The 132,900-nt window shown below is 41.9% G+C and overlaps 4 protein-coding genes and 1 non-coding gene across 6 annotated transcripts; 3 read left to right on the top strand and 2 right to left on the bottom strand.

Annotated features, from left to right (window-relative positions):
* Positions 1-13,267: 13,267 nt before the first annotated feature.
* On the bottom strand, positions 13,268-64,617 carry SAMD4A (sterile alpha motif domain containing 4A). Of its 2 annotated transcripts, none has more exons than XM_053475341.1 (13): positions 64,511-64,617; positions 62,787-63,251; positions 35,014-35,532; positions 30,001-30,261; positions 28,745-28,854; positions 27,904-27,990; positions 26,801-27,086; positions 26,049-26,134; positions 24,248-24,366; positions 21,165-21,387; positions 17,326-17,452; positions 14,963-15,046; positions 13,268-13,782 (listed from the first exon to the last, which is right to left on the bottom strand). In XM_053475341.1, exons 2-13 carry the CDS (start codon positions 62,980-62,982, stop codon positions 13,754-13,756), a joined length of 2,127 nt encoding a protein of 708 aa, XP_053331316.1. In that variant the 5' UTR covers positions 62,983-63,251; positions 64,511-64,617; the 3' UTR covers positions 13,268-13,753. The 2 variants fall into 2 exon arrangements, with proteins under 2 accessions (XP_053331316.1, XP_053331317.1); XM_053475342.1 differs by having other exon boundaries at positions 21,165-21,366.
* An 11,233-nt stretch (positions 64,618-75,850) lies between these two features.
* CGRRF1 (cell growth regulator with ring finger domain 1) lies at positions 75,851-83,742 on the bottom strand. The gene is made up of 6 exons (XM_053474745.1): positions 83,398-83,742; positions 82,270-82,409; positions 80,870-81,047; positions 79,699-79,846; positions 77,045-77,152; positions 75,851-76,300 (listed from the first exon to the last, which is right to left on the bottom strand). Exons 1-6 carry the CDS (start codon positions 83,616-83,618, stop codon positions 75,977-75,979), a joined length of 1,119 nt encoding a protein of 372 aa, XP_053330720.1. The 5' UTR covers positions 83,619-83,742; the 3' UTR covers positions 75,851-75,976.
* A 413-nt stretch (positions 83,743-84,155) lies between these two features.
* GMFB (glia maturation factor beta) lies at positions 84,156-91,078 on the top strand. The gene is made up of 7 exons (XM_053474746.1): positions 84,156-84,312; positions 86,603-86,699; positions 88,295-88,344; positions 89,111-89,160; positions 89,998-90,080; positions 90,537-90,610; positions 90,805-91,078. Exons 1-7 carry the CDS (start codon positions 84,310-84,312, stop codon positions 90,874-90,876), a joined length of 429 nt encoding a protein of 142 aa, XP_053330721.1. The 5' UTR covers positions 84,156-84,309; the 3' UTR covers positions 90,877-91,078.
* Positions 91,079-94,844: 3,766 nt separating this feature from the next.
* Positions 94,845-104,652, top strand: CNIH1 (cornichon family AMPA receptor auxiliary protein 1). Its single transcript, XM_053474651.1, has 5 exons — positions 94,845-95,033; positions 99,702-99,770; positions 102,753-102,865; positions 103,700-103,843; positions 104,121-104,652. The coding sequence occupies exons 1-5, from the start codon at positions 94,953-94,955 to the stop codon at positions 104,146-104,148; spliced, it is 435 nt and encodes a 144-aa protein (XP_053330626.1). The 5' UTR covers positions 94,845-94,952; the 3' UTR covers positions 104,149-104,652.
* Positions 104,653-111,728: 7,076 nt separating this feature from the next.
* On the top strand, positions 111,729-111,800 carry TRNAE-UUC (transfer RNA glutamic acid (anticodon UUC)). Its single transcript has one exon. It is a non-coding gene; the product is annotated as a tRNA-Glu (tRNA).
* Positions 111,801-132,900: the final 21,100 nt, after the last annotated feature.

The raw sequence follows: 132,900 nt of genomic DNA, 5'->3' as shown, positions 1-132,900 counted from the left end.
CCTGGACTAAAGCATCCACCAACTCCTGGACAGTCTGTGGTGCGACGTGGCGTTGGTGGATGGAGCGAAACATGATGTCCCAGATGTGCTCAATCGGATTCAGGTCTGGGGAACGGGCGGGCCAGTCCATAGCATCAATGCCTTCCTCTTGCAGGAACTGCTGACACACTCCAGCCACATGAGGTCTAGCATTATCTTGCATTAGGAGGAAGCCAGGGCCAACCGCACCAGCATATGGTCTCACAAGGGGTCTGAGGATCTCATCTCGGTACCTAATGGCAGTCAGGCTACCTCTGGCAAGCACATGGAGGGCTGTGCGGCCCCCAAAGAAATGCCACCCCACACCATTACTGACCCACCGTCAAACCGGTCATGCTGGAGGATGTTGCAGGCAGCAGAACGTTCTCCACGGCATCTCCAGACTCTGTCACGTCTGTCACATGTGCTCAGTGTGAACCTGCTTTCATCAGTGAAGAGGACAGGGCGCCAGTGGTGAATATGCCAATCCTGGTGTTCTCTGGCAAATGCTAAACGTCCTGCACGGTGTTGGGCTGTAAGCACAACCCCCACCTGTGGACGTCGGGCCCTCATACCACCCTCATGGAGTCTGTTTCTAACCGTTTGAGTGGACACATGCACATTTGTGGCCTGCTGGAGGTCATTTTGCAGGGCCCAGGCAGTGCTCCTCCTGCTCCTCCTTGCACAAAGGCGGAGGTAGCGCCATTTGCTGTTCCATTTGCAAAACAGCATGTGAAATTGATTGTCCATCAGTGTTGCTTCCTGAGTGGACAGTGTGATTTCACAGATGTGTGATTGACTTTGAGTTACATAGTGTTATTTAAGTGTTCCCTTTATTATTTTGAGCAGTGTATTTTATTATATCTTTTTATGTGACAACACTGAAGAAATGGCACTCTGTAACAATGTAAAGTAGTGAGTGTGCAGCCTGTATAACAGTGTAAATTTGGTTTTCCCCTCAAAATAACTCAACACACAGCCATTAATGTCTAAACCTTGGCAAAAAAAAAGTGAGTACATCAAATGTCCAAATTGGGCCCAAAGTGTCAATATTTTGTGTGGCCACCATTATCTTCCGGCACTGCCTTAACTCTCTTGAGCATGGAGTTCACCAGAGCTTCACAGGTTGCCACTGGAGTCCTCTTCCACTCCTCCATGACGACATCACAGAGCTGGTGGATGTTAGAGACCTTGCACCCCCTCACCTTCCGTTTGAGGATGCCCCACAGATGCTCAATAGGGTTTAGGTCTGGAGACATGCTTGGCCAGTCCATCACCTTTACCCTCAGCTTCTTTAGCAAGGCAGTGGTCGTCTTGGAGGTGTGTTTGGGGTCGTTATCACGTTGGAATAATGCCCTGCGGCCCAGTCTCTGAAGGGAGGGGATCATGCTCTGCTTCAGTATGTCATAGTACATGTTGGCATTCATGGTTCCCTCAATGAACTGTAGCTCCCCAGTGCCGGCAGCACTCATGCAGGCCCAGACCATGACATTCCCACCACCATGCTTGACTGTAGGCAAGACACGCTTGTCTTTGTACTCCTCACCTGGTTGCCACCACACACGCTTGACACCATCTGAACCAAATAGGTTTATCTTGGTCTCATCAGACCACAGGACGTGGTTCCAGTAATCCATGTCCTTCGTCTGCTCGTCTTCAGCAAACCGTTTGCAGACTTTCTTGTGCATCATCTTTAGAAGAGGCTTCCTTCTGGGACGACAGCCATGCAGACCAATTTAATGCAGTGTGCAGCGTATGGTCTGAGCACTGACAGGCTCACCTCCCCACCCCTTCAACCTCTGCAGCAATGCTGGCAGCAATCATACGTCTATTTCCCAAAGACAACCTCTGGACATGACGCTAAGCACGTGCACTCAACTTCTTTGGTTGACCATGGCGAGGCCTGTTCTGAGTGGAACCTGTCCTGTGAAACCACTGTATGGTCTTGCCTACCGTGCTGCAGCTCGGTTTCAGGGTCTTGGCAATCTTCTTATATCCTAGGTCATCTTTATGTAGAGCAACAATTCTTTTTTTCAGATCCTCAGAGAGTTGTTTGCCATGAGGTGCCATGTTGAACTTCCAGTGACCAATATGAGAGAGTGTAAGAGCGATAACACCAAATTTAACACACCTGCTCTGCATTCACACCTGAGACCTTGTAACACTAACGAGTCACATGACACAAGGGAGGGGACATTTCCACTTAGGGGGTATACTCACTTTTGTTGCCAAGGTGTTAGACATTAGTGTTGGGTTATTTTGAGGGGACAGCAAATTTAGAGGCTGTACACGCACTACTTTACATTGTAGCAAAGTGTCAGTTCTTCAGTGTTGTCACATGAAAAGATATAATAAAATATTTACAAAAATGTGAGGGGTGTACTCACTTTTGTGAGATACCGTACGCATATATTATTTTCTATTTATTTTTGTATATAAGCATGTAATAGTACATATTATTTAATAAATGTTACATTAATATTGTTCATGTAAAAATGAAGCCAACTATAATAAAAGCAGAAGAAAAATTATAATAATAATAATAAACACATTTACCTAGTTCCTTTTCAACTTACTTGGTTCCTTGAGGCTTCCCTCTTTGAACCGATGCCTCTTGAACCATGCGCTGCCTGCAGGAGTACTTAGAGGTCCCTGTCTCTGTGGTGTCCTGTGGAACTGGAAGAGGAAATTAAAAATAACCCCTTTACATATTACTGCCCTTGGTTCCCCTATATGGTAGGGCCAACTGTGGCTGGGTTCAGTCTACTCATTCCAACAGCAATTCACTCTAACACCATACATATACACTATACCGCATACACATACACACACATGTGAGCACACACCCTCGACATCTCTCTCTTTGATCCCCTCTCCCAGGTGCCACTAACCAGGGCTGGCCCAAGACATAATGCCGCCTGGGGCGAAGTTTGAAATGCCGCCCCCCCCAGCTCATTATCTACCCCCCTCCCTCCCTATTATCTACCCTACCACCCCCCCTTTGTACTTCACTTACCTTTCAGCACTCCTGCGGCGAGTCTTCCTGCTCTGCCGTGGTGCGCACATTAGGTCTGTTACACGATCCTGCTGGGATTCTCCATTACTGGAGCATCTGGGTACGGGACAGGTGGGAGGACAGGCCCGGAAAGAGGGCTGAAGGAGAAATTAGTGGCAGCTCCAGAGACTCAAGGCTGGAGTTTACATCAGCCTCAGTATCCATATGTGGGGCTGCCCATCAAAACATTTGGGGGGGTATCAGCCCCCTTAGTCAACCATTTTTCATGGCAACAACCTGTCAGTTTGTGCTTTGCTGTCATATGACAAGCATACCTGGGAACTTCATGGCTCTGGCTACTTGGAGACCCCCCTCACAGGATGTGCGGACAGGAAGCCGCTCTGATGTCATTGGGTGGTCCGCAGACGTCGCAGGTGTTCCTGCTGACATTGAGGGGCACGCCTTTGTTGAACTGCGAAATGGGCATATAGCGGGGCGCAGCTCTGGCCACCCAGAGAGTTCCCAGGTATGACGACAATTGTTAATGCAAAAATTATTAATGGGGTCTTCACGATTAACGACTCTTTCAGGAAGCCTTGGGCCCTCAACAGTACTAGGAATGCAAAGCCTTTAAATAGACTTGGTAGAAATAAGGATTGCTCAAGAATTACTTCAAGGGGCAAATGTACTGGTTTTGGTGTTTCACCTTAGAAGAAGCATCCAGCATTAAACGCCGCCGGCAGCAGTCTGTGCCAGCAGCACCCTAACCAAGCAGCTCCACGGAAAACACCACACAGACGCACTCCCATCGACAGACACGGTGGACTTATATTTGATTTTAAAAAATACATGTGTTCCTTTAAAAGGTATTTTTTTTGTAAGCCGCACAGTATATATTTTCTCGTATGTCAGCCCCTGACCTGTCCTAGAGGTTTATTTCTAGATTTTTCCAGACAACCCTTATTGTTGCTAGGACAACTCTGTCTGTGCATAAAATCCAGGGAAATTTACTATTCTTGTGTATAGCCATATCCAGACTTGGCAGTAGAGGACGCTCCTGTACTCCTAATGCTAATGGAACAGTACAATGATTAAACAATGCAGCGAGCTGGGCTATGGAACCGCAGAACTTAATGGAAAATACCGCTGAACGAACCCATTGACTGTAAGACGCAACATATTGCCAGCATCCATTTACACCAGTTCTGCAATTGTCAATGACTGTCGACTGCCTATAATATTACCGCGTCATAGCACGGTGCAGAACAAGCCGTCTAGAGATATAGACATTTACATAAGATCAGTGATGACAATACAGAGGACTACATCTTTTAAGGCATCCCCGGTCCCTTTCCGCAGCCCGCAGGGTCATGCTGATGATGTGACCTGGCCAAGATTCGCAAGCGCCTGTCAAAGTGCACCAGAGGACCCCGTGACGTCACACACCTTGGAGCGGGGTACAGTAAGCAGGAATAAAGGTCTTCTCAAACCTAAGTGACAATAAAGATTAAGGTGACTCAGCCCCTTTATTTTTAGAAACGTGTACGGACTTTGAACATGTGTCTCTACGCTAAACTAGGACCATCAATTAGAACTAGGAACTAAATCCACAAACAACAAAATACTGTCTCAAAAAGAGACAACAAAAATAAATCAAAACTTCACTTTCATTAACATACCCTAAGAGTGTCGTAATATTAGAACTGTAACAGTGCTAATGCCTAAAAGGCAGTGTATTGGTTACATAGTCCTAGGCATCCTCGGCTTGCATATGTCACCGATCCCTATGTTAACCTCTACCACTTCTACAGGGAGGCCGTTCAACTTATCCATCACCCTCTCAGTAATGAAACTTACATTATACGCGTCTCTGGCGCTCTAGTTTTAGATCACGACATCCAGTCCTAACATCCACTTTGTTAAATTCCTTTTAAGTGTTTAAGTTCTATTGCATCTCCTCTGTCTTCGCTCCTACAAGCCGTACGTATTGAGATTGTCTTTTTATGCAGTGCAAACATTTTCTGTAGCCCCTCTCTGAACTCTCTCCCGAACGTCAGCATTCTTCTGGAGATGGGGTCTCTAGAACTGTACACAATACTAGGTGAGGTCTGACCAGAGACCCAGCACCCAGCTTGATTTATCTGATGCATTGCCTGCTTAACTTTAAGTATGCTTGCAGTTCCTTATTTCACCACCAGGGCAATGTTGGGTGACCTTTACATAACTGGATTCTTTATATGCTTCTATTATGGGTTTCCAGTCCATGAAGCACATGCCTGTTGAAAAAAGTTAGATAGAAAGAAAAAAAGGCATTTTTATCACCATGGCAACCAATCTAGCCCAATCTGTAGGAATGTTTCATTGGTTACTATGGTGATAAAAAACATTTCATAAGCAGAATGGCTTCTTATATATAATCTCCCTTGAGCATGGTATAAGCCAAATGCGTTATGGCTTTATTACTGGGCCATGTATCTAGATGTCCCCTGAGCGGTTTGATTGCCCCCCGCAGTATGAAGATCCATCTTCCGTCAGCCTTTCATGCTGCTAGGTTAATAATACATATATTTTTAATGTGCTATATGTTTGTACAATAATCCCTATGTTGTCAGCCCAAGGGTACCTTAACGTACCGATTAAGGAGTACACATACTTTATGGAGCTCAATATACAAAAGCAGTTCAGAAAACAAATCTTGTACTCGTTAAGATACTTTGGCCTATAACGCCCTAGAAATAAAGTCATTACTCTTGTGGAATTCCGCTTGTTTGTAAAACGGAAATTACACCAATTCCTCGCTAACACTCTCTAAAACCCTCCGCAGGAATGTATTTATTTTAAGAAAGACAATGCCTCGTAAGGAAGTTCAAATTCATTGAGGAGAGGCCTAAAGCCCTGGCGTTGGATCAAGTATGGAGTAATCAGAGAGAAAAGATTAGTAACCAGACAAATTCTTCGTAAGTGATTCATCGAGTTACATTTTTGTAGCTATTGGACAAAACTTACACCATGGAAAATGTTACTAAAACAATACAAGAATAACGTTTTTACATTTTTTAAGCTTGCAGCTAAAGAATCTCAGAAATACAGGAATCCTCCCTCTCTCCCAAATTCCAGGAAATCATATCGGATGATGTCTTCTGTGCCACAGATAAAATACTCCAGCTTTTAACCTTTAGCACGGTCAAGCATTTGGCCATTAAAGTCTCGGTAGCTAAATGACTACAAGCCACCTAGATGTAATAGTTTAGCCAGGAAAGAGGAATAGTGCCCATGCTTTTCAAATGCTACCCCCCTCCACTCCTAGTGTTGGCACTAGGGTATGAACATTTAATATTTGCAATTCAGGGACAACAAAGGGCAACGCCATGGTGGAAGGGGCATGTCAGTGAAGTGTGCATACAGCTTGTCTACGAGTATGTTATGTGCTGGTGTGCGCATTATGCTCCTGGACCAACCATACATATCATGAGGTGACAGCAGGAATGAGCCTCTTGGGGTCCATTATTATGGCAGGTTAATTATTCCTTGGTCAAAACGAGTTACCATAACATCGACTTTACGATACTTTAATGTGCAGGACTGCCACATCTTGTTAACTCCAATGGTGGCCATCACTGTTTCTCAATACTCCACACACACAGTTCTTGTGTCAGATCCTTGATGTAATAATCTGCCGCTGAAGGCATTGAGCCCTCCCTTTTGCAGCATAAATATTTATATCCAGTACTGTCATGGGCATAATTAACCCCAATACTATTTCTACAAAGTTATGTAAAATGTGCTTTTCAGAGGATAATATCACATTATCACCATGTAAATGGTCGTTCAGGTTTATGTTTTCCACATACAACATCATATCTATCTCCACCAATGGCATGATCAGGGCATTTCAGGCAAAACTGCCACACCATTTTCCATTAGAAAAGAAGATTGAGTTTCTCAGTCACCCCAAACAAGTTCTCACACATCTGTATTGTTATATATTATATATATATAGCAATTTGGATTATGGATTTTCTGAAATGTGATCAAAGTAAAGATGTTTTTACTGAAAGTCATACCTCCCAACAGTCCCGATTTTGCAGGCAGCAGGGATCATGTATATGTTAGGGACACCTTCAGATCTCTCCTGACCAGCCCAGGGAGCTGTAAAATGAATGGGCCGTTACACCTCCATCATCATGGCCCTTTTAAGATGAGTGCAGAGAGGTAGTTCTTTGGGTAAGGTGGGTGGCGATGCCTCTGGACCCACAGACTTCCAACTCTACCTCTTCCTGCCTTTTGCCGCCCCCCAACAGAGGTGTCTAGGTTTGGACACTTAAAATGTTGAGGGTATGGTCAAAAGGAGATTTTATTGGGCCAACACAGAAAAAGTAGAAATGTAGATTTAGTCTTTCAGAACCTCAGAAATGTAATCAGATTGGAACAGCTCTGAGGTTACATGACCTCTAGGATTACTGAGGCTGGTTGGAGAGCGTGTGACGTGAGAGGATGATGGAAAGAGGGAATATGTATGTATGTTATAAGCTTGTGTGTTAGCGTGTGTGTTAGCGTGTGTGTGTGTGTGTGTGTGTGTGTGTTGAGAATGAATAAGTGTAAATATGTGTTGCAACCATCCTCTGACACATTGTCATATTGCATTTGTGTATCAAAGAACATACAAAGAAAAAAGGACAAACACACAACAGTGTTACAAAAACTTGTATTAATCATCTCCCTTCACTTTCAATAGAATATGATATGAAATATAGCCATGACTTCTAGTTACACGGGAGGAAATGCGTAATAAATACAATGCAGCAATTTGAAATCACAAGGGTGAATTCACCTTAACGACATCTGAAACTGTACACTAACAAAAAGACCAGCATTTCCAAACATCGCTTTATTTTTTTTCAGTTTTTTTCTTCTTATATATTTGTTAGCTTAAATACATGTAACAAACGTGCTAATTTTCATAAAAGACAGGTTTTTTTTTTCTTAAAAAATATGCATTGCATGGCAACATTTACTAGCCAAAAATATTTCTCTGTGCACTCGCTTTATACAGAAAAAAAACAGACCTTGCATGCATTAACAGAGGTAAGCATGGATTTTGCATGCAAAGAAAAAAAACAAGTAACAAGGGCATTCAAAGCCTTTTCGTTTTTTCTTAAAGGAGGCTTAGAATAGGCATGAATACAAACTGTATTAACCCTTTGAGTGCCAGAGTGGCAAATGGCAAGGCTACGCACTGCTCACTCATTGGCTCTCAAAGGGTTAACGAGGAAGGAAGTATTTAAGCTACTAATATTTGCATCCCCCCTTATTCCTCCCAGAGGAATACCTACTCATGTTAACCCCTTTGTAGCCAGAGGGGTAACACAAACACACGTGCCTGGCTCTGGCAACAACTGGGTCAAGTAAAGAAATACAAAAAATACAATTGCGCTTTGCAAACTCTAATGAACTTTATAAAATTAACTTTAGTGTTGATAGAGCTGTGTGTGCAACCTTTTTTTTTTGCATGACACATACTTTGTCAGGCACATTCAAAAAAAAAACAAAAAAAACAAAAAAAAACCCAACAGATTTTTGTTCCTTGCAGTTTATGTACCATATCAGACATAGCAAACGTAACCCTCTGCATGCCAGGGAAGGGAAATCAGAAATATGTTGCATCTGGCACACAAAGGGTTATTTCAACACTATCTGGGGATGAGTTAACCCTGTCCTAAGACTGCAGCATTTGATTGACAAAAGGCAAACCTTCAAACGTAACGGATTGGTGGTGAACTCTGTTAAAGAAGGTTTGCTACACAGTATGAAAAGTGTTCGAGTGTTTCCATCCGGCCAGAAAGGCCTCTGATTACCTAGACAAGGGCACTTTTCAGGTGGAATATGTAAAAACAACCAACCATAGCACTGGAACGACTTCCTCATTTTGTAACAGCGCTACGGAATCTGCTGGCGCTATATCAATAAACGTAAAGCACTGTAACGTAACCAGGCTCACAAAGAAGGACAAATCGCTGCAGGAACAAATGGAATTCCTCTGCGGATTGTTCCACAGTTACATCTTTCTTCGCTTTATGAAACACAATAATTGTTTCCTTAACAAACGGCACCCTTATAATGCCAGGGCTGGTAAGCATCCCTCCATGTGTTGGACTGCAGGTGCATTAGACTTCCAGCAACCACAGGGATAGAGAACAGACCAGAGGTTACCCATGCATGCGCAGCCTGTGATAGCTACTCTGGAACAGGCAGCCTCGGCTGGTGGCCCAACCCAAGGAACACTCGAATACTGCCCAGCGGCTCTTGTCAGGTTCCTGAATTCCACATTGGGTTTTTGTGTAACGTAAAACAAAGAAAAACACTGACTGGCGGAGTGCTGCAGTCGTGATTTATCATCATACTATGACCGGGAAAACTTATAGGACCCTGCTCTTCCCTTTAGCCCGAGAATGAGTAACATACTGGACACTAGCTGCAAAAAACTCAAGATCTGTTACTGAACAATTCCAACAAACTGACTAATAACTGTTAATACTGTATAGAATAGTCATAATAGGTACAGGTGACATCTGGAAATGCAGCAGGTTGTGGACCCTATAGGCAAAGGGTGGCTCTTATCCCAGGCACACAGACGGCAATGTCTTAGAGGAAAAACAAGAAAAAGAAAACATAGAAAACCCAACAAACAAACACAGACAGCTGGTGTTCTCTTCACACCGAGGCCATTCAATGAAACGCCAGGTAACAGACACTTAAAGCAGCAACATCTCGATTTTTGGTACGTCTGAACACAGATCCACAATCGTATAAACCACAAGAGACCGAAAGCACCAGAGGTAAAGCAATTGTTTAAACAAATATCAAGAACAGCAAGCAAATGTGAGAAAATATGTATGAGACTGGGGAGGGACAATGAGTTTTACACACAGACACACATATACATATATATATACATATATATATATATATATATATATACACATATATACATATATATATATATATATATATAGTAGTTCTTTTATACAAGAAGGAAAAGAGGCAAAGAAAGGCACTGCCGCTTTAAATATAACTTCATAGCCTGCACACAACTATATTACATGTTTCCTTTATAAATAAAATCACCTTTTTTATATCTTAACCTGCAATCAATACAGGGTAGATGGGCACTGCAAAGTTAACTCATTTTGCAGTCAGCAAAAAGGGGTTAAAATTGGAAGGTGTTTTTTTTTTTTTTTTTTTTTTTTTATTATTTTAATACTGACCGGATAGAAACAGAAGTATATCTACAAAAATACCAATAATATTGTTTATATTTAAATTAAAAAAAAATTATAATTATATGGTAGTTAAGGAGAAGATATTTATGGTTACCAGCCATAGCAAATTATTATGCAACATACACAAAAATAATAGATTTATGATCAGATTATCTCTGCTACTATAAGCATTAATGAATAAATACAGACATTTTAACTATTATGAGATTAGGGAATATATTTTTCCAGAACCATTTGCTGCCCGTTTTACATACTATTTTGGTACATCTCCAAAACGGAGGTTTTTTTTCCCCCAAACACAGAATTCTTTTTGTTAACATATTCAACCCCAGCGTCTGCCTTTTGCACAATTTCCACTGCACTTAAAAGATGTGAAGCATCAAAGAAAATAAACGCACTTTACGGTTACTGACCATTTCTAACAAATGATCTTTTATTTAATCTCTGGTGTCACAAGGGCTGTCATTACTTGGCACTGATGTGGAAAAAAATGGCCATTTGGGTAATTCCTAGGTCACAAAGTTATTTATGAAATGGTTAAAGTGAATTCAACATGAACGGGGCATAATATAAATCTTGGCCCCTGGGGCTGGGCACCTCAGGATAAAAAGGCAAGGGAGCAGTATGGCATTGTGGCACTACGACATAACGTCGGTATTTTCAAATACAAAATAAGTACTTTTTTTTTTAAAATTTATAAAAAATATAGGAAACGGCTAGACTATCACCGCCCGCTGTGCAAAGCCTAGAATTATTAGGTTTACCGGGAAAAAATGATGTGTGTGTATATATATATATATATATATATATATATATATATATATATATATATATCCTGACCAATAGAATTTCCTTTAGATTCAGATAATTCAGTTGATTGCCATGGTAATAAGACCCAAATTGCTATTTAATAACAAGCCCCATGGTGTGGTTAAGCAGATGCTTAATGCTTAAAGAACAAAATATATATTTTTTTTTTAAGCAGATCAAGCAGTTTCGTCATACGAGGGAACATTCAATTATCCAAAGTTTACAAAACCGACACACTTTGGAATAAGCAGTACGGCTCTGAAGATTTTTTTTAAATCTAAAACGTCAGTTTATGTGATTATTTGCACACTTAGTACAACAACAGCAGCGATTTACATCTCAGTGCCTTAAATTCTCTTTGTTTTGCAAAAGCTGCATAACTACCAGCAAGACTGGAAAGCTCTTTTTAGAGCAGTTTAATTTGTTTCTAATGCATTCCCTCTCTCTACTTCGGAATAGAAATTCCTCCTGTCCAAATATATATACGCTATAAAAATAGTAGGATTTTTGAGATTCTGAACAACAAAGGGTTAACAATGCCAGACAAGGGTAATAAGTGCCTTCAGCCGTATGGCCACACAGAGGTTAACAGGAGTATCCTAGTTCTAGACGGCAGATGCTTTTTTTTTTACATTTTTTTTTAAAGAGACACCAGTGCTCTAAAATCCATTATTATGTGAAAGAAGCCGTGTAACCCTTTAACCCGACGTATCACTTGCTCAGGGATGTGGAAGTGAAAAGACCCCATTTCTTGTTAAGAGGCCGGTACAGTAGAGCTCTAAACTTCCGACAGACTTATTAGGCTTTTATTCCAACTATAGAAAGCTACCCACGGTAACCTAAACGGCGCAGCGTTACACCATCTTTAGACGGTGCCGTCAAGCCTGCTTCTGCTCAGCCGTCAGCGAAGCAGCCAACGTTCGCTTTACGGTCTCTGCTCCGTAACTTAACACCCAGCTGCCTCCTGATATTACGGGCTCGACAAATGACCCCAAGTCAGTCATGAGCGCCAGATGAGCGTGCCTGCATCCATTTAGCCGCTGTCCCGGGTGGGTTTAGCACCGGACCTGGATGGTGGTCTACCGAGCATGCCAAGGGGGCTGATGTCTGCTGGGGAGGGACCTAGCAATACTACACGGCGCGTCTCACGGAAACACTACGCAGCGCTACAGGAACAAGCAGAGGACGGGAAATTGAAAATAAACTTAAATATAACATCTGGTTTTATAAACAGGACGACCCCCATAAGCTTCAAGAACACTTCCTGGCAAAACGGCCAGAGACATTGATGTGAAGCGCGCTCTCTTTTCGGTTACAAACGCTTTCTGAAATCTACGCTCAGCAGATTCAATAAAAAGGCCTTTTTCACATAACAAGCGGTTTTTGATTGTCGGGTGTTTTCCATTTAACACCTTCAAACAGTTCTTACGAAAAAAAGAGAAAAAAGGAAGAAAGTAACATACAAAATCCACATCATTAAACATAAAAACTGGAAAATGTAATTTACATAAAACCACACAGACCGTTGGCTGGAAAGCCCACCATTGTCAGGGTATAAAGGTGGATGTGGATGGAACATGCAGTCATCTTCAGACCAATTTTGCTGCCAAATGTCCAGCAATACCCACTGTCGGCCACTATGTTAAAAAGAGCTACTTATTGGGCAGGTAAAAATAAAGGGGGAAATATACAAAAAAAACAACATTTAAAGTAAACAGGGGAAAAGTGTTCACTTGCTGCTTCCTTTCTCTGACGTCCCTTTAAACACCTTTCAGCACCTGTAAAAGTTCTTCCACATTAAATGGGTATCCGAGAGCCATGACGCTATTGCACATCTTACTTCCCTTTTGAAGGAAAGCAGATTATTTGACCTTTGAGAGCCGGAAGGTGAGAAGCGCATTGCTCTGCAATCCATTGCTCCAACCCTTTCAAGCACTCAACGGACCAAAGGTAATCGCTTTGACCTCAGCCGGTGACAAACGCAACCTCACTGCGGCTGTGTGACGGATCCCTCCTTCCCGTCCTCCATCCTAAGAATTCCTTAACTGCTACAAAACGCAAACCAGCTGCTTTTCAAGAAACAAATTGCTAGAACGAAGCAAACATCTACAATACTTCAGGTAAGCAAATACCTGAAAGAATCTGTGTACCCTTAATAAATCGCTTTTATGTAAACATAAGTGATATTTATTTGGGGGGGGGGGCAACCAATTTTCCTAATCTGAATGCCAAACAAACCCAAGACAACGTAAATAAGTATAATAAGCAATACAAGCAGCACCCCCTTTAAAGCCTTTGGTCACACATACTGAGCCCACTTAGAACGGGTCAGATGTGTCTCTGGCCTTCAAACCAAAAATGATTTTCAATAATCACATTGTGAAAGTTTCCTTGTTCATAACAGATTGCTTTTCATTCCGGAAACCAAAGCCATCTAAAATATATTTTTCAATAAAATAATGAACACCATGTGATCTGCCTGCAAGCGCAGCTTATGCCTTCACAATTTTGTTTTCTTTTAAAATAAAAAATAAAATAAAAAGGCAGATTCTTGTTTGGCGTATCCGGAAAAGAGGGTCTCCGATTCCTGACACCGGACCTGCAGTTCTCTGTGTCACGCCCTGCGCGGTCACAAAGTACCTTCCTGCTTCTAGATCGTAGAAGTTCTATCAACACCATCTGTGAAAGAAAGAAGATATAATGGAACATATTTCCAGAAGACACAAGAGAAACTCCATACGTAAATCATATCAAGACATTGTAGGATGCAGTGAGAGGTGCAGATGTTCCAAGACCAGTTACCATCGACTCGAGGCCAACAAATGGTTTGGCTTACAGGTAAGAGAAAAAAGGTGCAAGCTGGAGCCGAGCTGGCCAACAATTTCTCCAGCCACATTATATTTGTGGGTCCTAGCGCATGTTTGGAAGGGCGCTTCCGAAAACCTGTTCACTTGGACAGCAAGTTTAGCCTGGTTTATGCCGCCTCGTCTATCTCTATGGAGCTGAATTCTTCATAATGGAAACTAGGCATCCGTCTAGGAATTAAAAGGTACCGCAGGTGGTGGAGGGGTTTACAATCATTTAATCAAGATGCGCTTCGGTCCAAGAGTATTGTTTGGTTTAATGGTGACCTTTTCACGGCTTTCACCTCAGATCCTGTAGGCTAGTCTGCCAAACAGGCCATCGAGCCAAGCGGCTAGTGGAGTATTTTATGTAGACATGCCCTACGGATGGAAGCTTTGACAGATATTTGAAAAGAAGACACTCATCTTAATTAGCAATGTTATCTGTAAAAGGCCTGGCACATCCTCATGTGCAAACATTTTTTGTGCCAAAACACCCAAAATTAGAACTAGGTTAGGGTATTAAAAAAAAAACGTACTGACAAATTCATGCAGCGGTTAGGCTAATGGGAGCCAAAGCTGACCGACATAGTGCCCAACTCCCATATACATGTTATAAGGGTTACAATCCTAGTTTAGCACTTGGGTCAAAAACCAAGAGTAGTAAGAAAAAAAATACTACTAAGTAATTAGTTGGGCTCAGTGGAACACAGAGTATGGATCATATCACTTTCATTACTTCACCCTCGAGCCAGTGAGTAACAACCACACATACCACAGCCCACCGGGCTACTGGCTTTGGCAGACAAAGCGACATTCTAAAAACGTTCTGCCCAAAGCGTGGGATTCCGGCGACAGCAGTAAAAATAATTCAGGCTTCTGCGGCACACTGAGCACAGGTTTCATTTTATGGATGCACAACCCAAACCAGAAATAGACCTTTGTACGTGTCATGCATCAGTCAGACACGCCGACCACAGAAAGTCTCCAGGTATTTCCAGAACGTGTATTCTTACCGCCGAGAGCGTGCTCCGTCATACTCAGACACAGCGATTCCAGCCTGTTATTGATGTCTGGCTCTGTAACGGGGACCTGGAAATCTGAAAAGGAAACCCATTTTTAATGTTTAGTGGATTAATGACATTTTGGCAGACAAAATTTTGCACTTTTTTGTAAGTGCAATCAGATCATGTGACACACAGGAGGACTAATTATGTGACTTCTGAAGATAACTGGTTGTATCAGATCTTATTTAGGGGCTTCATAGCAAAGGGGGTTCCATACATAAACGCGCACTACTTTTCCGTTTTTTTTTTTTTTTTTTATTTATCGATTGTTTGAATTATTTATTTTAAGTTATTTTCTTAATTTCAATTCACCAATTTGGACTATTTTGTGTATGTATATCACATGAAATCCAAATAAAAATCCATTTTGACTTCAGGTTGTAATGCAACAACATGAAAACCGCCAAGGGGGTGAATACTTTTGCAAGGCACCGTCTAAACATTAAATGGGGTCAGTTTATAACTTGGGGGTTGTTTAAGTATTGTGTGTCTTGCTCCAGAATCTGGTTCTTTAGCGTAGATTATGGTGTTGTCTATATACAGGTGAACAGTATTTGTGTTTAGGGGTAAGCCAGGTACGGCCGCTTCCCCAAGGTCTTCAACCACAAATGATTCTATCGGAGACTCGAATGATTTTAGGTATAAGCAGAAGCCACTGCCAACGGTGCTTGAAATGGTCAGTTTCCCCAGGATTACAGGACACTTGGATTATTTTTATATATGTACCAACAGTGTATTTTAATATAAGCACTTACTGTTATCTGTTACTGTCCCTTAATAAATGTTATTTAATAAGAATCACAGGTACATCTATGTGGCTATTTCTGACTTCTAGGTCCATTTATGACTCCATAGAAGTCTGATTATTTGTGTTACGGGCAACCTGTTATATTTAGGGACAAACTCCTCTTCTGCCTCGCGTGTTTAAACAATTTGGTAACCTGCCGAGGCATCAAAAAAAATATCCTGGTCAGGTTGCAACAGACGCTGCATATTCTGGCACGTGTCCATGGTTTCTATATTCACATCTGACTACACGAGAATATATATAATACACGGGCGCCCAACTGCAGTCTTCAAAGGCCAGAAAATGAATACATTTAAGGGATATTCTTGCAACGAGCACAGATGGCTTAATTATTGGCTTATGCTGTGCATTTGGTTCATAACCGCTCAGGCAGTCCAAGTTTTCCTGAGGTCTGAACCTCAAAGAGTTTAAAAGTAAACCCCGCTTCGCCCATCAGCCTTACCTTTAAATCACCGGTGTGAGCTTTTATTACATTACACAAACATTATAGTTTTAGCGACACAGAAGTCTGCAGACGAAAGACTGAGCCGGAAAACCTCTGCAGCTCGTCAATTAACTCAATTATTAGATAATCTGAAATTTGCTGAATTTAAGGTCATCGAAGCCAACACAATTGGAAACTCAAAAAGATGTTAAACCAACTGGATTAAACTACAGAAAGCATGAGAATCTGCTTATACACAAAAAAGAGGTGGCAGAACCCAAAAAAAGGGCTTCAGCTCAATTCCGAAGGTGTGTTTACCCAGAACCGGACAAACTGTAATTAAAACGGAAAGGCAGCTTTTAGCTTGACTTTGTTCAACAATCGTGAGCTGAATTCACTCTGAAGAACAGACCTGAAGGAAAGTTCCTTAAAGCCTATTTTAACATTCCCTTAATATTCTGTGACAATGAGCTGAGGACATGAGGTTCACTGACGGAGACTTTCATACTTAGTGTCTACGTTCCACAGGAGGTGATCACTGAAGCACTTGGGTATTTACACTGCATTGAACAGGGTTTTTGTTTAGAGCAAGTAAAACAGATAAATAGTTAGAGGACATCTATTCAATTTAACTATACAATGTCATGAGAGCTTTACACGAGAAACCCACCACGAGCCCGTGTTGGCGAGTAATTAAATGTTTCATCTCATCTAAACTCAAACATCAGTGAATGAGCCAGTTTGTGCGAGCAAAATCATTTGCACAAATATAAATAAACATAAACATTTACCGGAAATTACGTGCCAGGCTCCTAGATACACTGGGAGAACTGGGTCATGGATGTCATAACCATGCTCTGCCCGTGTCTCTCTCAACATTTAAACAACTTGAGGGCGGAAGAAGAGAGATTTGAGCCACTAGAGGCAGGGAGCCCCCCAGGCAGACCACTAGGAGACCGGCCCTTTTGCAAATTGGTAAGTGGATGACAGGCCGGCTAGTTTTATAATACATAATCACAGACACACACATATATGTAATGATGCATGCGTTGCTATCTGTAAGCTTAGCGTGTGCATTACCTGGTTGCTGAAACATAAGCATGGTCTGCGGTGATGTATGGACAGGTAACGACCGGGTCCTCTGCACGGAGCTGTGACTTCGGCTTGGCATGCTGTTACTCCCCCCGGGGTTTGCAAACCACAGATTCTACATTAAAAAAATTGACACATAATTAATACATTTAATTATCCGACTTAAAATAACAATTAATCTGGTACAAATAACACAATTTATCAACTAGTGGACCCTTCCACCACAAACACACGGATGATAGGGCCCAACACATGACTTCGCGGCGGGGGAATGTTTTATTGTCGTGCCGCCAGTTTGGCTGAGCCGGCCCATAACATCTCCCGACTCTTACACACGACGCAACGCGTGTTCATTCAGGGCACGTGGGGTACGCATAGGACATTAATGTTTGTAGTTAACCTTCTTCATGGGATAAATATTACACATTTGCTAATAGATGGCCAGTGCAACGTCGAACGGTCGATTAATTCATAACAACAGACAACCAGCCCAGGAACGCTGCTGCCCAACACACGGTAAAGTACTCCGGTCAACCATATCCGACAAACACATACAACACACTGAAAAGCCATGGCTGTGGTGTATTAAACAATCTAGATTTGAAAGATCTGAATCAAACTGGTGGCTACAGCCAAGCCCTATTCCCCAGGAAAACACTGATGTTAAGTACGGCAGCTGCTTATATAGAAATGGTAATAACAAAAAAAATAAACATTCCTTTACTTGACCCACAAACAAACATGGCAATAAGAATCCCGGAGAATAATGTAAATTCTAACAAAAAACCTGTTTCCATATGATAACATCCTGATCATTAAAACAGGCGTAGCGGCGTTACTGATTCACAGCATGTTAACGCGAACCTGTTTTATGATGGCGACATACATTTCTTATAATGGTTCAGAAGTTTAACACATCCCTATATACTTAACCTTACCTAAAGTGAGACACAATGGAAGTTATATATAAAAGTGCAATTCTGGTGCTAAATGGTTATTATGGAGATTGCACCACATTTACCAACCGCTTCACCTGTACCAGAAACTTGCTCTTTATACTAAAAAAAGGTCTAGGGGCTGAAAGCAGCTGTAACTTCATATTCATGTCCATTAAATGCGATTGTTCTCCCTCTCGCTCAGTCTATGAGGGAGAGAATGACGTTATACTGTGGGTAACGGAGTGGCGAATGCTGTGAGTGGGAGCGCACCGGGCCTCCCCATTCTCTCACTAGTGACTCTCGCTAACCCTTTTAGTACCTCTCGACAGAGACTGGAAAACAGGAAATGCCTGCAGACGGCTCTCGCTGCTGGAATATTTTCTTTCTTTAAAAGGATCCAGACTTGAGGGAAAAAAAGGACACCGATATGCAGCACGCTGTATGGGACCAGCCGACCGCTCCAGAATCAACACCGATCAGCGGCCTCTAAAATTCATTATCACCCCTGAACCGCCCATAAGGAGAGCTTTCTCATGCCGCAGATTCCAAAGGGACAGCCACATGAAAAAGCACAGTGAAAATCCAACGCAAACGTCCATAGAAACAAGTGTTGCCAAAAGAACGAATAAACAGTAAAGCTAAAGTAAAACTCCCGTAATCCTTACACAACCTCCAACGGCATCTGGTCAGGGGTATTACATGCCAAGTGCAGCCCAAGTCATATTAACTGTGTGCGTGGCAGAGGGTTTGCGATCCGTACAGTTTACATTCGCTCCATTCTGCGGGACAGAGGGACATCTGTCTGAGAAACAGAAGCAGAAGGACTTGGGACGCAAAAAAAGCAGCGCAAGAAATCTACATGAGCTTAGAAGATACATGGAACTGCGTCTGGTGGGTTCCTGCAAGGCCTGCTTTACAAGTACAGGTGATTACCCCCCACGGTGGCGCTGAGAACAGAACCCAACAACTCTGGTGCTTCATAATCATCCCTCATCAACTTATTCTCTTTTTCACAGTAGCCTTTGGAATAACTTATGTTTACTAATAAGATCATGAGATGGAGATGTTTATGTCAAAATATACAATTCAAAAAACAAAAGACACTGTTTCCCTTTTCATACTAACATATATATATATATATATATATATATATATATATATGTTTGTGTTATGATAACAATCTGGTCTGAAACGTGGCCGTTCTTAAGTCCTTAATCATTTCCCGGCCTTCAAGATTTTAAAAGAAAAAGAAGTAAGCAGAGTAGGATCTTGGCAGGCAGTTAATGTGCATTATTGTTAGACTTTGTACAGACTGGTTGAGTTAGCTACATTCTTTTTAAACTCTAAATGCTACTGACGATTCTTTTCGGAGCTACTTTTTAAACACAGTGTACACATTATAATGTAGGGACACGGCCCTGTCCCCAAGAATGCCTTTGGTTGCAGTACGGTGTGCAGCGCCACTGCGTAGGTGTTAGATATGTTTTCTGCCAACTGTAACAAGCCACTCGGTGCCCTGGCACTCAGTGGGTTAAACTATCTTTACTGGGCAATTCCCAGATTTTCTGGAAGCTCGATGTTAGTGACCTGATGTTGGACTTTCCAAGGCGGTGAATCACATTCTGCTTAAGCAAGGTACACAGTTAAGTCTTTATGTGTGGAAGCAATTAATGGGTTAATCATTTTAAGGGTCTCTGCGTTGGCTGTATTTGGAGATTTCCATCTTTGTAAATTTTCTGAGATTCCTACTCGGGTGTCCACCGCTCATTCTTTCATTGGGAAGAATTCCGCAAACGAGTTCATTTCTAATACAGCCCAGATATGCGTATGCTGGAGCGAGAACGGCAGTCTGGAGGAAGCACTATGTCTAGCTCATCATCGAGACATTGCTTCCTTCGCCGTGACATCACTTCCGGTATGCAGAAGCGGTCAAGCCCAATTCCAAACACACAGCGAGGCCCTGCAGTTCACATACCAAGAATGACATCATGGAAGTTATGAGTTATCCAGACACCAGACATTTGGTTCAGCCCAGAGTAAGCACATACATGGTTCAGCTGACGGGGAAACGGCTTACACCCACTCGCTGCAAAGCAAAATATTGTTTTTCATTCAAAGAACGCCACTAAGCCATTTGACGCTCCCGTGGCAGAAAAAGTACACGGCCCACAAGAACATACTTACAGAAGCTCTAACTAATTCTAAATGCATTAGAAAGTTAACACACTGATATTTGTGATCCAGTTTGGCTTAACAACAATTTGAAATGAGCGTCTCTGTAGAAGACCGCTATGTTCACTGCCCCTAAAGCAGGCAGAACGGAAGGACCACTGGAAAAGTGGTGCGGGGTGCACCTTTTTAAATAAAATAGCTGCCACAACGGGCAAGGCAGGGGCCAGATACTGGGACAAGGCACGGGTCAGATACCGGGGCAAGGCAGGGGCCAGATACTGGGACAAGGCACGGGTCAGATACCGGGGCAAGGCAGGGGCCAGATACTGGGACAAGGCACGGGTCAGATACCGGGGCAAGGCACGGGCCAGATACCGGCATCAGCCTGAGCTCAACCCACTTGTCTGATATAGGCGATCCAGAAGGAAACAAGCAAGGACCTTAAGATTAATAGGAAGGAGGCATATTATCTTATGCCTTCCCAGTTCACCCTTCTCCCCTGTTGACAAGCCAGGCCAGGTTGATCCTGGGCTCAAGCTTTACCCAGCTCTGGAAGACCATAAACAATTGTCACCCTCTACACGCCGCTGCATACACGCTCTTCACATCACACAAAACGCGCCTCCCATACACAGATGGTGAAAGTGAGAAGGGCAAATAAATCAATGTACATTAAAGATCGAGAGAGTAAAAAAAAACAAAAAACATTGTACCAACCTGCCTCCCTTGCTTCAGTATTGAAGGGGTGCTGGCCGTTGTTCGCTGTGCTGCCCCCAGAAGGCTGCTGGGACCCAGTACACCGAGACGAGCACTTGGAAGATTTCGGGATGGAATCTGGAACTGCCGGGGATTTCTTCTGGCTATTCCTGCACCCACAGATCCAGCTGTCGGTAAGGAGTTGGACTGTCCGAAGCCTCGACTGCCAATCAACACATCAAAACTAGTCCAGTTAACCCTTTATAGTTCCGCAATGAACAAGTTTAACATAATGAAAATCAGAGCAAAGAAAGTAGCCAATATAAAAAAGCAACAGTGAAAGTAATAGAGCTAATGGCAAGAATATATCAGAAATATGTAACTGACAACCTCTCGCTACAATGTAACATGCTTCTCACAGCTCGATTATATTATTATTTTCACGAGCTCTGTTTTTCTATTAGGCCTCCCACATACTGATCAGTGCTCACCTGCAGTAAAATAAAATATATACTTGCATGTATGTATTAATTGCTTATCAGCACTTGAAGAAAAGTGCACCGAATAGACACACACCGAGCCAGCCATGGAGCCGACTGGACGAGACTGTATCACGTTTAGCGAGATGTGTTTGCTGAACATAACCCCCCCACTGAATTCTGCTGCGAGATGCGGAACGGGGAAAATGCGTATGGGGGCGATTCCACAGAACCCCCCCTTGTGCACTTGCATTCAACACAGGCATTATAGTGCATATAACGGCTGGGGTGGCCCTTTAAGATAAATATATGTATACTGAAAACTGTATTTTCTGTAGAAGGCAATAACATGATACGCTTGTTTGTAATTCAATCACGATTCCACTCAACTAGGGCTGCAACAACTAATCGATAAAATCGATAATAATCGATAATGAAATTCGTTGGCAACGAATTTCATTATCGATTAGTTGAATCGATTATTATCGATTATAAAATGAGGGTTTTTTCAGAGCAAACGCTCTGAAAAATCCCCCTCATTATATAATCCGTTTAGTCTGACTCACCGTCTCACAGCAGCAGCTCCTACTTACTCCCCCTCCCTGTAATCACTGTGACAACTGGCCCCGCCCCTTCCTTCTCCAGGCCAGAACCACATGGCTGTGACACTCATCTAACTGTAAGTATATGTGTATATATATATGTATATATATGTATATATATATATATATATATATATATATGGTGTGTGTGTATATATATATATATATATATATATATATGTATGGTGTGTGTGTATATATATATATATATATATATATATATATATATATATGTATATGTATGTAATATATATATATATATATATATATATATATATTTGGGCTACTGAAAGTTAGGGGAGGTGGGGGTTAATTTAGGGGCAGTTATGGTTAGTGGGGTGTTTAGGGTTAATTTAGGGGCAGTTATGGTTAATTGGGTGTTTAGGGTTAATTTAGGGGCAGTTATGTTAATAGGGTGTTTAGGGTTAATTTAGGAGCAGCTGTGGTTAATGGGGTGTTTGGGGTTAATTTGAGGCAGTTGTGGTTAATGGTGTGTTTAGGGTTAATTTAGGGGATGCTGTGGTTGATGGGGTCTTTAGGGTTAATTTAGGGGATGCTGTGGTTAAGGGGGTGTTAAGGGTTAATTTAGGGGCAGTTATGGTTAATGGGGAGTTTAGGGTTAATTTAGGGGAATCTAAATCCTGGGGGCAGTGAAGTGACATATCTGGGGGTATAAGGCATATACAGTATATAAGGCATATGTGGGGAGGGCAGTGTGGCATGTCTGGGGAGGACGGAGTGGTGTATCAGGGTGTATAAGGCATATCTGGGGGTAGAGTGGCATATCTGGGGGTAGAGAAGTGGCATGTCTGGGAGGCAGGGTGGCATGTCTGGGGAGGATGGAGTGGGGTATCAGGGGATATAAGGCGTATCAGGCACAGTGGCAGATGTGGGAGGCAGCGTGGAGTGGCAGATGTGGGAGGCAGCGTGGAGTGGCAGATGTGGGAGGCATTGTGGAGTGGCAGATGTGGGAGGCAGCATGGCGTGGCATATGTGGGGAGGGCAGGGTGGCATGTCTGGGGAGGATGGAGTGGTGTTTCAGGGGGTATAAGGCGTATCAGGCACAGTGGCATGTGGGGGGTAGAGTGGAGTGGCAGATGTGGGAGGCAGCGTGGAGTGGCATATGTGGGTGTACAGTGGAGTGGCAGATGTGGGAGGCAGCGTGGAGTGGCAGATGTAGGAGGTGGTGTGGTATATGTGGGAGGCAGCGTGGAGTGCTGTGGTAGGCAGCGTGGCATATGTGGGGGTGCAGCATGGCATGTCTGGGAGGCAGCGTAGCAAGCCTGGGCTCAAATGTGCATATATTGGGGGGCTGGTTGGGAAATAAAGACAAGAAATGTATTATCAAAGTTTTTTTATTCTGCTGTTTGTATTTAACATCATTTGTTTAGTAAATTATTTTAAATAAATGAAAAATTTACATTCATTTTTTTATCCGATTAATCGATTAATCGAAAAAATAATCGGCCAACTAATCGATTATTAAAATAATCGTTAGTTGCAGCCCTACACTCAACCATGCCATCTTTCAGTAAAAGAACCCGCTTGTACCATCGCTGCCTGCGGGAATTTTTACTGAAACGTCCATCACAAAGACTTTTGCTGCCGACTGCTTTGCGTTGACAGTGTTTAGTGGTGGTCCTCAGGGGTGCGGGCACACTCTGCACATTGTCCCTCCACAATCTAATTGTTTGATGACATCTCGTATTTTACGAGCTTTCTGTCAAAACCACTTACTGAATAATCACAAACAGTTTGGGGTTCCCTACATTGAAAAATAACTCTGATCACAGCACGTCATCCTGGCTGTCTCTTTAGATTCCCGCTGGCCACTCAGTTACATAGAAAGCGTTCTATCGGACCCCAATCTGTACATAATGCATACGAACACCAGGCTGCCTAACGATACAACACAACAATATAAAAAGCAGCAAACTGCAGATAAAATAAGATTCAGGGTTTCCTGAGCTGAAAACCAGATCCAGTCGCTAAGGTAACACAGGAATATCGCAACACAACCTACTTTCTTGGCTGGCGGTACCCAGCGACGTCCAAGAGGGATTTCCGAGGGAAAGACCTGTAGAGTTTCTGCACTTGCTGTTTCCATGACAACAATCTCTTCTTCTGCGTCTCTGTAAATGCCTAAGCAAATATAATGTATGTAACTATCGGTGCGAAAGCCCGGAGTACAGACCTCCGTACGGGTTATTAAAAGAAATATATTGAAACCATAAAAAATTGAGAGGCAATATGATTTTGAAACAACCCCCCCCTTTTTTTTTTTGCAACAGGCTACGCTTGGGCTACACATTTATTTTTACCTTTACAGAATAAAATTTTGACTGAATCAGCTGTATTTATATGGTAATTTATGGCAAAATGGGGCATTTTTAATACTGACACAGCAGAGACAAGCCTTGCGCATCTTTCAAGGTGCACTCAGGCCGTCAGCCATTTATCTGTTAATACCCTATAGGCAGTTATATGTTACTCTAGGGTACAATGTTCAGGGATGCGAAGGTTTTAATGCTTTCTGCACCGTTTAAGGGGAATTCTGGCCCGCGGAGTTGCGTTTCAGCGCACGGAACAGCAGAAGTTATGGACGCGGTCTTCGTGTTCACTTAGTGGGAATGGTTCTGCTTTCCCTTGCACCAGAACCGCAAGAAGAGATCTTTACATTACGTTTACACAGTCCTGTATAGCAATTAGACACAAGCCCACCAAATTTACAGCCCACAGAAGAACAAACTCTCCGACTGCTACACTACAAGGCCCATCATCCACGTTCAGTCTCTTTACGGGAAGATGACAGGTTCAAAAGAAACCGGAGAGCAGAATAACTCATGTAAAACCGTGTAGGCACTAGAAATTCCCAGTGAATGCCAAAGGACTCCACAAAATAATCGCTGATCACCGTGGTGATGTCATATTTAATAAGTTAAAGGGAACCCATTGTGAAAATTAATTCTCTGCTCTGCGTGTTTCATCATGTGGGATAGGCATGTTATCTTCACCAACACATATTAAAGAAACCTGCGTTCTTCTGGTTTGTACCTCTACGTTTAATGGTAAAGCCAGGGTCAGGGTGGCAACCGGCGATATGGCAGAGTTATATAGCAGGCCAAAACCACAAACGCCGCTGAAAAATAGTATCACATAACCATGCGGTGTAGCACGGCATTCAAGGATATCATTTTTAATTATTGAGAAACGGCTTATTGATCCAAGAGAAATCTGATATATTAACAGATATAGGAAAGGCTGAACTTGATGGACGCATGTAATTTTTTCAGCCTATATAACTATGTAAATATGCAACTATAAAAAGGCAACGAGGACACACAAAATCTATTAGCATTAGAACTACTGCTTGGAAAAAAAGATATAGCCATATTGGTCCAAGAGATGATGGAATATTTAGTCAAAATGTATACTATTGGGCCAACGCAGAGGAGCATCTTTCTGCATTGACTAAAAAGCCATTGTCACTGGCCTAACTGGCCTAACTTGCAAAGGCAAACATAATTATAAGGAACCAAAGGATGCTTGTGGCAACTAGTAGGTCATGTGCAAACTGGTCATGTCATAGGAAGTGCAACATTTTAATGATCTTGGATGCCTGAAGATAGGGAACAATCTTGTCGTGCGATCGGCACACCATATACCCGTCTTTTGTAAAAACCCAAAACCAAAACAAAAACAAAAAAAAAAACAGGTGCTGCTGGCCAAGGGCGGAAGGGGGTCTACACAGCCATGAATATACTTAGGGGGGCACACAGAGCATCTTCTAAAAACGACTGAAATAGAATGAAAATATTACTTACGTCGTGTATGAGGCATTTGTCAATCAGTTGTAAATAAGAACTGATATTTTCTTCATCAGGTCGGGAAACTAAGAGCTGAGTACAGACTGCAAGGAAACAAGAAGTCGTCATAAAAAGAGCTAATTAATTCTATGTAGAAACATTTTGTGACCTATCGTAAGTCTCCCACTAAGCTAATTGGATGACACATATAGAGGTTTATTCACTAAAGTAATCTTCCAGGTGAAATAAGGGGGCATGAAACCCTGAATTCACCAAGCATGACGAAGAGACTTCATTATCCAGGTGGGCCGATTTACAGGAAGGCTAGCCAAATGGTAGCCACCCAGCTGTTGCTGAAATATGAACCCAAGATCCTTTGCCAACATTTTAATAATTAGCCACAGATATGTTAGGAGAGCGGTTATATACGTATTTGTTCTCTATTTGTATATCTAGGAGAATGCATTAATTCCAAAACATCTTCTACCATTTTATTAATTGGAAATCAAATAAGCAATATTAGGTAGCACTTTTTCAGCATTAAGCTTATTATCTGCTCATGGATGATGGCAGTGTGCAGCGAGAGCACACCAACGCCAAATATGACATGGAAATGAGACAAGGAGACTAAGCTACCTGTATTTAGCCATGTGTATGCTTTATGGCTTGCTAAATGAATCAGAAGCAATTTGGTGGAATTTAAGAAAGCTGCGTATTCAGCAATACTTCTGCCCCAGGTGATATTAAACATACGTTCCGATCCTACTCACCTTTACCCATAACTCTCGTGAACTGCCCAGGCAGGTCACCTTCGGGTAACGGGACGGCACCGCTCTCCACCTCGCAGTTCCCCAGATGGTGCTGCTGTAACCCTCCAGAGGCAGAGTCCTTGCTCTCCGATCCTTGACTCTCTGTGCTCATTAATGAAGTCTGGGAATCGGGCGCCCGGTTCCGATCCTCGGGGCAGGAGCTTTGCAAGTAAGCTTTAATGGGCGTAAGTATCATTTGCTGCAGCTCCTGTAAAGGACCTCGTAGATTTCCTCCATCTAGGATGTCCTGGTGGGTGAGAGGGGCAGAAAGCAAAGATTAAAAGAAAAATAACAGAAGAAAACGAACCCCTTGTTTCTGCCCAGTTTGTTTGATACAAGCTCTCTAAAATACAGAAATAAACCGGCTTCCTATGACTGGCACATGAAAGGAGAAGGAGTACGCAACAATTAATGGAAGCTTGCAAGAAGAACTCATTTTTATGGGACATTTGGAGATCATATACTGCAATATGAGGTTAAAAGCCACTGCTGATGTTCTTGCTAAATGTTATGTTAAAAAGAATATATAAATTTGTGAATTTGTTTGCATTTGTGCATTGAAGACCAGCGACAAGATGGGAGATGGAAGGTAAAGGTTGTTTTCCCCCCTCTATACGCTTAAGGAAGCAATTCTATAAACCTTAATTTTTTTATATGTATGGTTTGCTTAACATTTTCTTAAAATGTTTCAGTTACACTCAATTTCTAAAATATTGAGGGATATATTTAGAAATTTCAAAAGTATTAACACAATTTTTTTTTATTACAGTAAGAGTCAAGTGTCATGTAAAGGAAAAAATATGACTCTGGAAGCACAGTATTATAGAGAAAGTCCCGGAACAAATATATACTTTTCCCCATTTTGTTAAACAGCCAGATTAATGAATTTTTATGTCATCATTAACATATTCACAATTTAATAGAAGGGAGGAAATAAAATAATCCTGAACAGAAAATATAATGGCTGCACAAAGAATGTAATTTTACCAATCGCCTAGCCTGCGGTTACCTTTTCACAAACTACTAAAGATTATGTCTATGAAAAAATATATCTGTAAACCTACCCTTTCTAGAGACTTCAAGAGATTGTGTCTCTCTTTTAGCTTTTGGATGCTGATGACTATTTTGTGCCTTGCGCCTTTGGTGACATTCTGGAAAACACAAAGCAGACGTAAACAAAAATATCATTTAAAAAAAATAAATTAAACCTAATAGCACAAAAACCTATAAAAAGCAGTGTGTACAGTGAACATTTAGACATTTTATATTAATACAAGCCAATAAAATATTCATGTTAGATTTAAGTAACATGATATATTAAGGGCTCTTCCTATAAAGGTACTATCTTTCCATCACTGTATGGAGCATATTCACTAAACTGTGAGATTTCAGAGGAACTGAACACTTCTGCTCCCTCACACCCCTGTAATCTCCCACATCAGATATGAACCGCACAGGACACACATTAGCCATTCACTGTAAGAGGTGCTGAAATAATCATCCGAAAATGGAGGGGTCCAGCATCTGTTAGTGAACACACACTTGATTCTGGAACAATTAGACTTAAAATAAACTGATATTTTTTTGGAGTGACCAATGTCATGGTGTGCTGCAATTCTTCAGTTCATACAAGTTCACCAAAACAAACATACTTATCATCCACTTATACAACGATCATGTTGCAGTTACTCATTTACCCTAACAGGCACACAAATGAAATTTATGACATGTGATATTTGGGAAAATTAAAGAGGTCAAGAAAACATTTTGTCACACAACACGTGGGGGGCCAACAAAGGCTTGAAACAACTGACTCGACATGTGATGTCAATAAGTATATCTGCAAACCCCGGAGATCTGCTGCCCGACCGAGCATCCCGGCTGCAGAACGTAACAAAAACGTACCTGTGCCTCTAGCTGACATTCGTTGAGCGACATCATTTCTTCATACGTCATCTGGGAGAAGAGAGCTGCGTACTTGTGCAGACGAAGACTCTTAAGCCAGGCAGGAACATCTAAAAATAAAAAGGTCAGTTGTAGTTGTTTCAGTTGTGAATAATAAAGCAAACAAGCATGTCTTATTTCTACAGGGAGTCTGGAAACCAGAAGCCCCGATCAGCTGTTTCAGACATTCTGCTCCATGTTGGTTTTCAGTAAACAATACAGTAAGCTGGTTAATGACCAACACGCTAACTTTAGAATATATTGGGAGGTATAATATTTCATGTAAGTGTTATAGGGAGTATTGGGGGGGGGGGGGGTTCTGGACTATTTCGTAGCAGACAGGCCTGCCTTAAGGATTATTGTCCATTTAAACTGTTCTGTGTAGCTGCTGCTTATTTGGGGAAAACGTATTCTTTCAATTCTATAATTCTGATATTACAAGTCTCAGCAAGCCTGCTACAGAAGCGGGATGGTCGTTCCATGTGACCTTATATTAAAGAACCTGGCACTTTTCCAGAAGCCTCTCTGCACTTGTACCGCTCTCATCACTTTATGTCATCCTTTTGATGGAAGCTCCAGTAGGAGGAATGAGCTATTATATAAAAGTTTTACGACATGAGAAAGTATCTTTAATACTAGCAATTAAAACTCTACAGATATGCAGCTTCAGACAGTAAATGAAAAGGGACAGCTTAATCATGGAAGCACACGGCACACACTGTTAGTGTTCTCTTCTTCCCCATCCAAAACACGTACGTTCACTTTGGTAATGAGAAAATGTGGCTTTTCCCTAAGAACCACAACGCTACAATAATTTTCTCTTGGACCAGAGATTGGAGCTGAAGTGGAATAGGAGCGCCTTTTTGAAGCTAAAGTATTTTTTGAAGGATACCAGACCGCTGATTACTTTTAAAAGTCGTAAAAAGGGAGAATCTGTCATGAAAACATCACTTTTTCTATGCCTACATTATTTGCTAATGGGAAGTCTCAATATTGCAGCCTACTACTCTAAATACAACAAGAACCTCATCTCTTTAATAACAGTGAAAATATGGGGCGGCTGGTCTGATCCTGCGCTGTTCTTGAGATTAGGAGCACAGAAGCCAAGACTATTTTTTTTTTAGAATCCATGGAAGTCTAACGTAAGCGGCAAATATAAACGTTACGGGCTGTTTTCTCCTGGACTATGATTGCTAGGTGGGCCACGTGTCACTCACCTTTCATACCGCTACCTTCGTCTTGGAATGTATTGCGTGCAGACTGATCATCTAAGTGTTCGCTCCCACCGCTCCCCGAAGAAGCCACGCTGCTTTGTGGAGACAGGGGGGCATGATCGGATGGAACACCCTGGGATCCTCTGGCTCGTAAATCCTCGTGAGACATCCATCCGTGTCCTAAAGGCTGGTTTGGCACATTCATGGGTGGGGTAAGGGACACAGATCGTTTCAAAGGGCTGTGATGCGTCTGGCCTGAGAGCACTGGAAATAACACATTTAAAGAAAAAATTAGATAGACGTGCAACATTATTCCGAAAAGCCCTGCAGCCGAGCAGAAACATGCCTGGTACAGAAAACAACTGAAGTGCATATTACAGTAAGGGCGACATTAACGTGGACTAAAAATGGGATTCTTGCTTCTATTTATTATGAACAGGTCAGTGGATCCAGACAGTAGACAGTTACATAAGCCATGTGTAGGATGACTGCTCATTGGAGAAATTAAACAGGGATATTTAAACATAACCAGCAATAGCTTCATAGTGCTTAAGACCACTTAAAAATTAACTGTGAGGGTCCATTGGTAAGAGGGTTAAACTCAACTAGGTAAGCTCTGCCATAAAGAGCAGAGGTGGAACCAAAATATCACACACCCGTTTAAAAAATACACTTCTTAATTGGACCTTCTCTTTAAATAGTTGCATTTTGGTTTAATTTGAGTTGTTATGATCTACCTCTCTGCGTTACACAGATTCCTCCTCCTCCTTCCTGGGCGAGGATCTATGGACCATACCATTCCATGAGAGCACATGGGGGACTTCACCCCTTTTCAGAAGGTTGAGAAGAATTAGACGTTGTAAATAATGTAAAATGCAAGCTGTGAATCAAGATTAAAGTGCAGATGCTCCTGTTTGCGTTTCCAGTAGTTCACCTGCACTGAAATTTTAATTTGATTGCTAAATTATTCAAAACGAAAATTCACATTTGGATTCAGCAATATTACCAAAGTGGGGCAGAAAATCACATCTTATTAAAACGAGGTTCATCTTTGAATTAAAAATATTTCAGATTTTGAATTAAAAATATTTCAGCTGTTGAAATTCAGTTTAATCTAAAAAGCAGACAAGACTTGTGGAATATCAATGGGATGGAAAAATATATGTAATATTTAGGCAGAGATAATACTCGGAGCACTAAAGCTGGAAGTGTTCCCTAACTTAATTTTCAATAACTTTGAAATTAAGCAAAGAGCTGTGTGATTGCTTATAGAAATACCTATATGGCTGCTTATTGGGAGATATGCAAGTAATATTGCCTTTTAAATGTCATACAGAATCCAGGGAATTAGCGGGATATAGTCAATCTCTGGCCAACGCGGTCCATAACGCATAGGCTCTTATATTAGGCTATCCACCGTCCATACCATCACTTGTCGATTGCTTAAAGACATACAATGAACTTACCTTAACGCATACATTTATTAGGCACATGAGACCGAGACACCAGTATAATCTAGTTCATGGCAACGAGCTTTCATAAACCAGTAGGGAAGAATATTGCAGTTCTTGCAATATCTAAGAATACAGATTATATTTTAACCTGTTAGGAATAAGCGACGGACTCCAGAGAATGTGAAGCACAAGCGAACTAAAGGGCCGCTGCGGCTGGGTTTCTCAGCCAGACACCTGCTGGAATACTTATTGCCGATATACTTAATCGTCTGACTATAGATTTATATAAATACATACGGGGTGCAGCTGCTCGCTCTGTGAAGTGTCTTACGGCGTATATTCACAAACACTTTGTATTACGAGAGAATATAAGGGGAAGTTCCAGCATTTACTTAATACACAGCCCAGGCAGACATAACCAGTTCATTACATGATATATACGGACCATATGTGTTTTCTATAGCTTTGGAAATATGTCAATCATTCTAATTCTGAATTATAGTCCTCCAATTAATGTCAGCAGTTGGCTTGCTGGCAAACCGGCGAAAAAAACGCTAAAGTGTATCTCTCTGCGATTCTAAAATTAAGTGTCCTTTATTTTCTCGTAGATTATTTTTTTTACTGACCATATACACACACACACACACACATTATATATACACACACATACACACACATATATATATATATACACACACACATCACTCAAGAATAAAGAGGTGCATTTGTAAATACCCCCTGTAACTGCCCCTTAGCCTCGATAAAACCAGCATAACCAGAATAATAGATGGTGAACAGCATTTGTAAAGAGAGGAGAAGTAAATGGAAGATATACATTTCTGCACACGCCTCCATCTCAGTGACCCTTCTAATTACGCCACTGGTTTTGCTACAGTATATATAAGTCAACTTTGTCCTATAAAGGGGCCGTTTACTTACCCAACAGCCTCACTACTGAAGAATTCCGATTAAAATATAATGTAAAAAAAATAAATAAAATGCTTGCCTAAGGCAGCGGCCCCGCACTTTGCTCTGACAGACGTTGCTACTGATTGGCAACTTGAAGCAGCCAATAGTTGGCAGGAAAGTGCTCTCACTGAAATCAATGGGAACCCTTTCCAGGCATGCACACCGGGCTCCGACTGGCCGCAACTATCTCAAGTGCAGGGAAATTAGCTGAGGAGGGGGCAAAAGCAAATGAAACACCCCAACAATTGTGATGGCTGCAGGGGTCACTGCCATGTAGAGTTTATTAGCCAGAGCTGCCATCCAAGGATATATACAAAACTCTTAAAATAACGTTAGTTAATAAATCTATCTTCACATAAAACTACAGACGTTAGACTCTAAACATACACTATACTTGTACTCAGAGCATTTCTCGTCTTTATGGCACGCTTAGACATAAAAAGGGACTAAAAATGCCAGCTTGATATGTAAAGCCAAATGGGCAGAGAACTTGGATCACGGAACAGTCCAACCCTGTTGTCTAGAGAGCTGTAATATATTCCAGGCTTTCTAATTAATTATACGCATGAAATATGTATCTACAAACTGGAGCCAAAGTGTAGTTTACTTTCAGTTACCGAGGAGGAAAAACCACCATGACGGCATCTCCATTGCTTTATGGAAAATGTTATTTATGATGCTTCCCAAACTTTTATTTAATTTGAAAGCGCTGTGTGTTGCCAGACCAAGAGGCCATTAACCACCTTGAAGTATTAGGATGACATTTAACTCAGTCGCAGGGGGTAAGAAACGTAAGAGTATCACTGAACAGGGGAAATATTACGAAGCGTACATCTGCATACATTAACACGCATACACATAAAAGCCAAAACGTGTCCCCTTGAAGTCCCAGACCAAAGCGATGCCGGCTACAATGGAGTCCACAGCCGAGGCAGTCTATCTCCAGCCAGTCGGGCTCAAATAACATCCTAAAAAAAAGGGGGCTACCAAGCCCTCAGGGGGTTGCAGTTCCACAACAGCTGGACGGATAACTTCTACCTACCCCTGGAACTTCAGCAAAACTTTGTGTTTTAGTGGAAGCAAAGGAGGGTCCAAGCAGCCGTAGAGCTGACGGGAAGAGCCGTGCAGTTAATATGTGGACGGTTGGACAAATTTGAGGCGGTAGTAAAAAAAAAAAAAAAGATACAAAAGTATCATCATGATTAGCAACCTTCAGCGAGGGGTCAAGAAGCTGAAACCACAACTCTTCCTTTTAGTGAATAGATGTGTTTAGAAATTAAAGTGTCTACACAATTTGTAAACACCCTGCTCAATTACATAAATAGGTCACAAATTCTCAGGACGGTCCAGGATCCCAGCCCTGTCTTTGGCGATTTTTAATGTGAGAAAATCCTACTGAAATGGCAGCAACAAGCAACAATAAAACTTCTGCATAAAGGCGGACACACGCTGCAGAATCTGCCGGCGCTTTATAAATAAATGTAATGTAATGTACCACCGCACAGCCCAAAACTGGGGACCTAAAGGCTGTCAGATGACAGATTTCTCATTACTAGATAAGGAATGGTTTAAAAAAAAAAAAAAGCACCAAAACGCAGCGGAAGCAGAAGTATATTGACGATCGGCCGGTCAGGGGTTAAAATAAACATAATCCAATTTACAGAAATTAAATTTATGCTTAATATGGGCAGGGTCCGGACTGACCATCTAGCAAAGTGCAAAGGCCCGTGGGCGCTGACTACATCCGCCCCGCTGCAAGCCTTAAAGCGAGAGGAGCGACGCGCCATCGCCAGTCCTGCCCCGATAACGTGTATTACAGACCGGTCAGGGTCTAAAGCGTTAAACACTACCTGCAAAAAACAATAAAACATCTGAGAGGTGAGAGTCGGCTGCATAGATTTCTCAAAGTCCGTTAAACAGGAGTAACTACTGAGGTTCATCATTGTGACATTGAATCATAAAACTTTACGCGTCTGTATAACACACCGACACCAAACCCGTGTCTTTATTTTTATGTTTGGGAAAAAAATAAAAAGGAATGAAAAGATTAAGTGGCTGCACTTTATCTCCAAAATACCCAAATGCACATACTTTAGAAAATCTCCCTCATTTAACATGTCGGGCACTCGTAGGCACAATGACCTCTCCTCTATCACATGTAATCATGTCTCCCAACATTCCCGCGGAGCTCTAACTACACCCCGCTTTTCGGGACAGAGGTGCAGCTCGGCAGGACAAGCAGCCCAGAGGCCTCAGTTTAATTCTGCGGGGTCTTGGATGCTGGATAAGGCTGTCCCTGCAATCTTAAAATAAACGAGTCCAGATGGCTCTTTTCTGGAAAACATATCCTAACGTCAGCAATTACCCAACAGTGGCATTTACACTAGTCACAAATATTAGCTTTTTTAAACATGGTGGCAAATCCCTCCGAAGCCTGTGGTAGTTTTGGCTACGACATAAGGTACCCCGGACCTCGGAGAGTACCTGGCAAAGCTTTGTTTCTTAAAAGTTTCCATCCACCCGTTATAAAGAAAAGAAACTTCTCAGAGCTCCTGTACGTCAGAGCCAAACGGGAAGGTTGGAGACGACTTACTTGTGCTTGTATTTGTTCCAACAGCATTGATCGTGGAGGGGACGGAGGAGGAAGAATAAAGCGTCAAATGTCCATTCTCACAGCCCACGTTCTTGTCCTGCCAGCTGGAGGAACTGACACAGATTCCCGAGTCTCGAGAACTCGGCCAGCCGTTAAGCTTGTCGTCGGAGTTCTGTCTTTGGTGGTAATAATGCATCTGTCCGTAGTCTAAGGAGTCTGAGCGACACCTGCTTTGGGGGCCAAAATTACCCGACGTGCGGTCCTCCAGGTGGTTCAGCCACATGGCCAACGCGCTCCTGTCATCCAGAGACGTGGCCGGGTGTATCAACGCGTACGACAGTAACTGGCGGCTCTCTTCTATATGCTGGTTGTGTTCGATCGAATGAGCCAGTATTTTTGGCAACAGCTTCATGTACTCCACTTTCGCATCCATGTTTCCAGGTTTCAGTAAAGGCAAGTGGGTTAATAGCTGAGAAATCACTTTGTCCTTGGATTCATGCTGCCACTGGTTAATGATTGCTGGAAGAAAAAATACGGAAAATACATAAATAGAAGCGGACGCTTTGCTGGCTCCCCCTGCCCCCATCGCGTTGCGCTATCCCACAGAAAATAACGGACCTAAAACACGCAACAGTATGGTGAAAAAAAAAGGCGACATTCGTTAACAATAAATGATTTAGAATATATCCCATAAGATTTAATCCACCACAATATTCTTTATAATAATTTAATAAGCCCAGAGGAATCTCTCAGAGTTTAAATGTCCTTAAACACCCGTGGCGGCAATTCCCAGAATTTCATCTCTACTTTTTAACACGATGGATTCAGAGACTATAACATATATCAATTATAATTCATATAATAAGATAATCCTAATAAGCGGGATGTAAACCATAAGGAAGAAAGCTTTTGGAACGTCTCCTGAACTAGTTTACAAACCAAAAATATATCATTGTTTTGTAAAGCTGCAGATTAAAGCAAATTTGGGCAAAAAAAACCAAAACTGCTTTACGTTTAATTTGCTATCCAGGCTCGCTTCAGCCCACATACAGAAAAGAAGCGACTCTTCACCACAGGGCCGCACGTGGGCAGTTCAGACGCCGAACATGGCAAATACACCCCAAAGAGAAGCCCGGGGAACACGTAGCAGATTTCCACAGCAGAAGTTACAAGAGATAAATATTGATGCAGCGAACATGCACAACATGTCAGGCGAACACCCACAACGCTTGCTCCAGCAAAAGCTCCGACGGACAGATGGTGATATAATCGCGAGATCCCGCCGCAACGTACCCACAGATCTGGAACGCTGAGAAACTAAAGTCTAAAGAAGAAAGGCGGATTAGAAGCACGTTACAACCCCGGCCCAGACCTGTTAGCGATCGCTTGGCGGTATTGGGCAGGATCCAATTCCGTCCGCTGTAAATAAGTCCTAGCTGGATGCTTTTAGAACATTTAACAGCCGTGCAAATAGTTTCGAGAGCCCAAAGATGACGCATTGCCAGCGATTCATATACAACGGAGAAAAACAGAGGAGCCAAGAGTAGTTTTTTTTAAGGAATCCTCGCCACTTGCCTCCTTCTGGATGTATCCGTGCTCAGATATTAATGTTACTATCAATTATACACACGCCTAGGCATACAAATAACAAAGATCGCTCATCAGTTCTATTCATCGCTTTAGTAACGCTATACTTTTGTGCCAATCCGTTTGCTTGGTTCCCAGCCATCATTACTGGATCCTTCATTTATTTGTCCAGCAAAACAAAGATGGCTGGCATAATATCCAGCAATATGTATACATTAGTGGCCTGGAGACCAATAGCTTTCTCCTAGGATTGTCATCTAGACAGTATTCCACTAAACCCAACTCCATAAAAACAAATAAAGTTTAGATAATAAACACACAGCCAAATACACCTTTAGCGAAGCAGGGCGCTTTTAGAGAAACTCGTATTCCGATGAAGAGGTTAAGAAGCTCAGACATCAGCGAGGCAATAATACACATCCTAATACGAGACACTTACCAACACTGCCCCCGAAAGACAGATGAAATCAACGAATGAAATGCTTAAAATTTATTCAAAACAAAAACCACCATATCTAAAACAAATGTTATTTTTGCTTGCAATTTCGGCAAAACAAATAAAGAATTGTTTTGAAAACATACAAGCCGCAGGGCGTAGCAGTTGGCATTATACAGAACCGGCCCCATAGATAGGATCGCACCTGTGCTGGGAAATCCATAGTTATAATAATATCGGGAACATTATTCCTGGGGCGTTCCAAGAACGACCTCAATACTTTCACCACATACATACGGAAAACACACCAGTTCAGTAGAAAAACATTCAGAATATACTGTATTTGCTTGATTATAAGACGACCCTGATTATAAGACGACCCCCCCCAAATCTGAATATTAATTTAGGAAAAAAAGAAAAAGCCTGAATATAAGACGACCTTACAGGAAAAAAGCTTTACCAGTAAATGTTAATTCACATAAACTATTTATATTAATAAAAGCTATGATTGACAAAAATGTTTTGGTTTTATTTCCTTCTATTTTCCAACCTGCCCCCCCAGTTATGCACATCTGCCCCAGAAATGCCTTATACCCCCATATGCCACTGTGCCCCATGATATGCCTTTTAACCCTCTAAATGCCACTGTGCCCCATGATATGCCTTTTAACCCTCTAAATGCCACTGTGCCCCATGATATGCCTTTTGACCCCCTATGTGCCACTCTGCCTCCAGAAATGTCTTATACCCCTATATGTCACTCTGGCATTAAGGGGGTTAAAAGGCATATTATGGGGCAGAGTGGCATATAGGGAGGTTTAAGGCATTTCAGGAGGCATAATATCCAGCAATATGTATACATTAGTGGCCTGGAGACCAATACCTTTCTCTTAGGATTGTCATCTAGACAGTATTCCACTAAACCCAACTCCATAAAAACAAATAAAGTTTACTTTAGATAAAAACAAATAAAGTTTAGATAATAAATAATTGGCGTATAGAGCCTTAAAAAGGCATTTCTGGAGGCAGAGTGGCATTAAGGGGGTTAAAAGGCATTTCATAGAGCACTCTGCCTCCAGAAATGGCTTATGCCCCCCATTTAACACTCCGCCCCCCCCCCCAACTTACCGGTGCTTCTGAGTCCCGTCAGAGAGAATTCGCCGCACCGGTGCGGGGAACTCTGATCTTTGACAGCCGGGGAAGGTCGGCGCGATGGACGCAGACAACCCCCCGCTGCTAGCCACACCTCTTTCCTGCTGCAGCGGAATCTACACGCTGCCCCGACTGCACACCGGGGACTCAGAAGCACCGGTAAGTGGGGCGGGGGGGCCGATGGGAGACAGGAGTATCCAGGTCCCTTGCAGCTGCGGGGGGGATCCGGATCTTAGTCGTCTCATAGTCAGACCTATTTGAGGTCTGATTATAAGACGACCCCGATTATAAGACAAGGGGTATTTTTCAGAGCACTTGCTCTGAAAAAAACCTTGTCTTATAATCGAGCAAATACGGTATACCATTATCACTATTATCGCGCAGATGCCTTGCTACCCGTTTTAAACAATCGGCACTGGAAGAGTTAAAACTGCCTGGGTTCCCAAACGGTGCCATGACTTGTAAAAAGAAAACTATGTTTATTTATAAAGGGAAATTGTTTCAAACCACCGCATGCAGTACAAATAACTCGGAATAAAAATAGCAGATGAAGAAAATACAAATATAGAATCTGCACAGGAGAGCTTTAACCCCTTAAGGACAATAGGGGTTTTTACTCGTAGTATATTGTGGGACAATGGCTATTTTAACATTTTTCGGTGTTGCTGTTTAGCTGTGATTTTCTTCTTTCTCATTTCATGCTCCCACACATATTATATATTGTTTTTTTCAGGACAAACAGGGCTTTCTTTAGATACCATTCATTTTATCATATCATCTAATTTACTATAAAAAAAATGATAAAATATGGGGATTTTTTGTTAAAAAATTACTTTTTCTCACTTTTTAAACAAAAAACTTTTACTCATCTGCAAAAACGAATGAAAAAACCTGCTAAATAGATTCTACTATTTGTCCTGAGTTTAGAAATACCCAATGTTTTTATGTTTTTTTGCTTTTTTCTGCACGTTATGGGGCAATAAGTACAGGTAGCGTTTTGCTATTTCAAAACCTTTTTTTCCAAATCTGGTAATTCTTCCCCCCATGTGCCATTTCGGGTATCTTTGAAGCCGGCCAATGCAATTTACCCCATCAAGTCATATATTTTTAAAAACTAGACACCCCAAGGTATTTCACATGCTGGTAATTTAACCCTTTCCATGCACTAATTTTACCACCAGCCTTTGTGAAACTTTATGGTAGTACATTTTTTTGTATTTTTTTCCACACACGTTGTACTTCAGGTATAAATTTATCGCTCCTGGTAAATGTCCGTGTCACACAACACCCCAATATGTGTTCAGTAACATCTCCTGAGCGCAGTGATATCCCACATGCATGGGTTTGTTGGGTTATTTGGGAGGTAAAAGGCCGCCTTTGTGAGGTGTGTATTTTTTGGCCATTTAGACATCTGATCCTACTGCCCCCATGTCCCATATTTGGGACACCTTTGAATCCGGCCAATTCAATTTATCCCATCCACTCATGCATTTTTTAATACGAGACACCCTATGGGCATTTGTAATGCCAATATTTTAACTCTTTCCATGCTGGAATTTTTGTAAAGATAAAGAATTTTAGGACTTGCTTATTAATTTTTTATTTTTTTTTTGGTGACAGTGGGGATTTTTATATGTTACCATATTATTTTTATTTTTTTAAACATTTTTTTTTTATTTTTTTTTATTTTTTTTTTTACTAATCACTCATTAGTGAGCTGGGCTCCATTGACCTTGCATGGTTGGATGCAGTACCTGCATTCAACCTGCAGGAGGAGCTCGAGAGTTCACAAGAGGGTCTGGATAGACCCTCTATGAACTCATTTCTATTGTTGATGCCATCCTGTGAATGACGGCAACGTCATTTACAGGATGGCACTTGTGGTTGCTCCTCGGAGCAATCACAAGGCGATCGGGGTAGGGGGCTAGTGTTACTGACATGCCTCGATATCGAGGCATGTCAGTAACACCATTTATGCTTAGGAAGCGATTCAGATCGCTTCCTAAGCTGTTTTAGCCGGGCGCCGCCGCGATCTTTCATGATCGGTGCGGCGGCGGCCATTTTTCTTCCGGGGAGGGCTGCCAAGGGCTGCCCTCCCCGGATCCACGGTCAGCCTCACTTGTGAGGCTTCCGTGGATGCTGCAAAGCCGCCGATCGCGGCGAAAACGCCGCGATCGCGGCGATGCAGCTATTTAACGGCAGCCCGTACATGTACGGGCATTGTCGTTAACCCGTTGCACGGCAACCCCGTACATGTACGGGGATTGTCGTTAAGGGGTTAAAAAAAAAAAACAAAACAAAAAAAAAAACGCATTTCTCTGGAAAACTCCAAAAAGAAACCCAAATCTCTTGTTTTATATGAAAACGTGTACCGTGTAGAGTTGGCACTGCCGCCCCGCAGGTTCTAAAACACCCAAATTCCTGGTGACGATAAACTCCCACACCATTGCCTAACTTTCAGTGAAACCAGCCATGCTTACTATCCTTACTAGCTGCTGCCTGCCCGACGCGTTTTGGACCCAGCTGAGATCTGTCGCTTAGCCTGATAGACCGGCTACCACGTGATCGATCAAACGTCAACGAGCCAAACAAAACAAGTAGTAAAGGGGTTTCTATAAACGCAGGGAACAGATGCAAAGAAAACCACAATAACCACAAGTTACCTATGATCTTTATAACATTTAAACTGTCTAAACAAATAAAGCTTGAACATTGAAAAAAAATCCTTTAAACAATCCTGCCCAATAGTCACCTGACTCATCGCAGAAATATACCCCTTTCACGTGCGCCCAACAGGTCTCTCAGAAATCACATGACTTCCATATTAATGGCTGATCCGGTAACCGCTCCACAAACTAATAACCGCGGCTAAATCAAATTCCGCTTTATTTGGCCTCGGCTGCTCCGCGGAGGTACACAGAGGCAGCTTTGAGGCCAGAATACTCCGTCTCGCCCGCCAACTCAAACTCTGCTACAGTTGCATTTTGTTTCCCGGTGTTTTCTTATTGGTGAGGGCAGCGGCGGGACGGAAAAACACCCAGAGACGAGAACAAAAACAGGGAAAATCAGAGAGCCGTGTGACATTAGAGGAAAGCCTCAACGAGTCGCCGGAGAACAGGGCCGGTTTTCATTAGAGGCCGTGTAATAACGGCCTTGTGCGTCCCCGCTTAAAGAGACGCGGAATCCCGGCTTCGGGACAGACTAAAGAGCCGCAGATCTAAAAGCCATTTGTGAGCCACGCAGTGAAGGAACAGGCTAAAGGAGTAGTATTTCCGTATGACAACATCATGGACAACCAGAGGCAGAGGGAGATGTAACGACACTGCGGCAAAGTGTCCCTCCCTGGAACGGCTAGAAATGCTGGCGCCGAGCGCATAGACTGCTTATACAGCCTGTCTCTTGTTTTGAGGAACTCCTAGGCAGGCGAGCCTGCAAGCTTGCGATTTCTGCTTTGATCTCACAACTGCACTTGTTCATTACTTCATCACTACATCATCATCATGATCATGATCGGGTGTGGAAAGACAAGGGATAGAATTAGAGGGAGCTCCAAAAGCTCTGTGTTCAGATTAACAATATGGGGCACAACTGTCCCTTTAATACTCTGTCTGGTGCGTGTTGTGCGAAGGGTCCTACACGGGACGAGCACATGGGCTTGATAACATATCATGTTTAATGGCTTCATAACAAGCTTCCTTCTAGGACAGCAAACATTGCGGGAGAAGCGTGCAGTGACTGCCCAATGCCACCGAAACCCCCGGCATGACTTCGCTAGAATCGCATCTAACTACAAGAAAAGCACATCCCTGTAACTGGATGAGGGGAACATCACCACAGCGCTGGATTTAGCGAGCACATGATGGGCATTCCAAAAATATCTCATCCGTGTGACACGGTCCAAAGCGAGAGAGAGCGGGATCCGCGCTATGCCAGAGACGTATCACTTTATATTGACATCACAGGATGTTATAGATTTTATAACCTTCGTCTGCCAAGGGGGGGCCGCGTAACCTTTAAACAGACAAATTTTAGTCAATGAAACCCAAAAAAATACATTAATCACCCAAGATCTAGGGCGTTAGGCTATTTATACCAACCCTCCTATAATGATGAGATATGATCGTACGTGGAAGTTCTTGTGGATTGGCTGCCAGGAGTCCATCCTCTCCTGGGGCAGGGGTCACATTTAACAGGCTGGGCTAGCCCCGGTTAAACTTTGGAGGGGCAGGGAGTAGGAAGGACCGGGGCAGGATTGGGTAGAACCAGACATCACCCCCATCCTCAGATATCAACAACACAAGCTCGGAGACTCGGGGAAGCAGCTCTTCACACCTGGAGACTCTGTAAATACGATGATTAAGGAAACAAAACAATGAAGAGCGTTGCCAGGAACCCAAGTTCTAACCTCCACATAACCTGGACTGGAATCTCACATCAGACCAATGCACGTGATTTTAACCATCATCAGATTTGATGTGATTTCGTAACTTTGGAAAGAAATCAACAAAATCATCACTGAAGAAAAAAAAGTCAACTAAAGTCAATTGTTTCTAAATTCTTCTCCCCAAACATTAAAGGCTTAAATGGAGATGCACAGCAGGGGATGAAGGGGCATCCACCATACTAACAGGAAAACGACAGATTTCTTTTTATGTTATTCTTAATTCACCGCACAAAAATGTATGAATCATCAGTTTCCACTAGTAACATCCTCAATGGAAATGACAGGAAGAAAAGAAAAAGTTTTTACAAAAAAATAAAAAATAAGGCTCTCTCGGCTTGTATTCTCTCGGGTCGTATCTCACGGCATAGGAATCTGCTGGCAACACCACAGGCGGCCCAAAGAATGCGGAGTTTCCATACTGCCTGACAGGATCCCAAACGATGCCGGTCACTCGCATTCCTGCGATTTTAGATCACAACTCTAATTATAAGCGAGATTGAGCGGAAACGGGAGAGGTCATTGTTCTGGGACAGGCGTCATCCGCCGATAGTGGGATATTCAGAAAGAAAGCAAAAGTAACGTTAACCAGCTGAGTGCCAGGACAGAAAAGCAACCCCTCTGGCCACCGTACAGGTTATTTGATTTCTCTTTATCACTGGAAATATACCAGACACAGTAAACAGAAGTCCTGAAATATACATGCGGAGTGGTTGTGAGCCATGATCTTAGTCTTCATACAATATCAAGACAGGCCGTACGCGAGGCGGCATCGAGCGGTTCGAGAAATTCCCGATTTCACTCCCACTCTTGGCACTAGTGAGTTTTAAATAGCCTGCCCCGAGTTACCCCTGAGATTAGCAGAGATTCAACGTCTTTAAATAGGGTTGGGTAAGCTGGCTGGTGGCATTGTACAACACTAGCAGGACCACGCTAGTATTCAGCGCATCAAGCAGAGCTGTACATGACCGTATCGTATGTACCAAAGTAACAGCGTTAAAAAGCCAGGCCAAATATATTTATACTATATGAGAAGGGTATAAAAAGATAGGGACAAAGGATCCTGTACAGGAGAAATTGCTGGCTATAGGCTTGACTTAATACCTGCACCACACAGAAACATAGCAACAGGATGACAATACTAAAAAGTAGTTTATTACAAATTACACACCTCTGTGCCCCCCCCACTTGTCGCATTTAGAAAACATTTGCATTGATGATCAAGCGCATAAACCGGCGTCTACGTACACACACCTTCCCAGCTGCAGTGCCGAGCATCCCTGTTGCTAAGCGATGCTCCTCCTCGGCATTTTCCGTGAATCGTGTTGTCATAGCAACCAAATGCCACCTCTCCGCAGATGTGAAGGTAACAAAATTAAATCAAATTTTACCAAAAAGTTAAAATAAAAAAGTAAAAAAAATAAATAAAAAAAAACACACACAAATAAGTCTAAAATAGAATTGAGTGATGGTCTGTTACCCCTGGATGTGTCCCATGTGGTCTTAAAGAAGGACGTTTTGCAATATACCAAAAGGTTAATTTCCAGGCAAACACAGTGCATAGAGTGAATAGAGACGGATCTGGGGTATGTGGCAAATAGTTGGTGCAATCATAATGCCCTAAGAGACAGTAAAGAGTCATTGGGGTGGAGATGCCCGACGTCTAAAAAGAAAATAGGTTTTAAAAAAAATCGGTGCTTAATTACTGATATCATTTTTCTTCTTTGCAACAAGAAAATCCTGTTTAAAGGAACACTCCAGCCTAATAATAATATAAGTGCATATTACTGCATGCAAATCGATGGGTGTTTTCTTAAAGGGGAACTCCCACCATCTTTAAGGTGGGAGTTCCCCTTTAACTCCCTAAAAAGCCCACATGACTAGGTACCTACTGACTAAATGACTACATTGTGACCAAAAACATGCGCGTTCTCCTTTAAGATAAGACCTTCCTTCCTCCCTGTGGCTGTCTAAGGGGTAGATGCTCTACTGCATGCTGGGGGGGGGCAACACTTCAGCTGTCTAAATAGAGACACCTGTGTTGGACGGGTGTGCGCGGGGTGTGGGGGTCAGAGGCAGGAGGGGGCGAGTAAGTGCTGTGATTATCCCTCAATGAGTAAAGAGTGACTTCATCCCATGTTTTAGAAAATAATTGAAGGATAATTACATCTACACAGTTTCAGCGGATTAAACCCATTTACAGGAAACTTGGGGTTTCTAATACACATTGATTTGGAGATACTTGTTCTAAAACTCACAACTATTTTAGCTCCGGGAAGTGAACTGTGGCTAAAAGTGGCAGAACTGGCACATCAATTTCTGCCTTGATGTCCTCTGCCTTCTGGCTGTAACGGTTGCATTAGCGCCCAGTTCACTTTCCTTCCAGTTTATTCAATGATCTGCTAAATTCCCTATTTTCTTTAAAAGGTTGGGACATGATACACCGGATTTATAAATAGGCTTTGTTAACTTTTGCCGTTTAACGCCATCTATTTTTAGACTTGGTTTGGATTGCTGATTATGCTTTCCTTTTCCCCTAGCCTGTGAGGGCTACTAACTCAACGCGCTAATCTTGGTTAACCCTGCTTTGCATATATTTCAAATATCTGAAGTCTTAAAAACAAACAAAACAAAACACCTCTGAGGTCCTGAAACTTTATGTAACGTTACATACCTTTTTATTTATTGGGCCAGCAATGAAAAAGCGATCAGCTTTGAGTAATGGCTCAGACGGAAAAAAAAAGACCCTTAGGGATTTAATCACTAAACGGCCAGTAAAGTGCATGACTAAGGGACACCCCCATGGAAAGTATCATTGGCAAGGGCCAAGTTAACCTACCCAATGAATGGTTAACTCATAATTATTAAAACTTACTTAGTTGCATTGACAAAGAAAAGCCAGGATTTGAGAAGTTTAGAATTACAACTCCTGGTTTAGTGAATAACCTCCCAAGCACCTGGGAACACTTATAAGAATAGCATTCTAGAAGCATTTCTGATGCAAAGTGGTTAAAGGGAAGCATCTACCGCGAACAGTCTATTGGTTGCTATGGCAACAGCATCACCATACCAAGAGACCGGTCCTTATTCTGACTTCTGCTGAATAAGTTAAAATCCCAAACTATAAAGAGAAAACTAGTTTCCTCCTACATCCCCCTCAAAGCCGCCTCTAACTGCCCTTTGTTATTAGCAAGTATTTAGTAATTACGGTAAAAGCTAAACCGTACCGCAGGGCTGGGCATCATGCGGGAAAAGTGACAGACTGTATGAGTAGAGAAATCTTATCTCTTAGAGTGTAACATTTAAGAAGAGACAACTAAAATAAAAAAATGATACACATTAATCACATAAAAAACAAACAAAACAAAAAGACAATTAGTCTATTGGTAACCTCCATCTGGATAAGGCATCGTTTTACTCCTAATAGTTGCTAATACGGTCTAATGTATCAAGAGGGACAAATAATAATAATAAAAAAGAATCTATAATAATTTAACCCTATGCACATTTCACTATAGTTATCCCTAAAGCATCATCAGGGGGCTTTCTAAAGAGACAACGCAGGGATGCGAACACCACAATATTTGGTTCTGGTAACAGTTTTATATATGTAACACCTGAATGCAGGCGACTCAAATCATTTAAAGAATTAGAAGTCAAGGTTCCCTTGAAAACGCTATACAAAGCATCTGATTAACACATTCGGAGAGTAACTACATAGACTCTACATGACGGCCTATTAAAGGGTTAATATTTTGACGGTCTCAGGGTCGGTTCCCAGGTAATGACTGTGACCTCAGCTAAAAGCATCTGAAAATACCGGCTTTCCATCTTCTATATTCCACAAGTCAGATCTGGCGAAAGGAAAGAACAACATCAAAAAAGGAAAGATACGAGAGTATGTCGTGTCCTGGGGAGATGAATTATAAAAAAGGTGCCAGGAGGCATCTGCATGTAATTATAATACATTACTGGAGTGTAGGGTTCTTCAGAAACCTTGCACATATACGTATATTCTTGCAGAATTACTATTTACTTACAAAAAGGCAGAATATTCAGGAATAGAATGGTATTCTAGGGGACACTACACACAAAGGCCATGTTATGTTTCAGGAAAGGTATACAGAAATATACCACTTGCAAATAAAAAAAAAGTGTATGTAATGTAAGGAAGTTTTACTTTACTGAGAAGATGGTAGATAAGTAGAATTGCCTCCCGTCAGAAGTGGTAGAGGCTTATACATTGAGGGAATTTCAAAATGCATGTGGCATGTGGATTCGTGAATCCAAGACATGATCAGCAAAAAGGGGGCAGAGTAGAAGGGGTGGAAAGGTTCCTACCCGTTATCTAATTCTGTGTTTATAGGGCTGGGTCTGCCCACCACTCCGGCATTCAGATAGTTAATACAGGACTACTGCATTTAAACCAAAACACATCTGCAAAATGGGACAGGCATTTCCAAAATAGATTTAAATTTGCGTTTCCAAAAATATTTGTGATGTGCTTCAGGTACAGAAGGGCCATAGTTCTCCCAGTTTCTCTCAGTCGTACCCACAGTGGAACCAAGCTGGCGATCGTACCAAGTTTCCATGGCAGGCGGGGAAGGGTTTTAGAGTAACACACTTGTGTAGTCACAGGATGAGCTACCGTTTAGCAAACACATAGTAAATGAAATGCCAGCGGCAGACAAACCGGAGTCTCACGGAGCCTCCGGCAAAACAAAAGGACCTACTATTTGGTCTATACGCCAAAAGATTTGGGTTAAAGGGAATAATGAAACAGAAAAAGAAGGTGAACAGGAGTGCAGACTGATGAAGAAGCAGAGAAAGAGGTGGATGGCAGGCAGGTTATCTCCAGGAGACAGAAGGTTGGCGAACCAGCAGGCTCCTTGTTTTCTTGGGACTCTGGTTTTTTATCTCTGATTGTTGAAAGAGGTTCAGTTATTAGAAAATGGATCGTTTTGCAGCCTGCGTGTGTTATGTACCAAGATCTTTTGGAAAATCCAGTCAAGGGTTAATTGACATGTGTCAAAACGTAAATGACGATTAACAAAATTATCTCACATTTTGCTGTGAAAAGCTATACCTTTGAAACGGATAAAACAAACTCAATAAAATAAAATACTTTAATATGCATTCACAATACCTATAGGGAAGACCTCCCCTCCCAAAAAAAATCTTACTTTAGGAGAAGCTGCAGCGCAAAAACTCTTTCCATGCTCTGACATTTTGCACCACTGATTGGCTGATAGAGACAGCCAATCAGTGGCAGGAAAGAGTGTACCTTGAAATCAATGGGCGCGCTGTATCTGCGTACGCACCAGGGTTTTGTTATACCTGCCCCGGGAACCCTCTCAGGTCTGCGGGTCTCTCACGCATTTGCTTATGCGCAAAATATTTCAACAGTAGAATAAAGTCGGTATTTCTCAAGTTTCTAAGTATGTTCCGGGAAGAATAAAAGTTAACACTGCACATAACCCCCGGGTCTTGTCACTTTGTGCACGCACAGTGCCCACTTCTAAACACACAAAGGCCAGGACTGTCCAAACTAACTCAGGGTTGTTAATTGGATAAAAGTTTGTCTAGCTCATTGTATAGGTCAAACGTATTATCCTTTAAACCAAAACAGTACGGTGTTTATGGCAGCAGCATCTTGGAACGGAAGCGAACATTCTGATGAAAGATCAGGACAAACATATTGTGTCTACTGATAAGCAAGAAATAAACATCTCAGCGGAGGGGAAGCAAAGACACTAAACTATTAGACACGCGGTGCTCAGGAGCGGACACGTAACGCGCCACTTGTGACCGTTCGGTGCAAGCGAGTTTTGTTGTGCCGCGTGCCCACCTCCCACGTGACTTTATGTCGGTAACATACAAAGCTGTGCAAGGCATTATTAGCAACAATAATAATAATATTCAATTAAAGGTGACCCATTGGCATTAAGTGGTCTTGTCTGCGGGAACTTTCAACGCCCCCCCCCCAATCGTTTCCTGGCGTGTACGCGTCTTAACAGCTGGGGATCCGGCTCCCGGCTCCGCTGTCCGCTTTTATAAGCCTGAGATACTCACAACTTTGCAAACCAAAACATGAAAAATCTTTTGCGAAGAATAGTAAAAAATTGGGCTTTTTTTAATTTTTATTTTTAAAACAGGTCTCAGTTGGCACTGTGATTATTGGACAAGAACCGATGACCACATTGGATAGTCACTAAAATGTCCTAAGGTCAGCTCAGCTGTTAGTTGGCAGCGCTTAACGGCACCCGGAGCCTAGCCAACGTCGAGGCCAAGTGCCACTTAATCGATCCTGGAGGGGATGTAAAGTTATCCATAAATCCGGTTAAAAGAGTGCAAAAATATAATCGCATGGTCACTCTAGAAGTCATTCCGCCAGTCTACTCCACCGGCTCTAACACCACCAATTTTCCTTGGCCCGTTTTAAATTGTATCCAATTATCTACAGCATGTATAAAGATAAGCACGCTTTTCTAATTTAATTCGGAAAAAAGAAAGAAAAGAAAAAAAGCATTTTGTTTCTCTGCTGCTCAAAATCCAGGCTGCGGAGCATTTATCAATCACCCGAGTCACGCAGAGTACAACGCCGCTACACTTCTCTACTGAACCAGAGGTCAACGACGAGTCCTATGGCAGGGCTCCAGCGATCTATTTCAACGCCATTACCTATGAGCAGCAAATCATGTGCTAGTGTCACTCTAAAGCTTCCCTACAAGCTCTTCACCTTAAAACGTCCAAGCAAACACAACATAGACGCACGGAAACGTTCCCACGACCTACGTCGCCAAAGACCTATGGAGAGCACACACACGTTTTGGGAGAGCACACACACGTTTTGGGAGAGCACCCGCTCCTGTGGCGATAGAGTGGCCTACAATCCTTACATCGATAGATCATGTGACCGGCGGCAGTACAACAACGTTTATAAGATGAACATTGCTGTTCCTTCAAGAGAAAATGTTAGTTCTGTTTTGACCCAATTGGTGTCCGGATATCCATACATCGTAATATATGCTGCCTGGCACTTCCTCTGGTTCTAAAACTTGTGGTCGGATTCTATTAAGCAGAGTAAGGGGTGATTAGATTGTAATGTAACCTTACGCTATTTGTTGCGGAACACGCGGAACTCTCCTTCACCCTGTAAGCCCGCTGCGGCCCCCACACTTCGTCTGATCCAGTTAACTTTCCCATTCATGATTCCACACAGAACTCTCTGAAGTGAAGGGGGGGGGGATCAGGGGGGCTTTTGAATTTTCCTTGCTGTGTAAAAGCCCTCGTTCAGTAACCGCGCATGTAACGCACACAAGGCTGCCCTGTTCCCTTTAAAAGCCGCACAGCGGATGAATAATCCCTTTCACAGCCGCTGCAGCTTATATGGAAGCTACATAAGTGCTAGAGACGAAAATGTTTTTGCAAAAAAAGTCTACTAGAAAACAGATATTTAGATAAAATAAAAAAATCAGCATATAAAGATTTATAAAACACATCATTAGGTGTGAATAGAGTCGGTGGAATGAGGAAGGCCACAGCGGAATGGTTAGTTTTGTTTGTATTTCAAGCCATTTACACCAAACTATATACTTGGTGCTTTACACATAACAAGCAGATGTCCCGATGGCTGGGTGCATGAATGTGTATGTAATACAGATCCCAATCTATACATTCACACACATCTCTACCTGCATATGTATTATATGTCTGTTTCAATTCGCAGACACAAAGCGCACGTATTTAATAATATCAGGCTGGGGACCTGTTCATTAAGCACGCTAGGAAAATGCTGATCATTTAGAAAGGAGGGGGTTTGCGAACAAACGGCCATTTTTTTGTGCGAAGCGTTGATCGCTCTGGCCGGGCTGAAAGCGAGTGAATCATTTCCTCTCTGACCGAGGAGCCGCGCTTACTAAAACAAACGACAGATTAGCCTCTTGTTTGCTTTATGAATGAGTTCGCTAAAATTACAAACCTGCGCACATATTCACCATGACAAAGAAAAAAAAAAAAAAAAAGCCCTTTTCCTGCTCACCGTATGATTTGTTGGCACTAAATTTCCCGATTTAGAAAACTCATGTGAAGAAGAGTTGTTGGCTTTCGTATGGAAAAGCACAACAGCAAATTATTTCAGAACGTATTTCCTTTATGCCACATAATCTTCGGATGCTCTGACATTTCAATCGACGATCAGAGGAGTCGGAAGGAGAGCACAATGAGGACGACACTCAATGCAAAGTTCAAAAGACACCAAACACAATTTAAAACCAACAAACGTAAGAGCGACACGAAGAAACAGAACGCAGCTCAGTGAGGGCGACACGAAGAAACAGAACGCGGCTCAGTGAGGGCGACACGAAGAAACAGAACGCAGCTCAGTAAGAGCGTCACGAAGAAACAGAACGCGGCTCAGTGAGGGCGACACGAACAAACAGAACGCGGCTCAGTAAGGGCGACACGAAGAAACAGAACGCAGCTCAGTAAGAGAGTCACGAAGAAACAGAACGCGGCTCAGTGAGGGCGACACGAACAAACAGAACGCGGCTCAGTAAGGGCGACACGAAGAAACAGAACGCAGCTCAGTAAGGGCGACACGAAGAAACAGAACGCAGCTCAGTAAGAGCGACACGAAGAAACAGAACGCCGCTCAGTGAGGGCGACACGAAGAAACAGAACGTCGCTCAGTGAGGGCGACACGAAGAAACAGAACGTCGCTCAGTGAGGGCGACACGAAGAAACAGAACGTCGCTCAGTGAGGGCGACACGAAGAAACAGAACGCAGCTCAGTAAGAGCGACACGAAGAAACAGAACGCCGCTCAGTAAGAGCGACACGAAGAAACAGAACGCCGCTCAGTAAGAGCAACACGAAGAAACAGAACGCCGCTCAGTAAGAGCGACACGAAGAAACAGAACGCAGCTCAGTAAGAGCGTCACGAAGAAACAGAACGCCGTTCAGTAAGGGCGACACGAAGAAAGAACGCAGCTCAGTAAGGGCGACACGAAGAAACAGAACGCTGCTCAGTAAGAGCGACACGAAGAAACAGAACGCCGCTCAATAAGAGCGACACGAAGAAACAGAACGCCGCTCAGTAAGGGCAACACGAAGAAACAGAACGCCGCTCAATAAGAGCGACACGAAGAAACAGAACGCCTCTCAGTAAGGGCAACACGAAGAAACAGAACGCAGCTCAGTAAGGGCGACACAAACAGAACGCCGCTCAGTAAGGGCGACACGAACAGAACGCCGCTCAGTAAGAGCGACACGAAGAAACAGAACGCCGCTCAGTAAGGGCGACATGAAGAAACAGAACGCTGCTCAGTAAGGGCGACGCGAAGAAACAGAACGCTGCTCAGTAAGGGCGACGCGAAGAAACAGAACGCAAGGGCGGCGGGTCCCTGCAAAGCTTCAATAAAATATGAATTCCCATAACGCGATCTATGCCTTAAACCACGAGAACTTTCTGGGTCTGTAAACGTATTCTGGGGCAGATTGGCTAAGTCTAGCCCTAGCGGGGGGTTGTTTTGGGGCAGATGTTTCAGCCACTATTCCTCAATAAAGGCAGCGGGGTATCCAACAGATACTTTTCTGATGACTGTTTGATGCACATTGATTCCTCAGAACAGATCATATCTCAGCACTCATTAAAGACCACAAGGTTAAATACCTGTTCAGCATCCCATTAAGTATACCAGCCTTTTTCTTTTGAAGAGCATTATTGACTTATTTCAGTTATTAGCACCGGGTATCATCCTACAGCAAGTTAAACAGAGACTGTACCGATCACATTCATTCGCAAAGCTCAACGTTTATAAATAAGTGGAAAAACACACAACACGGAGGACCCATGCAAATCAGGAAATTACACTTGTGAATAGCCTATCTGAGCCAGTTTAATTAAGATTTAATTTAGCACAGCTAATGAACATCCCCCCCAAAGAAAAAAAAACCACTGTAGTCTACCTACTAATGAGGCAAAAATTTAAGAGACACGCTGTTCTTGGCAGTAAACTGTCGCATGTGATTTCTCTTTGGTTTATTGTTTTGCCACAACGGAGTGTAACGCTGCTCCAGGTCATCGTAACAAAAACAACTTTGAAGAGCGATCTAGGATATGGGCTAATCTGGCAGGGGAGAGTTCTTCTAGCAGCTTAACAGGAGGAGTGGAAGTTTCCTTGGGAAATACCAAGTAGCAGAACTTACCATCCCAGGAATTTTCCACCGCCGCAGGTCAGCGAGATTTGGCCCGGTTCTCAGGTAACGAAGTCACATCGTATTTTAAAATAGAAATGAATTAAAGCAGATCATTCACAGAAAATATGGAATGCCAGCAGCCAAGGCTCAGTTATAACCATCACATACAAAATAACATTTCCCATGTATCTTATTATCCTTGATACAATAAAAACAAACACAAAACACACAAAACAATATACAAAGAACGGAGGCTCCAGGACAGCGCTATACGCAACAATACGGAGGTCTGCAGCAAACCAGCGCAGCCTCTGGGGAACCTTCTACCTACACGTGCGCCTCAAAGCGTGGCACGTTGTGGGTTTTTTGGGGTTTTTTTTTTTTTAAATGGAGGTGAATGACCGGTCCGAAGACCCTACACATTTTACATATCCTAATAAAATATCAGACGATTCTGGGGTGAGTCCAATAAGCATCAAGTTCCAGGAAGCTGCTCTGAAATAAAGGACCCCGGCGAGTTCCTCCAGCATGACGCCGACAATCCCTTCATTAAACGCACCGGTTATATCACATGAGGTTACACAAGTTCGTGTAAAGACTACATGTCAGTACATCTGTGTGTCAAAGACGTTACCGACAGCAGACTGCGTCGTCCGACACATTTACGAAAAAGAATGTAATCATTGCGAATAGTAAAGCCGAAGGCGCAGGAATAACGCATCGTTCCGAGCAGTCACAACAGGCGCTATACTATTCCGTGGGTCCACATCTGTTACTTCCCATCCATTCAGCTCAATTTAAACCGCAAGGAGCGAGCGCTGCTAAAACCGTACCAGCTGACCGTTCCTCCTACGGAGGGGCGAAGAACTTTAGACAGCTGCTGGTTGTGAAAGTGTTCGCAGGAGACACCGGATACTCTGAATACATACAGAGACTTTCTTTCTGAAGGATTTAAAGGATAACCTTCACAACAAAATAGGAAGCTTAAAGGATCGCCCCAGGGCCGGTTTTCTGTTAAACGCGTTGGCATTCTTGAAGCTGTCTCATTGACCTCCTCCTCAGCAGGAGTCCAACTGAGCATGCGCAAGAACCGCGTACACAACCAACCCCCCCCCAGTATCCGTGGAGAAAAAAAAAAAAAACGTTGTTTCCAAACTAGAAAACAGGTAACAGATGCTTAGAATTAATTCACTTCGTTCACTTCATTAGATAACGAGGGGATCAGGTGTTTTAATAACTACCGGTATATTACAACCGTCAGCAGATCCAGCCCACGACGTCGCAACACAAACCAGCCGAGTCAGCTGGAAACCCCAGCAAACACCCAGATTTCCTAAATTTAGGTCAAAAGAAACTTCACAAGAAAAGGAGTGAATGCATGAAACAGACGCTACATCAGAGAGGGGCGTCTAATACCCCATACAGCCCCCATACACAAAGTCTTTTCCCGTAAAGGCCAAAAACAAAAAACAAACAAAAAAAAAACACTCCAATGGGGAGCTACTGGCACATGCGCAGTAGTGGGTTTCATTAGACCCCCGGGAACTCCCTGCATGCGCAGTGGAGCTGGCAGATGAGGATTCTATGCACACGTGCGCTATATAAAACATAATAAATACACGGCTTATTTTCATATATCAAGTTTAATTTAGTCACAAGCCTATATTTCTGTCAAACGATGGAAGTTTGTATTTGCAACAAGTTATAATAATAAAACCAAACAGAATCAGCAGGTGAGCGACTAGAGCGCCATCCTGCTACCCCTGTTGGATTTCAGCACCAGTAATGGCGTCCCCCCCCCATCATCGCAGCAGTCAGGTTTTATTTATTTATTTTGATACCACCAAGTCTCAAATTAGATAACGGCAACTCAGTCCAAACCATGTAAAGGCGAACATAACGAATCTGGCGGCGGCAGCGCTTGTGAGCAGCATCACTGCCCATATTTTACACATCCCGCTCTATTACGTCTAGGGTCACGTGACGTCTCTTAAGACCAGTCTATCCCTCGCCTAGATTGTAGGCTGAGAATTGCACAGAAACATACTTTATGATCTTGAGAATAATTCTAGCGGCATGAACACTTTTCTTTTGCAACAATAATTTGACTGATGGACAGTTACTTGCGAGGAGAACGCAGTAATCAAAACCACTGAATGTCAACGGTCACCTTAACTAAAATAAAGTGATAATTGGGTTTAAAGGGGCTGCTTCATAGTAAATTGTCCCCTTTAAGGAGTTTTTCTATGGCATGGAGGGGTTCAGCAGAAGCTCTCATCCATTTCCACAACCCGTAGCTCCTTGGCTTGCGGAAGATGTGTTTGCCACTGTGCATGCGCAGTATACTTCCCGCCAGCCGGGAGCGGCTCACGCGATAGTCCTGCGCATGTATACGCCGATTCAATAGGAGTGCTTTCCTGCACATTTATGCAATTTCCTGCTTAAAATGAGAGAATGATGCTTATAAAGACTTTCTCTCCTAGCAACAAGAGAATGGTCAGCGAAGGGTTACAGTACACAAGCACCAGCACACAAACATCTCGATTCTCGACCCTAAGAACCCCGTTCAGGGCCGAGACATCCCGAACCTGGCACCGCCGGGCCAAAAATAGCCTGTCTTTTGTCAAATGCAAGACGTGCCGTGTAAACAGAAAGAGATCCTAAAACACGGAACAATGTTTGGGAGAAGAAGTCTTGGCAAAGGAAGGAAGAATAAAGGACAGTTCCGAAGAACTGCTTCAAATGGTGACGGATACTTTAAATTGCCGGCCCACCCAGAGCTATTTATAACCAGCGAAGAAAAGGGAAAGAGGGAAAGAAACGTTGACCTTGTCAGAGTCCGCGTCTCCTGTATAAACAGACTTCATCCAATCAAAAGGGGAAGCCATTGCTTTTTAAACTTTATAAATGGTGGTAATGCGGCTGGGTGTTCAGCACTCCAATCCTCAGACTGCATCAAGCTAGATATACGGCACACTACTGTGCAAAAGTTTGGGGTCGCTTAGAAACATCCTTGTGTTTGAAAGAAAAATAATTTTGTCCAGTAAAACAAGAAATGCATCAGAAATCCAGCGCAGACGGGGTTAATGACTATGGCAGCTACAGACGGCTGATTTTTAATGGAATATCTTCATAGGCGTACAGAGGCCCTTTATCACTCCCATCACTCCTGTGTTCCAACAGCCCTTTATCACTCCCATCACTCCTGTGTTCCAACGGCACTTTATCACTCCCATCACTCTTGTGTTCCAACAGCCCTTTATCACTCCCATCACTCCTGTGTTCCAACGGCACTTTATCACTCCCATCACTCTTGTGTTCCAACGGCCCTTTATCACTCCCATCACTCCTGTGTTCCAACGGCCTTTTATCACTCCCATCACTCCTGTGTTCCAACGGCCCTTTATCACTCCCATCACTCCTGTGTTCCAAAGGCCCTTTATCACTCCCATGTTCCAACAGCCATTATCACTCCCATCACTCCTGTGTTCCAACGGCACGCTGTGTTCGTTAATCCCAGTTTAAGATTAAAAAGCTAACTGTTAGAAAACTCTTTTGCAATTACGTGACAGCTAGAAACGTCCTTGTTTAACATAAAAACAGCTCAGTGACCCCAAGCTTTTTATCAGAGATGTATATATGTATTCCTCCCCAGGCTCTGGTTGAAGCAGACACGCTAAGCTGTGAATGAACCAACGATAGAGAGCCCAACAAATAATATTTTCATTCATGTGTAAAACAAACTCAATCTTTGGTTCAACGCTTTTGTTTAGAAACACCAGCACAACAATAAATATGTTATTAGATACATAGTGACCTCTGCTCATCATACCATCCAGTATCAATAAAACGAGGCAGGTAAGAGGCTCGGATCCTCCGCTTGTATCCCTCTTGTAAAGCGAGTGCCACGCGGCGAGCGCAGAAGTAAAAGCCGGTGAATAGCCTACAGAAATGTTATTTCCCGTTCAAGGACAGCTAGACACAGAACTACCGTCAGCCTCAACACGTTACTAACGCGTTTCATGTTAGCGCCTGTAATATCACACTTTTCTGTATAAATATATAAGGAGAAAGAAAAAAGCAACGGGAAAAGAAATGTTTCAATGCAGAAAAGGATAGATATCTTTAGGGACTTTGGCGTCTTCAGGCTTCCTTGGCCCGTGCCGAGCAGATGGTAACTTCATCAGCGGCTCCCAGCGTACACACACGGCGAGTTCCATGTACACGTGTGACTTCTGTGTAATTGTTCGGACTGTTCCATAGGTTAATTGAACGTAAAGATGCACGCTATGACATCATGTGCACTTTAAGGTATATAACAGCCAGGTGTTACCACACATCTGTAAACGCATAGGGGTTTCATCATCATTATGCTTCCTACGCATTTATTCTCCTTCCCTGGCACCCAGCTATTTGGCTTACAATGGATGTGTTCCATCAGACCAGTCTCCTGCCCTGCATTATGCATGCGCAGAATACTCACTCCCCCCGCCTGGCAGCTCCGATGAGCCCTCGCCGCACGCATGTGCTAAAAAGCGTTCCCATTTACATCGAACGAAGCACTTTCCTGCCAGGACACAGGATTTGGGGAATGATCATTAGTTCTGTAACTGTTCCACCATTAATCTTTTCCAGCAGTAACAGTATATTGTGGGTTTTGACACAGGTATGGGGAGCAGACATGTTTTGGGAAAGGATATTGAAGAGTATGTATTTCTAAGCATAATATTGCATGTTTTCGGTTTACACGTTAGGAACGAGGACATCAGTATCCAAGGCGATGCTTATTTCTATACAGTTTATTATTGTGCCTTAATGTTCCTTTAAGAGTTCTAATAAAAAGCGGAAAAAAAAAAAAATGCAAGCCGGGTATAGACAGCTCTTTATTTTCCCGATATTTTTCACCGGCGCGCAGCCTCTGAATCAGCCCAGTGTAAACTTCCATGAAAAGCAATTTGTTCTGACCCTAGGAAAATGCTGTAAATTCAGCAAACAGTATCTCTCGCGGTGTCTGCTTTATCAACGTATCGTCTGAACTGGAAAGAAAGGCAATCTTTCTCCATGACTTACAGTGCGGTTCCACCTAGACTAAAATATTAACGGAGTGATCTAGGACACCTAGTAAAGAAACTCATTTTATTCAGTTGTTTCATGAAAAAGAAGGGCACTGCTCTGTTGCTATGGCAACGATGCATTTTGACCAGTTACTTGTGTTTGCCCCCCATGACTACAGGCTAGTTCCATGAACGCAAGTCACCAAAAATACAAATGGAGAAGACTCGGTTGTACTGGGCAGGGTCCGACCATTCAAACGTTACGGAAATGACACAATCTTACACTTTTAAGCCGATATTGATAAGTTTCCTTTTAAAACTCCGTATAAGTTTCAATAACTCTGGCCTCGAGCTTTCATTACTACAAATAAACGTTTATTATAGACACTTGGCCCTTCCTCTTGCCTGCCCAGCTGATACCCCAATCATATCCACTTCAGAAGCTTTTGGGGGGCTCCTCTAGCCCTAACTCCTTATTTAAGACACATCCCTTTCTCCCTATTTTGGAATTTCTAGTAGAAAAAAAAGAAAAATCAGACAGAGGGACCTCAAGTTCCTCCTAAAGCACTTCCGCCAGTCAGTACCCGCAGCATTCCTCCATTGTACTGGCTGCATTTGGCACTCTGTGTGGTGTCCATTCTAGTGCTAGATTGCACCCATCGTACAGCGCTGTGGAGTATGGTGGCACACAATAAGACATATATATATATAACAATAATGTTGAGTACATACAAATTAACCATTAGACATGGGAATATCCAGCTTGGAAACAGGTCCGCCGCCGCTATAAGACATTGGTGGGCCTTGGGCAGAACTTCTACAAGTTGCGTTTCTTTTATATTGGCCCGTACTAATCTAACCCATTCCAGACTTACCTTCAAGTTACCATATTCTTAAATTAAGTCGCACATCTACCCTTACTAACCACCTTTAACAAGCAAAGCATATCTGGTATATATAATATGTAAGGAAAAGCCCTGAGAGCATCACAGATACGACAGACTTAAGTACTTGGCCAGAATTAGCCACACTGAAATGTTATAGGGATACAAAGTCACAAGCCCATTCCTAGAAAACGAGGGCCTTACGCGACTCTGAAATTGATGCTTTGGCCAACCAGCGCCGAGACAGAGGCCAGAAGGGAACTAAACCTAGGCCAGCTGACTGGACCACTCTATTGGTCTTGTTACCATAGCAACCAGTTTTGAATCTCTGTGCCAGAATTTCTTTTTAAAAATAACCCCCAGCCAGGGCTATGCAACCCCGGTACATGGCAAGTCAGAAAACTTGAGTTAATATTATACTAATAAGTTGTACAGGCCAATTTACGGATGAACGCTTACCGAATTTACAAATATGGCTGCCAAGACAGCATAGTTCTGCACCCCAGCCATAAAGTGTATATTATCTATATATATATATATATATATTATATCTTATATACACACACACCTATTACCCATGTATATATGCGTAGAACCCAGGTCCACTTACAAGTCCAAAAGAGTTTGCGCTGCCATATGAAACAGAAAAAGCAGCTCTTTGGGGCTCCTGTGATTTAAAGAGGACCCATCAATAAATGATGAAAGTGCGACAGATATACAGTGTCACATCACTATCATCTTCTCTAAACAAAGAACATGTCGTGCTTTTTAATTGGCATAAAACTAAATCCATAGCTTGTGTTAAAGGTGGGTTCCCTAAACTGTTTTCTCTTAAAGAGCCTAAAAATGTAAATAAGACCCTGAACACATTGGCCGCTGGATGCCGAAAGTGCTCAGAGCTGGTAAACTATTAACTCTTAACACCAGAAAAGTGCTCGTGTCTCTTATACACGCCAACATATACACAGAATCATAACTCTGAGCCCCGTAACAACGATTAAATACGACAACCTCCATCGGCTGGCGGTTCTGTTCTGAGTCAGTAATTACATAGAATAAAGACCCGTTTAAATAGGTTGCTGGTTTCATTAAAGTATTTCAAACGTTAAATGACTTAAGACAAGTTATTATTAAAACAGAGGTTTATTTATCTTGAAAGAGCTGGCAAAGTTATTCTTTATATACAGTTTATAAAGTTATGTTTTAGTAAAGGTGTCAGGGCAGGATCGAGGAGAAAATTCCCCCATTTACCTGCGGAAACCCTCACGGGAAAAACATTGTTCCTGTGTCAGTTCCCAGCGACATATACACCGAGAGCGCAGCGGCGTATGTGACCAGCGACCACCCGTAATGCCACAAAGCACATGCTGACCCGGCAGGGATGACATTACTGAGGGGTACAGCGCTACGGAATTTGATGGCGCTATATAAAACAAATAATAAAATAATAAATAACCATGAACTGTAAGGAACGAGAGAGATGAACCACTTCAACACAGGTGCCGTATAAAACGGTTTAGGGACCTCAACTATCTACGAACTTGATTAGGGGGTAAAAAGGAAAGAGCAATAACAATGTTAATCCTCTAGAACGTGTTTCTTCTGACACGGAGACGAGGGATTATAGGCATTGATCACTTTTCAAGACTAACACTATTCCCTTAAGTATGGTACACGTAGTGAAAATGCTGCAAAGGAGCCGGGCACACAGAAGACTTGACTTTTTGGTGAGGCGTTGGGATGACCGTTTGCCGATAATATCCCTTGAAGACATCAGAGAATCTCTTCTTTAGATAAACACCCAGAGAACAGCCTTTCTGCAGAGGGAGAGAAAGATGGGTCTAGGTCTAACTACCTGCCGAGAAATTAGGTTATGAAGCTTGGGACTGGATGGTCCATTGTTGCTCTTGCTTTTGGCAAAACAACTTTTTGCACCAAAGAAGTGAACTTTGAGTTTAAAAAGTACCCTATAGTGTGTCACTGGGACAGATGGCGAAGGGGTCATTATGATTTTACATGAATGGCAGCACAACGTGAAAAGGACTCCCCAAAAAAACAATACTGCTTTCTTGCGCGGTCGGTGACTGGTTGGACATTTCATTCTTGCAGGTAAAAACAGTCCAGAGAACTAAAAAAAGGGATGAATACAGGGACCACTTATCACGTAATTTGGCAATACCACCAATATTAGTGCTGCCCCTGTAATGGAGGCAAATATTTCCCAGCCCATTTGCCCAAGACCACCGGATCGCCCTCCAGTCTTCTAGACTTCACCTGGGCCTATGAAGCTTAAGTGAAAGTACATTAGCCCAAAGAACACGCTTTACTTCAAAAGTTTAAGGTCATTTTTAAGGCCATTGAAATGTACAGCGACACAAACGTCTTCAAGAGAACTTACATATTAAGTTAATCGTAATAGTTAAAAGGTTGATTTTTGTGTTTTTTTGATGCTGTCTGTAGGGACCAACAGGTCAGCCGTGCATCAAAGTAAAAGTAGAACACATATGCCGAAGTCATAATTAAACTTCATAACATAATACTCAGCAATCCTTCTGCGCTCTGACAAAGAACACTCAGCCGAATACAGTTTTTATAGCAGTGCTTTGCCGTAAAACCTTACATTTTATTGGCTTTATAAACACATATTTTAGGTATAGCCCAGGCCTAGAGCCGCCTGGTTTTATCTAATGGCAGCAAAGACTGGTGCCAAATCTCACAGGCTCTGTACTCTAATACAGAACAGCTGGAAGCAGAGACTGCGTTCCTTTCTTAGAGCAAACACTGGGGCTCAGTTCCATATCCTGCTGCAATCAGGCCTAAACAATTCCACCAGTCACAATGCAAGTGACAGCTTATTCCTCCCCACACTGGCCGCTCTATGCACATACGGTATGCATTATGTATGTTATTTGGGGCTATAACACATACACCTGTACATTCCAAATATAACCAGCAATGCTCATAAAATAAAAGCACCATCCAAATCTTATTCATGTTATGCTATTATAGATGTAGCGTCTATACATTATATAGTCTATTAAGACTTTTAAAAGGACAGCAAGAAATGAAAATCTAAATAATTATTAAAAAATATGCAAAGAATGTTATGCTCTCTGAACAACGATGGGTAAAAAAAAAAAAAAAGATCCTTTCTATTTTTTTTAAATATGGTAAGCTCGGAGTATCCTATCCAAACCTGAAATGGTTAAAGCATTCCATAGTTCAGGCCTCATGTTATAAAAAGCCCAGCGCGCTAATAATATGTTTATGCTGTATGTTCCCTGAAACAAACCGGCCGCGCTGCCAAAAAATGATCAGAACACCCAGACTTTACGTGATATGACTGACTTATTTTGCAGGGAACTGCATGAAGGAGAGAGAGAGAGAGAGAGAGAGAGAGAGAGAGAGAGCGAGAAGAGAGAAGTGGATCATTCATACATCAGTTGCTGAAATGGTGAATGGATTCTGATAGTAGTGAAGGCTTTGCACAAACAATAAAAGATACCAGTTGGCAGGAGGACAGTGATGATGCTGGGTGCTTCTTTTTTCTTGCTTCTCATTCTTACGTGTGGTCAGCTGAACAATGATTTGAAATCCCCCACAGGAATCTGATGTAAGTAACATCTAGCAACGAAAACAAACTTGCCACAATACCAAGTTCTAATCTATTGTCTCTCCCAATGGGCAGTTCCATTGCAATTATGTATTTCTTTATAAAACAAAACATTAAAAAATAAACAAGATCCAGAAGAGTGAGAAACGCAACAAGTATAAATGCCGATGGACAAAGTTTTAGAACTTCTGCTGATAGACACCAACTCTCACAATTCTCAGCCAGTAAATGGAGCCTTGTGGACGCTGTGTTCTGCATCGGCTGCACAGATGCTGGCTGCGGATCTGAGATATAACATTCTGTAACATTAAATTGCACCTGTGTTACCAAAACGCAATAAACTCTGCACGCAGCCCAGCATGTAAGCAGTTACTGAAAAATAACATATATATTAATATAACTCCTACCTGGATTATTCGCTTCCCCTTCAAGCATGTGCAGCTCTGTACAATCTACTAAGGAATGCTCGAGGCAGATTTGAAGGAATCTAGCCTGGGTTGTGCTAACCCTTTTGAGGAGAGAAAGTAGAGCAACAGTCTGTTCGCATTCATTCCAGCCTTTAAACCATCCAGAAAGCATTCCCACTTGATCGCGAAACATCATGATTATGGGGAGGTTTTCAGGATCCGTTGAAAAAGTTTGGAGACTGACGATAGAGAGCGGTCTCGGTGGAAGAAGATTTTTGCGGTCAGCAAACGTTCAATCTAGATGACAGCAGCACGGATTATTGTGATGTAGCGAGTTCCGCCCCGAGCGAGCATACTCTTCTCGTAGGATCGCTGGTATTATTCAGAACGGCTCCTTTCCAGATCTCGGGTCCCTTGGGTTGTTCTCTTACCCTCCACACCCGCATTCCAAGGCAATGCTCACAACTGCAAAAATAAAACACTGCTGTAACACACACTTCATCAGAAGCCCTGTGACAACGCGATGCAACCCTTTCCAAATCCAGAGATATTATTCTATTCTGGATTCTCTGTACACCCAATTCCTATTAATTGAGCAGAGGGACCAAAGCAGCAACTGCAAGTCATACAGCGATGGATACAGGGAGAAAGCGAGAGTGGATGGGCAACCGTGTATTAATGTAACACAGCAGGGAGGGGAAACTTATTTTTCTTCCTTTTTGGTGCAGTGATGAAATCCGATTTAACTCTGTGTTTTTGCGGGTGGAAGACCTGGCTGCACCCGCATCACACAGAATCAGATCCTCCTGAAAAATATACACATAAATTAAGATTACAAGGTCAGCCCCCCCATATCCTTCTGATTTACAGGGGGCGGCAGGGGGCGACTTCAATCTATTGGGGAATTACCTCTATGCAAGGGGCTGGCTGAATGCCATCACCAGATTCATTTGGGGGGCCGCTGCATGAGTTAATAAAGCGGCGGGTGCTGAGGTCACTCGGAATCCGTGCTATTTATTAATGCAGATCAGATCGGTTTGAACGCCCCTAAACGCCTGCAAAGGAAAAGTTGACTTCCTGTGGCTGATACTAAAACATGAACAGCCCTGAATGAATCAATGTAAACCTTTCACATAGGAAGAATGAAAGCAACACGTACAGTGTGCAGTACACAATGTACGATACACACACTATACATACATACATATATATATATATATATATATACACACACACACACCTATGTGTTCTCAGATATCCTTATGCATTATATTTTAGATATATATAAAAAACATAGCATACATATCATTATTTTATAATATATATAAAACATTATAACATATATATATATATATATATATAACATTATATTCTAACATGACACAACATATTCTAACATACATATAACATATTATAACACAAGATTATATATAACGTTATATTCTACCATGATAGATATATATATATATATATATATATATATATATATATATATATATATATAACATTATATTCTAACATGATATATATATAAAACATTATACACACTCATGCATTGTAAGGGATGAGGCAGCTGTCTGCATTCCAGTAGGGAAGTGAAGCCAGTACAGACAGACAGACAGGACACACAGCGCAGCTCAGTTGTCCCCCGGCTTCATGCTGGGGTCCTGCAGTCCGCCACAGAGCGCCCCCTCAATTACCCGCCACACAGAAGTTGCCCCTACCTGGCCCCTGTCAGAGCCCCCCGCGCCCCGCCGCTGGTTGCCGGAGCTATATGAGCTGTTGCTCTCCCTTCCAGGGATTTGCCATGTTGAGTCGCAGCATCTGCCCCCCTCACTCGCACAGACTCTGAGGCAGCGAAGCGCCAGCCCAGGCTTCCCACATGCTAATAATTAACATAAACCATTACGTCATGGGCTCGGCACTGAGGGGGGAAGGAGGGCGGGAGGCACCAAAATAGAGAAGGGCTCACCGGGGAGGAGCGGGTCGCATTCCGTGCGCTGCGGCGGCCTTGTCTGGCATTGGGAGGGGAGACCGCAGAGGACAGTGGGTGGGGTGGACTGAGGGCAGCTGGAGAGCACCGTATTACCCGCTGGGGATTTTTCCCCTCTGGACATATAACCCCCCTCTGTGCACATTCCTTGGTTCCCTCCGCCCAGTGAGTGTCGGCAAGTTGGGGGGGCCTGGAGCAGGGAGTCCCCAATACATTCCCAGTGTCTGGGGCGGGAAACTGGGGAGCACTTCATAACCCCCCCTGGACAACTTATCAGGACGTGCCCCATAACACTAACTGGACTACCCCAGGGGGTAATTTACCCCATGCCAGCAAGTTTAACTGCCCCAGAGAGTGTATTATACCCACCCATTCAGTTGCCCTAGAGTAGGTGGCTCATACATGCAGGGATGGGGGTTATCTATCATATTAATGTGTATATCAGCGGCCGAGTCATCCTATACAGGTTGTGTGACGTAAAATAAAAGTACAACTTGCAATATTGTCGTTTACTTCTGTTGCTGCTATTATATATTCTCTATACGTCTGATAATTCCACACAGGGGGCTTACACTCATCTCATGCCTGATTATGGTAGAAATGGTGGCAATTGATGAATGAAATGAATCATCATCACTCCTCTCACTCTAGCGATTTACATTGAATGAGATGGAGTTCTGGGGCATGCTGTCACAGCCGGGATTGTCTTCTAAGTGGGCTGCACCCAACAGTACTGTAGATCTGACACAACAGAAGCTCATCAAAACAGTCCTATACCACCCAACATTTAATGTCCAAAGTGGGTCACTTTTGCCCTATGGGGCATGGTTAGAAGTGTGCCTCGGGCTCTACCAAGCCTTATTACATCACTCCTGATATCTATTTATAAGAGTTTGGAAGAAAAATATTGGATTACGCAATTTAATTTCTAAATACATTCCCTGCTGTTTCCATTCACATTTTTGCGGGTGATCCAAACAGATGGGGCTGAGTTGAGCCAAGACCCACTAAGCAGACAGATGTTCTCGTGTGTCAGGACACCCCAAGAACCCGTTGCCGGAGGGGAAGGTCTCTCTTATGACTGCGTTCCTCCCAAAGGAATTGCGCAACTCGTAGTGCTTAAGGGGAAGTGCCACTAACATAGCTTTTAGCTTCATTAAATTTACAAAAACTACCTAAAACTTGTGTTTTGTGATTATTATAATTGGTTTTTGGATAGATTTCATTTAGATGCAAGGATGCAAATACGTGGCAGAAGCAGCATTTCACTTAGTTTTCTGTACATACATTATCTCCCATTCTCTTCCCCGTAACAAAACAAACGGAAATAGCCATATTCCATTTGGAAAAGAGACCTCTGAGTTTTTGAATAACTTTTTCTATGTTGACCCAATGAAACAAAGGCAGTAATTAAACAAAAAGTTAAGTTTGATCCCACAATATTTGCAAAAGGGTAGATTAAAATATATATATATATAGCTTACTTTAATCTAGAAACATTACATACGTTTATTTAATGTACAGAATGCAACAGTTGGGGAAAGTGACAGATCTGCTTCAACCTCTCTAACATTATAGAATCTGTTATATGTTGGGAATGTTAAGGATTCCAAAGGACGATTTGCATAGGAGACTTTCTTATTTTACTCTTCCTTTCGCATGGGTTCTGATAAAGAGGCCAAATGTCGGCGAGAGTGTGGTCTCAGGCAGATTTTCCTTCTAAATTTAGAATGCATCAGCGTGGACTGGAAGTTTGAAACAAGAACGAACCTGGAAAGAAGAGCCATGTAGGCTGATATAGAACAAACTGCAATGCAGTAATTCTGTTAAACAAAGTCTATATTATTATTATCTTTTATTTATATAGTGCCAACAATTTACGCAGAGCTTAATACAATACATAAATTCAAGGGGTATGACGAGACAAGAATTGACAGACTAAGACAAACCGATACATTAGGTAGAGAGGCTCGGCTCGCAAGCTTACAATCTTGAGGGAATGGGGTGACAAACAAAAGGAGAAAGGGTGAGAGGTAGTGTGGCGGTCGTATCAATGACAAGGAGGTTTTAGCAGCTAAGATGTTGCGGCTTCTCTGAAGAAGTGAGTTTTGAGATGTTTCTTGGATGTTGGAAGGGAGGGTGAATGCTGAAGGTTCAGTTGAAGTAGATTCCAGAGATATGGGGCAGCTCGAGTGAAATCTGCTCATCAAATGTATAACTCACAATAAAGTATTCATAGGGTCAAAGGGCTAGGTACTAATAATGATATAGTTTCTGCTATTTTAATGTATTTGATGTACTAAACCCCGTGCAATATTTTCATTGTACCTTTTGAGTTTGAGAGCAATATTAACTCAAGCAGTCAAGGTGTGCCTGGGTTCCTCCATAGTGTAAAAGGACCAGCTGGGGAGGTCAGAGATCTCCCTTGTAACCAGCTCACCGAGCAGCAGCACACCAAGTGCCAGATCATCTAAGAGGTTCAGAGTAAGTTGGAAGGGTGTATTCATTAAAGCAGAGGTTGGAAGGTGAGTTTGCAGTTTCTGCTCAGTGTCTTAAAGGATGATCAAGTGGACATGTGAGAGTGAGTCAAAAATTATTCAGACAAAGTTTTTGGTTAGTACTTTTTAGCTCTTTCATTTTCAGGCAACGAATTGCGTTCTCTACCCATTCGTTTTGGAAGAAAATCAAGCAGCATTTTTTATTTGAGAATGAAATTTGTTTACCAGTGTCTACATTCACCCACATTTATGTCACCCAGATTATGTCCGTGGAGATGTGGACGAAGATAGGAGATGAAAGAGAGAAGATGAAGAACAAGAAGATGTGGAAGTGGTTGGCAGAGAAGGTAGGGAAACATTTAGAGAGTGCGTGAGAGAGAGTGAACAAGAATGAAAGTGAGAATGAGTGAAAGGGCCTGTGAATTTTAGATGAAAATTCTGAACTTTTTGTTTTGTTTTTATACACTTCGTGGGGGTTCTGGCTTCGTTTTCGTGGGTTTGTTTGCCAAAATTCGGTAAACTTGCAATTGGTACCAATGCAAATGCACAAGTCTATTATCAAGTGCCACCCCTGGTGAGCTTCGAGCACAAGAAGAGCTGAACTGGTCCTGAAACACATAAGTTCATTTGAATTTTAAAGACTCGTGCTCACCTAAATGAGGCATATTCTACTCCTATGTAGAGAACGATATCATTTATGTTTAACACCCCTGTTCCCTGCTATTTTTGTCACAAACTGCAGCCTAGTGTTTTATTTGTATGATGACATATTGGAGAGTTAATAACTGAACATTGAAATCAGGTGAGGGGAAAAACACAAACGTTTTAATAAGCGACTTTCCATCAAATGAATGTATCGTGTAGACTGGAGATTAAAAAAAACACTGCGTGACTCAGGGGATCCCGGGACCGAGGAAAGGACAGCTTGGCACTTCCTCGCTGTCAGCCAGTCTCTAGCTATGACGTCAGTGGAACACGGTGTTGGAACGAGTTTGCATTCCAAATACCAACCTGTTTCACTAACGTGTTCCTGACTCCAATTGGAGATTTCCACAAGCTATTTGCTGCATTGAAAAGAACTCCATTCTTCCACGGAAGGATATATTAATCCCATAAAAGGAGATTAATCTGTTCAAACGGACCTTACTTATTCAGGGCTAATAATATTGGTACATAGAGTACAATAGATTAATACGAACAAGTCTATAAAAATAAAAGACGGCGTGTCAAAAAAAGTCTGCTCTGAACTTTGGGGTGGACACCGGGTTTATCACTTTTTGATTCCCAAGTTAGCTGCATGACCCAGACAGTAACACACACAATACATGTATATGGAACTCATTACATACGGTATATCTTTACGTGTACAAACTCAGTAACTCGCCTCGTTCAGACTGAGCTTGGCGATACGACAATTAGTAGTACTAAAACATTTGACTGCTTACCCGCGTGATTCATTTATGATTCATTCAGAAGAGAAAAAACAACTGAGAATGGGATTTGTGGCTTTTGATACAATGCAGGAGAGTCTGTGTCACCTACCATTCTATTCTTTTTCATACATCACCCTGCCGCTGAAGGGTTGGAATATATTTCCATACTGGGACAGGGAAATCCTGGGAGTTAGTAGAAAAGAACTCCTATCATGCGCTTACTCTTATGTGCAATTAGGAGAATCTTGGGGGTCCGATGAGCTACTCTTTGAGTCAAACAATAAGATGATCACAAATAGGTTTTCCTTAAGCCTAAGCACTGTGAGAGTAGAAGGCACTTGTTTCTTGCCCTTCCCCCTCCAAGAATCCCCCTTGGTGGCCAGATTTTTCTGCCTTTCCATCACACTTGGCTCTGCGTAGTGGTGAAGTAGTACTCCAGGACATGATATCACTCCTAGCATCACCGGTAACCAGAGGGCACATACAGCGTTGTACACCCCTCCAGGACCTCTTACCGGTTGCCTCCAATAACCTCCTATATAGGCTCCTAAACATCAAGGACACTCCAGCCATCGGATTTACTTTAATGTATATGATTGGTGAGAGTCCGCTTTAAATTATAAAATTTTCTTGCCTTGCAAATTCATGAAACTTTAAATATAATGTAATTAACATCAACACATATTCCTGGAAGATTTAAAAACAAATTATATTTTACATTTCACAATGTTAATAATAATAATAATAATAATTACATTTTAGTGAATTTAAATATTAAATCATTAACCCAGAATCGTTTTTTTACTCTTTAAAACATAAAATTCTGCGACTGCTGTTTGGCTGCAACTCTCATCACATCCAACCAATCTTAACATCCAGAGGGCCACAAGATGTGAACTCCCTGGAAGACAAAGGGTTTTCTAAGCAAAGTCTGAAGGAATGCAGCGTCTGTAATATGAAGCCAAACCTTGAGCTGGGAATTCCTCCTTTGTAACTTTCTCGCTCTTCGCATTTATGTCCCATGATGAATGAACGCCTTTATGTAAAGTACATCCACCAGTTGAAGCAAGTACAGAATGAAATTACATTTTGAATTGGCACTTTTTGTTTATATATCCACTATAGCATCTTCAAGCCCAGCATTGTTGGCAACCAGCATTATAAGATGGTTACATGTTTTATTCTATTTACTATTGTGTAGAATTAAAATATAAACTGAAAATAGCTATCTATTATTAATAATAATTAAGATTTCATTTAAAAGGGCGGTCTAGGTGAGCCAACTGGTTCTTTCCTGTCGTTGCTATCTCATTCTTCCCGAGTACCCCTTTTTGTTATCCAAGTCCCTCTGTGCCCTTCCCCTGATGCCCTTCTTTCCTTGACGTTCGGAGTGTTGGGTTAGTATGTGTATCACGGTGTTCTACAGCCCTAAAGGTCACAATAAGGCATACCTATCACGATTTCAGGTGTCCAAATTGTGACACCTGTTTTGGGATGTGTGGCTACCAACCCACCTTATCCAAAGAGCAACCTCACAGCCGTCAATTGCAGAGCGTTACAAGGTGGCCATGTGGGAGCTGCTATAGAGGTCTCTACTGTTCCTCCATTTATTATCTGGTCCAGGTAGGGGAGACCATAGGATCTGTCCTACTGGCTCATCATCTCCATTGTTGGCAAAACTGACACTGTGCCCAGCAGTCGTGATTGTCCCCTGAAAACTGGGGCATTTGGCAACCAATCAGTATCTAAATAACTTACAAAGTTACACAAATAGCTATAAATACAGAGTGACATGTATATTTGGGGTAATGTCTCAGCCCTTTGTTTAAACACCATCCCGAAGAAACATTATGTATCACTGGTTGGGCATTTAAAGACATGTAATGTAAGCACATACATCCCAAGTCTCCTGTTTAGCGTGGGAAAGGTCACAATCTTCAGGGACTGTCCCACTTTTGCCCGTTGAGCTGTAGAATCCATTAAACTCTGTACGTTTGTAGCACAGACCTCCACCCCTTTAAAGGTGGCCACCTCACGACCTGTTGAAGACGAGTTTTGGGCTATGACATCATATACCAGCATTCTACTTCATCAGGAATGTTGATTGTCCAGCTTACAGCCCTGCTGTATCCACATCCCCCGACAAAGATATCTGATTATAAAGCATGGTATAATTTGTGGGGAATGCCGCTAAGCTGGTGAGTCCAAGACAACCTTAAACACAGCATTTCCTATATTAAACACATTCATGACATAATGCTGCATTCTATTTGCCTCAGCAGTCAGCAACCGCATATTGCTTGCAAAGACTCCACCTAGTGGTCAATGTGAAAACTACATGACTGGCAAACCACTGCATGGGCAAACTTCTATGATTCTCTACAGGGCAGCAAAGAGTTGTGGGGTTTGTAGGACAGGAGTTGTGGGGTTTATGGTTCTTCAAACCTGGAGAAGAACTTGACCTAACATCTAAGAAACATTCCTCTATGATGAAAATGCAAAAAGACATTATGAATAATCTAAAAATGCATAGAAATATCCTCAAAATAACAAGCAACTTGAAGAAGTAAAAGGCATTTTGGACACATTTCATCCAAAAAACTTACCATGTTTGCTTTATTGAATCTATTATTGGATGCAGCTGTACTAATTATAAACTATTTTCTATAGACACTTATCTGACCTATCACATATACATACTTTATATAATAATCTGATGTGACAGCCCTGTTGGTTGGTACGTGACAGCCGTGGTTGCACCAGGAACCAGCTGCTCTCTTAAGGGAGTTAATGTATTTTGTGACCCACAAAAAATGTAAAAGGGTTAAAATGGATCTATTATTTTCCATGTAAACTACAATTTAGGGCTGGAACAGGGGAAGGCTGGTACCTTCTGGCCCGGGGGCAAGTAAAGCCAAGTAGCACACTGACACACATATTTACACACACTCCCACATACACATGCTGACACATGAATACTTACACATACTCACACAGTTACACACACTTATGCTACTACACACTCCCTCTAACATACACTTACACATACACATTCATGCTAACACACACTTACACATGCAGTCTTACTCTAACATACATACTCCCTCCCCTCACCCCCTTACTTCGCCCTGCAGCTTTCTTTCTGTGCGACTGGCCTTGCCTTAACTCTGGGATCACTTAACACCCCATTATGCGACCCCTGCTGTGTTCCCACCCCTGTGAGTGTCCCGATCTGCATCGGTCCTACCCTTTGTGAACAGTTTTGGACTGGCCTGGAACTGCCCCACCTGTGAGTACCTGTGAGAGCATGGTGCATGGATCCGCTGGGGCACTCGGCACTGTGATGAGTGTGTGGGGGGCACACTTTTTTTCACTTTGCATGGGTTGATAAGCAGGTTGTATTCACCTTGGAGCCCCTCATGATGCACCTTTTTTTATACCCACTCTTAAATTGCCCCAGCCATTGGCTGGTGGTGAAGGGTGAGCTTTTTTATCTTACCAGCCATTGGCTGGGGCCTGTGATACCTTCACTGGCACTTATTTTGGCTCCGACACTTTTCAGATTTTTCGGATTCAGAGCACGATTGATTTCAAGTTTCGGATGAATTAAGCACCATTGGGTCGCCTGAAGCCACAGTGAAGCTGAGCCCCCGAAGACTCAGTTCAGTACTGGTGGGGGGAGCGGTGTGCGCCTTCTGGCCCCCACGTTCCCTTTCTCGTACGGGAGGATGAGAAGACCTCAGTGGATCTCCTTTCGGGGAGATCCTAGAAGATCTGGCCCACCCATGGCTTCTGCCTGGGTGGGAAGGAAGGGGCTGCATATCCTTTCGGGGAGTGCATGCCCCAGAAGACGAAGATTGGGGACTCGGCTCCACTTACCTGTCAAGCAGAATTTAAAACTGAAATCAGAAGACCTGTTATTGTGACGAGTTATCTTTTATTTGCGATTGTGACACGGCGTCCTTCGCTTCATCACACAGCCGTAACAAACATTCATCCAAATTAGCCTGCGGCGATTTCCTACCGAATACCACGGCTGTTCAGCTGTCAGATTCTCTTCCGATTATGGGAATGTTACGGCCATCCTTAATCGCCCTGCCAATTAAATAAGGGGGGACACAAAATTATACAATTACAGAAATATTATAATTTGGCATATGCTGTTTTTTATACTGTCATGCAGTCATAATGCGGCTGTCCAGCAGAGTGAAATGGTGCAATAAATACATTTTTTTCTATGTGTATTGCATGAATTTTCTGTATACATTTCTGTAAAAGGACGGTAGGTTACATATATTTTCTTACGACCGTAAAATAAGTTATATTCCCCCTAATGGATCAGGCAGCCCTTTTTTACATTTCTTTTTTTCCCCCACTTGCCGTGATAGACTGTTCCATAGGTGTCAACTCTACAGCCAAAAAAGGTATAATTGGGCTTGTAGTGAAGCTCAGCTTGTCTCTCGTTTGCTCGTGCACACAAACACACAAACACACACACTAACCCTCTTGCTTCCTTGAAACTATCTACATTGTTTGCAAGCTGGCCACCACTGCCTTCGGGGTCCTGTTGGGTGTGCACCTGGGTGCCGAACGTTACCTGCCTCAGCATCCACCTTTAACCATGCAGGAAGGTCTGGCCGGGCCTGATACACCAGCGCCAGCCACTCCTCGCAGGCAAGGACCTGGCGTCTTGGCTTTGTATTTGAGGACACTTTTAATTAGACTTCTCATGCGCTCGAATGGCCATCAGTCTGAAAGCACCTCTCTTGATGATTCTTCCATGAATAATGGTTCCACTTATCATGTAGAAGATGGCATCAGCGGAGCTTAAAACATATAGTGAGAACATTTCTGATCGTACTTACTTTTTGGTAACACATCTTTCATCTCATCAAGCAACTGATATCTGCCCCTATCCCTCACTCCACCGAAGTGGCGCTCCACGACATGTTCCCTACTGACAAACTACCTGCATATACCCTGGTTGCAGATTATCATTTGTTTATTTCCGCGTACCAAACAAGACGAGTTTTCATTCATTATACAACTTCCATTGTTCCGGTTCTTGACGTATATTCAGCTGTTTGTGTTCAGATATAACTTTGGGCTTAAAATTGTACATTTTGCGCTTTTGTCACTTGTTGACACAAAGTACATCTTTTCCTGTGAAAACTCCATAAAAGTCAAGTGTCAATAATATAGAAGATGAGCTTGGAACAGGCTGGTATGGCACAGACTATGGGGATTTTTAATTCCAGCGCTGCAGGCTTCTCCTAGAAGGTACAGGTGGAGCTGAGTCTGTGAAACGCGTCGCGCTGAAACTCCCCAAAACTCCCGGATTAAACAATACGCTCGTATATCATTCACACAGCTGCCGCACCGCTAAGACCTTTAACAGCCATTTAATACAGACACAGAACACACGCTTCCTTAGCGTAAACTTGTTGCCAGTGATGTATATTGAATTTCGTTACGCACAGTCAGTGAAGAGTCCTGGCTGTCGGCAAACAGCCTGATCTCCCGTGTGGCGGAAGGGAGATGTCGCTGCGACGTACATGTACATCCTAATGGGCTTCTTGCCACAAGTTTTTATAGTACAGATATGAGTTTTTTTTATTTTACTGTTAAAGGGGCTTTATATAGAGGCTACAAATGCAAATATGCAGCTGTTTAGCTGGCATGTTAGAACATTTGCCAAAGAATATGCTGACATGGTATGGATTCCTCCTGAAATAAAGGCCTCTCTATTCATCAGCGTGGCTCACAAAGACATTTGGAAAGCAGATGATCAGGTCACCTAATATTTCATTTTTCCATTTTTGTTAGAGAGAGAAAGTGAAGCTCCAGTGAATACTCTGTCCTTCTGTTTCTGCTGCAATATGCTATTCGCCGTATATCTACAATATATTACGCACATTTGGGTTGTATGGAGAGGTTCTGTACAAAGCAAGCAGTGTGTGCAGGGAGGGACAGCAAAATCCTCAGTGGCTATTATTGCCTTAATGCAGCTGCACGGTCTCTAAATTTTTTAGGTGGTCTCCTTTGCAAATGCATTTTGGGGACTCTGCAGAATCCACCCAATGCATTGAGCTCTTCGTCTATCAGCTATTTGGCTTGTTGAACACATCTCCTGCCACGTGATATACTTACTGCCAGCGAGCTCCATCAGTTCCCCATGTGCAATGGGAGAACTTTCCTGCCTTTAATCGGCTGCTTCTGAACAGCAATTCAATAAAGGGTTTGGACGTTCATCAGTATTAGGAACCGTGTTTAAAATGCTGTGCTAAATTCAGCAGAGTAGATGGGACAGCGCCTTTAATATTACTGTTTAAAAATATATTTTTTTACTTACAAATTATTAATTTAACATATTTTTGGACGGTCTGTTTGCTGTAGATCCAGTGTTTACTTGTTTATATTCATTAAGCAACCACTTATTTTCAGTGTGTCTTTGCATCCTATAGTCTTGCACAATGGTCCCAAGCACATGCGCAGATCCCCAGTATCCCCGACTGCCAGTTAACCCATGACATCAGGAGGCTCATGTGACCATGGAACCTTGTCATCATGGATAACCCCACCGATCCCTAAAAGTAATAAAGAAATGAACATGGCTGTCCCTTTAATAAAATTCAAAACTCGGACTATAAATTATTCCGCAAATGTAAACATGACATACATCTATATGATTCCTAAAGATTCTGTTACCTAAACAAATATATACAGCGCTTACAACCTGCCTTTTTTTTATAATTAAGATTATGGTTATTGTAGAGACAAATGCCCATGGTCTGATTTTGATCTTGTTTGAGGTTAAATCCAGCAATGCATACAAATTATATGTAATACCAGGTGACTTTCTTATAGAACACCCATTAGGGGTTATGTATTAAAAATGATTTTGGGTGAAAACTTCTCTAATCACCACGGCACGCAGTAGAAGCTTTTCACGCTTTTAGACATAACTCTGCCTTGTGTAGCACAGAATTCGCTGGTACTATTCAAATAAATAAAATAATATTTAACACTCTCAGCTCCCTATGATACATGTACCCAACGTACACACATTGTGTGTACATTGCAATAAGATCAGACTGCAGTAACCCGATTCTTTAAATCTTTCTCAAGAATGAATTTTTTTAAGAACATTAGTTTTTCTTAATTTTCATTTTTCTAATACAATATAGATCCTGTGTGTTATATACATATAAATAATCCCTACTTTTACCCAACTAATAGTCCAGGTAGAATAAGTCTCTGAGAAGGTCAGTCTTGAGGAACACGATGGGTTCCTTCATTTGTGGCCGGTGTCTTGTTGTGTAAAGGGAACGATTCTTGTACAAACTGTCGGCAGATGGGGCAGTGCTGGAAGTGCTTCAGACATCGGTCACACAAACACGCGTGTCTACACGGCAGCAGCACCCAGTTCACGGTGTCGTTCTGACACACAACGCAATCTTTTCCCGTGTCGTCTTGCAGTTCATCCTCAGAGAGTCCGAGTCTCTCGAGCAAATCCCTGTCAGAGTTCTCGGGGCCGACGGCGTCACTTGTAGACCTTGTGGATTTGTCGTTAGAGGACATGAAAAGTTGCTGAAAAAAAAAAAAAAAAGGTTTTCGAAGTTCCAAGGCCATTGTGCAAATAACTTTTGTTTTCTTTGAAAGAAACCAAAGTTGAGTACAGTGGCACTTTAATGTTCTACGCTCTCAGTAAACATGGCCTATCTTTCATCTTCTCTCGACGTTTCAGTAAATAAACGACGTGTCCCTATCATTTTTTAATGTAGTTTTCCCCTTTTTTCCTGTTATTACAGTAGTACAGCTTTATATTTAACATTTATAGAATCAGACTTAGGCGGTGCTACAACATGCACACTACAGTGCAGAGCAGGTAGGGGGCGCCACCACAAGCTTCCTTCTATGCTTGCAAGCAAGTATATGCAACAGCGGAGGTCTGGCACCTTCTGGCCTGGGGGGTATGTAAAGGCAAGTGCCCCCCACCCCTGTCACATTACAAGACCCTGCTGATACCTGCCTCTGTGAACTCTTTTTGCTGCTTTAAGTGAAAATTCCTTTCTTTAATTGTGTTTTGATGACCTCTTCTTTGCACATTCCTATTAATGAACAGGTCAGAGAGTGGCTGGTATTGCTTCTTTTCCAATATAAAGAAATGTAACATTCTAGCTCCATTCCTCTTCACCATCTCTGCACCTTTTCAAGCTCCATCATGCCCTCCTTAAGAAGAGCTGCGCAGAACACTGTACTGAGCACCATAGATCTGCCGCTGTCACACCGCGTCCCGGTCCGTACATACGGGGGGTGGGGGGGATAATTTACCTTAAGATCATAAAATTGCCCTTGTGCCGTTAGGAGATACTGGTACATTATCCTGCAAGGAAGCCTATAACTCCTGTCGGGGATATGGATCACCGTCAGCATGGATACCTGAAACGACACAAATACATTCATTACATTTGTGAGTTGGCACGGCAGCTAATCATCATTATTACAACCCTAAAAATATAATCGCATCCAAAAAAGGGATAATTCACAGTAGCAAAAAAAAAAAATCATTGCTTTGGTTAAATCTGGAGGTATTGATGCGTGCCTCGAGATTCCCTCTAATTCAACAAATGTGTCGACGCACCAAATTTCGCAATTTAATTGAAACTCCAAAATCAGCACTTTGGAAAATCCGGAACAATCACAGAGCAATAAAACAGAGAATTCAGTCCAGTCCGCGCGTAAAGACGTTCTAGAAACTTTTGGCCATATATGCGTCAAACTCTACTATAAATTACCGCGTCACCACTAGGGGTTTTAACACCAGATATTATTACTATTATTACTGTTTCTCAGCTGCTGTGTCCACTTTTGTGTTTTGCGTCAGAGAGGCAAACAATTCACTTGTCTCTTTCGGAGTTTCAGGCACGTATTATACTCAGAAGTCTGCACAAGTTCACTGGGAGTTCTTGCCTGGGTCCTTGCCATTACATACCTTCCTAGTGTCCCTATTTAAGAGGGATAGTCCCTCTTTGGGACCCAGTTCCCCCTGTCCCTCCTTTCTTCCCTGATGTGCTTGTTTTCTAGGCGCTCAGAATGGGTATGAGGGTATCACAGGGTTCTACAGCCCTAAAAGTTGGAAATTGGGTTAAATTAAGTTGCGTAAATTAAATACATACATCTAAAAGTCTCACCCAGTTACACAATTAATCTAGAGGCCACCTAAAAAGTCACACTAAAGCTCCACCTCCTAGCCACACCCCTAACCACACCCCAAATTGGCCATTTGAAAAGCTGGTAGATATGCCATTGCCACCAGGACCATGCTTTATATAGGGAAAACTAGGGTGGTCACCCCCGGCCCCCACGCGCCCACCTGTTCTGTATGCATAAACGCTGCATTGCTGTAAATGATCTTGATGTGTGGTTTCCAGGAAGTCGCCACGAGAACCTTGAGTCCCCTTGAGCCCTGCATTCCCACTGGGGAGCCTACGACCCTTACTTACAAAAACACAGAACGCAGCGGTAATTGGGGGTATCAATAAAATAACAGGGTTATTTATTCTTTAACATGAATGTCCATTTAATGAGTTCTAAACACTAATGATTATTTCTTCGAGGTGCAAATCTGTACCATTCATTCGCAATTCTGTGTAACATAGGTCAGTGAATGAATGAAAGGGTCTAGATGCCTATAAATTTTACAGAAAATGTATATAAGTGAAAAATATTAATACTTATGGATATACTGACCAATAACGCAGCGGCAACCCCCCAAGTTTTTGGTTTTGCCTTTAAATCTTACTCAGAAGTGGAACTTTGTCAGGAAACGAAGCTACCCAGTGAAGCGGGGATATTACTGGCTGCGTTACGGGGATTCGGTTACTGGAAAGTATTGCGTTTGACTCTTTAACGGGAAACAACGCAACACAAAGATCAGCAAAAACAAAGGAAGCTGGAAAGCCCCGATCACTTCGCTTTTAATCACACTTGGCATTCCAGGTAATTTGTTGTGGCCGATAAAAGTTAAAATAATCAGAATTTATACATAAAAAAAAATTAGCCATCTGTGTCATCTGTGATTCGTTTTGCTGATCGCTAGGATAACACTTGTTAGCCCTGGGTGGCATTTAACCTTTTCAGGTACAAAACTTTTTCTGAACGGTGTCAGATCATCCTTAAAATAAAAAAATACCTGCAGCTCTTCAATTCTTTCCGTACACAGAGATTTTTAATAATGTCTATTGCAAATTAACATAATAAAAAGATAAAGAAGTGTTATAATAAAATAAATAGATGCTTAAAACGACATGAAAAAACCACACACCTTCAAAAAAGTATTTCCATCCGTAAATATAATATAAATCAGAGGCGAGACATTACACAATATTTATCATAGTGAAATAAAAAGCAAGCATTGTGGAAAAGCTGCTTATTTGCCCAGTAGTAGGGATATTGGCCTTTTTGAAAGACTTGTGGGCAACTTGAGAAAGGAGCGATAAAGATCAAAGAGTTACGGCGCGCTCACAAGCAACAGTATATCAGTCTGAGTATATTCACCGATCTGCCATAACATGATGAGCACTGACAGGTGACGTGAATAACACCGATAATCTTGTTATCATGGCGTCTGTCAGTGGGGGGGGGGGTATATTAGGCAGCAAACGAAAGTTGATGTTAGAAGCAGGAAAAATGGTAAAGTATCTGAGCGACTCTGACAAGGGCCAAGTTGTGATGGCGAGATGACTGGGTCAGAGCATCTCCCAAACTGCAGCTCTTGTGAGGTTCCCGGTCTGCAGCGGTCGCTAATTATCAAAACTAGACCAAGGAAGGAAAAGCGGTGAACCGGTGACAGGGTGATAGTGGTGGGGGGGGGGCAAAGGCTGATCCGTGTGGTCAAAGGGTTACTTTTGAATGGTAGAGTGTGTATATATATATATATATATATATATATATATATAAGGGTAGTGGGAAAATGAATGACTTACTATGTCATACAGCTCTCGGTCATCCTTATCTGATAAAGTCAGAACGGCTACAAGGGGATAGCGAGTCCGAGGCACTGGACCAAAGTCTTCTATTCTGTGGTCCTCGGGCAAGTGAATCAATATTTCATCTTTGCTGTCTTTTTGGACGCTTTATGCATATTTAGGGAAAATACATTGTATAAAAGTATGTACAGATTGCAAGACATTGGAAACATTGTATTTGCAGTATGTTTACTAAATAAAAGTAGCTATTTTCAGGCATCAGAACAATTACCTATAAACAATTTACAACGCAGGACGCGGGCCTACTGTTTATGAGACGCTGCACTATAGAAGCAACTGAAGTTCACAAAAACCAAACGGTAACCGATAGCAACACACGCATCGCATGCAATGATATTCATAGCGGAAAGACCAGTAACTCCATCCTCTTGTACAGATCATGATAAGACAATCAAACCAAACGCTCTGTGGTTAATGGAAATTTGTCAAATATTTTTCTGTAACTTTTCCCTTTTATTTATCTCTAAAAATGTATAGTTTAACGGAGCCAATGAAGCTGTCAGCTCCGCAGCTCTCCTCCCATCCATCTGTTCGATTAGATGTGTTTTAACTAAAAGCAAGTACATAAACGTTGGTGGCCCCCCACACGCAATGGCCCCTTTGCTGCCCCCCAGATATATTCTGTTTAGATGATGTATTCGGCCGAATACATTTCCTTATACATGATATACTTACCTTCACTGTGAGCCGGGGGTATCATGGACCTGCGCGGGGGGGTTTCCTATTATTGACTGGCTGCTCCAAGCCGCAGAGCAGATGGGCAGCTGCAGGGTTGCAGCTTCTATTTCAGGAAAGTGATTAATTTATTGTTTTTGAAGAATATATATTAAAGTACTCAGGGTTAGGGTTACTCACGGTACTTTAATATGCTTTCTTCTTTAGTGTGGCCGTTAGGGACATTAAGCCATTAATAATAAGTCATGGGAATAATCACACAGCGTCATGGTCTTGATCAAAAAAGGGCTGCTGAAAAAAAAACATTTTAAAACCATTCATTTTCTTAATTCTGCATGATTATAAAGCCACGATAGGCGCAAGGAAAGCGCAAGGCTTAAGACGGAGCTCTGATCCCATGGAATAGTGAATTAAATATGTAGATGAAGGATACTCATGGTGGGCTTTATGAAGGTATTCATTGCACAAAGCTTCTTCCAAAGCTCCTGGGGTCTTGACTGGAAAGTGGTAGACATGTTTCTGCAAAGCCTCCTGTACTCTTTGTACGCTGCACCCCCAGTACACGGTCAGAACACAATTCTCCAGACAATTCGGCCGAACTGTGACGCCACCTGTGGATAGAGAAGTTACACTTTGCACAAAATACAGAGACTGCAATTGAGATGCCCTATGTGTCTGACATCTCAGTCTTCTATGGGGTTTGTGTATGGTGTGTATGGTGTGTGTGTGTAGTGTGTGTGATGTGTGTGGGAAACAACCAGACATAAGAAGTCAACTGTGATGACAATCCTTAGCCAGTTGGACACGTTATCGAGGTGCTAAAAGAAATAACGGCACTTTTCCAACCTCCATAAAGCACACACGGGCATTATACAAGAAACAAGAACGAGACAGAGCTCCAGGAACAGAGACCGTCTAATGCGTTTGGTGCCTTTATCACAGATGGTCTATGGATGGTCTTCTGGAGGTTGGGAGAGTGCTGTTCCTGAATATCTCTGTGGTGTGAAACAAACCAATTAAATGTTGGGCATATCAGGCATCCTTAATACATTTGATTTTGTTTCTCCTTTCTCTTGGCTTTGATTTCCATTATTCCAGTTTTTCAATTGGCAGTCGGATAACCCGTAACGCACTTGAGAAGACTGCCTATTGCCTTAGCTGACGGAAACCACAAGGACTATCTTGTTGGAGGTAAGTGTGACCACAGAGAGCTGAACTGAGCAAGGAAAGCATAACATCACCCGTGGACCCTACTTCAAGCTCACGGAGTTCACAGGTATGCCCGTGGCTTCTGTATATGACATCATATGCCAGGACTTTACATAATTCACTGCACCCAGTAACAAGTGGTGACTTGGTTCTCCTGGAGGCGCAGACCTTATAGTCCACTAATAAGTGCCCCTTCCTTCCAATGCCTGGGGTTAGAGATGCATTTAATAAATTAAATACTAAAGAAAGCGGATTGAGATTGAATCTGGCTCTGATTACTCACTGAAGGCTTTGGTGTTTTAGCAGCTGAAACAACGCCAGCTCCTATTTAATGCTATTAAGGAAATAAAGGTTATTTCCAGTAAGGGCAGTAAAGATGTGGAATTCACTGCCTACAGAGGTTGAGCTATCAAATCCGACTGAAGTATTTAAAATGGGTTGAAAGTTTTTGGTTTGAGCAAAGTCAATTATAAATGTTAATAAAGACATGATTAATTGTAGCTTGTTGATCCAGTGTAAATTCGACTTACATTTTGGGTCAGAAAAGAATGTTTTTGTTAAATAATTTTGAAAAAAAAATATTTAAAAATAGACTGTAAGGTATTTAACCTTTATGTTACTCACATGTTAGTGAAGCTGCTTCTGGATTAATGATATCCAAGCCAAAGGGATTCTTCACTTGCTTCATCTGTTTCTTGCAAACGTAGGATACGGAATCGGCTTCTTCTGAGTTTCTCAGAATAACTGGAACGTCCACACCAAACCTGCAATATGTATAAAATATAAGAATTACACAAAGCTTTGAGATATGGGACAGTGGCACGCAGGGGTACATTTACAGAGGATAAAAGATAGTACACGTGGTGAATACTTTAACAGTCTGACTGCCAAAGGAGATTAAGATCCAAGTACAATAATATTTTCTTTTAATGTTTATTTTTATTTTTATAAAAGGTTATAAGATGAAACACAAATATTACATAATTTAAAACTCAGAAATAGTCACGTTCCGCCATTTATTATTACGACGAACTGTGGAATGACTTTTAGCTTGGGCTTCTTTGAAAGAAGCTGAAAGGGGTATTAAGCGGTTTATTTTTCAGTGGTTTGGTTCTGCACATGCGACAAAACAGGGTAAAGGTTTAAAAAGATAGGGGTGTAACACTACAATTCCACCACGGATCACAACAACCCAAATGTGTCAACCATGACTTTCTATTGTGACACAAATGGCGTGCTATGACACTAACGGTATCTGGCGAGGGTTCACTCTAAGGAAAATAAAAGAGCTTTCCATTACCCTTATTATTATGTATTGTTTTATATAGCGCCGTCATATTCCGTAGCGCTGTACAATGGGGTGATTGACTTTATGTTGCTAATATTGCATACGCTTGCAGTGCTACAGGCAAACTGTCATTTAATTTCCCAAAGTATCAGAAGGACATGTGTGTAATACAGACATCTGCTCTTCATACTAACGGAGGAAACCAACCATCACGTCATCATCATCACATCATTACAGCTCACATACGGTAGGAACACACAACAAATAGATTGTAACAGTTCTATGAGACATTGTGGTGCTTCAGGAATAAAGTACACCGAGGGGGGCACTGACTTTGCCTTAACTGATTAAAGGGGGGTGATTGAGGTAGCTACTTGGTAGGTACATAAGGGAAGTAAACAGTCCTGTCAAACTAATCATGGGAGGGGGTGTTACCCCTGAGAATGAAGCAGCCTTTCACTTACCATCCCAGAACCAATCCAGAGGTCACTATAAAGCACACAAACACTACGGTGATGTAAAAGAGAGGAGAATACTCATACAACGTGGACAAGAAAATAGCAGGCATAGCACCGGCAGGCCTTTCAACCAAAAAGCGAAACCACAATATTTTGGTCCATTTCGTATTCCATACCAGGAATGTCAATACAGCCGTCTCCGCAGTTGGCCAGTAGCATAGAGACATAAACACTAGTCGCAATGTTACCGGTTATAAAAATAAGTCTGCACTGCGGAGCGCATTACATTACCGTAAAGAGCATTCTATTAAAGCCAACAGTCACTTATACGAGTGCATTTGGCTGCATCAAAGAAATTCATTTAACGGAGACAGGTAAGTAAAGCCGATTTGTGTATCTTGTGTTTAGAACTCTGACCCAAGTTGGTGACGACACTGGATCACTTAATCGCTCAACTACTGAGCCATCAGCTGTCATATTTAGTGATGGAAACTGCGCCTAAATGGTAAATTAATAACTACAATGACTAACCAGAACTCAACGCGCACCCTGAAAGCTTTATATATTAAAGCTGTTTCCAACAGCTAACAAAAATACTGTCGAAAAGAGAAAATGTGAAATATTTTACAGGCAATCCATATACTTTTATTGTAGACCCAGAAAGTGAGCTATTCTTGAGGGGGGGGTTAAAAAAAATATATACCGTAATTTTTTATTCCAGTTTCAAAGATGGCCGCCAGCTGCAGTGGGCGCTTCATGTCACTGCAGCCACGATCCACCCAGTAGCTGAAACTTTCTTATTGTGATTGGTTGGTGTCAAAATCACATGACTGTGGCTTCAGTCTGGGTGTTGGTGGACGAGGCTACAGCGACCAGCCCTAGGTTTCCAAGCACTGCAGAGCCGGCTGGAGAGCGGACATGGTGAGTGGGAGTGGATGGGTGAGTGAGGGTAGCTAAGGGAGGGTGTCCAGACTTGGCCCTTTGGGCAGGAGAATTGCCTAGAGCGAAGATGCAGCTGCAGCTTCCCTGCCTCCCATTCCCCTCCCTTGCTGGGAGACTCCCTGCACATGAAACATGCCCTGGAGGCTGGAAACTTCACGCAGGGCTTCCTGTGAGGGATGCACACATGTGTATGGACTGATCTGCTATAAAAACAGCCCATTTAGTCTAAAAGGCCCAAATAAAATGTCATATTATATATAGCATGCAGGGTGCGTGTGATAGAATTAAGATTGTAAGCCTCTGAGCCGAGTCCTCTGTACCTAATGAATCGGCCCGTCCTACTCTGTCAGTTCTAGTCTCGTCAGACCCAGTGAATGTGCAGACTGTAAGAAGCGCTGCGTAAATTGCTTGCACCGTATAAATATATAAATAAAAGAAAATAATTATTTAGTAATTGAATTTTTTAAATAAATGACGAGCTGTATTTCTGCAGTAAGGAGGACGCTTTATCTCCCGCTAAGAAAGTGAATACTTCTGTAAAGTCTAAATTAATAGTTTTTTTTTTTTTTTTGATGTCCCGTGATATTCAGGACAACTGAAGGAGTTACGTTATTTTCGAGAGGCATATATGTGAATGGCGGTGTTATCCGCTAGATTGTAAGCCTCTGAGCCGAGCCTCGTTACCTATTGTATCGGTTTGTCTGTCGGCTCTAGTCTCGTCGCGCCTCTTGAATATATGTAGTGAGAGAAGCGCTGTGTACATTGTTGGCGCTATATAAATAAATAATAGTAGTAATGTGGCAAATCTGCTATTTGGGCTTGGAATAGGTATATTTTCTTAATATTCCAGGCATTTTATCATTTTATCTTTTCTATAGATAAAGCCGCATTTTAGACTTTTTTTTTTTTTTCTTTAACCAAAAAGACCCTCAGCATTCCTTTCGAAGTGAATCCCATCATACGTTGCTATAGAGTAACAATAAACAGTTTGAGAAATAAAAACAAGAACTGCTTTTTTCTCTCTTTTTTTTCTGCTGTTTGTTTTTAACATCCAGTTTGTTCATTTAACCCCTTAAGGACAATGGGCGGTCCCAAAACCCATTGAAAACAATGCATTTTGAGCCCGTACATGTACGGGCTTTGTCATTAAGGGGTTAATAATTTGAAATAAACAAAAAATGTACATTATCTTTTGTCTCCGATTAATCGAAAAAAATTATTGGCCAACCAATCGGTTATGAAAATAATCGTTACTTGCAGCCCTAATAGCATCACCCGTTTTTAAGAAAAAGGATGCTCATATAGCGGAGCCCTAGAAGAGGGCTTCACCGCAGGACCCCCACAGCCATAATTAATTGGTTTGCTTCTGTGAGTTTATGGATTCTACACCGAAATAATAAATTATTCACTAACCATCAATGCATAATTGGAGGCACAGTGAGGTTAATGTATACATACTGGTAATAGAAACATAGATGGACAGATAAGAACCGATCGGGCCCCATCTACTCTGGAGGTCGCCATTGTTGTCAGTCATGTGATATTTTGGGTGACTTCGCACTGAACTGATGATACTTTATGGCAATGCTAATGAAGTCCATCCTGCCAAAGACTTTCACTAGTCACAGACTGTGTGATTAAGACCGAACAATTCTAATTTTTTAGGAGTCAGGGGTTTGTTTATTAGATTGGGCTCAGATAACAGAGCGAGAACTTTTTTTATATAATACTAGTGAAAGAAAATGGTTGGGAATTTTTTTATAAGCAAACAATTATGCACATTTTTTTTGGAAGGAAAGCAGAAAACTGCTGAAAAATGTCGTTTATTTTTTTTCTGCACCGCCCAGACTACTTGTATTTTATTTTACATAAAAACTTTATTGTGTGTGTGTGTGTATATATATCAGTCGGAGGCAGTATCGGGAAGGAATTAATTTAGGGCTGTTCATTTCACGCTTCCGTTCACAGATAAATTGCCGGGGGTTTCTAACATCATGCAGTTATAGACACAAAATAAATTAGAACTGGGCTCGAACGTCATTGTGTAGTGTATGAAGATATTAAAAAATAAGGTATTACCCAAGAGTAACGTGTACTTAAAGGGGCTGTTTTATTTTTTAAAAGCGCTGTAGGAATCATTTTATTATTTCTTTTATTATTTTATTTTATGTGTTATGCCCGGTGGCCATAGGGACGTTTAAATGTCACATTTTCCAGGACCATTGGCATTGTTTTGGTTTTATTTTTAACTGTTTTCCTGTTTTTACAGAGTGAGTCTCTGGTTGTATGCGATGTGGATGAAGAGCTTGTGGAGAAGCTAAAGAAGTTTCGTTTCCGGAAAGAAACCAACAATGCTGCTATTATTAGTAAGTCCATAGATGAGTTTTATGCTCTGTGTGGATCTTTTTGCAGATCCTAGATCTGATGGCTAAAAGATTATAAATATATATCTACACATACACACACACACACACACACACACACACACACACACACACACACACACACACTGCGGCATAGTGAGCTGGCCAAAGGAAGACAAGGAGGCCACCGTTGTGAAGAGCCAGAAACAATGTACGGAGGTTGCCAGTCCAACACCCAGACTGGTGGGCGATGTCTGGTAAGTGTCAAAGCCACCATTCTTGATGAAAATCCGAGCATCGGTAAGGTGGCACTCGGATGAGCTTCTGGGAGAATGTCTGAGCTGGCAACAGACATGGAATTAAGATCACTTAGAGGAAGTAGCATGACAAGCCAAGACCCTGCATGGAATGCACCATCGACAAATAGCGGAGGTGGCTGACATTGGAAAATCCTACTGATGATGGCACGAGGGCAGGCACTAAGCACCAGATCCATAGAGGCAGGGATCTGCCGCACCAGACAGGACCCAAGGTGCAGACAATGTAGAGAGGCTTCTGAGACAGTCCAACACATAATGGCGCCGTGTAAGATGGTGAGCGGCCCCGCCAAGAAGCTGTAATTGTGTACAGGAACATCTGCACAGAGTATGGGCTAAAACCTCCCAAGTCCAAATGGGAGATTCCACAAAAGGTTGTGAATAATAACAGGACCTCCAGATACAGACTACCAAGCAGATACTGAGCAATCAACCTGACATAGTGGTAGTAGACAAGGACCAGAAAACAGTGGTGGTGATGGATGTAGCGGTGCCAAGTGACGGCAACATCGGGAAAAAGTGTATGAGAAGCTGAAGAAGTACTGGTGCCTGAAAGAAGAACTAGAGAAGATGTGGAGAGTGATGGCCAAAGTAGTCCCAGTGGCCATAGGAGCACTCGGCGATGTGGCTCCAGGATTCCATGAACAACCTTGGAACACTCCATCCCTTACTACCTTACTATGGCACTATTGTGTATATTATGTAATACACCCTAAATCCCTCTGGATTGTAAATTCGTCTGAGCAGGGCCCTCCTCACCTGTTGTTTCTGTTAGTCAATTTGTTATGTTACATACTACTTGTTATGTCCTGTCTACCCATTGTACAGCGCTACGGAATTTGATGGGGCTATATAAAACAATAAATATTAATAACACTCTGTCCAGAAGAGTGCAGTGCCAGAACCGCTACGATACCGCGCAGGACCCTCAAACTATCAGGACCCTCAAACTATCAGGAGGTTGGAGGTTGACATAGACACATAAGGCCCATAAGAGTGAGAAGGCAATTGTTATATATATATATTTTATATACAGGCAGCCTTTGTATGAATGAAATTGACTAAATAATGCTAGTTTTGTCACATCCCATCACAGATCTGTTATTCTTAAATGTAACATAGTAACTTTAATTTTTAAGTAAATATCTCCAATGAAATCACACGTGTAGTTTAAATGTAGCCAGACTTTTTAAAAGTCTATAGCTTGGAGAAAAAAGGAAAACATTGTAGATAGGCAACTGATAAACATGTTTATTCTTTTGTTTGTTTGTTTTTTTTAAGTGAAAATTGATAAAGACCGGCGTCTGGTCGTGCTAGAGGAGGAACACGAGGTCAGTTTCACCAGAATTTATGATGTTTGATAATTTTGTTAAAAAATTATATTAATTCTGTGTACAAACATTTCCAGCTATCATCTCGTCAGAAATTTCTCTTCTGTGTCATTAGTGTCCTTTATTTATTCCGAAACAAGCGACTTTTCCAAACACGGCGGGTTTGCCGATTGAGAGCTTCCTATAAATAAAGCTGCATCAAAAAGTTGATCTCCGCTCACCTCTGTCTCCGTCGGGCGCATCGGGTGGCTTTATCAAGAGCTTCTGAAATCTGTTTGTTTAACTGTGTTACGTGGTCTTTAACCATCTAAAACCTGTGTAAGCCCAAAACAAGTCCCTTGGTAATTATGATGTCATGGACATGCTATAGTGACATGTTATAAAGAGCTAGGAGTCGTACAGTTGTCATATGTTTGGACGCTCCAGTCTTATTTTCATCATCATCAAGAAAAAACCCCTTCACCAAAGACTATAATCTCCGTGTACGCCTGGCCCCAGTCTACTGCTTACCCGTACGAGCTCATAGCGTTACATTAAATGTGCAGCGCGTGTGCTTTCGCTGCTAGATTGCACAATTTGGATCTTGTGATACAGCGGCGGCCGAGTGAATATTTCTGTGCGGTTAATTGTTACCAGCTGAGTCTGGAAGAAAATCTGCCTATAATTAAAGTTTCCCAACATGAAAGAGTCCCCGAGTTCTTCTTGCTAAGCGATGGTGCATCGTGGGCCCGGCCCTATTAATTACTGCTCTTCCATGTGTCAACAGGGCATTTCTCCAGATGAACTCAAAGATGAGCTCCCAGAAAGACAACCGAGATATCCTTTACTTTTACTGAGAAACCGCACTTTCCCATAAAATTATAAATCTGGATTTCAAGAGCTTCTGAGAATTTGCTGATTTTGTTTTTTTTTTCTTCTAAACCCTTACACGCGATTTGTAAGCAAATTCCTTTGCAGCCTTATTATTATTCACCCTGTCCCAAAGAGTTAATACAGAGAGCGCCAATGTTTATATCTATATGTTAGTAAAGATATGTGGGTGGTAAACGGCATCGCACAGGATTACTGCTATTTATGAGTATTACAGATTATTATATCGGGAACGAACTGAAAGATAGAGATGAGCTACACACTTATTTATTATTATCTTTTATTTATATAGCGCCAACAATTTACGCAGCGCTTAGCATACTAGAGGGAGCAGGCAACACACAAGACAATTTATAGAGAAGCCGGATATTATGTTACAGGCGCAGCAGAACTGGTATAAAGGAGGCCTGCGTCAGTCGAGTAGATCTGTTTCTATGTAATATGTAATTTAAACATGCATTAAGACCCATTTAGCACACGTGGGTCTATCCTGAATATAGATTTTAGACCAGGAACTGGTTAACGTCCGAGTCTCTACATCAGGAAAAACAGGCAGACTAGATAAATAGAAAATGTTCCTATGAGTGTGTGTGTTTGTGTGTCGTGTATGTACATTATATTATGAGCCTTGAGAAAGGCTCATTGAGAGCTGAAACGTTGGACCTGCTGAGTGCATCAACGTTACCTGCATTGTGTGTGTGTGTGTGTATATATGTATGTAAATGTTTATATATATGTATATATGTTAAAGCTAATCTGCCGTTTTCCTTAATATGTGCTAACGTTTATAGTGTACAGTTACAAGTACCTGCATGAAGATGGTAGAGTCTCCTACCCGTTGTGTTTCATTTTCTCCAGTCCCGTGGGTAAGTGTGCTCAGCCCACAATCCTCTATATTCTATTTCTTTTTCTTTCCTGCGTGGGATTTGCATTACTTGTAAGATACAGACATGTGAGAAACCTGCCTCCCGGCATTTCCAGCAGCCGAACGGAGACCTCTGTATGAGCAGGATCGCCTGGAAGCTTTACCAAGACGCTTTTCACCAGTTGATGGCTACCAGTGTAAGCACGGCATTTAGTAGACAAGTAATGCTGTTCATACACACCATGTGTGTTGCCTGTACATACACTCAATCCCAGCAAACATTCTGAGCTCCCAGAAAAGTGGGACTGTCCCTCTGAGACAGGGACACTTGAGTGATATGGGAGACGGCTAGATACTCAGTGGTAAAATACTGCTAGTTAAATTAAACATAAATTAACAGTCAAATATATATTTTTTTCTTATTGTATCCTAAAGCTTTGTTCTTTTGCCAATGTAGGTTGTAAGCCGGAGCAGCAGATGATGTACGCAGGAAGCAAAAACAAGCTTGTTCAAACAGCCCAGCTCACAAAGGTGATCGTTCTCTAAGAAACTTTTAATAAAAATAAACTAATCTGGCATATTCTTTTGCTGACGGCTCTTTAATGTAAACTTCCCGTATGTTTCTGGTTTAAAGGGCCTTCTCCGCATGCTGGTTAAGTCACCTTCTCCCCGTGGCGAGTATTTTCGTCTTTTAACAAAGCTTTTGTTATTATTTTTTTTTGTAGGTATTTGAAATCAGGAACACTGAAGATCTTACCGAAGAATGGCTGACCGAGAAACTCGGCTTTTTCCATTAATTTGTATACCTGTCTTTTTTTTCTTTCTTTTTCTTTCTATATAAAAGAGCGTGGAGTGTTTTCATTGTACTTCTTCATTCTCTTCTAGACAAGATGCCCACCCAGTGAGTGTCTGTGTTTTAAAAGCTGCGTGGAAATCTATTTTCTACCTAAAACGTAATTGCTTACAATATCCATGCTGCCCCTCTGATTAACCTGTTCACTGCCAGATGCGCATGCATGCCCAATGGCTATCACAAATAAGAAAAATAAAAAATGTTAGAAATATGCACATAAACCAAACCACACTGGAGTGACACTAGCCGTAGCGTTCATGCGGATCTAGTGTATTTCGGGGTTCAGTCCCTGTAATACCTCGCTACGTTTTCATTAATGCTGCATCTACACAAGAAGGCTCCGAGAACTCGGACCTGATAATGTCGTTTTTATCCACCGTTGTCTGTATATTTCAGATTTTTCTGCAGTAGTGCTTGATGTAATATTTGATCTCTCGGTATATAAGCACGTCTGGATATGTTTTTTTTATGATACATTAATTGAACGTCGCATGTTTAAAAGCTCCATCCCTAAAGGCTAGGATGCCTGATTTTGAATGCAAGCTTTGCGTTAATTATCGTGACTAATGCATGCTTGTTTGGATATGAGTATATATATATTTTTTTTTGACTTGACCAGGAGAAATTAGTAATAGGAGTATGTGTTTTTTGTACCTGGTATGGGGTCTTAAATATGTAGTTTGCCATCTTTCGAGGCTGGATAAAAGTACTCTCTGAAATGTCTACTGAAAACCACACACCCGTTTGGCACTCCCTAAAGGGACAGTGCAATGTACCTGACACTCGAGTACTTTAATACACATCCTTCCAAAACAGAATAATGAAAGATAAAGTACTCACCTGACACCTGAGTTGCGGCCATGCTGGCATGATGTGACGTTTATTGGCACTGTTTGACAGCTTCGAGCAGCTCATCGGTGGCAGGAAAGTGATCCCATTGAAATCAATAGGAGGATTTTACACATGCCTTCTGGGGTCCGAACAGACCCCCCCCCCCAAACACAGGGGTGTACATCACATGCATGGAGATATATATGGCCAAAATCATCTCAAGCAAGGCATTTAGCTGGGGGGGGGGTTAATATTTGAGGATTCTGCAATGCAAAATGTAAAGGATTCACACAATACATCATATGGTGACTGGGTTGTCATTTAAGATTTCTGTGTATATCCTAGAAAAAAAAGAGATCATTCCCATGGCATCCGGAAATGTTTCTATAACCATGGTCACCTCTGGGACCAATGCATCGATTTAAACAAAAACCTGTAATCCGTACCCAAAAGATATATTTACGGTTTACGAGCAGCGGAAGCACGCGTTATTTTCAAGGATATTTTTCTAATGATTTTTATGTGCCAAATTCATGATCCAGTTCCAAATTATATATGCTTATATGATGCTTATATAGAAACATGAATTTTACTGTTGGATATTATTAGATTATATTGATGAAAGCATTGTTTATTTAAACAGTAGACCCAATAGATTTATTTTTTTCTTACAAATATACTGTATTACATACAGAATTGCAAAAGTGTTAAACTGCTAGCACAAAAATAGGAATTGGCCAATGTATCTTCTTCTTTAGCCATCCATCGCTCAAATGGTTAAAGGATGTCATTGCCTGTAAAGAACATAATATATATAAATATTAATGTATGTATAAATGTTTGGCTACCAAAGGAGTAGCCCAATGAACAAGAACATTCCATTGGGTGTTATGGTGAGACCTCTCTTAAAAGCGTGCATCAGTTTTGTTCTTTGGAAATGCGTTACTATTAGGATAGAATATAATGCGTGTTTTGGATATGGTATATGCTTGCGCTAAATACTGTTTAAGTTCCCTTTAAACATGATCCATAGTGATTGCAACTTGAAACAGTGATTGCAGGCACAATGGAACATCAATGTATTCTGGCCTAGGGTTGCCTGTCCAAGGGGTCGCTAGTCTCCCCTGCCGCAAAACCTGGGTGCATTTACACTATAGCTAGATGCCTTTACATCACGGTGCACGGGGATATGACATCATCCCATGACTTACAGCTAGTCTGCAGACTGTCCATCTCTGAGCTGCATTAAAAACATTCCTTATTTAGTGTTTTTTTTTGTATGTATGTAGAAATATAATACACGCATTGTTCCTGGATTGACATTTAACTGTGAAATGAATCAGGAAAGCATCTGTTTGCGGTTATGATCTTAATTCTCCTTTTTTTTTTAGTTGTATAGAATTGTGTATAATTATTACAGGTCCCGCTTGCATCAAAGGGTCCATTGCTTGTTCTGCCGTTTTGGGCATTTTTTGGCTAAAGAGAATAACATTTGGTAATCCTATAGCCTGCTGTAATAAATATTACCGATCTAGAATCAAACTTGAATTTTATTTACTGGAAACACAAATAGGGTTAACGTTCGCAGTGACATAAATCTGTCCCCAGTGGTATTCTCTGAGAAGCCCCCCTAGCAATGATATATATATATATATATATATATATATATATATATATATATATACACACACACACATACATACAGTATAACCCGTGCACTGGAATCCACACACTTATATATTACATGAATTATATCTATTATATGAATTCTATTCCTTTTTCGGGGTAATATGATTTTAGGTGCAGGTCTACCCTAAGTAAATATTTTCTAGGTGATTTTTTGGAGTAGTTGCTGAGAAAATGTATTTATCAGCGACAGTACTTAATTACATGGTATGGGGGAATGTGCTTGAAAAAAGAAAAAAAACTTTTTTTTATTGAATATACGGAACATTTTTATTTGTGCTAACAGTATATATTGGCATAATTTTCACAGGCTTAACAAGATGTCTGGGCGTTCTGAAACAAAATATTTCTAATACTGAAAGAATATACTGTATAGAAATAAATGGTAGGCTTGTGCGGAGGGGTGTAGTATATGATCCCATTATGATTCATATATATATATATATCTATATATCTAAATATATATATATATATATATATATATCACCAGCATAATACTGTTGGATTGTAATTTCCCTTTGTGTATATAACGCCCGCACCGTTGCGTTTTGTTCTTGGTCTGTATACATTTTAAGCTGTGAATTCTTGTGCCTTTTGTATGCAAAAAAACTTCTGTTTTTTAATCAAATTTACGAACACAAATCTCTGCTTAGCCTGCTGTCCACGGCTGTAGGATATCGTTTCTCTGTATATTATTAGTGCCAGAGTTGTGATTGTGCATTGGCTGTTATTCTTGGCTAAATAAACACATTTTGAAATGTACCATATTCTCGTTTCCGTGTAGTCATTCATTTATTTGAAATACAAATATATTCAAACACCCAACCTCTGTTATGGGCCCGTGCCAGGTGTTTATTTCTAACGTTTGCTTTATACAGATGGCAGGGCCATTTGATGGAGGGTAACCTATCCTCCAACCAGCCACAATTTCTGGACATCCCGGCTTGAGCGCACTTGTTTTCGGGTAAGGAAACAGAATCCCTGACCTGTATGTGGCCCTCAAACACGGGACTTGTGCCCCCTGTGCGGGCCATGTTGCCTTTATCTCTATGCTGATATAGATGGGCTGCTTAAGGATTAAAGTCTACAAATATGGCTGCAGAGCCACAACACTGTATGTGCATCATCTCTGACAATACTCTAAATAGCAAAAGCAGATCTCGCTTGCTCCCCTCACTTGCTCGCTCGCTCCCCTCTCTCTCCCTCCTCTCCACAATTCTATACAATGTATATACATGCGCTAACAGTCTGTGTATATAATATGTGTGTATAAATATATATATATACTATATACACACTGCCATCTGTAGTAGCTAGGTGCACGCAACTCCCTCCCAGCCCGTGAGCTTAGTTGGAATCGCGCGCGCCCGCCCGCCCGCGCCACGCAGAAGGGTTGCGTACGCGTCCCCGTGCCCAGTTGATGTGGTGCAGGCCGAGCAGCCGGTGAATGGTTTTTCCCAGCAGCCCCCTCGACAGCCTCTTCCTCCGCTCTCCGGGCTGAATATGGCGTTCACGTTCGCGGCCTTTTGTTATATGCTGGCTTTGCTGCTGACCGCGGCGCTCATCTTTTTCGCCATTTGGCACGTAAGTAAGAGGTCTCCCGGCGGTGAGTGCAGGGTCGGGTACATGATATGTGCCTCGCCGGCCACCACACCCTGACTGTCAGCGGAGGCTGTTCCTGGAGCAAGGTTCACAACAGAGACACCTCGACTTATTTGGCCCGTACACAACCTCCCCCTACCGTGTCACTGTGCCCGTACACAACCCCCTCCTACGTTGTCACTGTGCCCGTACACAACCCCCTCCTACGGTGTCACTGTGCCCGTACACAACCTCCCCCTACCGTGTCACTGTGCCCGTACACAACCCCCTCCTACGGTGTCACTGTGCCCGTACACAACCCCCTCCTACGTTGTCACTGTGCCCGTACACAACCCCCTCCTACGGTGTCACTGTGCCCGTACACAACCCCCTCCTACGGTGTCACTGTGCCCGTACACAACCCCCTCCTACGGTGTCACTGTGCCCGTACACAACCCCCTCCTACGGTGTCACTGTGCCCGTACACAACCCCCTCCTACGGTGTCACTGTGCCCGTACACAACCCCCTCCTACGGTGTCACTGTGCCCGTACACAACCCCCTCCTACGGTGTCACTGTGCCCGTACACAACCCCCTCCTACGGTGTCACTGTGCCCGTACACAACCCCCTAAAACGGTGTCACTGTGCCCGTACACAACCCCCTCCTACGGTGTCACTGTGCCCGTACACAACCCCCTCCTACGGTGTCACTGTGCCCGTACACAACCCCCTCCTACGGTGTCACTGTGCCCGTACACAACCCCCCCTATGGTGTCACTGTGCCCGTACAAACCCCCCCTACGGTGTCACTGTGCCCGTACACAACCCCCCCTACCGTGTCACTGTGCCCGTACACAACCCCCCCCTACCGTGTCACTGTGCCCGTACACAACCCCCCCCTACGGTGTCACTGTGCCCGTACACAATCCCCCCCACCGTGTCACTGTGCCCGTACGCAACCCCCCCACCGTGTCACTGTGCCCGTACGCAACCCCCCCACCGTGTCACTGTGCCCGTACGCAACCCCCTTACCGTGTCACTGTGCCCGTACGCAACCCCCCCTACCGTGTCAGTGTGCCCGTACGCAAACCCCCCCTACCGTGTCAGTGTGCCCGTACGCAACCCCCCTACCGTGTCAGTGTGCCCGTACGCAACCCCCCTACCGTGTCAGTGTGCCCGTACGCAACCCCCCCTTGCCGTGTCACTGTGCCCGTACGCAACCCCCCTTGCCGTGTCACTGTACCCGTACGCAACCCCCGCTTGCCGTGTCGCTGTGCTTGTACACAACCCCCCCTTGCCGTGTCGCTGTGCCCGTACGCACCCCCTCCCTTGCCGTGTCGCTGTGCCCGTACGCACCCCCTCCCTTGCCGTGTCGCTGTGCCCGTACGCAACCCCCTCCCTTGCCGTGTCGCTGTGCCCGTACGCAACCTTCCCTTGCCGTGTCGCTGTGCCCGTACGCAACCCCCCCTTGCCGTGTCGCTGTGCCCGTCCATGCAACCCCCCCTTGCCGTGTCACTGTGCCCGTACGCAACCCCCCTTGCCGTGTCGCTGTGCCTGTACGCAACCCCCCTTGCCGTGTCGCTGTGCTTGTACGCAACCCCCCCTTGCCGTGTTGCTGTGCCCGTACGCAACCCCCCCTTGCCGTGTCGCTGTACCCGTACGCAACCCCCCCTTGCCGTGTCGCTGTACCCGTACGCAACCCCCTCCCTTGCCGTGTCGCTTTGCCCGTCCATGCAACCCCCCCTTGCCGCGTCGCTGTGCCCGTCCATGCAACCCCCCCTTGCCGTGTCGCTGTGCCCGTCCATGCAACCCCCCCTTGCCGTGTCGCTGTGCCCGTCCATGCAACCCCCCCTTGCCGTGTCGCTGTGCCCGTCCATGCAACCCCCCCTTGCCGTGTCGCTGTGCCCGTCCATGCAACCCCCCCTTGCCGTGTCGCTGTGCCCGTCCATGCAACCCCCCTCCGGTTGCCGTGTCGCTGTGCCCGTCCACGCAACCCCCCTCCCGTTGCTGTGCCCGTCCACGCAACCCCCCTCCGGTTGCCGTGTCGCTGTGCCCGTCCACGCAACCCCCCTCCTGTTGCCGTGTTGCTGTGCCCGTCCATGCAATCCCACCTCCTTCCGGTTAATATTAATAGGGCTGGTCGGGTATAATTATACAAATTGGATACACAAAGATGTGTGATAAATACCTGAAATGCTAGGTGCTGCCAGTAATGTTATTATTAGTGATTGTTAGTACATGCTCCGTGGAATCTGTCAGACCAGTACCGTATATTCCGGCGTATAAGACGACTGGGCGTATAAGACGACCCCCAACTTTTACAGTCCAAATATAGAGTTTGGACTATACTCGCCGTATAAGACTACCCCTCTACCCAGCGTACAACAACCAGCCAATCACGGCAATCGATGTACCTTACCGGTGATTTGCTGGTTGATTTGCTGACATATACATACATGCACTGCCCTTACACACACACACACACACACACACACACACACACACACACACACACACACACACACACAATATATATATATCTATATATATATCTACACATATGCCTGTCCATACATACACATTTATACACTGCCCTCACCACACACCCCTGCCTTTACACACACATGTATATGTATATGTGTATATATATATATATATATATGTATATACACACACACACGTATGTATATATATATATATATATACAAACACCAGTGTGTATATATATGTATATATATATATATATATATATATATACACACACACACACCAGTATATATATATATATACACACCAGTGTGTGTGTGTGTGTGTGTGTGTGTGTGTGTATATATATATATATATATATATATATATATATATATATATATATATATGTATGTATATATATATATATATATATATATATATTTCTCCCCCCTTTCTCCCTATCTCTTACCTTATCTTCTGTCTTCTTTCTTCTATCCAGTTGTGGGAGCCCGAGGTCTGGCACTTCAGACCTCGGCTTCCCTGCTCTCTAATCACTAGGCGCCGGGACATGACATCATCCCTGCGCTCGGCATCAATAGCCGGCGCCTAGTGATTAGAGAGCAGGGAAGCCGAGGTCTGAAGTGCCAGACCTCGGGCTTCCCTGCTCCCTCATCACTACGCGCCGGCAATTGATGCCGGGCGCCGGGACATGACGGCATCCCTGCGCTCGGCATCAATAGCCGGCGCCTAGTGATTAGAGAGCAGGGAAGCCGAGGTCTGAAGTGCCAGACCTCGGGAAGCCCGAGGTCTGGCACTTCAGACCTCGGCTTCCCTGCTCCCTCATCACTACGCGCCGGCAATTAAAGCCGGGCGCCGGGACATGACGGCATCCCTGCGCTCGGCCTCAATAGCCGGCGCGTAGTGATTAGAGAGATTGGTGGCTTCGTGGGAACCTCCGGCTTGGTAAGTACCCGGCGTATAAGACGACCCCCCACTTTTAAGAAGATTTTTTGGGGTTAAAAAGTCGTCTTATACGCCGGAATATACGGTATATTACACTTCACCCTATTTATTTCGCCCAGCAGCACCATGTCACGCAGCGATTTATATTTACCTGCATCTGGCCAAGTGACAGAACTCTGTGTATTTGGTGGGTGTAATATGTTGCAGTAACAGATCTGAGACCCCGTGGAGAGGACAGAACTTTAGACCACGGCTCATTTGTTATCTAGGTCAAAAAACGTTCAGCTAAATGTTTGGGAATCTGCCTCCCCGCAGCCCAGGCTGGGTTATTAGACATCCCGTGGCACCCTAGGGTATTAGCAGAGGTCTCTGGGGCAGCGGGGCTCTCGGTCCTCGCAGTGCCATCTGGTACCCGTGACATTTGCTACTTAATGACTTCTTCTCGCCAGGCTTTTGTTTGTCGTCGGATCACTAGCCAGAACTGGATCCTGGAATTTTGTTGCCTTTATTGGCTTATACGGAGCCTTCATATTCCGCAGAGCTGTACTATGCTTATTATTACATTTTGTAGCACTGTTACAAAAGAGAAAACAAACAGATCCGTAACTCTAAAATAGACATCGTAGGAAACGAACACGCATTTAAAACGTACTGGTACAGAGGGAGAAAAAGCCCTCCTTGTATGAGCTGGCGATCTAAATTGTGTGTTTAATATCACGATAAACATCTGGAGAGGTGAAAGGATGGACAGAATGTTTAATCCGCTGCGTGGCCCAGATACAACCGGGAGGGTTATTTTTTTTACAACTGGAATGTCTTAAAGATGTATTTTCAGATTTAAAGATACGTTTTATTACGTTAGCAGGAAGAAGTAACTCGTGGTAAATTCAGCTTCGGTCATTAAGCAGTTAATTACTTCTTAGACTTCCAGTTTCCTATATACCAAATAATCACCGGATTATCGTATACAATTCCGCTCCATCTGCTAGTGATGTATCTGGTATATTATATAGTGTGTGTGTGTGTGTGTATATAACATTATTCCCATACTAATTTAATGATTGATGCTACATTATATAAAATCACCGGCTCCTGCTGAGTATATATGAAATAAATATATACTTCAAAGTGTTCCTCTTTGCGCTGTCGCGATGATGACGCGAGTGCGAGCCGTCCCGTGGCTTTCCCTCGACTTTGCAAAAACGTTTAATTAACACAATTTACAATTTCTTTTTCAGATTATTGCGTTCGATGAACTGAAGACCGACTACAAGAATCCTATAGATCAGTGTAACACGCTCAACCCTGTAAGTGACGGCTTGCCACCCGCTCCCTTCATTTGTGTGATCGCACCCAATTTGTACTTCGTTGCCATGCCGTTTCCAGCCAGCTCTGTGATGTGTGGAAGCGACTATCCCACTTATTATTATTATTATTATTATTATTATTATTATTATTATCTTTTATTTATATAGCGCCAACAGTTTACGCAGCGCTTAATACAATACATAAATTCAAGACAAGACAAGAATTGACAGACTAAGACAAACCGGTACATTTGGTGGAGAGAGCCCTGCTCGCAAGCTTACAATCTAGAGGGAAAATGGGGTGATAAACATAAGGCATAGAGAAAGGGTGAGAGGTATTGTGGTGGGAGTATCGATGACAAGGATGTTCTAGCAGCTAAGATGGCTTGTCTTAAGATTGAGCGCATTCAGTTACCTTTTTTATTGTAGATGGGATAATAGAATACCTGGTTTAAGAGCCGTATAAAAGACTGGCGAAGCCCCAAATATGTAATGTTTTTTTTTGTCTCTCTGGAGCCTTAAGCTTCAGTGACTTGGGGTCCGGATTGAGTATGGGCTTTTCTCCCCGGCACCTTACCCTTACGGGTGGAAATGTTAATTAACTCTCGTTGGGGACTTGCTAGATCTTCTCCCAGTGCCGCTGTGGTGGGTGGCTGGTCACTTCGAGATGATGGCCGCTGGTTCAGGTGATAATGAGAAGCGTTCAGCTTCCTACAAACCCCAAGGATTACTCATAAACTAGAAACGGTAACCAAAAGGAAACGCATTGCTTGCTCTTTCTACATTATTTATTCATAGACTCTGGTTAGAATTTGGATCTGCGGTGCTAGTGGAACATCTCCAACGCCTTAATCATCTGATTTTTTTTTTTTTTTTTTTTTTTGGAGAAACCTCATAGGATTTTAGATTTAGATATGTAATGAAATTGACGGCTCGAGCTCCTGAGTGGGATGGTAGCTTTACCCCCCCCCCTCATATCACATTCTGCATCAAAAGTATCTGTGTTGAGATTAGATTTCTGTTTCTTCTTCTGGCTGTTAATCTCCTTTTGGTCCTGCCAGCTGTTACACTAACATTCTTCCAATCTGCTTTTTACTTTGTCGCCACAAAAGACATTTGAAAAGCTCAAAAAGATTAAAAGAGTCAAAATTGCACTCAAGGTGTGTACTGGTCTTCAGTTCAATGGTCCAATGCCTCATCTTTACATTTCTTTTGGGACGTCTGTTGAATGTTTGGTTTAATCGTTCCCTAACATGCCTGAATCATCATTACTTTTGTTTTTACACAACGGCACACCGCATTAACCCCTTTCCTTCCAGAGGGATAACTTTGCCGTTCTATCGGGACTTTACACGAGCCATAAGAAGCCACATGCTGCGTACGCTGGGCATCACTAATGATGATCTGCTAAGTTAAAGCCCTTGGAAACGACCAAAAATTAGCAGCGCTTCTAAAATCGTATTCTTTATCACATATTATGTAGATAGCAGCTTTTTCCTCCCAGACTCGTGTAATATTTACAACATCCCTTGTCATTACTGTGTCATCTTACTAATCGGTTAAAGTTTTATTAACACGCATGTGACGTGAACATGCCTGGTACCGGTACATACTTTCCATGGGAATGTGCACGATCCTTCTACCGGTCCACCATGAGCTACGCTTACACGTTATCTCTCGGTTCTGTAAACCCAGAGCTGTGCGTTTGGTTATCGCTGTGGGCTGAATTGGCTGCGGGAAGTCTTTCTAACAACCTTTACCAGGAGAATGGCCGAGGTGGCCCTCAATGCCGGATAAAGTGGGCCAACCACGTCTTAATTCCGGCTTTACGATGATGCATTATGTATTGAAATACATGTATTGGCTATTTTATGTATATATAATGGGGGGTAGTATATGCATTACATATTCACTGTGCGTTAAAAACTAATTATTTAGTTAAATTGGTAGGATGACATTAAATAAATATAATTGATTTAACTGCATTGCCAGTTCAGCCCTTGGATAAAGCGAGATGATGTATGATGTTATATGAAGTCCAAGATGAAATGTTTTCTATGTCTTGCTGGACTGTCGCTTTGTAATCGAAGTAATATATGTTGGGATGGAAGCTCTGCCACCGACGTGCTCGTTTTATCCGCTGGGAATAATAGTAATTGTTCTCCGCCTTGGCTCTGTAACGTTGCTTCTATCCTCCAGTCCTCAAGGGTCTTGTCCTCTCTGGGTTTTCAGGCTGATGCTAACATATTGCTTTGTCACCAATTCCTGGTGATCTGAAAATGAGAGAAATCCCAAAATAAGGACTGATTTATCGATCATACGGAACGTACCCCAGGTTTCCAAATGCTTTTGGAGAGTCGGTACAAGGGAGGGACTTTGAATGATTACTTCTCCCAGAGGGACAAAAGCAGATTTTGATCTAACAATAACCAGCTTGAGACGTGTATCTTGTGTATGTTGTGCTTAGTAATCAATCTATGAGAGGCGTATTATGCCCCCAAAGGGTTAAAATAAGAAGGGATTCACTATTTTCTTAAATGATTCCGTACCAGGTGGACATTCTGGATGGTTCGGGAAATGATGGCGGACGGGAATTTGTAGGGTTAGGAAAATAGTGTGTGTGTTTATGAAATGATATTGCGTTTTGAGGGGGACAGACCCTCTTTAATTTCCCTTAGTCCTCTTCAACTCCTATTTACTGTCCAATGTGGATTTTATGTGCACTTTTATTTATATATAGAAAGCACAGCGCTATAGAACACGCCTCCAAATATAATTGCACTAAATCTGTGAAGAGAAGAAATTGTATTCAAACATTGTGATAGTCTGAGGATATTTTACCGCATTTACAGGCAAATTATTGTACGTTGGGAAGTTTTGAGACCTGATGATATTTCTAAATCAATTGGTGCTATCTTCATAAACATTTTGGTTGTCTATTATATATAATATATGTAATGTATATATGTTTTCTGTTTCCAGCTTGTGCTGCCAGAGTATCTGATCCATGCGTTCTTCTGCGTTATGTTTCTGTGCGCTGCGGAGTGGCTTACGCTGAGCTTGAATATGCCTCTATTGGCGTATCATATTTGGAGGTAATCTTCGTTGGTTTGTCTTACAAATGCAGCTATCGTTACGGTATGGTGTTCTGTCGTTCAATGTAGAGTAGAACACTTATGTATTGACAGAGCCCTATTTCATTAAACGATCCCCCAAAGGGGGCTACAGAACCTCCCACTCTCTGCGATTGACCGTGAATCACGGCAGTCGGGGGTTAACCGACAAACTAGTGATTCAAATCACTAGTCTGTCAATCATGCAGGTTTTACCCCGGTCCGATATCTGGACCTCTTTCTTGGGGAGGATATTCTGACTGATAGCCTCCTAAACTAATATTTATGCAACGCATTATATTGCTGCTTGGAACCAACGGATGCCATGGTGCTCCACCGATTCTGGGCCACCTGCCGCATAGCCTTGGGGGTCTACTATTGCAAACAGACGGCCAGGATGGGGTAAATTAAACTTGGGGACTGACAGGGGGGTCCAAAATCAGACATGGACACATCAACATAAAAAAGTCAAAATGTGTTCCTTTCAATATATGACCCATAACTAACAAAAATACATGTAAATCCTAGGCATGTGGGGTATTTCCAATCTCAAGACAATGTTTAACAAAACTAATATGTGGGGATTCATTTAAAAAGCAAGTGTGCGATTCTGAACGCACACATAGCAAGTAGCAAAATGGCTTTGGTCCCAAACATTTGGGACCTACTTCTCATATTCCCGTTCTGCCTTGTATAAAGTCAGGAGTAAGAAATTAAAATCGCGTGTGCATGTATATATTCATACACGTTTTATGTAATTAATACACATACACTGCAGAGATTAACCCGTTATTTCCTTTTTGTCTGCTGTTCCAGGTATATGAGTAGACCGGTGATGAGCGGACCTGGTCTATACGATCCCACAACCATCATGAATGCTGATATTCTAGCATATTGTCAAAAGGAAGGATGGTGCAAACTAGCGTTTTACCTTCTCTCTTTTTTTTACTACCTGTATGGGTAAGTTTGCTTTATTCCCTTTGAAATCTTAACCCCTTCACATCGTTTGTGGTTCCGTGCCACAATATCTGGAGAACCCCATAGTTGATAATGTTGGCTAACAGATCAAATGCGACCAGCACTCTGCTTGGTTAAACTTATATAAAATCCCAAAGTCAGGACGCCCCAATGTGATCTCTGAGAAGTGTTTTTCTAACCGATTTTGTTTTGTGTGATGTCCGCTGTCTGTCTTTTGTTTCATGCCGTGACTTATACTGTTTTTCCTGTTCTATCCTAGCATGATCTACGTGTTGGTGAGCTCCTAAAGAAGAACTCTTGGAAGAAACTGGTTCCAGTTATTTGCATGCAAACTTTAAATACTATAGGCATTTGGTCTGCGAGAACCTGGTATACATGGCCGGTGAGGTCCTTGGATCACTTTTGCTTCCCATTTTTAAATAACACCTTTTGTGCTGGCGGGAAGATTTTTCATATTTTGTGAAGACTGGGAAATCGTGCATACAATATTTAAGTATTGCAATGCTTCAATCATCTACATCACTATAATCCATAACAAGCTTTCTCTATGCATTTTCCTTTTATATTTATATGTTGGAATTTATTGCAGCAATATTATTATTAAAACCACCCCAAATAGCTGCAGTCTGCAAATAGGCATCACCTTCAAATTATTAGTTGCAGTTAAAGAAACCTTACAATATGATTTGGAAAAACATTAGTAAACCTTCTGTGATTATCAAAAACTCAGTGGAATCCGTTGGCTAAGGAAAAAAAATGTTTTATTGAGAAATAAATGTTTTTGTTATTCCTTTTTGCAGTCTTGAGTAAAAATACTGGGTGCCTATACTTTGTGGAGGGGGGGTTATGTGGGTTGGTATATATAAATGGATGTGTGGTTGTGTAATTCTGGAATTATAAATCCAGGCTGTTAACCAAATGGGATTCAGAGCCACGGGCTTTGCGACTCTGAAGATACTGGTATGTGTTGGGTTGTTTTTTTTTGGGGGGGGGGGTCAACAAGATTTCGTGTAAAAACATGGATGCATTAACAAACTAAGAGGCTATTGCGATAACACAAGCATGAACTACAATCGTAATGTCCAGTTAATCAGCGGATAACTGTTGAACTTGTTACAGTGATACACTCCCCTTCATGTGTTCGTGAAGTTTAGTTTTTCCTCTATAATCATCGAATGTTAATGTTTGATTTAAAAAAAACTGCTAACAAAGGAGGTTGCGCTACCTAAATGAGCCATTGTATACCAGCCAATAGGGAAGATTTTTGCTCTGTCCTGTCACCTGGCATTTGACTTTGAAAGCACAATAAACCAATCACAAAGCTCGTACGATCTGACGTGACAGGCACAATCCTGGCAAATGCATGATTTGCTACAATGGAAGAAATACTTATTTTACCTGCTTTCTGGTTATCACCTTTGGAACGACCGGTCCTCAGCCCAGTGTACACAACGCTAAGAGTCTTATAGCAGGGGCTTCTTGGTTGCTCTTTAAGTCATTAATCCTGATCAGTTTCGTCTAAAGATATACCTGTGGCCTCAGTGGCTGTTGCAGTGCGACGTGCTATGTATTCATTGCAGTGAGTTATAAAACAGATATATTTTATGCAAATAACCTGTGTAGGCATCACCCAACAAATTAAAAATGACAACCAAAAACACTTAGACATGGCGGCAGGGAAGTGTGTACTCTAAATTTGTAGTTAGTATTGTTTTTTTTTTTTTTTTGTATGTTTTTTCTGGATTAGTGCCTCTAACCTTGTTTTATAACCTTCCACATCTTTTGGAAATTGTAGATGGCCGGATGATGATCCTGGTTACTTGTCTATTTTGTTAAAAAAAAAAAAAAAAAAAAAAAGAAGCTGCATCAGACCCCATTCTTTAAATGTCTGCCTGTTCCTTTCTGTGATCGAATTGTCACAAAATTCTGAATCAAATGTATTAAATAGTTATTCACTATGTGAGATATTTGTGACTAGTATACATCGGTACTTACCCACTACAACCATCCTAAGAAAAAAATTCTCAATGGATTACATTCCCTCTATTTATAAATACTGCTTGCACTACACTTACCGCGTGAGGTTTGGTAATTGATACTAACCAGCCAACAGTCTGTGATGGGTTCTGAGAGCCAGTAGCAAACACTGGATATGTTGACGTATGAAGGATCTACTATCGTTGAAGGGATGTAAACACAGCGGTTGTCTGGCTCTATACACAAAGACACGTGAGCGCTTATTTAAAGTACAATTTACATAACTACAGAGGTATTGGATTTTATAAAAACGTTACAAAAAGCGAGAAGCAATTTGGAAAGAAAATTCTTTTTTCTGTGTGAGATTCACAAGCTTGAAATAAGAAATCCACTGAAATTTTCTTGACTTTCAAAATTGGCCCTAAAGGAACCTCCAACAATAGTGATTTAGGGATCCAGCATGTAATAAATGGTTGCAGTACTTGATTCCTTTATTATTAGGGCTGGTGGGTTAATTAGCCTGAAAAGCAGATAGTTCCAGGCGAGGAGACATTAAAACAAATTAAAAAAAACACGAAAGAAGAACCCTCCGCTGTTGTCTCTATAAAAGACTCAGAAAACCTGATCTAAATGATCAACAAATTAACGAGGCTGTATAGAAAGTTCTGCAGGCACTTTTATTTCAAGTGACACCTTTAGAAGAGATGGCTAATCCCATCCCGATAGAGATCTACAAGTATCTTCTGATTTTGAGAGATGTTTGGTCAAATTGATTTTAGTCATAGTCTATTTGAGGTCTGATTATAAGACGACCTCGAATATAAGACCTCGTCTTATAATCGAGCAAATATGGTAATCAGAATGTCATCTATATAGTGTTTCTAGAACGCCAGGTTTGCACCAAATGGGTTGTTGGTCCAGATGGATTTGGCTTCCCAAATTTCTACATATATACATTGGCATAGCTTGGTGCAAACCTGGTGCCCATTGCTGTCCCACATAGCTGGAAATTTATGATTGAACCAAAGATAGTTACAGTATCTCACAAAAATGAGTACGCCCATCATATTTTTTTAAAATATTTTATTATATCTTGTCCTGTGACAACACTGAAGAAATTACACTCTGCTACAATGTAAAGTAGTGAGTGTACAGCCTGTATAACAGTGTAAATGTGCTGTCCCCTCAAAATAACAACACAGTCATTAATGTCTAAACCTTGGCAACAAAAGTGAGTATATCCCTAAGTGGAAATGTCTAGATTGGGCCCAAAGTGTCAATATTTTTTGTGGCCATCATTATTTTCCACCACTGCCTTAACCCTCATGGGCATTGAGTTCACCAGAGTTTCACAGGTTGCCACCTTTACCCTCAGCTTCTTTAGCAAGGCAGTGATTGTCTTGGAGGTGTGTTTTGGGTCGTTATCACGTTGGAATTATGCCCTGCGGCCCAGTCTCTGAAGGGAGGGGATCATGCTCTGCTTCAGTATGTCATAGTACATGTTGGCATTCATGGTTCCCTCAATGAACTGTAGTTCCCCAGTGCCGGCAGCACCTATTCAGGCCCAGACCATGACATTCCCACCACCATGCTTGACTGTAGGCAAGACACACTTGTCTTTGTACTCCTCACCTGGTTGTCACCACAGATGCTTGACACCATCTGAACCAAATAAGTTTATCTTGGTCTCATCTGACCACAGGACATGGTTCCAGTAATCCAAGTCTGCTTGTCTTCAGAAAACTGTTTGCAGAATTTCTTGTGCATCATCTTTAGCAGAGGCTTCCTTTTGGGACGACAGCCATGCAGACCAATTTGATGCAGTGTGCAGCGTATGGTCCGAGCACTGACAGGCTCACCTCCCCACCCCTTCAACCTCTGCAGCAATGGTGGCAGCAATCATACGTCTATTTCCCAAAGACAACCTCTGGATATGACGCTGAGCACGTGCACTCAACTTCTTTGGTCGACCATTGCGAGGCCTGTTCTGAGTGGAACCTGTCCTGTGAAACCGCTGTATGGTGTTTCCCACCGTGCTGCTGCTCGGTTTCAGGGTCTTGGCAATCTTCTTATAGCCTAGGCCATCTTTATGTAGAGCAACAATTCTTTTTTTCAGATCCTCAGAGAGTTCTTTGCCATGAGGTGCCATGTTGAACTTCCAGTGACCAATATGAGAGAGTGTAAGAGCGATAACACCGAATTTAACACACCTGCTCCCCATTCACACCTGAGACCTTGTAATACTAAAGAGTCACATGACACCGGGGAGGGGAAATGGCCAATTGAGCCCAATTTGGGCATTTCCCCTGTGTACTCACTTTTGTTGCCAAGGTGGCTGTGTGTTGACTTATTTTGAGGGGACAGCAAATACATAGATCCATGTATCAACTTGACAACCAGCTCGACTTGTTGAATTTCTGTGAATTCATGAGTTACTAGACTTTTCATGAAAACTTGCTGGGAATTTACAGCCGAGTAAACCTGGATTGTGGTTGAGCTACACAAGCAAAAAACTCATATTGCTTTTGAAATATCGTTTACCAGAGGCAGATCAGGGGCAAGTTTCCCTTGAAATTGAGGACGTATGGTGGCCCTACCTTGAATGTTATTTGGCTAAAATAATTGTGATGGGAGTCGCAACCTCTTTGTTCCTCCAATGACTTTTATCACTCACATATTCAGAATTTCCGCTGTGCTGTACCTCGTCTCTGGAGATTTTCTCCCTCTTATTTTAATTTCAAACGCTATTCCAAGAAGGTTCCAACCTCCCGTCCTAACGACCTCCAACAGCATGCCTAAGAAACCATCTGTCAAGTCCACCTGCAAAATCAACGCAATTCTCCATATCACCCTCATTACAATCAACTCATCCTCACCCAAGCTGCCCTCTCCTACTGTCTCTCGTACTCCTCAATTATTTTACTTTCACTGTAATAGTCCTATGGATTCTGCAGGAGCTATATAAATAAATGTAATATAATGATACAGATGAGAACAGGTTTTTCCAAAGAGGATTTTCCTGAAATGCACCACATTAGACTGTAGGTGGCACTCAAGTCGTTTGTTCAAATTAAAAATGTTCAAAGTATCTGTAATATGTAAATTTATGGGTTTTTTTATTCTGACAACAAAATCTGCAGCAACTTGATTAACCCCAGAAGTGAAAATATATGAATCCCCTTGTGATCTGAATCAATCCGGATTTACAAAGAAATGTATAAGTAAGGGCCAAAATGTGTTAAGAATTATCTTAAAATTATATTTTTTGTCTCAAGGTATTCATGGGGAAGATTCTTAATCTGCAATTTGCTCCAGTTGTCTAATTTTGGGCAAACTGCTATGTTGTGGATTCCTCTAATATGATTGTCCCAAATTATGGAAAACCTGAAAAGTAATTTAAAATATTAAATTTGTTGAGTTCTCCGCGTCATAGAGAGATGTACCTCCTAGGTTAACCCTCGTCTTTTAGCGATGCTAAACTTAGAGATTTATGGATAGATGTCAGAAACTGTCCTGCAATTTATAGGCCTCCAGTACATCAATGATGAGAGAAAGGAAAGGTCCGGCCAACATGAAAATGAAAATCCATCAGCTAGGGTGGTATTCACGTGAACGTTTTAACTACATGACTTTACTAAACATGATGAATGAACATCCCAAGTGCACTTCTCCAGCGAGAAGAATTTAGTGAGCACTGCATACGGCATAGATTGTGTGTGGGGTCGTCTTATGATGTGATTTCATTATTCAGAGCCACCAAAAGATTTCTGGTGCTGGCCCTTTTTCATCCATAAGTAAGACAGCTTAACATGAACAACTTCATAAATCAGTTTCATGAATACATTTCCAAGTTTGTCACAAAAAGCCATACACCGTAATCTATGAGAATATTGCCAAATAAACCAAAATTTGGTAGTAGTTTTGTAAACAAACCAATAAACCAAAAATAACACCAGCACCACCACATTTCCATATAAAAAATCTGTATATCTTTTTGTATATTTGCGTTTAATGTATAGGTATAATTCGGTATATTTGTGACCAAGTGACTTAATTGGTCTGTACACTTACAAACATATCATTGATACAGCATTCCCTCCAATATTTCAGGCATGATGGAGATGGGCAGGGGCAGATCTAGAGGAGGTCACGGTGTAGTGAAGCAGACCACCATGATATTATATACCAATGCACAACTTTGGCATGTCGGCACATACCTCAACCCGGGGCCCGACTGGTGGTGACGGGGCGGCCCTGGCTCTTTAGGGCTTCACACTGGAGTGTCAGATTGGGTGAATGTGTGGTGTTGTTGGCCAGGCATTCCGGTACAAATTTTAAAAGTGGTCTTATCACATAAATATTTTGTATTTAACCCTCATAGTGTCTTGGTTTCTGAATTGCCAGTCTTATCCTGCAGCATGTCCACCATTCTCCATCTACGCAACATAATCCTGTTTCCGACCTTACCCATAACTATATATATATGTATAATGTATCACTACTGATACGCTTCCATTAACAGTAACAGATTGTTTACCATACAAGTCTTTTGTAGTTCTGAAGGCATTGCGGTAAAAAAAAAAACCCACAAAGAGGGGCCAGTCACACAGCTAGCAGCTCGCATGAAATGTTTGACATTTCCTGGTCTAGGTTTCCTGTATCTGTTTTTTCTGGATATGAAAAAAGATATTTTTAATGCTGGATAATACAGAAGGACACAGCGTGGGTGGGCCACCTCTCAAAGTCACTGCACATGTGTCTAGTCCAGGATATTACAACCAAACCATAAAACAGGCTGCAGATTTCATTCTTCTTAATTTGCTTGTTCTCAGAACTAACAATAAACACACAGTAGTTTGAAGAAACATTTCTTTATTTTACATTATTAAGGATTTATTATGTACCATGCGCTTTTTAATATCCAATAAAATGAAGTTTGGCAATTAACGTATCCCGACAAGTCATGCTTCTTTTTAAAACCTCTGTTTGATCACCCCTCTCTGGCATATCTTGTATATTACTGAAAATTGTAGCTCGCATATGAATACTGGATTATATTATCCAGTAATGACTATACAAAGAACAGTTGAGATAAGATTTTTTTTTTTTTAATTTTGGAGAAATTTATTTGGGCGTTTGAGGATACTTGAAAAGTAGTGTAAATTAGATTCAGAAAGTAACCACGGAAAGAACCTATTTTTTTCCCATCAATTACACGCAGCCAGATGCTACCCAGAGCCCCTTCCAAAATATACCCTGCACAAATTTGTTTTAATCATAGGATGACTTTAATGACAGCGGGGCTCCCGGGCAAAAGTCTGCTGATGGGTTCCTCATGTACAACGGATTGTAAGATCTATTTGAAAATGTTGTCTCAAAGATCTTGCAGTCTTTTTTTTAGGTATACTAATAGAATGAAATACCACCCAAGGGTCTCTCTAAAGTTAAAGATTCCTTTTGGAGACCAAAACCCCTTTTTATAGGGGCTCAGAATGTTTGCTGGGTATCACAAGGTTCTACAGCCGCAAAAGCAGGGCCAGCCCAAGACTTAATGCCGCCTGGGGCGAAGTTTAAAATGAGGCCCCCCCCCTGCCGACGCTGAGGGGGTGCGGCATTTTAAACTTCTCTGACGCCATTATTGAAACGCCGACGCCATCAAATTGAAAAGTAACTCTACACTAGTTAGTGTACACTAAGGCCTCGCTCTCACAGGCATAGAGCCAGAACACTGAACTACACAGATGAGGTGAAAACGGGCTTTGTGATGTGTAACATGTGCACTCCGTAAAATTATGGTAATAAGGTGATCTGTAAGGTACTGTATATGACTGATTAACACCGGTGGCAGTGATTTCTCCATGAGAGTTGCCACCAATGCATTTTTATAAGTTCCCATATGGTCTAGCGGTTAGGATTCCTGGTTTTCACCCAGGCGGCCCGGGTTCGACTCCCGGTATGGGAATCAAAGGTTTTTTTTTTCAAATTACACTAATTATTTCCTCTCTAGACTAGTGTAACTTACTCATTGGTTTTCCTTGTTCATACATCGGTTCTCTACAATCTATTCTCAGCTTAGCCACCAATGACTTGGCTTCCTGTAAAAAGGAAGTGCGTCACATTCCGATATTTTATTGTAACTTTAGATGACTATATATATATATATAAATATATATATATATATATATATACTGTATCTTCCCATTTATTATATACTATTATTATTATTTATTGTTTTATAAGAAGCTAAGAACCTCTGTGCTTAATAAACCTCATACTTGCAGAGGGCAGTATCTCTGGCCGCTCCCTTGGACCTACCTTGAGGAGTAGAGTACGTTCTCCTTCCACTACTACATATTATCTTTGTGTATGAAATTGCATCCCGGAGTTCCGCCTCTTAAGGTCAACTTTCTGCAACGCAGGAAAATGTTGTATTGGCCCAGGCTCAGACCTCTGAACTGTAAATGGGACTATTAAAAAGGAGATCCTGCCACCAGCCCATTGAGTTGCAGCCCATCAGGGGTTTTGGAACTACAGTGGATATAAAAAGTCTACACACCCCTGTTAAAACGCCAGGTTCTTATGATTTTAAAGGAATGAGACAAAGATAAGTCATGTCGAAACTTTTTCCACCTTTAATGTGACCTATAACATGAACAATTCAATTGCAAAACAAGCTGAAATCTTTGAGGGGGTAGCAATCAGTCTTTTTGGGTAGGAATCTATTAGCATGGCACATCTTGACTCTTCCTTGCAGAAGTGCTCCAAATCTGTCAGATTGCGAGGACGTCTCCTGGTCACAGCCCTATTCAGATCACCCCAAAGATGTTCAATTGGATTCAGGTCTGGGCCATTCCAAAACATGAATCTTCTTCATGTGAAGCCATGCTTTTGTGGATTTGGATGTGTGCTTTGAGTCGTTGTCGTGCTGAAAGGTGAACTTCCTCTTCATCTTCCTAACGGACGCCTGAAGGTTTTGTGTCAAAATTGCCTGGTATTTTGAACTGTTCATAATTCCCTCCACGCTGACAATGGCCCCGGTTCCAGCTGAAGACAAACAGCCCCAAAGCATGATGCTGCCACCACCATGCTTCACTCTGGGTATGGTGTTCTTTGGGTGATGTGCAGTGTTGTCTTTGCGCCAAACATACCTTTTGGAATTATGGCCAAAAAGTGCAACCTTATTACTGTGACTGTGCTCAGTTTTCATACAGACACTAAGACTCAATTAACAAAATATATCCTATAAAAATAATTATATAACTAATTAACTGATCCCTATGTGTAAACTGTCAATCCAGACACGATGCAGCAGGTATAAACCAATATTCCAGCAAACGAAAACAGAATAAGAAACGTAACAGTAAACCAAAAGTAAACAGTATAAGAAATTAGTCAATAAACCAAAAAATGACAATAAACCAAAAGAAAACAATATAAGAAACATGACATTAAAGTGGCAGTATAATGCAGGCAAAATAGAAATATTAACTTAAATATATTTTTTTACAACAATTAGATTTTAAAAATCCACATGAAATTCAAAAGAATGAATACCTCTAAAAAACCCTTACTTCAAATACCTTTTACACCACAACCAAATAGTATATTTGTGAACAGCAGGGGGGGCTGTTGTCATACAAATGCCGATTAAGGTAACGAGGAGATCTATCGTTGGAGCAAAACACAAAAAACTCAAAAATAATCAGCTTCAGCTTATGGGAAAATAAGCAAAGTATTTGATTACTAATCACTAATAGTTACTAGTTTAATTTTTTTGCTAGATTGTAAGCTCTTTTGAACAGGGCCCTCCTCATCTGTTGTTTCTGTACGTCATCTTGTTTTGCTATATACTAATTGTTATGTGCTGTCTACCCTTTGTACATCGCTGCGGAATCTGATGGTGCTATATAAAACAATAAATAATAATAATAATAGTGTCTCCGCTAATTAACCTGGAATGCTTACCAGACTCACACAATTCTGTATAAGAATATTCTTTATGATAAGAACTATTCAGACCTATTTATTAGGTGTTTTGAGGATAAACGTTTCGGACGGGTACAGGTACTTCAGTTTTTACAACACCAGAAGCCTCAAACCCCCCCACTGTACCAAAAATCCAAATGAGAAGAGTCATCGATCGGAAATGCGCTGGATGATGCTGAGATCACCTATGGGCCACGAAATTCATGGGGATCCTTTTTACCTTGTTAGATTTCTTTATTGTAAATATATAGTAATATATAAAAATATATAGTTTTTTTAATATAATGTTTTTATTTAGTGTATAACCCTCAACATTTCAGGTGTCCAAAACGGGACACCTTTGTTAGGCGTTGAGGCCGGAGGTTGGGCAGGGGCTGCTTGTCTACTTCATGGCACTTAGCTTCAGAAAGTGGTTGGGTAGCAACAGCACCGACCTCCATCACAGCTCCTGGGCTGGTAACTGGGAATCCGAGGATCTCCTCAACGAGATCATGATCCCTTGGTGGGGCGGATTGGCCTAAAAATTAGGGCTGATCCATGGAAAACGGGACGGTTGGGAGGTAAGCTTCGTGCATTATTATGGTAAAATAGTGACCTGCAAGGAAAATTTAGAACTTAAGTGGTGATGTTAAAAGAGTTTGAGGCATATTTTATTAATGTCTCAATAAACTGGTTAACATGAATATATTTTTAAGAACTCTAACTAAAGTTCGAACTTTTTTTTTAATAGTAATTATTTTTTAATATTTTAAATAGGGTTTGAGTTGTTGCCTGTGCTGCGGTGGATACCTGACTATTTGACGGTCTTCTTAAACCAGTCTGATATTACCTGATGGTTATCTTAATCCTTCCTGAGTTATTATGAAATAAAACAATTTGACAATGAAGTTACAATTTACTTAATAACAACCATCTGTCTCTCAGAACGAAAACCCTTTAACTGTAAGTATATCTGTCTTGTGTCGTGTTTTCTGTAAAAACAACCTCTAGTTTGCCTCACTTGCTCTGATGTGCTTAAACTCCCACTACTCTCAGCCAGCGTTCCTATGTGTGCCTCTTCGTTTGGCACCTGACTGGCTTGCTTAGAAAAAGAATTCCATAATTATTTACACAAATAAATGTATAAAGGCATTTTCTGCTGGTCTATACTCATTATTGTGAGTTTTAGGGCTTTGGAAAAATTGTGTTCCCATAATATTATTATTATTATTATTTATTGTTTTATATAGCGCCATCAAATTCCGTAGCGCTGTACAATGAGTAGACCGGACATAACAAGTAGTATGTAACATAACAATTTGACTAACAGAAACAACAGGTGAGGAGGGCCCTGCTCAAACGAGGATGAAGGGACAGAGGGAAGGGTCGCCATCATGGGGGGTATAGCCGATATATTTTTAAGGGGCCTGCCCTCTGGGGGGGGGGCACAAGCCCCATATAGCGCTTCACTGTCCCTATCCTTCTGTGCCTTCCATTAATGCTTGACACACGTGCCATTACGTCACATGCAAACACTTTGCTCCATACACCGGCCTGCAGCAAGCATGAAAGGTAGGCACAGAGGGGTATGCAAAGGGGTGATGGGCATACCTGGAAACTTCTCGGGTTTCCGGGTCACTAAGGTGAAACTACCCCTTGCAGGAGAGGCATTGTTCTCCTATGCGGGGGGCTCCGGATAGATGAGCAAGAAATTTCCCAGATATGGTGATGGGGACCGGGAGGTATTGACCCAGGAGGGATGGGCACAAGGTGGATTTGTCGCAGGGGGTAAATATGTGTGGACCATGGGGAGAGAGTGTAAAGATGGGTATGGACACTTGGGAAGCTGGAAGTTTACAGACACTGGTGGGGAAGAAGGAAGAGGGATTTGGGCACTGGGGAGAGCGAAGCAAATGGGTATCTACACTGGGAGGAGAAGCAGGGAAACTGGGCGGGCAAGAAAATAGAAATAGAGGACAGGGAAAGAGAAGTGGTCTTGGAGAACATGGAGAATGGATACAACACTGATACATCTGTACTAGGCCCCAAAATTCCTGATGGCGGCCCTGACCGAGGTATTTCAGGGCTGTCTCTCTTAAATAGGGGTAGTTGGAAATAATGTTACTATATGACATGTTGTGCAGGAAGGGTTTAGATAGGCAGGTTAAGATCTATAATTACAAAAAAACTTAAGAAAAGGAAAATGTATTTTTATATAATGGTGACACAAGATACAGACATGTTTTATGGTCTGCTCATTATTGTAAAGGGCTACTTAACAGATTATTGCTCATTTTACCCTTACGGAGAGACTTTCGTGACTCCATGGCCAGTCGGGTTAATCTCTGGATCACTCAGCTAATTTAGTACTTAGTATTACTTTAGTTAGTCCATTATTGCTTTAAAAACATTATGAAAATTCAGATAAAAGTGTATGAGGATCCCATGGTAAGTTCCTCTTAATGAAAAATCTGCCTGTTTCTGTCAAATTAAATATTTAATATGATTGTTATAATTTTTTTTAAATTAGAATTATTTGTATCTTTGGATCTCTTTAAACATTTATGAAAAGCATGGATTGACCTAAATCTTGCTAATTACCTGGCAGGTGAAGTTCAGGGGCTCCATGGAGCTCGAAGTTTAACGTGTCCCATGTTCTTTGGGGCGCCAGTATGCATTCGGTGTGCTGAAGACGTGTGCAATTTCAATTTGAAAGAAATTTACCAATTTTTTTAAATTTGCATGGCTGTCCGAAGATGAGGATAGACCCCAATGAAACAAATAAAAATGAAGCAAAGAACTCTCTGAACTAACTGTCTCATATCCCTCTGAACTAACTGTCTCATATCCCTCTGAACTGTCTCATATCCCTCTTAACTAACTGTCTCATATCCCTTCAGCTCATTTCTTCTGAATGGAGCGTTGTGATATGATGTCATACCTTGAATTGCGTTAAGAAAGAGGTATAAAAGTAGTAGCTCCGTTTTATTTAGCAACTGGGGTGCTTTCCAGGTCTATAATTCTGTTCAACCGAGTTTTTAATGATCAGATCAGTTCTAAACTGGAAAGGCAAAACTGGCCCTGACGTTTCATAGTATATTAACGTTGGGTATCGGGGCATTACTGTCGGGTATTTGCATGGTTTGCCGATGGCCACTCCAATCCTGATCTTTAGTAAGATGGGCTCTACAGTCTCTAATTTCTCAGTGCAATCTGCCACAGTTTGAGTCCTCAGTGACTTTCTATATGAATTTGCCGACACTCTAGAGTAGGTTTAAGTAACACTTCAGGTGCTACCTAGAATGGCTGTTCACCTATAATAATGTATTCGATGATCACAACGCTAGTGAATTGTGTTCTCATTACTTCTCCTTTTAAAAACACACTTGCGTGTTTTATTCCAAAGTTCAACTTAAATTCCACTTAAAAGCAAAAATGTGGCAACCTTTCCCCCGCACGGTTCTTGCTTCCTTCAATAAAAACCTACTTCTGGTCCTTTGTCCCTGATATTTCCCTCAGGGGGCTGGGGGCGACCATTTTATGTTGTGAGTAAATTCCCAAACGTTTGGTCACTGTGACTAAGAGGGAGTTGACTTTGCCGCAGACGTCTTTTCTTGATTAACATCTCTGTGAATAAATCTGCTTTGCAAATGCAAACCCTGCTGGCCTGTCGCAGTTCTCTGCTAGTTACCTGTGGCTCCAGGAAGGTGCAATCCAGGCAGTAAAGAGATTTAAGATAGCGAGGGCTACTGGTGACAGCGAGGCTGGCTTACTCAGTCTGAGGAAGCAGACTTACCAAATAAAACTCTACCCATTCCTTTGAGAGTCATGAGCTGACATGAGAGAAGATGATGATGATGATGACAGGACAGACATCTGATTTATGACAAGATTAAGCTGCAAATTCTCAACTTTTTTTTTCTGTTCCTCATTGTTTATCGTTTTCATTGTAGTCTCCCGTAAACAAAAGCCATTGTTTTAATTCTGTCTGGAATTTAAACAGGCATTGTTAGTTTATTTCTTTTGATATATGTCATCGTAATAACCTATTATATTGTGAATTTCCTGTAACTATTTCAGCTGACATCAAATGACATCTCTATATATAATATTTACAATCTAATGAAACATTTGCGCAAATGAATATTATAACCCTTTCTTTCTTTTTCTTTCTTTCTGCACTGATGTGTTAAACTAGCCCTGGCACTTTAAGGCCAGCACAACATAAACCGGAACCATGGGGCCACAGGCTAGTAAAGATAGAGCCACTGGTGTGTCCAATGGTTAATCCAAGCTATATACCATGCATGTATATATATATACTTTGAAACAGCATTAGATAATATCATAGTCTTGCACTCACACTGGGGTCAGATGTATGACCTGTATTTAACCTGTTAGGTAATAAAACCACTGGTTGCTTTTAGACAGGACGCCCCTTTTATATTATTGATATGCAAAGCAGCGTCATTAGTAACTCCACCTCCCCAGGTGTCCACCTGTCATGGCGACCAACAATATAGAACAAACGGAGACACACGGGGCCTAGGTGTGAAATGCACCCCCCTGATCCATTTAATTGTAGCAGGGTAACACTGTAGCATCAAACACTTTCCCAGGCATATGCCTCCCCCATGCTAGCGAACGTCTCTTCCATGGTGTTGCACGAAGGGTGGCTTTTTGACTTCCTCCTATAGAGGCCATCATTGATACGTCTGTTCTTCCGCTTACTCCACCTATGAATGTCACCAGCGATGACTTCCAGCAGGGTGATGACAGTATGACAACCCAGTTCCTTTTGGAGACCAGACAATGATAGAAGCTGAATGATATTAGTGTAAAGATAATCTATAATCAAATGTAGAAGACTACACCTGTATAATGCTGAAAAACTGGGTGACCTGGTGCCTTTTGTTTAATAAAATCATCACTGGATATCACACCTCCGCTACGTTGATAATCAATATAGCTTCCTGACTGTAGAGCAAAGGTTTGTTGCTTCTCTAACACGTTGGGAAACGGACAGTGAGAAATTGTATTCAAATACAGAGAGAGAACGTGCAGGATGCCTGTGATGGAAAAACTCATTTGGGTTTCTTCCCATAACGGGTTAGGGGGCTAGGTTCTACCCTGTATATAATTTCATCTCAGCAGATAAAATAGGTAATTTATTTTACTGTAAAGCGCTAAATAAAAATATGCAAAATGCATACATGTTCATTTTGGGAAAACCAAAATTCCAAGGTCTTTTTTTCAGAGAATGAAAAGGTCACATTATATATTCATGTTGATTAATTGTTATCGTTTCAACTGACCTGTTACATTAACGAAGCTTTACTTTTGCTAAATGTCAGCCTTTCTCCTGTTTTTATTTTTTTTAAATTGTTACATTCATTTTTATGTAGTATGCTTTTTTTTCTTGATTGATCTCTCACTGCTTGTAGCACCCAAAATATGTAGGTAACGCTGCATTTCCCAAACAGGTTCCTGTCTTACATCGACGACAGAGAGAACTGCTTTACTGTAAGAGCTAAGCTTGCTGGGTGAACTCTGATGCATGAAAAGTTGTAGGGGAAAAATATTGCAAACATTAATTTGGCAATTTAATGAAATTAAATCTGTCCTAAAAGATTTGGAGTCCTCTGGCACTCACCTTCCCATTGTCTACCTTTGTACAGAAGGTCCCTTTAGGAGGCACTATCCCTTCACCATATTCTCAATCATAGAGAAGGCATGAACGGACATCAACAAGGAACACTGTTCATCAAAGTGGGTTATGGGAACGTAAAATATGTTCAAATTCATCTGTGTGGGCCAAGATTTAAAACAATATTTATGTTTTAACAGGAACTCCCATTATTTTACGTAACGTACTTATATCGTCAGCTGGGTACCTAAAAATGTGTTCTGTATGTGAAGGGAGAGCAACTTCTTAAATACAAACACATTTTGCGAAAATATGTCACATATTTGACATCAAATGGGGCTAATTATATTTTTCAGGGCTTAGCATTGACCCAGGAACTACATATTTAGTCGAAGAAACAGCTTGCATTTTTCCCCACAAATACGCAAAGTATCAAAATGGTCCAGAGCTGTTGATTTTATTCTTAATGCGTCAGTATTTACGTAATTATGTTGCACGCTGGTCACGTGTTATAATATTCTGATCACTGAGATGATTCCACATTGGGATAGATTGCTTCTCAAATGATAGAGGATCACGGGAAAGTGAATGCTAGCACGATACAGAGAAATGGTTATAAACAGGGCCGGACTGGTGATTGTCAGGCAGCTCAGGCACTTTACGGGGTATGAGCATGACTGCTGGGTATGAGCATGACTGGGTGTGTGCCAGATGGCCAGTCTAGGCCTGGTTATAAAGATAGTACTTACATATTGTTTACAAACTATAGAACAATACCAAGAGGATGTAAACGCATGGAGTTCCCCTTTAAAAATTAAAGGATGAGTATAAAACATTACTTTATTGAAGGTGAAATAAACCCTAGCTCTGAGGTCACGTTAAATCATGGTGCAGATCTGCAGGTTTCCCAGGGTCTGTAAGATTTGGGGGCTCCCATACTGGTAAAGTCCAAAGAGAAAGGTGGGCAGTATGTATAAATAAGAATAGTACTTTGATTTATGCACCACAACATCAACTTTACAGATTGTGTAAGTAGACATTTTAGTATATTGGAGGAAGGTACATTATGACTGTATTGCCCCAGGGCTCCACCTGTCCTTAATCTTTCCATGGCTCAGGTGGTGTAAATCAACAATCCAGTGTTAAATCCTGTGGGTTTCAATTCACCTGGATAATAATTACATTTAGCCCTGTGCCTAGGGGGGAAACTAAGTTGAGTATCCCAAACAGAGCTTCACAAAGAGTTTGATATGTTTTGCTCTGCACCTGTTTCAGTCCTCCATTGCAGTTTGGTAAGATAATGCTATTGGATACTTATTATAGTATAATTTTTAACTTTTTTATCAAGAGTATTCTTATTAAAACGAATAGCCGTAGCAGCAGTTGGCGCACTACTACTTTAACCAAGACAGATAAGGCGAGATAATTACTCGAAAAGAGGGAGATTGGGGTCTGATCCTTGGGCTTTTTGCTGCTTTCATCTTTCCCCTGTTTGTTACAGTAAAATCATTTGAGTCACTTTGGATTTGTATATCACAAATGAATAGTAGAACTGGATGGGATGGGAAAATAAAAAAAATATCTGTTATGAATTAACACTCTTTAAGTGGATGAGCAGCAGTCACAGCACAAGTACTCATAGGGTTCTGATAAGCACTGTATTGTACGGGCATTTGTAACAGTCCTTGGGGTGTAAACACCGATGTGTAGTTCCACTGCCACCAAGGGCAAAGCTGGCGCAACCAGGCGAGATGTTGCAGTGTGTTCTGGCTTCCAGCTGAGTTGGCAACATGTCCTATACTGACAGTTCTCTAAATTACACTTGGCATTCCTGAAACATCTGGTGCTAGCAATTTAAGTGTAATTATTAATTTTTGCACTTTGTTTTACCTTTAGCTGGGCCGCACCCATAACTTAAATTTACTTCAATTAATTTGTTCTTTAAATGTCTTTGAAGGGGCTCAGTTACCCATGATCTGCAAGACGCATGTCGTTCTGGCAAAGAAAAAACTTAAACAGCTTGTGCCCCAGGCCAACATCTGTAAAAATAAGCTAAAATCCGTCCATAAACTTGCTCTTCTCATGAATGTGTTTGACAGCGACGCTTTGATCCTGGACAAGTGTTTGCGCTTGTAATGAATGTCACACAAATAATGTCTGCATTGATGAGCGTAATCAAGCTAAACGGAATAGGTTCTTAAAAAAAAAACAGACTGGTGACCCTTGATTTTGTTATCTTGTTATTTTAAAACTTCCTCAACAAAAAAAAAGATGTAAACAAAAACAAAGTGTGGCTGCCTACACATCTTTGGTTAGAATCCATGATAAAGCCCGAGAGACGGTGAAATGCGTAGGACTTGCGTTCTGTCACAATGCCAAAAGTGGTGCATCCGGTTACTCTCACAATTCCTCTTTGCCTTTACAATGTTGAAATGACTTATTGCAAGTATCTGACCCCTGCTACTTGTTAGTAGTTAAACTACACCAGGCTGCTTAATTAGCCAGGCTTTGATTGAGTTTTGAGTTGGGTATCAAATCCATTATCAATCATGCGTTGACAGGGATTCCCACCAGGTAGATCGGCATGTCATTGAAGCATAATTGTTTTAAAGACGATGCTGGAGTGGAAAAGGTAGAAATGTAACGGCAGCCTTGACCATGCCCTGCCATGCTGTTTGTGCCTATGGGTGTCTGACACGCTGCAGGCCAGGATTACGCCCTAGAAGGGTAGGGCAACACTCCTACCACCAAATACAAAATCCCCCATGTGTGGAGGCTGCTCCTTGGTGGTCTGGCAATGCAGACATCATATCCCCCAGGTCTCCGCAGGGGAGAAGATCTCAGGTCCTGATCACCTGCTGCCTTTCTCAGATTGCCAGCCTATGTGTATGCCTAGTCAGCCTAGGTCAAAGTAGTCCCCTGAAGCACCCTGCTAGGGCCACACTGAACGTTTGTGCTGGTCGGTGTGAAGTGGAAGACAGAAGCAAGTAACATCCTTCCTCCACTTCCTTCATTGGGTCCTCACAAGCACCCTGTGGGACATGTACCTCCACAGCTTGGTACAAGGCAGCTTGGATTGTGCACGGCTTGGCAAGCTAGGCTGGGGTCAGGTTCAACGCTGGCTCGGCTTGTGCCCCACCACTGCTGGCTTTTAAACCTCTGCCCTGTCTGTCAAACCTAATACACTTTGGGTACTTCTATCCAACACACAATGAGATTCACCAAGTCACACGGTATGCAAGCTGCCAAATCTGGATAAGAAGGATCTAGACTTCACTCCAACACCTGGCTGCACCTTATTGTAGACTCTTTCTGTAACCACCTCTGAGTTATACCATTAGTGGGATTTAAATAATTGATTTTCATGGTACCTGTGAGGCCCAAACATATCTGTTCCATAAAAAAGAATTCCATTTCTTGGAATGAGCTAAGTCTTACGATCCCTTAAAACTCCTCTGGCAGTCCGTTTTCTTAAAATGGAAGAAGATTCTGAGCCAATTATTGCTGTCCGCGGCTTGTCAGCCTATCCCTGCTTTACATGTATTGTTCATATCTGGAAACAAGATTACACTCCATATAGTTATATTCTATTTTTTTTTATGTTTAGAACAAAATAATAGTTTTTACATACCAAAGGTTTTTTTTTACCGACGCCAAGCGCAGCACTCCTTGTATAGTTACATGACCTCTTTTTTATAGGCGTTGGTTCCCCTTTAAATGCTTTGAGCACTAACGGATTACTGTATGCTGTTTAGACAGGGATTTAGTTGCACCTGTATGGGTTTAGCAAGCGCAGTGTTGTAATCTCTGGCAGCAGTTTGTGGAAGAAAACGTATATGTTATTTTTATAAGGCATCTGGTTTTATGATCATGCATTATTTATTTCAGTAGTCCTACTCCAGCATCATCCTTAGCATCCCTGCCCTGATGAACAGACCACATTAAAGGGATGTCAGGGGAGACAGTTGTTTCTTCTCTGTATTTTCCTTGTGGTTGTGAATGAGTCAGAGTCTTTCCTGCGGTTGCATTTGAGGCAGGTACCTTAACTCTTTCGCTTGCGAAGCGTGTGCTTTTGTGGGAAAATACTACATGAGAGCAAGAGGTTACAGACTGCTTCTTGCACGTCATTCATCTTAATCAGACATAGGACTTAAAATAAGTTATATCCACATGTTTAGGGTTTTTTTATATATATATATAATGCATATAAATTTACTTCTAGAGGAACCAGATCCCTCTTTAACTTAGGGAGCTGATAAAACATGCATTTCCCATACACTCCCTCAAAGTGAACCTGTCATCCACATGAAGGTGGTGCTACCATAAAAGTTGATTACGTAGTTACCTAGGGATCCAGTGATATGTTGGGGTCCCTTTAATTAAACAGAGTACAGAGACTTAAGCACACGCGACACACAGGAGCAATCAACAGGGACCATTCCATTGTCTGCCATGGTGATTGCTCCATGTTTACTATGCCTACCATATATATTCTTAATACATAACTGCTATAGTGCAGTGAAGGCAATGGCAAAAGAAGACCCTAATTGTAATTTGGTCCTGTTGAGTAGACCTCTGGGTTAGGTAAGGAACGTTTTAAATATTCAGTCCAGGGCTATAAAATGCTATATAAGATGTTGCCACTTAAACCAATACTTTGGCATAAACCCATACTTTCTTCATTATCCCACAAATAGCGTTCCACTGTTGATGGGACTAAGCAGAGCTTCTTACTTTGAGGTCCTGACCACAGAATGACTGTGAATGCTTTAATCCCATCGGACGCTGGCTCTTGATACAATGGAAGATTAAATCCTACGAGTCACTTATAATTTTTACAACGGCCTTTGTAGCAGTTGAGGTGTAAAGTGAAACTCCGCACGATGGCGTGACTGTCGACATTTTTGGAAAATGTTGACGCCTTTGTGCTGCTGTTTTAAATTATTACGTAGCTTAGAGTTCGTGTCAACGCATTGAAGCTTATGGCAGACTTCTGTAATATCAGCCTTGAAGTCCCAGTTGTATTACCTGTTGCAACATAACAAATTAGCTGATGAAATTATTACCAGCTCAGTAGAGTAGCCGTGCCAGGAACACGGTGTCTTATCAAAACGAGCAAAAAATGTGTTAGATCAAAGTTTTGTTGCAATCATATACCTTTCCATAGCCATTTAAGATGCTGTTACACTTGGACAACAAAATGAATTGCTCTCTCTAGCGTGTTAAGCAAATAAACCATAGCAGATCCAATATTTGATTCTTTCCTCTGAAGTTATAAACACTTAAAACAACACATAAAAGTTCAAGATGTTTTTTTCTATGGCAACAACCTATCAGTGCCTCATTTTGCATAATGTGACAAATAATTATTCCTTGCAAAAATAAAAATGAGGCAAAACTTTAATTAAATAATTATTTGTAGGAAGCGTTTGGGCCTACAACAGTACTAGTAATGATGTAAGTAAATACCGCAATTGGTGGTACTTCACCTTTAGAAAAGAAGGCATGCTTAAAGAACTAGACATAAAATACTAGGTTTCTGTATGATTTCATATATATAATAGTAATTATAAATAGTATTATGAGATATGCATTGGTGTAACTGGGAACACTGGCCTGTGATAATATGACTCATATTAAAAAACAAAATGTCCTCCAGTGTGTTTTTATTATGATTTTGTATAATGTTTATTTTTCTAGTTAGAAAAGTACATATATTGCCACGTGTGTGTACTGCAAAATATGTAACTTATTATCTATTATTATTTATTGTTTTATATAGTGCCATTAGACTCCACAGCGCGGTACAAAGGGTAGACAGGAAATATATATAATATAACGAGATGACATACAGAAATAAGGGGTAAAGGGGGCCATGCTCAAATGAGCTTACAATCAAAAGGATATAAAATAAAGTAAATAAAATAACAATAAAGAAATAAATAATAATCACAATAAATAAAAAAAAACTCCAATATGTAAGTGCATAGCTGCACACAAAATGTTTTTTAAACCCTTCATGTCTTTTTATTCATATATGTTTAGTCCACGGCTGGCCATCTAGTTGTGCCGGCTGTGTGCCACATGTATATATTATAGGAGGGGCAGGGATACTGCTGTAGCTACATCCACCCATAGGGGGCACCCTTGGAAATGGTGCCCACAGGGGGTCAGGGAAGCCAGGCTGAGCCCTGCCTTCAACATAATGGGGTCTCTCGACAACTTCCCATTTCACCCGATCATTAGGGGAGGCCTTAACCCTTTTCTGAGTGTCAGACAATGAGGGCCTTATGGATGAGGTAGCCGCGTGCCTATAGCCCACATAAATACTGCCTACTATAGAATATTACACTATTCTCACTTTTTTCTCTGTTTTTTTTTTTTGTAAAACTACATCATGAAAAAGATTTCATTCTTTACACAGATCGTGTAAGTGATATCCAATTACTTAGAACTCTTTCTACAGAGCAATTTTCTTTTTACCACTAAAGCTGTTAAACCGGGAAGCGTGTTTAAAAGTTCTCGGTCGAACGGCGTGTGTGCGAACGAACTTTAAAGCACATCCTTCCCTAAACTGGATTATAGGTTGAAATTCTGTTTCCTGGTGCTCCCGATAAAATGACCTCACTACCGCCAAGTTTCGTTGTACCACGGCATTCCAACCATTTGCTCTAATTTTCGCCAGATTGGGGGGAAAAAAAACCAAAAAAAAAACCCTGCGGTCTGCAGATCTTTAGTATTAACAGAACAAAAAACCTGACCTTGACAAGCTAATTTCTCATTCCTTTCTTGTTATAGGTAATATGGCTGAAAATGTGGCTTTAATTAGAACGTTAATGAAAACTGAAAATCCAGACAGACACTTGACAAACTCTGGTACTCTTTATATTACATTTGTGCTAACTACAAAGTATCCAGCTGCGTGAAACATTATCTCTCTCTCTCTTTTTTTCCTTCAGCATCCGCCTGACTTAAGCTGTATAATTAATGTGTTCTTTAGCGAGAGGTCAGCTTACAGTTTTCTGTGTAGAATTTTTACATTTTTCGAGATGTTGTAATGCAGCTAATGTGCTCAGCGCCGTTTGGTGGGAGTACAGCTATCTCTGAAATGCTTGTACCGAAACATGCGTATTTCCAGACTCCCTCTGTGTTCTCGCTGAATATTTCATGTTTATCAAAGAGCACGCAGCATGAACGCTTGTGGCTTTCTTTAAAAAATGTTAAATCTGAAATCAAACCGGCCCTTGAGAAACTACTGGCTTCTCCTTATTTTAACGCTTTAAGCACCTGAGGAATGGACGTATTTGTTGTCAATATTTTAAATGTGTGGCAGATTTTCCAGTGTGAGTACAAGCGGGTTCTTTCGTGTGAAAACACATAGGCTTGGAACTTGTACCCACCTATATATCCTAAACATTTAATAATGTGTTGGTCTTTTTTTAACAGGGACACTTGAACAAAGGGGCATGGTGGAAAATGATATGGCTCCTGAATCTAAGACAAGACCAAGGGCTGTTTAAGGTCTGAGTCCCTACATCGGGAAAAATGGGTAGACTAGAGGAGCCAAATGGGTCCTCTCTGCTGTCAAATTCTAGATTTCTATATTAGTAAGGGACAATTGTACCAGCTAACACTGCTGAAGTGGTAGAAGGTGTGTGGAATAGATTTGCAGAAAGTTATCAGGAAAAAAACAAATAAGGCAGATTTCAGAAGTCCATTGATGCTGAATGGTCTTGCATGTGAATAGTTAAAAGAGTCTTTAAACGCATACAACTTTGAATCGATTCTTGTTTGTGTGCTTGGTTGGTTAACACTCGGAAGAAGGTGGGTCAATAGGTTTTAATGTCCCGCTCAGCTATGTCTAGGATTCTATCTTCCCAAGCCCACATGTTGAGCACCGTTACAAGGAATTGTAAGCACCGTTACAAGGAATTGTAAGCCAGAAGGACTACACCAGGACTACACCAGGGCAGAAAGAGCTGGAGATCAATGGAAAATATTTTAAGGGATATGCAACATCTGTGTTATATTCAACTTTTTACTTGTGTTCCATGTTACATCTTTGGATTTAACACGGATTTTTGGTACATCAGAGTTAGTGTTACTCGATAAAATATCACGCTCAGTTCTGTCCCTGGGCTTCTTCTGGAGATACACAAAGTAAGGCTTTATCAACACTACCAAAACTTGGGTATTATAGTCACATATGGGTAATTCTTAACTGAACCAGCTCTGGTCATGTCAACCAGACACTGTGCTTTGTGAAGAAAGAGGTAACAAAAAAATCAAAGTACAGATTAAAGACACAATAAAGTTTATTGAATACAAATATGAATAAACATACATTTAATGGTGGATTACGTTAGGGCATCCTTTTTTATTTTAGGAATAGAACATTCTGACATGTTTTACTGACTCAAGTTATTACAAGTTAAATATTTCAGATGTTCCTTGGCATTTGCAGGCATGACAAGATGAGAATAATTGGCCAGCTTCTTTTTCTTTTTTCTTCTTAAATCTGTTCTACTTCGCCACTTTCCTCAGTCTCTTTTTATTATACAGCGTTAGCGACAGAGTTGAGTTTTCTGATGCATACACTATTCGCTGATGTATCTTCTTTGCAAACATTTTATCAATTTTCGCATTCTCACTGTGAAAATGCAATCAGTGAATCGTTTCATCTAAAAATATGTCTAATTGTGACATAAATCTGCAGTTTATGTGTGGCTTAGAATCTGCCGGCACAAAAGGACAATGTACACTATTTGGAGAAAAGTACTGGGACCTGACCATTACACCAACAGGGACTTTTATGACATCAACATTAATATGTCCCCCATTTGCTGCTATAACAGCTTTCGCTCTTCTGGGAGGGCTTTCCACAAGATTTTGGGAAATTTTGCCCATTCACCCAATAGAGCATTTGTGAGGTCAGGCACTTGTGTTGGACGAGAAGGCCTGGCTCGCAATCTCCCTTCTAGTTCATCCCAAAGGTGCTCAGTTGGGTTGAGGTTAGGGCTTTTTGGCATGCGCCAAACCCAGACTCGCCCATCAGACTGCCAAACAGAAGTGTGATTCATCACTTCACAGAACACGTTTCCACTGATCCAGAGTGCGGCGTGCTTTATACCACTTGATGCTTGGCATTGTACTTGGTGATGTCAGGCATGCATGCAGCTGCTCGGCCATGAAAACCCATTGCATCAAGCTCCCAGTTTTTGTGCTGATATTAATGCTAGTGGAAGTTTGGAACTCTTCAGCTATGGAATCAGCAGAGCGTTGGAGACTTTTACGCACCATGCGCCTCAGCACTCTGGGACCCCGCTCTGTGACTTTACGGGGTCTTCTGCTTTTTTTTTCTCACAAATGTTTGTAAATGCATATAGCATGGCTAGGTGGTTGATCTTATACACCTGTGATTGAAATACCTGAATTCAATACTTAAGAGGTGTGTCCCAATACTTTTGCCCATATAGTGTATGTGATATTTGTGGAGGGTCCAGGTAGCCAGGAGGTAGAGACCTTGCAGAAGCACAGATAGGTGACCCAGATGCATACAAGTAAATGAAGCCGTGAAGTGGCGATTTGAGGGCACAGGGGCAAAGAAGCAGTTAAATACAGTGTAAGAATTTTGGGCAACAGGAGATACTGGTCAGGTAAGTAAGCAGAGGGCCCAAACCATAAAACTGAGCAGTGAAAATATATAGAGAAGCAGCTTAAAATGACATAAATGAAAGATAACATTTGATGTACATAATACTCATGATCTGGTGAAAGCCCGTTAGGAGCAACCAGCAATCCATGCCAGCAGGTAGGACAATGCAGTAGAGATGTGGATAGGTTGGACACAAAATTAGAGCCAACGTGTTGTGCTCAATACAGAGAGTTGACTGCAGTGAGTACACATGGCCTGTTATTGCAAGTAGGAAAAAACAAGGGTTAGGAGTTAATTTGGGAGGATGACAAGGTGTTTATATGGATCACAGTACTCATTTTGGTGGCATTTCAAGTAATTTTGCATGGCCATTTTAAATAGAATATAACTACACAGAAAGTATGTGCTTGAAGGGCAATTTGAGACTTTATAATTGCAGGGAAGGGGTTACGGGTATAACAAACCCTAATACCCAATGATTTTGAAGTGAACTGTGGAGATCATTAGAGGTCTAACAGACCAAGAGGTCAAGTATCAGAGAGCCTGATGTAAAGGTGAGAATATGGTTTGGTTGTAATAACAGGGCTGGATCACTCGTAAGGCAAACTACTGACAGACACTAGAAGCTTAATAGATCATCTGCCCGATCCTACTTATACCTCCACACATTTTTACTTGTGCTGCCCTGGACCCATACCTGGGAACTCTCTGGGTTTGACCTGGAGTCTTCAGGCGATACACTGTTTCCCCGGGTCTCTGGGTCACTTTACCCACTATTGGGCAGGGGAGAGAAATGTTGCCACGCCTCACTGCTCACCAATCCCTCCCCCGCCTCTCGGACCATTTAAGGCCTTTTGGGCTAGCCCCTCCCCATACACTGCTAGCCACACCCTCCAGAAGAGGGAGAGCTCTGGGTAGTTCCCAAGTACTGCTGTACCCTTTTTCAGTGTGTACCTCATCCTCAAATACTATTATTATTATTATTATTTCATTTCGGGTTCATGTATACGGGCGATATAGTAAGTCATGTTTCTGCCTTGATGCTTGCAGCGTGAAGTCACCTCTATGGGAACGTGTTGTTCTGGCACATGAAAGGTGGACACCTGGGATCGTTTTCATTTGTGTAAATATATGAGCGTGGAAACCACAACATGCAGCAAACAGAAACATGAATCAGGTACCTCCACAAAAGAGAAACCCACAACAGCTTGCAACATGGTTTTTAAAAGACCTTTCTTATGTAGATTACTCAAAACTAATAAACATGCAATATGGAACACAGATTTTAACTTTTTAGTACAGGGGTAATAGATGGTTTACGTGCCCGCCTTTCTCTGCAACTTTCAACAATAAATTGACTTACTTTTGAGTTTATGAGGCAATAAACAGTTTGGACCTTTGACCTTGGCATTCAATGAATAGATTTCCAGCAGATGTGTTTATTGACAACTATTTACATGGGAGCCTTTCGTATGGAGTGTGGGTACATTATGTAAGGAGCCATGTGTTTGAATTTAACACTATATTCCTATAGGCCATGTGTTAAAATCACAGTATGGATTTGCTTGTGCAGATTTAAAAACTAAAATATTTCAGCTCGCAGAAACTTGAAGGAACTTGGTACAATCAGAAAAGACACAAACTAGTAAAGGTTTGAGAATCTGAGCTGTGATTGTGCCTTTATGTCGTTGCATCTCGAATTTTCTCGCTAAATTAATTATTTGTTGTTTTTACCGCGCTATCATATTCTTCAGCGCTATACTCTCAAACTTTTAAAGGGGAACTCCAGTGTCCCCGGGAGCCGCCGGAACAATGAACGCATATGAACATACTGTGCAAGTACTTCTATAGGCATTCTATAGGATTTCATGCCACTGATTGGCTGCAGGGAGTAGCCAATCAGCAGCAGGAAAGTGCTCCCATTGAAATCTATGGGAACATTTTCTTTACATGTGCCCGTTACACCCCTGCCCACAACCATCATCGAGCTTAGTAGTGGAAAATGCATTACTTGCCCGGAAGTGCGTTCGGCCGATCACAGCTCCCGTTAATGCATATGGAAGATTCTGCAAAATGCTTCAAATTCCTTGCGCTGGGTGTCTTTTCAGTTATTTAAACAGATTCATAGAAAGCGTACACCAATAAATTGCTCAGTTACGGGACAAAGCATGAGATCTGTAAAGCAGAATTTTATAGACTCTTGCTGAGCTATTTGAGTCACGCTAAATATTTAGCTCAGTACAAAACATTGGAAACCTAATTGATTCTACCCAGGACCAGCAACAAGACGCTGTCTGCAGATTCACAAGGCCTACAGAAAAATAACTTTTTTTTTTTAGGCCGTGCTTCTTACAATCTGCTAGTTTGCTCATTATATTGACACTGAAAGCCTTTAATTGTATTGTATACCCCTCTGCTGGAGTACTTCTCATTCCAGAAGGGTAAAAGTTGGTGGCCATCATACCTCATAATGTGATCTGGCTACAGATCTGTGATGTCACACAAATCTTGTCGTAGAACGTGGTTCATTAAATATCTGCATTGCGCCGAGGGGAAGGCCATGTCAAAGTGATCTGGTGCCGTTATTATAAAAACACCAGTGTTAAAGGTCACTTGCACCTGTCGAAATATTGAATGTTTTTGAATGTGTTACTACAGATAACGTAAAAAATATTTTTTGGAGTCTGATGGATTGTTAGGCATACCTGCTTTTAATTTTTAAGGTGACTCTTTCTGAATCACTTAATCGATTTGATGTGTTTTTGACAAGATATATATTGCTTTGTCCATCATAGAGAAAACATCGCCTGGTACGTCTTAGATGGTCAACATATTGACAGGACAAGTCACATAAATGTTTAGGCCTGAATAGTTCCCCCTTTCAGACCAAAAGTCCTTTCCTATATATGAAAAGAGTCCTCAGGAGTCAGGAAAGCTCATGTGACTCTGTATCTCCATCTATAAATAGTGTGGCTCAATAGACGTTCTCAGTCAATTATAAAATACTTTTTCATGTTCCAGCATAAATTGTATACATACCTTCTAACTCTCTGGGTTTGGCTTGGAGTCTCCAGATGAAGCCCTGATTACCCAGGTTAATTTCTTCTTTCCCCAGACAGGGGGGCAGCGTTTGGTCATGCCCGCTCCCCACCAACTAAAGGTGGTCTAGGACTAACCCAGTCCCTACATGTGGGTAGCCCCACCCCTTCATGAAACCACATCCCTTAAGAGGCTTCCCTAAGATTATTATTATATATTCATTATTTTTTTATATAGTGCCCTCATATTCCGCGCGATTCTCACACTCCTCATTATGGTCTGGCATCAGATGCTGTGGTGGCAATTCTCTGTCTTATTTCAAGTAATAAATCAAAAATGTATTCTAATGAATTAATTCTAATAAAAGAGGTAGACCAGTATACACTGGTGCCCACTTCCACTCTATGAAATTCCTTTTCATCCCAATACCCGATACCGTTCCAGCAGCACTTTTCAAGCCTGTGAATAATAACCATAACGTTTAAAGTATACCTCACATTCTGGTTTTAATTATCATGATGTCATACAAAATTCTTAAAATCCAATAAAAAGAAAATTAAAAATAACAATGTACTATGGATTTACTTGGGTGCTGTAAACAATTGAAAGCTAGCTTAGTGAATCCTTTGGGAGAAAAAATGTTCCTGCACCAAATGTAACTTATCTTAATAATTTTCCGTCCTTGCCAAGAAAAAAAAACTTGTTCGCAAGCACCCCAGGTAAAGAAGATCTTATTACACAATGATTAGTATTCAG

The sequence above is a fragment of the Spea bombifrons genome, chromosome 9 (genome assembly GCF_027358695.1).
Source record: "Spea bombifrons isolate aSpeBom1 chromosome 9, aSpeBom1.2.pri, whole genome shotgun sequence".
In the NCBI taxonomy this organism is placed as follows: domain Eukaryota; kingdom Metazoa; phylum Chordata; class Amphibia; order Anura; family Pelobatidae; genus Spea; species Spea bombifrons.
Note: the sequence above shows the minus strand (reverse complement) of the source record. Positions and strands in the feature narration are given on the sequence as shown.

What these genes read in the sequence shown, in the direction of transcription:
- GMFB (XM_053474746.1), top strand. An exon ending in TGCTAGAGGAGGAACACGAG is followed by an intron (nt 88,345 to 89,110) that starts GTCAGTTTCACC and finishes ATGTGTCAACAG; the next exon opens with GGCATTTCTCCAGATGAACT. An exon ending in CTCCCAGAAAGACAACCGAG is followed by an intron (nt 89,161 to 89,997) that starts ATATCCTTTACT and finishes ATATGTGCTAAC; the next exon opens with GTTTATAGTGTACAGTTACA.
- CGRRF1 (XM_053474745.1), bottom strand. Translation starts at nt 83,618, where the DNA reads ATGTCTCTATGCTACTGGCCAACTGCGGAGACGGCTGTATTGACATTC. An exon ending in CTTCATAAAGCCCACCATGA is followed by an intron (nt 79,847 to 80,869) that starts GTATCCTTCATC and finishes ATATGCATAAAG; the next exon opens with CGTCCAAAAAGACAGCAAAG. An exon ending in ACCGAGAGCTGTATGACATA is followed by an intron (nt 77,153 to 79,698) that starts GTAAGTCATTCA and finishes GTGTCGTTTCAG; the next exon opens with GTATCCATGCTGACGGTGAT.
- SAMD4A (XM_053475341.1), bottom strand. Translation starts at nt 62,982, where the DNA reads ATGATGTTTCGCGATCAAGTGGGAATGCTTTCTGGATGGTTTAAAGGC. An exon ending in TGGAACAAATACAAGCACAA is followed by an intron (nt 30,262 to 35,013) that starts GTAAGTCGTCTC and finishes TGTTATTTCCAG; the next exon opens with TGCTCTCAGGCCAGACGCAT. An exon ending in AATGTCAGCTAGAGGCACAG is followed by an intron (nt 27,991 to 28,744) that starts GTACGTTTTTGT and finishes TGTGTTTTCCAG; the next exon opens with AATGTCACCAAAGGCGCAAG.
- CNIH1 (XM_053474651.1), top strand. Translation starts at nt 94,953, where the DNA reads ATGGCGTTCACGTTCGCGGCCTTTTGTTATATGCTGGCTTTGCTGCTG. An exon ending in TCTTTTTCGCCATTTGGCAC is followed by an intron (nt 95,034 to 99,701) that starts GTAAGTAAGAGG and finishes TTTCTTTTTCAG; the next exon opens with ATTATTGCGTTCGATGAACT. An exon ending in TTTTTTTACTACCTGTATGG is followed by an intron (nt 103,844 to 104,120) that starts GTAAGTTTGCTT and finishes GTTCTATCCTAG; the next exon opens with CATGATCTACGTGTTGGTGA.